Raw genomic sequence first — 144,179 nt, forward strand, 5'->3', positions numbered from 1 at the left:
CTGAGTGATGAAACAGCTTTCAGCAGAGAGGGGATGCGTGGATGGTCCCCCCTATTCAAAGGCAGGAAAGTCTCCAATATGGCTGAGTCCAGGGCTTTTTATGGGCTCAAAACAGGGAGTGTATGCTGATTGGTTTGTGAGTAAGTGAAAAAGGTTAAAGTGAAGACACCACTCAAAGGTGGACATGACCATGTAGAAAACCAATTAGGAAAGAGTAGGGACATGTAAAGTAGGTAAAGAATAGGAATCAATCAGAGGAAAGTGTGCCAAACGGGAAAGCAGGTTCTCAATCCTGTCGGAGGATTTACCTGGGACTGTCTCCGGCTCAAAGGTGAGTTTCACTGGGGACCCATCCCATCTGCCTAGGCATTTGGCTGCCTCCTGTCACTATGAGATGCACCAGGCTACACATTCTCAACGGCCTAATATTTAGACTCTTTAAGGTTAAGGTAAATTATCAGTGTAATAACAAAGGTGTGTGGCACAATTGGAAGTAGAGTCACTCATCATGTCACTTTACACTAAGTCACATGATTGGGTTATTCTTCCTCTGGCACACAATTGCATTATTTTGCTGTGGCTGCCATAAAATAAGTACCACAGTCCATGTGGCTTAAACAACAGGGATTTATCATCTCACAGTCTGGAGGCCAGAAGTCCGAGATCAAGGTGTCGGCAGGCTGGCTCCTCTGAGGCTGCCAGGGAGTTTCTGCTCCAGGGTCCTCTCCTTGGCTTGCACATGGCCATCTTCTTCCTGTGTCTCTTCATATCACACTCCCTCTGTGCCACTGTCTCCAAATTTTCACTTTTTATAAGAACACCAGTTATATTAGATTAGGACTTGCCCTAATGAGCTTACTTTAACTTGGTTATCTTTATAAAAACCTTTTTAGCAAATAAGGTCACATTCCGAGGTGCTGGGGGTGAGGACCCTGATACATCTTCTTCTGGTGGCAGGGGGTGGAGTGGGGCATAAAATTCACTCTGTGACAATAATGAACTCTGATTCTAAAATTCTTTAATGGTAGTGTGACAAACATTCTGTGATTAGACTAAGGGATTAACTTATTAAATACAAACAATGAAAATTTTCACAGTTTGGTACCCCTGTTTGAGCCTCCACAATGTTAGCGTGCCCACAGGCACTAGGCTATTTCTTCATGGTTCAGAACATTGAGAGGTGGTCAGCTTCACAGCATTCAAGAGGCCCTTTGTTTTCATGGGGAGTAAGGACACATGAGCTGCATCCCTGGGCATGTGACTGGTGGACATGAATGAAAGCCGGCTTGATTCAGAATGTGGCTGCCTGGCTGGTCCTGGGAAAGGCCTTCATAGTTCTGTTTCTGACTTAAGAGAACCTTCTAGAAAAGCCACATGACACAGAGGAAGGGGTGGGGTCCAAACCCAGGCTGGCGTTCTAGCTTAGGCAAGTCATAGCACAGACTGACTTTGGATATATGACTTACCCTTTATGGGATGCAGCTTTCTCATCTGTAAAATGAGGTTGCCATGATAATTATGAAAACTAACTTGTAAAATGCCGAGTAGAGAGCACAAATTTAACAAGAACTAATTCCCAGCCCCATGGCTCAGTAAGTGGAATAATAACAGCCACCTTTCATTGTGTCTGCAGTTGCCAGGTGCTTTATATGCATTACTCTACATAATCTTCGCAATCACCCAGCAAGATATGTGTTATTACATTATTATATATGAGGAAATTCAGTCTCAAATAGATAATGCATAATAGCTTTTTATTACCAATGGAGCTGGAATTTAAGCCCTGGGTTACAAGGTCTATAGCCTTTCAAATGAGACTACCCAACTCAGATCTAGTTTTTTGGTTTGCAAAATTCTCTTTGTTTTTCCTCACATCATGGCTTTCTAGCAATCAAGTCTTTAGAAGATACAAATTTAAGGGACTGTTTTCTACTAAAGAACATTATGCAGGTAAATTACACTACTAGGCATCATAGGATAAATACTCTCTAAATGTAAAGCATACACACACAAGCAGTTAGACCAGCTCACAGTACAGAGAGTTGATTTCTGGATGCTAATATCTGGACGGCTGGATAATGGGAAAACATTTGAGCAGGTTCTGGATAATACGCATATTGTAAGAACGAAGGATTAGGCAGTGGTTATAGGAATTGATATTAAACAGGAGGAACAATGCAAAGGTACATTACTATTAGGAATCTAGTGCATGGTGTGTAGATATAAAGTAGATTTGAGTAAAATGGTGAGACCTTTGATCACTGGAAACGATAGCACAATTTCTAGGAATGGTGAGACAACAGGAGGTCCTATAACTGCTGTCTAACGTCTCTCACCAGTTTGTTCTTCCTTTAACTCCCCATTGACCTGCCATACCTACCCACTTTGCATCACCATCATAGCTCTTAGTATGATGGGGTATTTCACAGGTGAATGGATACAAATGCCCCTGCATTTGAAACATTCACACAGTCTACAGAACAACTATTTTTATTCAACTCTGTAAACAAGGAAGTGAGGAAGCCCTTTTGTTACAATTTTATAACTAAAATGCTGGAAGGGTGCTCACCTTTCCAATTAGTTTGTCTTATTTTTATCTCCCCAACAACTTGGGGAAGTGCATTTTATTGCTGTTTTATATTAGATGTAAAATATGCTTGGGGATATTATTTAATGGTATAAAAGCTTGAGACAAGTCACACACAAAATGTGAACTTTCTTCAAGGCAGGCATAGGTTGGAAGCTTAACAATAAGCATGCCAACCATTCTTATGCTACTAGATAGAAAATGATGAGGCATTTACCTCTGATTAAAGTGTTATAGAAGAATGTAGAAAGGGGATGCATCTTGTTATTTTTGAAATATACCAAAACTCACTGCCCAGAGATCCTCCAAAATGCATATATATACTTTGTGGCTATATGTTTGAAAGTGAATTTTGAGCAGCCTTCCTGCTTTTTGAGAAGCTAATGATAAGGATAGAAAGCAGTGTTGTTTCCTAGTTTTGACTGGTCCTGTGAATACAATGTAAGTGTTGTGGGACAGATGGAAAATGAGGCCATTACGAAGCCTCCTCATTAATCCTTGTCAGTGTTGTGTTCCATTAGGAAAATTAATATATTGACTGTTTCTCCTGAGATGAATCTGAAGAAAATGATCCATGCAGAGGGAGGAATCAGAATGTCTAATATTTATGATTATCCAGTGGCAGTTTTGGGATACTCTGTGTCCAAAAATCCTGGCATCTCAGTAACCTTGACAACCCCAGGTAATCCACAAGTGCAGCCCTGATGTGCTTGTGCTGAAGCCAGCGCCTCTCACCAGAATGCTCTCTAACAAGCAGGGGACTGGAGTTTGTCCACGAGAGAGCACTTCAGAGTTGCTTAACTGCCACCAAAACCTCATTCATCATTTTAATAAACTTTCACAGGGAGAGGAAGGATTTCCCTAGGTCCTCTTTATCTTTGGCATGAAAGTATAATAGGTGATCAAGTGTGGATCAGTGTTAGGCCCATGTTAATTCCTCTTAATCCCCATGTGAATATTTTATTTTTATTAATAATCACACTAAAACCACCGAACATTTCTTTTTCCTTAATGATGTGTTCGTTTGGAGGAGGAAAGATGGGCCAAAAAAAATAAAAAAAGTTTAAACTAAAAGTTCAGGCCAAAGAATCAAAACAGAGCATGAATAAAACAAAATTACCAGCACGCAAACATTCTGAAGAGCACGGTTTTACAAGAATGTGAAAGATGAAGAAGGGACTGAGTATTTACTGAGCAACTGAGCTGGGTTGGATGACATATCTGTACGGCTTTATTTTATACCATAGAATTCTGGCGTTCATACCAGTACTCTAACTTTAAGGTAAAGAGGGTCAGGCTCGGGTAGCGATGGCATCAATTTGTCAGATTTGAACACAGGTCTAATTCTTCAATCTGTGATCTTTCCAACGTGTCCTAGAGTAAATAATGCAAAGTATGGTTCCTGAAAACTAAGAGCTAATCCTACAAAGTAGCCAGGGAGAAAGTCTCTGGCATCCAAAATGAATTTTTTGGAAAATGTAAGGGGTTGGATATTCTGGAAAATTAACAGCCAGCAGCCTCAGTCCCTCCTGGGGGCCAATGAATTGGTTGTGCCACCTTCCATTCTGCTTTCTATTGGTTGGGACTGCTCATCAGGGAACTCCTGGAGAGGATATTCTCCAAGTTTACATCAAACAAGAAAGTAATAGCCAAATTCAGGAAGCCAAGAGTCAGTGGTCAGGAGCCAAAAAAAAACATTCCAGGCTTAGGAGAAATGAAGAGATGGGAAAAGAGAAGTAGTGGAGGGGCAGTGAGGGGAGGGGGCATGGGTGAAACAGGTAGTTGGCATGAATAGGAGAGAACTAGCCCACTGCAAATGTTGGCTGCAGTATTCTAAAAAGCCAGCACAGGGAGCAGTTCATAGGAGGCCTGCGGTAAGGAGCAGCTGGTTAGGAGTTACACAGAAAGTGGACAGTGAGGCAGGCACAGGAAGGGTGACGCTACAGAGAGCACAAGGGTGGACCAGGGAAGCAGTTTCGATGGGCAGGGTCTCTGGAAATGCTGTCACATGGCCTTAGCAAAAATTGTGAAAGCAATACCTCACGGGCTGATAACCAGAGATGAACACAAAAACTTCTAAAACAGCGTCTGCCAAGCATTGACTCTCCTTTCCCTGAAGAGGCTTTGTCCTGGCTGTAAAGCACTCTCTAAACCTCGGGTGTTGGCTAGGTCTGCATTTTCCTTGTAAATAAAATTCTCACACTGTTTCAATAATATCTCCCTGCACCTTAACATCCAACTAATGGGGCATGATCTACTCGATTACTATGAAACCTTATATGCTGTGGTCTTCCATTTCCCAGCCCCCAGGAAGCAGAGGATGGTTCTTTGCTGGTGAACTACTCTAAGCAGATGGCCCCGCAATGAAAGCCATCTCCCGTCATCACGGAGGCAGGGCCCCAGCCCTCGGGTGGCCTCTGGGTCTCCATGGAGCTCTGTGTGCTTGTCCTTGGCATTGAAGGTCCTCCTTTCATATACGATAAGTCAGACTATGTCGCTGGCCCCTACCATTGAGAGCTACATTTCATAGGGCTAGAAAAATAAATTGACAAAAGGAAGAGTCAAATATTTCCTTGCTAACAGTGAATCTTACAAAAACCAAGAGAAGAAAAAATGAACCTATTGTCCTGCCAACCAAGAAAACACAGCCAGTTTCTAAGCAACATTTGTTATCATTTAATTAATAAACATTTCCCATTGAATTTACAATCCCTTCCTAGTATTCTTTATAACAACACTCTGATGGAAGTCATCATTACCATTTGCACTCTACAAGTGAGGAAGTTAATTTCTTCCCTGCCTGTTCCTAACAAAAGGGGACAAAGGGGCTTCCTCTCAGGCTTGCCGTTCTCTTCCCTGCTGCTGCCTAGACCTCATCTCTGCAATTGGGAATGAAGTCTTAGCTGAATGACAAGGACCCAAAGACAAAAGGCAGCCAAGGTCAGCTTGACAATGTGCCTGTCACCGCTTTCTGAGGAAGCCCAGTGGATACACACAAGGGAAAGAATTTGACCTAGACTTCATCCAGAAAGGCTTTCTGAAACTAAGCTTCTTCACGGGAGCTATTGTTACTTGTACGCCTTGAAATGTGTCCCCCATTTTCAGCACCTGTAAATCAATAGGACAAAGAGAAAGACACATTCATCTGACAGGAGAAGATCCTGCAAGCATTAATATTTTCCTGGTGTGTTTCTTACTTACTGCCAGAAGAGAACACCAGTTCAAAAAAAACCTAGCTAATTCTGAAATTTGGGGCTTTTCTAGTAGTTAGCCTTTTGTTGTCGCTATTTTAATGACGCTTTGAATGCACATCACAATGTAACACATTGGGGTGTTTAAGTATGCGTTAGCACATTTTAAATATACACATATGCCCATCATAAAAAGCTGTGAGAAAGTCATGTAACAAAAAATGGAAGTAAGATAAACAGAGAAAAAGAGTCTGTATGGGAGATGTACAAAAGGGCCTTTTCTGTGTAGGCTTGCTAGGCAGTTAAGAGTGATTTGCTTTTGATAAGGCTGCACCTACCCCATTCTTGTTTATTTTGGGGTCTAAATTGAAGATATGCTTCCCAAGATAATTCTTCTCTTAAATCATTTCTAAGATTTCTAAGCCAACACTGGAAAGGCTGACACATGGCCTTAGCAAAAATTGTAAAACCGATACCTCACGGGCCAATAACCAGAGATGAACACAAAATAGAAACAGCCGCAGAGGTGAAATACAAGAAGGTGTTTTAAGACATTTAAAGAAGGGTTCTTTCTCTTTTTCATCTATTTTCATGGTTTGTTTTTGTGATTTATGGATTTTCTCTCCAGCCAGGAGGATTTAGTTTTTATAGAGGGAGACCAATTTAATGTTTATAAAAAGCTTTGAATACATTAGACAGGCAAGGAGGTTCTCTACCACAGTAGGCAAGAGTACATAGCATTACAAAGGTGATACTAATTTGTTTCCCTGATTATTGCAATGGCTTGAACTAGCTCTGAAGGGCCTTCATCTTCCGTGAGTATTTCACTTCTCATTCCAGAGAGGTGTGACATGCTTTCTATATTCTTCAGTCATTGCCAGCTCTGCAGATAGTGGAGATGGGAAGTCAAATTCAGACACCTTCTGATCTCAAATCACTGCCACCTTTTAGAGGTAGAACTGAGCTTGATATTTAGCTATTAGATTGAGTCTACAGTACTCAACTTTATTATTAATTTTTCCATTGATGTATTTAAAACAATTCATCAGTATTCTTTATTTTAATAATTCTGTAATAAATAGTAGTACAAAGAGTGGTACAATATTGGTGCTCAATGAATGTTTCATGGATGACTAAACAAATGAATTATAACATGTTCTTATTATGGAAGCATTTATTTAGCACCCATCTGTAAAAAATATTAGGTAGATATTGAGGCAATGCTGAGATGAATAATTTATAATTTCTGAGCTTGAATTGCTTATAGTTTAATCTGGAAATCCAACACAGATAAAAATGAATTATTTGAATTAATATAAGTTCAAGAAAAATCTTGTGTAACTAATAAGAAACACATAATTAATTGCAACTGAGAAGACTGGAAAGAAGAATAAGTTGGAATTTAATCACAAAATGACATAAAGAACTGGTTCCCATTACATAAGATAAACCTTGAATGAGCAAAGGATTGATTAAATGACAGCAACAGATTTCATTGATAATCATCGATCACTTACAGAACATCAGGCATTAAACAACAAACTTTACATGTATGGTCTCGTTTACAGAAATAAAAACAAAAAAGTACTATTTTAAGTTTTTTATTATCTCTGCTTTACAGATGAGGAAATTTGCCTAGGAGCAAATCTAAATCTTCCTGAAAACTGGCAAAACCCCAGAGGGGAGTAAGAAACTCTCCTGTAGATTGGTACATTAAAAAGAAGGAAAAAAAGTATGTTCTTGTGCTGAGGAAGCTTCTAGTTCAACTGAAGGATGTACACATGATGAAAAACTAATGATGAGGAGGAAGAATGGTACGCATCAAATAAATTTTAAGTCCACATTATGCTACACTAGTGCTCAGACAACAGAGGACAAGAACGCACAGGTGGAGTCTGATGAGTGGAAGACCCTAGAAGACAGTTCTACTCTTTGTTAGCTGTGGGATCTTGAGCAAGTCACCTCACTCTTGGTTTTGTTTTTGTATTTTTCTACTCTAAAATGAAGACACCTGGTTTCTGAGTGCCCTTCTAATTCTAAATTCTGACCCTATAAAATTTTTCCATGGGTTGAAAGGAAAAAAAAAAGGTTACAAGAAGGAAAAGTAGGCATAAGATGATATTTCAGGATAAATAGGAGGACAAAGGGAGTTATATAATATACCAAGAGCCTAGAACATGTGCTGAATCTCACACTCTCTTCCTTCTCCCTTCAAAGCAAGCTTTATTGGATTCCTCATTATAATTTATAGAATCATTTGGTCATCAGTCTTCCCTACTAGGCTGAAGTCTATATGAGCAAGGAACTTGTCTATCTTGCTCAATTTTGTATTTTCAGTGCCTAAAACTCTACCACAAATGTATCAAGTATGTAACAAATTGTCATTTCAACACTAACAATAATTAAATAAATTAAATATTAAATTATTATATTAAATTAATTAAATATTTAACTAAATATAAATATACAGAAGATTAGCCATGTGACTTTTTAACATACAGGAAAGTCATTGGACAAAACATATACTACATCCAATGAGAAGAATTCAGGAAGAAAAGACATTGCAATGTTGGCAGAGTGGTTGCTAACTGAGATCAGAAAAGTGGAAAAATAATGAATCAGTTTACAGGGCAGTCAAGTGATTAATTGAGAAAAGTTGTTTGCAACTTGTTTTGGGGTAGTAGAATTCCGTTTATCCAAACAGAACTAGTTAAAGTCTAAAAAAAAGTTTTGAATAAATTAATGAGGTTGCAATTTCAAATCCAAGAAAGAGAGGAAAAAAAGAAAGACAGAAAGATGGGAAGAAAGAATGAAAGAACAAAGAAAGGAAATAAATAAATAAATAAATAAAATGAAATTAAGAAAGGAGGGAAGAAAAGAAGGAAGGAAAATTAAGGTAAGTCTTGGTCCAGAGCAGTGGCTCATGCCTGTAATACCAGCAGTTTGGGAGGCCATGAAAGAAGGATTGCTTGAGGCCAGGAGTTTGAGACCAGCCTGGAATCCCTGAAACTCTCTCTCTACAAAAAGTACAAAAAGTAGCCAGTGGGTGGAGCATGTCTGCTGTCCCAGCTACTCAAGTGACTAAGGCAGGAGGATCTTGAGCCTAGGAGTTCAAGGCTGCAATGAGCTACGATTGCTCCACTGTACTCCAACCTGGGTGACAGGGTGAGACCTTGTCTGAAGGAAAGGAAGGAAAGGGAAGGGAAGGGGAAGGGGAAGGGGAAGGGGAAGGGGAAGGGAAGGGAAGAAGGGGAAGGGAAAGGGAAGGGGAAGGGAAGGGGAAGGGGAAGGGAAGGGAAGGGGAAGGGAAGGGGAAGGGGAAGGGAAGGGGAAGGGAAGGGGAAGGGGAAGGGAAGGGGAGGGGAAGGGGAAGGGGAAGGGAAGGGGAAGGGGAAGGGGAAGGGAAGGGAAAGGAAAGGAAGGGAAAGGAAAGGGAGAGAGAGAAGAAGGAAGGAAGGGAGGAAGGGAGGGAGGGAGGGGGGAAGGAAGGGAAGGGATTTCTCCTGTCAGTGGCAAAAAGGTAGGCAATGAACTTCCCAATATAACACAGTGAGATACGATACCAGAATTTAAGGTCTCTCAGTCTACCTTCTGTTCTTGTTACTAAACTCTTGATGTCAGCCGGGCGCAGTGCTCATGCCTGTAATCCCAGCACTTTGGTAGGCCGAGGCGGGTGGATCACTTGAGGTGAGGAGTTCGAGACTAGCCTGGCAAACATAGTGAAATCCCATCTCTACTAAAAAAATACAAAAATTACCCAGGTATGGTGGTGTGTGCCTGTAGTCCCAGATACTTGGAGGCTCAGGCAGGAGAATTGCTTGAACCCAGGAGGCAGAGGTTGCAGTGAGCCTAGATAGCGCCACTGCACGCCAGTCTGAGTGACAGAGTGAGACTCTGTCTAAAATAAATAAACTCACTCACTCTTGTTGTCTGAGACTCCTCTACAAGTATATACCAGGTAAAAGCCTCCTTTGCCTTCTTTCTGTTGCCTGTTGCTGTTACTGTTGTTTCTCCAAGGTGAATTTCAGAGAATGAAGTATTAGCAGTCTATGCTGATAATCATTATCAGAAACCAAAACGCTATAGCCACTTTAATATATGCTTAAATGCATAATTGTCTCATGCTATTTACAAGAGGGTTAAAAAAAAACCTTTTACAAATTGTAGATGAGAAAAAAAGTAAGTAAATTATAGAAGAGAAAATTACATTCTTATAATATTAGAAAGCCCTTCAAATTTTCTGTAAAGCTACATCACAAAATTAAAGATTTTGGTTTAAAAATATTTTATTGAGAGAGTGATATTTATGGAACTGTAGAATAATGACTATCAAAAATCCATTTCTCCAGAAAAGCAACAATAAAAATAGGGAAAATTAGTAATGTCAACTCTTTCATAACTCTGACAATAACCAAACACTGGCAACAATCCAAGAAGAGTTTAAGAAAAATGCTGAATCTCAGTAACAGCAGTGAACTTTGTAGCGTTTTAACTGTCTTTCTTCTCTTTATACTTTCCATGTCTATAGTAGCCCTAAAAACCAGCAACTTTGCAACCACAGTAACTATGAATGCCAGCAACCTAGCAGTCAAGAGAGAAAACATACTAGGTTTGGGACACTTCAAAATAACTCATCCAAAAAGTATTTTCATTATGTGACTTCTCTGGCACCTCCCTGGAAAACCCCATTATCAGTTCTTACTGTTATTTAACCTGACTTGGGGTTTTCTCAGTAAGAAAAGTCCTATCACCAATGCATTTTTTAAAACAATCAGCAGTGATTGTTGAACATAGCAGCTGCTTTAGCTGTGGTATTAGTTGGAGCAAGTAAGACTCTGGCCAGAAATCTTAAGATGAATACTTAGGAAAAGGCATGTCCATAGGGAGCTTTAAAAAGCTCCAGCATATCCCTGGGGATCTAGAAGATTATGCACATGTTCTGGGTTGTGCACATGCCCAGAAAAAGACCTGAAGAGACCATGTCTTATCTCTGGATGCCATTGAGGTTTTGCAGAAGCAGGATATGAAGATTAAGCAGGGCTATAAACTGCCACAGTGTTGAAGGTGTGCCCCATCATACACAAAAGCCTTTTGGCAATGACTGGAAGATTTCAAAATCCAAAACTTTTAAGAAAATCTCTGTCGAATAATCATGTGTCCACTAAGATAACCAAAAATCGACTTCAGTGGCCACTTATGAAAAGGAATACAGACTTTATAAAGTTAGTCTAGGAAAATCACTAAACAAACAAAAAGTAGCAACAACAATGAAAACAAGATTTTAGAAAAAGGGAGAGAATCTTATTTCCAGAGTTGTCACACAGTATCATTTAAAATGTCCAGGTTTTATCACAAAAATATAACACATGCAAAGAAATAAGAAAATATGACCCCTCACACACACAAAATAAAGAAAATAAAAAGAAAGAACAAGCCAGGCTCAGTGGCTCATGCCTGTAATCCCAGCATTTTGGGAGGCTGAGGCAGGTGGATCACCTGGGATCATGAATTTGAGACCAGCCTGGCCAACATGGTGAAACCCCACCTCTACTAAAAATACAAAAATTAGCCAGACGTGGTGGCCCATGCCTGTAGTCCCAGGTACTCAGGAGGCTAAGGTGGGAGAATCACTTGAACCCAAGAGGCAGAGGTTGCAGTGAGCCGAGATTGTGCCACTGCACTCCAGTCTGGGCAACAGAGTGAGACTGTGTCTCAAATAAATAAATAAATAAATTTCAAAAGAGCAGTCAATAGAAACTGTTTCTGAAGCATTGCAGATGTTGGATTTACTAGACAAAGACTTTAAATCAGATATTCTAAATATGTTCAAATAACTAGCAGAAACCATGTCTAAAGAATTAAATAATACATTGAGAATTATGTCTCATCAAAGCAATTACCAATAGAATGATTTTTTTAAAAAAACAGTAATTCTGTAATTAAAAGTATAACTACTAAAATAAAAAAATTCACTACAGTAGATTAATAGCATATTTGAGTTAATAGAAGAAAGAATCAATGAACTTCAAGATAAGTTAATTGAAATTATTTGGTTTGAGGAACAGAAAAAAAATAATGAAGGAAAATGAACACCTATAGAAATCTGGGACACCATCAATCATCAATATAAGCCTACTGGTAGTTCCAGAAGAAGAGAGAAAGAAAAGAGCAGAAAAACTTTTCCAAGAAATAATAGCCAAGAACTTCCAAAATCTGATGAAAACCACTACTCTACACATCTAACAAGCTCAACAAATTCCAAGTGGGATAAACTTAGAGATACACACTTAGACACAGCAAAATCAAACCGTCAAAAGCCAATGGCAAAGAAGAATCTTGAAAACATCAAAAGAAAAGCAACCCATCACATACCAGGAATATTGCTACAGGATATACTACTGACATAATAGATGGAATAGATGTACTTTATCCTGTTCCCACTGTGAAGAACAACTAAAGCCCTGAATATCATATACATTATTTAAGCAGAAGAAGAAAAAGAAGACTCCGAAAGGTATAGAGGAGAAGGCATACCAGCTAGTGATCCTGAGACTCAAAGAACAATATGGTGGTAAGATCCCTGGCCTTCAATTTTGCGAAAGATAACCCCGGTTTTGTGCTCAAAAGAAACAACCTAGTAAGACAGAAAACTTTCTGAAAATAACCACTCTTCTCCAGCTGAACACCACAGTGTTCAGAAAATTGCAGTCCCATGGCCACTCAATCCAGCAAAGTCTACATGGAAAACCGATACTTCCATTCTTTCCAGGCTCCATCAAAGTGCCTGAACCCCCACACCAGGAGAGTGACAGGGGATAACAAAGAAGACCCCAAAAGAGCTGGGACTTTTAACTCTACCGGGCAATTACAAGGCCCCAAGCCCCTTCTCACCCAACCATCACCAAGGTGTCTGTAGAGACCAGGTAAGGAGCATGGACTCCCTTTCCTGCTCACTCTGCAGTAATGAGGCATTCCTTCCTCTCCTCCCTGGGTAGTGTCATCAGAAGCCAAGTGCAAAGCCTGGACGTTCAGCACTGCCCATGGGTGATGAGGCCTTCCCTCTTGTGAAGAAAGTCTAGGCCATGTGGGGAGCAGTAATAAGGTGCTTCTTCCCTTCCAAGACAGGGAGGTACCAGTGGAAATCTAGAGGAAAGCCGGCATTCCCACCACCCCCCAGCAGAAACAAGGAGTACTCTCCCTTCCCTGTGTCAACAGAGGCAAGAGAAGAATCTGGGTCTCCATCCTATCTGGCAGCACTGAGGTGCCACAGACCTTTCTCCTGCGGTGGTTTCAGGGGAAGTCAGCTAAACAGAAGGACTAAATAAGAGCCAGCCTCTCACAACATAACACCTAGCAGGTCAAGGTTTCAGTTGAAAAATCACAGGTCCTACCAAGTACTTGGAAGTTCTCAGACACAATGAGAAAAAAAAATCATAGATTAAAAAAGAACAACAACGACAACAACAAAAAACACCAACGTGGCAACGTGGCAATAATTTTAAAATTATCTGACAAAGCTTTTTATGCAGCCATCATGAAAATAGTGAACTATTTACAAACATGCTTGAAATAAATGAAAAAATAATTTAGTCTCAGTAAGAAAAAGTCTCGGCAAAGAAATTGAAGACATAAAGAAGAACCAAATGAAAATTTTAAAAGTTTTTACTTTTCAATTTTCAACACAATAACTGAGATTAAAAAGAACCAGTCAATTGTCTCAACAGTGGAATGAAGGAGACAGAAAAAATAAGCAGTGGACTGGAAGACAGAACAATAAAAATAACCCAACCAACCTGAAAAGCAGAGAAAAAGTAGACAGAGTAAAGAAACAGAGCTTCAGTGTATTAGTCCATCCTCATACTGCCTAAAAAACCCGAGACTAGGTAATTTATAAAGAAAAGAGGTTTAACAGGCTCACAGTTCTGCAGGCTGCACAGTTAGTATGACAGCTTCTGGGGAGGCCTTAGGAAACTTTCAATCATGGCAGAAGGTGAAAGTGAAGTAGGCATATCTTACACGACTGTAACAAGAACAAGGCGGGCAGGTAGGTGCTGCACACTTTTCAATAACCAAGAACAGCACCAAAGGGGATGGTGTGAAACCACTCATGTGAAATTTCCCCTGTCATCTGATCATCTCCCACCAGGCGCCACCTCCAACTTTGGGGATTACCATTCGACATGAGATTTGGGTGGGAACACGATCCAAACCACCTCAGTCAGATTATGGAACAAAAGATCTAATACTAGTGTCCAAAAAGAGAAGAGAAAGAGGGAAGAGCCAGAGAGCAAGAGACATAAACCTACAGATTTAAGAAGTTTAGCAAACCACAACTTAATGGTGATTTAAAAAATCTTCAAAAAGGAGATGTGGAGCCACCATCAATCAATGCAACCTTTCCAGGATAGGGTGGCTGTGTGTTAGCCCCAAACCAGGGGCCCTGCCTGGTGAGATACAGTGGGGCAGGTGGGTCACGGGGAAGACAGACCGGCCTCTTCTCTTCAGGGAAACTACAGCTTGCTGGAGGTGTGGTTAATGCTCTCAGGGTCTTTGCTCCTTCCCCAGCCTTGAGGCCAGCAAGGGCAACACTGCTGCAGTGTCAGTGGCAGAGGGCCTTTCAGTGGCCTCTGGGAGGCCACCTCAGAGAAACGCAGAGCCTCTGCTACCGGGAATGTTCGGCCAGGGGCTGGGAACACTGTCTGCTGGCCTTAGCTGGGGGCTCTTCCTGGTGAAGAGCAGGGGTGGAGGGCTCACGGGGAGGAGAGACTGGGCTCTCCCTGTGGTGACTGTGGCGTGCCAGAGCAGAACCCTAGGGCCCTTTGTTTCTGCCCCAGACCAAGAGTAGCAGCAGCAGGACCTCTACTGTGGCTGTGGCAGAAGAACCATCGGTTGCCTCTGGGAGCCCCTCTCCAGTGAAACTCAGAGCTCCAGTGAAACTCCAGTGGGTGTGCTCAGCTGGGAGGCGGGCGGCTCATCTGCGGTCCTGAGGTGGGGGGCCCGCCTGCTGAAGAATGGCGGGGTGTGGGGCCTCACAGGGAAGAGAACTTGGGCTCATCTCTGTATTGGGTTGGAGTGTGCTGGAGGTGCCAGCCCAGCGACCAGGCTCTTTGTCCTTCCCCAGCCTGAGGGTGGTTGGGGCGGCACCACTGCTGCTGCAATGACGGAGGGGATGTGGGCTGCTTCTGGGATTTCCTCCGTAGAGAAATACAGAGCCACCTCCACCTGAGGTCTTCAGGCAGAGGCACGAGTCGCTGGTCGGGAGGCCCCGCCCAGTGAGGGACACTGGGAACTGGGATCCACTTGGAGAACAGTCTGGCAGGTTTTCCGTGGGGCAGGTGTGCTGGGGTCCATGCCAGTCGCTAGTCACCGTGCATCCTCCACAGCCTGAGGGCAAGAGTGGCGAGGGCTGGAGGACAGCCAAAATAGGGGCCTGCCTCTCCCTCGGCGAGCTCCGTCCCAGGGAGGTACAGAGGTGCTGCTAGCCCGAGAGCCCCGGTGGGGAGTGGCTGGAGTTCCAGGCCATTGGGCCTTACCCTGTGAGGTACAGTGGAGGCAAGGCTGGCAGTCAGTCGTTGCTCAGCCTCCTGGATTCGGCCCCTTTCCTGGGGGTGTGCAAGGGAGGCTAACCTTCCCTGCTGCAGCCACTAATGCCGGGATGCCCAGGGACTCAAGGCTCTCAGGACGGCACATGTGCCTGAGTGGCAGCTCTGCCCATACTCCACGGAGCTCTGCACCCTGAAGGTCCTGGTGGGATGGGCTCACAGGGGGATCTCCTGAGCCTAGGGTTGCAAGGGTCCATGGCACGCACGTGGGTCCCCGAGGACTCTTTCAACTCTCATTCACCAGGGGTGGGGGAGCCTCCCCTGGCTGCGGGCCACTCCTGGGCAGTCATCCTGTCTTGCTCCTCTCCGTTCTCTGTGGGTTCCGTTCTCTCCTTGATGAATCCCAGAGTGTCCGCCTGGATCTTCCAGCTGAAGGTCTAGTATGTACTCGCCATGTTTTCTTCTCTCAGTGAGAATGGCACACACTAGGGGCCTCTAATCAGCCATCTTGGCAACTCCCTTCAACCCATTCTTTTTTTTTTTTTTACCCCGAGTATTTTCTATATACAATTGGTTAAATTCATGTATGTAAAACCCACAGATATGAAAGGATGACTGTATATATATAACGTCCCGAGTTTTTATTTGTTCTTAGTGGGAGGAATAGGCATTTGCCTACTCCATTTACTCCATTCATAAATTTGGGAATGCTTTCTATAGCAAGTAAGAGATTTTTTAAGCCAAATATGCTCCAAATATTTAGAAAACTCTAAACGAGATCATAAGCAAATAAATTTAGATCCTGATTTACAAAATAATATGGTACCCAAGAACATAAAGATGCAACTAAGTCTGTCTTTGTTAATTGCTTCCTTCTTAAGACCTAAGGTTTGAATTACTTAAAATGTGCATTGAAATTTTTATAACACTCCTCATTGTAGATTCTAGCGATTCAATCCAAGACATCATTCAATTGCTAGTCTCCTTCATAAGCAAATTGCATTTTGAAGAAATATCAAGCCAGTTACAGAAGGAATGAGATAACCTACAGTCTACAATAGTCCCTGGATTAGTGTTTATTTTCCTGCTTTTTTGAAAGAAAGTTCACAGATTTAGAGAGATTATCCATGATATTGTGGCTATGTACATAATTGTATGTATGTGTTCATGCTGTCTTGCAAATATTATAGAACCATTTAGCAAACATTTCATGTCAGTCTGTTACTTTTATTGTCTGGTGATGGGTTTATTTATAGTTACTTGTGTTTTATATCATATTCAATCTATTAATATTACAAAATTGAAAACTTTTTTCAAGCTCGTAAGTTTGGCACAAATCGATCATAATTCTATTTGTAGAATTAGTAATTTTATTTAAAATTAGTAAATTTCCTTTTCCTTGTTTTGGACCAATGTTTTGTTAACAGAAGCTGCACAGATTGCATTCCTTTTAACAATCAGTTCCTTTAATAAATTCATCTAAACCCATCATCAATCTAAAATCAGCACTCATAAACGTAGCATATATAGCTTTTCCTCTTAGCACTTAAAGTGCCTGGTAGAGTAGATGTAAAACCCCAAAGTCTTCCAGGCATTTTCAACAACTCCTATAAATCAAATTTTAAAAGCAAACAAACAAAACACATAATATTAAAAAAGAGAATCTATAAAATATTGTAAGTATATTTTTCTTGTAAATCTTGAAATCATGACATCCCATTAAACATAAGTACTTACACACAAAAATTAATTATATTCACTGTGCATTTGATTTACTTCATTATCTTTGTTTTAACCTGTCTTCCTGAGTTGAAAGTCATTTATTCATTAAAGGGATTGAACAATGATAGTTGCTACTTGATTGAGGTCTTATGCCAGGATGTGATTTGATGGTACCTTACTTACTTCCATGATGATTTTCTCAAGATAAATGAACATAATGGGCCCTTTGTATATTTCTGTTGACAAATGACTCTTAAATCCACACTCCACAATAGAGTAATGATTTCAAAGTGTTGAGACCATCAAACTTCCATATAATTCTTTTAAGATTAACAACACAAAGACACATTTTGACAACACTTTTGAAGAAGTATCCCAATAAGAATACAAATAAATCTAGGAGGATGAAGCCAGATGTTTAAAAAAAGTGTGCTCAAATAACTTAGTAAAGATTACAGTTGTGTATAAAAGAAAGAAACAAATTTTAAAAGCCTATAACTTTCTAAAACAAAAATTTTAGACCATATTAATATTAGAAGGTAAGACAGTGCTTAGGGCATGTTGTGAGCAGGATGACATATACAAAATTGTGTACACAAGGGATATTGTGTCTTAGGATATTAGGAACATCAGTGAAAGTAAACTGAATATATAACATTTAAACTAGAACCATAAGATTTTATGATTCAAAAGAAAGTAAGGAAAGAAAAAGAATTTAAAAGTGCAAAAAATTAGTAAATTAAGTGTCAGTAATAAGTAGTAGTATAACTAATTACAATATAGTAGCCTGAATCTGTCAACTAAAAGCTGATTTATTTTTAGATTTTATAACAATTAAAGGATCCAGTGATATATTTTATTTAAAAAAAAACCCGCTTAAAATGATTTAGAAAGTTTGGCAAAATGCATATTAAATGAGGTACAGAAAAAGATTAATCAAAGCTAAGCAGAAATAGCAAAATCAAAGTTTACGAAATACAGTTCAAGGCAGAAAATGTATCAGTGACAACTAGGGGCATTATATATTGGCTAAAAAAAAAGAAGTTATAGCTGAAAAATGTTCTTGCTTCTAACAATGCTGACTTAAATGTTATAGAGCGACAACTAACAGAAATTCATTGAGAAATAAATACATCTAAAGTTTTATTTAAAATTTAATATATGCTCTTCACAAATGGATCCGGGAGACAAATAATGAGAGATAAACATATCTAAATAATCGGGTTTAAAATTTAAAACAATTAGATGCTTTATAAATTTAAAAAGTCAATAACAGAGACAGTGCACTATGGCTATGGAGATGAATGTTCAAGCAGACATAAGGAGAAAGAGAAAAGAATGTAGAGATGGCAGCAATCTCATTTCTTTGCACGCTCATGCCCATCGCTCACTCCATCTTTAGATGAAATGGGGCTAGCAAGCACAGACACACAGACAGCAGCCAAGACAAGGGGTCCAGAATTAGCTGAAGACCTGAAGGCCAACTAACTCTCTTTGCAGTTTGCTCTGACTGACTTTTTGGAATAAAATAAACTTTCTAGACTTTTGCCCCCACCATCCTTCTGTCCACATTTAGAGTAACAGGATTACCTTCTCTAGACCTAATCTCCCCACACCCTACAAGGTTCTGCCCATCTGCCCTCTACAGGGTATAGAAACTCCAGCTCAGAACTCTGAGTATCAAGACCTAACAGCTGCTGATCAGACTTGAACATAGAAAATCAACTTCAGTAACTAGAGTGTGTTGCTGAAACCAATCCCAGGTTCACATGTGGATTTCCAGATGTCTCTTATTCGGCTGCTGCTCTAGACCCAGGTTTGGGCGACGATGATCCTCATCATGGGCACTTTTGATTTGTGTCTAGGACTCTGACACTACATGCAACCATGAGCTATGGAATCAAACACATAGGAACTGATATTTTGCTTTATAAACTAACAGTTTTGTGATTCTAAGTTACTTTACCATAAGGGGCTTGGAATCAAAACATCTACGTGAAAGTGTTTCTAAAGCTGTTGGCATATCATAGCTGCTCAATAAAGCTAAATAAACACCTGTCCCACCTGTGCATGGCCCTTCATGTCTTGTTGCAATGCTAACACCACCTGCTGGAAAGTCCATGCCTGCTTTTGACAATCTGATGTGAAACTTGGCCTGTCCTGTCTTCTCTGCCTCCACTGCCGAATTCCCTAGCTTCCTTCTGTCACTGAAGGTGAGCTTTCCTCTGCAGCTGCTCTCTCTGACCTATGCCCCCTCTGCTCTCCTTTGTCTACCAGTCTGTGTCCCAAAGTAAATATAAGATCTTTCCTTGGATCAGTCCCAAGTATCGTAAGGCTATTGGTTTTTACTTTGTTTTTGTTTTCCTTTTCTCCAAAACTCTTGCAGCTGTTTCAGAGTATTCCATCTTGTCTGTATTGGCACACTCACCAACTTCTCTGTCAATTTGGAATTGAATTGTACTGTGGTTTTCCAAAGTATTGGGACATATTTCCCGCAGTTGAAAGTGTTTATTAGTAGTGGTCTTTTGGGATAATCATGTACAATTTGGCATATACACATATTCTAGATTCTATTACTGGCACTAGTTTCTCACACCTTCCTGTATCTATGTCATTTGATGTGAATGTTGCTTTCCTCCCATGAGAGTGGAAAATGTTCCCCCACCTTTTGATTTGGGCTTTGTCTGATGACTTGCTTTGATCAGCAGAATGAGAAGAAAATGATAAGGAGTCATTTCCAAGCTGAGACTTTGAGAAGGCTTATGTGTTTCCACTTGACCTCTCATACTTCTGTCATTACTATGAGATGAACACACGGTCTGGTCTGCTCATCCCAGGAGGATGATTAAAATTCCCTGGAAGAGCACTACCTTGGCAGAGGTGCCCAGTCACATTTGTCCCAAATCAGCCATCTTCCAGCCAATGCAACAAACCACAAGCAATATTATTACATGAGGCGATCTTCTGCCACTTGGTTTTAGGATGGCTAAACTTTTGCTATAGAACAGCAAAAGTTAACCAAGAAAGAGAGAAGATTATAGATCAAGTGTCAACTACACAGGAATTTTTTACGTTTTGCATTTATTATTGTTGACACTTATTTTGAAGATATTATACATTTTGCAAATAAGATTGGGTTTGGTAGGTCAATAGAAAACCATTAGATTCTGATGGTCCTTTATAACTAAAAGGATTTTCCTAAATAGCCAAGTCTTTCTGTGATTCTCACCCTTCTTTTCTATCCTCTTTTCTTTCCACTTGTATCTTTAATCAATTTTGTTTCATAAACACATCGAGTGAATATCAGCTGGGGATGTGTCTTCAGAACAGAATGAGTTATCGAAGGGCCCTCCTAGAAAACTGATGTTTTCCAAAATGCCTACCTGATTGAAGAGCTGAAAGGAGATGGGTGAGTCTGACATTCACTGCCTATCTCTGCAGAATGTGCCTGTGATTGTGGAACAATAAGAAAAATTGCTAAATCACAACTTTATTCAGTGTGCAGTTTTTTTCCCTAAGGTTACAGTGACATCCAGGTTTCTGTATTTTATGAGAATACATAGGACACATTCAAAGTGAATTCTAAATGACCAAAAGCTACTTGCAGAAGAATTCAATTTATTACAAGATTCGCCACTTCAAAGTCAGTTCTATCCCTTTTATTAGACAGAGGCTGCAGAAGGAATCATTTTCTGTGGATTGCAGTAAGTTCATATACTGCATACTCACAGAGTTGCAATTACTAAGATGCAGAGTCTGAAATAATCACCACTAGAACCACAGTTTGCTTTCCTCTAGGTATCTGACATGATCTCAAAATTGGGGTTTTCTTTCATTTTAAGTTTACAAACCCAAATTTGTAGCTAGTCCCCTCATTCATCAAAACTAAACTCTAATATACACTTTCTTGTATCTGTATACTATATTACTTTCTACTTTTATGTACCCTACTTATTTTGTAGCCAGTTTCTATAACAATTCTGACCTGCAGCACTATAACAAACTTGCCCTTGTTATTTAAACCGTGGCATCCGTGTTGTATGGTTTAGCAGAACCTAGCTGGAAGTCCTTGATGATCAAACCACTTCCCTACAAGGTCCCTGCCACATCCTGAACACAGGCTTTACTGCAAACCAGAGGGCATAAAAGAAAGATAGAAAATCCAGAATTGAACAGGAAAACTCTGAATTGATTAAAATTACCTGGAGATGCTTGTTAAATTCTAGGCATCTGAGTAAAATGTCTATTGTGATGTACATTCAATTTAGTTATAGCTAATCTTTTTGCAAATTGGCCTTGGTACTTGAGAACTCTATAACCACTAAACTCATAATTCCAATGACAGTATCCTGGAATCGATGCTATTAAATAGGAATGCACTTGTTGTTAAAGCAGCATACAAGGGAGGAGAAGGCAACAACATCAGGGAAGATTTCTTTAGCTTTGTCTTAAAAAAATGAGAGGAATTATTCAAGCGGAGATGCAAGCAGAGAAGAGTCCAAGCAGGGCACACAGCATGAAGATACGTAAAGAAGAATGAAAGTCACATATTCTGGTGGTAAGTAGTAACTTTGATAGATCTGAACAGCAAATTTTCCCTTTCAATTTCCTCCTATTTCATCCCTTTATCCTTACTATGGGAGGAGCTGGAACAAGAACATCTCTGACAATGTATTGATAATGCATCTTTAAAGACAATGAAAGTAATATCATCCCGGGAAATCTAAGCCTTATGTTTTCAGAGCAGTATCTAACATGCCTGTAAACACAAAACGAGTTTCACTGTATTCTCCCTTTTTATAATGATGGAAAAACAAAGGACAAATAAATATCATAGAATGATTCTCAAGTTTATTTTGTATCAGGAGCACTTTGTAGTCTAAAAATGTTATTGGGGACCCCCAAGGAGATTTTGCTTATGTGGGTAATGTCTGTCAATATTTATCAAATTACAAATTAAACATATTACAAAACTTTTAAAAATGTTTATTAACTTAAAAATCAATAATATACCTATTATTGATAAATATAAATAATATATTTAATTAAAAATAAATGTCTTTCAAATATTAAAATATGGTGAAAAGATTGGCATTTTTATCATTTTACAGGTATCTGTAATGTCTAGCTTTATAAAATAGTATTGGATTCTCATACATGCATTTATTTTCTTGTCATGGGATATTTTGGTTCAAGTATAAAGGAAATCCAGACTCACACATTTACAAAGGAAGAAGCATTTTAATAGTATTTTCAGATGTAGATAGATATTCTTCTTTAAAACCACACCCATATTTTATACACCTATATTTTACAAAGAATAGTTTCTTAATGGTTATTTGCAATGTAGAATCTGAAACCATATTAATAAACTTTTCATACTTTGTTACATTAAGATTTGCTTATTTTGAAGTTTGAATAGATCTTTGCCCATGTTTGATTTTGTAATCATCTTTGCCCATATTTGATTTTGTGGTCTCATGTACTAGGTATTTGGAAAATACTGGTTTGTACAGATCTTCCAAGTGTTAGCTTAGGTTATTATGCAATGTCGAGGAGCACATGCATTAATGGCACCATCAATTTCATCAGAAGTCTTTAAATATCGGGAAGCTGTCAAGCTCGTGGTGGCAGATTCAAGCTGTAATGCAGAATCCTAATTTCTACTTCGGAGCTCAAATTCTATTATCTTTGACAAATATTGCAATTTGTTGTCCTTAAAATGACAGTTTCACTCAATTTATTTTTGGGAAAATTTCTCCCAAATGCTTCTGGTTTATTATTATTACTTCAAACTGTTTTGGGGGAACAGGGATACTGCTTCTGTTTTAATTTCTGTTTTAATAATCCATACTTTTCTATTGTCAGTTGCTTTCTAAAGTAAAAATTGTGTTCCATATAAAATATAGATAGTTTAGCTTGTAACTCAAATCATTGCCTAAATATTTTTCCTTGAGACAGCTATCATGTTTTAGTATGCAGCAGAAGTGCTTTATATAAACTTTCCATTCCATTACACAGAATGTTAAAAATATATGGTCATAGGGTCAACACTTATTAAGATGAATAATTATAGCTTTTCATCAAAGACATTCTTGATAAAACTGGTTCTTTTTTTTCTGTGAATGTGTAGTAGTATAGAATTCAATAACATTAGTATAGTTTGTTCTTACTGTGCAAAGGCACCAGCAATTTGCCCACTACTGTTTTTGTACAACCAGTGCAAATATCAGCATAGAGAAAAAGAAAAGTAATTACTTCGTGGTATTTTGAAATTAATTTTGATCTGATGAATCTCCTGCAGGTGTCTTTGGTTTCCCTAGTGGTCTGTGGACAACATTTTGAGAACTTTTTGTGTAAGGAACATCAGTAACAAAGATTCTGGAGTCAGTTGATGTACTGATAGGTGAAAAATGCATCTCACCAGGTATGAGTTTATTTAATCATGGCTTTCTAGAGGTTAAGACTCACCATTTTTGCCTTATCCAGTGGATCCCAACCTGAGCTATGTATCTGCATCTCTTCAGAAACCTTTAGGGTAAGAAAGAGGATATAGAGAGTCGGGACTCTCCTGCTGATTCAAATTTAAAAACTGCTGTGTAGTATTAAAATGCACATTTTTGTCATGCCACTAGTGATGCTGTTCAGCCTGATCATGAGATATATTTGGAAACCCCTGGATCAATGTGGCCATGAGAAACTCAATGATATGTTATTCCGGGGGTATTCATGGGTTTGACTAATATATCCAAGAAGCAAGGTTGGCTCCTTCCTTGTTTCTAGTGGCCTTTAAAACTACAGTTACCAGAGAATCATGACAGATAATTAATTTTAGACTTAATCTGTAGTTATCAGAATTTTCAAGTGGAAAGATTAAGGAGAAGCGGATTTTTTTTTTTTTTTCTGGCTAGCATGGTTCAAATTTCCAGTTAGATTCTAACACACTTTTAAGGCTTTTGAACCATATGGTTTTGAATATTTTTATGTTTTTATATGCTTTGCAAGGCACTTCTAAATATTAATAGGGGTACAAATATTTGAATATAATAAGAGGAATAGCCATGTCACATACTGGAAAATGAGTGACAGATCATAATAACATTAATTAAGATAATTAAGGAAAGAGTGAAGTCCAAAGGAAAAAGATGAGTTCCTCTGAGCAAAAGCCTATTTTTAAAACTATAAAACCAGGAAATGTAAGAGCTAAAAAACAAAGTTATCATGGCTGCTTATCTACACACTCAAGTTTCCAAGGGATACCATGGTAATGACATGGGACACCAAGTGTGTGCTGGGAGGAGTCTGGCCTTCAGATAGCAGTGGGGCATTCATGCTTCTTTTTCCTCACATGTCCAGGGAGGATAAGAGAAGTCAGAATAGCTGGAAACGTTAAAGAAAACCATGGATATACAGCAATGAGCCTCACCTGCAGTGAACCTTGGATATGTTTCAGCTGCTATTAAAGTAGCATGATTGTGACCACTATTAGTCTGTCTCCCCCACATAATTGTGAGCTTTCTATGTTGAGGTACTTATCTAATTTGTCTTTTCATCTTAGTGGCTGGCAAGCAAAAGGTTCCCAATAAAGATTTATTCCATTGATTGAATAAATTAAAGTTTTACAAACTTGAAAAAAATTTTGAGTAATTTCTTTGAAAGGACAGAGGCCAAGAAAGGCCCCAGTGTAGAGAGCGTCCCTTATGTAAATGATAAAAACCTAAGCCATATCTAAGAGGGAAGAAAAAAACAACACAGCATTCTCTAAAGTGACCCACTTTCTACTTTTGTGATTTATGTGATTTATGTTCTCTTTTTTCTTAATTAAAAAAAAATTCTGAACATCTTTAACCTGACTAGCCCTGAGAACCAGGATAGAGAATTCATGAATACCCCTCTCCAGAATCTGGGGACTTTTTGAATGTTTGGTGGAATTCACAAGTGAAGTCATCCTTGGGTTTTCCTTTGTGAGGAATTCTTATTTACTAACTCAGCCTCTTTACTTGACATAGTTCTATTTAGATTTTCTATTTCTTGAGTCAGTTTTGGAAGTTTGTGTCTCTCTAGGAATTTGTATATTTTATCTAAGATACATAATTTGTTGGCATACAGTTATTCACAGAATTTTTTTTTTCTGGAGGGTTGACTTTACTAATTTAAATCTCTTTTTTCTTAGTCAATCTAGCTGAAACTTTGCCAATTTTTCTGATGTTTTCAAAAAACCAATGTTTGGTTTTGTTCATTTTTTAATTGTTTATTCTTAATATCATTAAGATCTTCCCTAATCTCTATTGTTTCCTTCTTTCTGCTTGTCTTAGGTTTAATTTGCTCTTCTTTTTCCAGTGTCTTAGGGTGGAATGTTAAATTATTGATTTGTGATCTTTCTCCTTTTTTGTAATAAGTAGTTACATCTTATCTTAGTCCATTTGTGTTGTTGTAAAGATATCCCTGAGGCTGGGTAATTTATATATAAAAAAAGAGGTTTATTTTGGCTCACAGTTCTGCAGGCTATACAGCAAGCATGGTGTTGGCATCTGCTTTTGGTGAAAGACTCAAGGAACTTACAATTATGGCAGAAGATGAAGGGGGAGCAGCTGCACCAGGCTAAAGAGGGAGCAAGAGAGAAATTAAGAGGTGCAGATTCTTTTAAACTACCAGATCCTGGGTGAGCTCATTACCACAGGGAGGGCACCAAGCCATTCATCAGGAATCAGCCCTTATGACCCAAAGACCTCCCACCAGGACCCACCTCCAACTATGGGGATCACATTTCAACATGGATTTGGAGGGAACAAACATCTGAACTATATCACAGCTAAACATTTTTCTCTTAAGTGATGTTTTAGCTGTACCCAGTGAGTTTTGGCACATTATGTTTTCATTGTCTTTTGTTCCAAAATATTTTCTAATTTTTCTCGTTTTCTGACACATTTTTTAGAAGAGTCTAATTTCCATATATTTGAAACTTTTTTCAAAATTTCCTCTACTAATTTCTAAATTTATTTCATTAAAATTGGAGAGCATATCTCTTATTATTTTAATGTTTTTAAATATATTGAGGCTTTTTTGTGAGCTAGTATATAGTGTAGCCTCAATAACTTTCCACGTGCTCCTGGAAAGAATGTATATTCTGTTTTTTTAGGGTGAAGTGTTCTAAAGACGTCTATTAGATATGCTTAGTTTTAGTTTGTTTAAGTCTTTGATGTCCTTGTTAATCTTATGTCTAGTTTTTACCTTCCTTTTCTGAAAGTGGTCTATTGAAGTCTCCAACTATAATTGCTGAATTGTCTACCTCTCTCTTTAATTCTGCTTCTCTCTGAGTGGCATTCCTGCTTTACAAGAGCAGGATGCTGGATGCAGGCTGCTGCCTCTGGTCCTCTCTGCTTGCCTTTCTTAGCTGCTATCCCAGTAATCCTAGCCACCCAAGCCAGGGTAGGGCATGTGCTCTTTGAGTAGGGGCTGGGCAGAAGAGACCCCTGACCTCTCAGCAGCACAGGCCAGGAATTTAGCCTCCACAACACGGAACTAGACTGGGACTAGGAATACAAGCTGCCTGGCCTTTTTGGCCTGAGAGGGGAAAGGAGGGAGTCTGATCTTTGTGTTCTCACTCACCTCAAGTAGCACTTCTGTCACACTGAGCTGGCAGTGCAGGGAGGGAGCAGGATGTGGGACATGGTTCAAATGCCAGAGACTTTCACAGATCTTACTGAGATTTAGTAGATTTTACTGAAAAAAAAAAAAAAAACAGAAACAAAAACATTTCTTCCTTTGCTACATGCCCTTAGGACAATTTTCTAAGATATTAAAGTGCTTTCTTAAAAAAATAAGTTTTGTAAGTTATGTGTATTCCATTGGATTTGGGTCCACAGAGGGAGTTTCTCCTGCTGCCATGCAATGAATTGTCCTTCTGACATGTGTCTTTCATGATTTAATATGTTAAAACAAATAAGCAGGAAGTATCGTTCCTGTTTCTTTTTCCTCTTCCTTTTCACTAGGAGTAAATGAAAAAGAGAGAAAGAATAATTACTAATATTACTAGTCATAGTGATGAGTAGCATATTGATATTGTGGACAGGAATTGTGCAAATGACTCTATGTTAATCTCATGATTTCTAATTCCTGTGCATGGAGGCATGTTGTCTCATGCCTTCGGGTGTTTATTGGGATACCAGTCTCTCCAGTATTATTTTGAAGATCTTCACCATTCTTATTTTATAGCCATTTCCAGATTGCTTTCTTATTTCTATTTTCAGAGAGTAAATTCTCCCCTTTGGCAGTATTTTTTCCTCTTGTCAGCTTTCTGTGTGCACTTTTTGTTTAAAAGAATATGTTGACTAGTCCTTTCTCTTTCTCATTCCCATCTCAACTTTCCCCATGAAGTCTCAAGGCTTGTGGTTGTTTTCCAGTTTAGATTTACATTAATGTGCAGTTCGGGGCAGCCATCTGCAAACAGTATTTCAGTTCAGGCACCTGAGTGAGGGTGTGGCTTAGCCTGGTTGCAGTGAATGTGGCTCTTCCCGCCAAGCCCAGAGCTCAGTAACAGCCACACTGGTGGTAACAACTATTTCCAGCCTTGGTTTAGAAATGAGAAAACTCATACACCACTCATTAGACCAGTGAGCTGAATATAGGCGCAATTCATCTGAAAGACCCGTAGATCCACTTTAGTTGAATTCCTGGCCACCATTGACTGGTTCTTGTTTCTACATTCAGGGCCACATAACTGCAGCACTTCAGAGCTAGCTTATCAGGGGTGCCCATTCTTTTCCAAGTTAGGAAGATGTGTATTACTTTATTGTTGTTTTTGTATACGTATGAGTGCATATCCATATATAATAACATATTTTGTTAATAATTGCTTTATGTTTTAGGTAGGATAGGGCAAACTTGCATAGGAATTTATATGTCATCTTGAATGTAATTTTTCTAATCACTTTATTATTTTCTCTAACGTTTATTAAAATCATTTTGAAATAGGTACTAATCTTCCCCTTTTGTAATCAGGTAAAATGAGTCTAGAATAGATTATGTAACTTTTGTGGAGTTTTAATGCTATTTTTGCTAAAACCACTTTTTGGCTCAGTAGGTTTTAAACAAATACACAGGTGTTTTCCATTTCACAATACTAGGGAGAAATCTAAAAATAATCCTTCAAATTATTATATATTTTATCTGGAAAATATTTTTTTAAACCTTTTTCTTTAAACTATACATATAGTAAATATTTTCAGGCCAATATTACAGAATTTGATTTTTCCTATTTAGGTAGAAAGTATGCTACTTCAATCTCATTTTTTATAAGTTGCTTTATTCATAATTTATTTACTTTTATCAGATAATAGGTATAGCCATCTGGCTATAGTTGTCTTCTTAACACCTTATAAAGTAGACTAATACAATTAAGTAATTGTCTATAGCTCAGGGAAGGTTAGTTGTAACTACCGCAGAAAAGTAGAATACTACAAAAAAAGGCACCAGTATTTATAATTGTCAAAGCTGCAGAAGCAGTAATTTAAACAGCATGAGCTGTATCTCACTTGCACAATTTGTGCACCACTGCGTCCCTGCAATTCTGTGATCCACATGGTTTCAGCATTAAGCCCAAATAGAGATGGTAAAGCACTTTAAAGCAGAATCAAACTTATTCTCCTGGAGAATCACCTCAAACTATGTTCTCTTGTTTAATCAAGATATTAAAATCAGGGAGGCACTATGAGCCTATACCTTATGAATTAAAAAATTCTGTGAAGTGGCCGGCTTTGGGATTGCTGACAGGCAGCTGTGATTCGGATGCACAGGAAAGCACCATTTGGCACGATGCTAGAGGAGGCGGCTCACACCAACCGCTAGCTTTGTGGCCGGGAAACCATGGTCTTAAATCCAGACTCTGCCAGTTGTTGATGGCGGACCTAAGATAAGTTAGTGAAGCTTGCTGAGCGTCAGTTTTCTTACCTAAGGAACAGGACAACAGCATCTCCTGTGGTTACCGAGAGGATTAGGATTCATTCCACGTGTAACGTGGCTGGCACTTGTTGGTACTCAATAAATGGTAGCTAGAACACGATGACTACTCTCACCTGGAAGGAGAAGATTTAACCTTCTCTAACCTTGTCCCCAGATATTTTGTGGAAAGATGCAAGGTCTATCTGTCAAATAATTTCAGAGATGTGCAGCTTGTCATTTTCATGACTCCTCTACCACATGAATGGAAGTAAAAAAATGCATCTCATTGCTGTGATTAAAATTCTATTTCAGGGAGCAGGGAAAAATACAAAACTAACCTGAACACCCACACACAAACGGATAAACACATGTTTAACAGCTTATTTACAAGGGACATCCCAGTTGACAATTTTGTGGGTACTCAAGAGTCATTTCCACATTTCTGTAAAAATGACATTTTTTTTTGGTTACTTTAAATGAACCTTTGCATTTCTTGCTTCTGAGGGGATGGCATGTTGTTAGTTATATAGACATCAGCGGAGTGAATGACAATTGCTTTCAGGTAAGTCAAGAAAACAGCCAAGGGAGCTGTCAAAAGATAGCAAGTAGTGCCTTCAATTCCTAAACCCCCGCAGTTGTCCAAGGGAAGCCTGCCTGCAGAAGGACCTGAGCCACCGGCCAGCTCACTGATTCCTGTTCAGCCAGGAATGCCAAATGCACAGTCAGACCAGGCTCCTGTTCTCCAAGAAAGCCCTCCAGGAAACAAAACATTTTGCTAGAATCTTCCAACAGAAAAAAAAAAAAATATATATATATATATATATATGTGTATATATATATATATATATATATATATATATATGTGTGTATATATATATATATATATATATATATATATATATATTCTGCTGAAATTGTTGCCACTTGCCTATTTCCATCCAGGAATTCCTCTGGAAGGGTTTCAAGCTACTAAGAATCACGAAAGACAATGAGAAAATCTGAGTACACTATAGGTTTTCCCTTGCGTCCTGAGACAAGCCATCACGTGCATTGCAGTGTCTTAGCATCAAAACCAAAGAAATATGCTAGTTAGGGAAAAAAAGATAACCATATTATTTTCTTTCCCAGATGTACAAAATCTGGCACTGTGGGGTTTTTTTTTTTTTTTGCCAAAAAATGAAAATTAATTTGGAGATCAAGAGAAAAAAAAATCATCAACACAAGCCCACAAGCCACTTAGAAAGGAAGAATTTGGCCAGGATACAGGTTGTTTCTCCTTTTCCACCGGCTGCTTTCTCAGTTTTTAGAGTGCAATGAGCAAAAAGGATTTTAAATATCATCTAAATAACAACATACCACATGGAACCCCCCATCCTCAACAGATATCACTTTTTGCACAAGCCCTTATTGTCAATCAAATGCTACCATGAAATTCGTCTGAGGAGCAGCAGTTTTACATGCCACATTTTCACACATCGTACCATTTTATGATTACATATCAAAGACATTCACAATGCCAACCAATCTGTCAGCATTTAAATGAGGCATTTGAAAAAAAGAAAAAAAGTCAGACAGCATAAATGTGATGAATGCTGCAGCACTCTGAGCCATGCTCTGAAAGGAATGTGATGTACCTGTGTTCCTTCCTACTGGTCTCCTGCTGTTTCTTTTGGTGAAGCAAGATTAATCCTAAGCATTACTTGTGTGGGGAAGATTACATTTCCTTTGAAGAATATAAACTAGAAATATCTCCCAAATTTAGCCCACACCTCTCCTTTGTTTAATATCTATATCCAAGTCTTGCTCAGGCAAAACTGCAAAGGCAACACATTTCACTTCTAGTGCTGTGTTTCAAAGCAAGTGGCATAGTGTTTAGAGATAATTTTAGAGCCAGACTGACCTGGGTTTCAATATTAGCTGTATATATACTAAATATATGACAAGGCAATTCAGTGGAGCTCTAAGAGCCTCAATTTCCTCTTCTGTCAAATAAAAATCATTATGCCAATCCACAGTATAGACATGTCTAAATTCTCTTACCCTACTGATCTTGGAAAAAAAGTCTTAAACATAAAATCGTGGCATACAGAAGTCTCTTTTTTGGTGCCAACCTACTTCATTTAGATTCATCTTTTCTACTTTTGTCATCATTTTCCACATTTTCAATGTCTTTATTTTACCCTGTTACTGAATTTTATTGTAGCTTCATCAAATCTTTGCAGAAAAGGAAGAATGAGTAATTACAAGAACATGAAATGCCCACAGGTTCTTTATTCTCACAAGGGTATAAAGTACTGATAATGACTCAGTGTGCACTTCCACTGATCATTCAGCCTAAGGACTAAAGCTTTTATGGTGAAACTTCAGGCAAAATTAGAAAATACAAAATCATAATGGACATGTGGGTAGGGGGTGAAGCCAGGAAAGGCATTTGGTTGTTTCCAGTGTCTCTGAAATCCTACCATACGGGGACGTTTGCTCCATCCTACAGTCAGGTCAGCCCTGCCAATATGGGATATTGAAACTACTGAGATTTCATCTGCCCAGTTGAATCAGAACTGAAAGGATCAGTTCAAACCAGATGGACTGGAAAGCTGCAGCAATATCCTCTGAGAGTCTCTGTTTGAATTTAAAGAGCCCTGCACCACCAGGGCGTGGGAGTCCTAGGAGTTCTTAAGAGAGCCTCCAGCTCACCTGCCACCACCAAAAATCTGAGCTGCACTTTGCAAGGGCCTGACAGCACCCCATTAGCTGGCTGGGTCTGGTTGCACAGCCTCTGTGGCTGGACTTACAGCTAGTTTCAGGGCGAGAGTAGGACCTGGGAGATGCAGACAGGATGATGAAAACCCTGGTGACAGCTATGTGAAGTACTTTCCAGGAAACATGAGGCTCAGATATTGAAGAGATTAAGTACAAATATTAAGTTTACTGATCAAAGACAGGCTAAGGGTCATTGAATTTGGACTCTGATGAGGAATCAGACTGTCTGCATACCAGGCACTCGAGGTACATTGGATGGCATGGCTGTCTTAGCCACCATGAGTGACATAATTCTTTGAGTACTGGGGCCAAATGCGTCTGCCCATGATGAGCTGATGTACTGAGTCTAATCAAAGGCAGGCTTCACTGCCTAGTCTCTCTTCCTGGATGCAGGTAGGATGAGGGTGTGGCCCATGAATAGGGTCCTGAAATCTAGAAGTCAGGACAAGCAGAACTAACTTACAACTTTAAGCAACAAGGGGAGAATGCTTTGAAATTCCAGGGACAGGATTAAAGCCCTATGTGTAAGTGCCAGAAGCCAGCATGGGATCACAGGACAGGATTCAGCAAGAAAGGCTTTTCTAGACAAGGCTGGTGATTGCGAGGTGTGGGACTGACAGGCTCAAGGGAGACTACCCCCTGTGCCCTGCAGGCAGAAGAATGGCCTGCAGGAACAGAGAAGAGCCAAAGAAGCCAGGCGCCCACTGCACAGCATCAGAAAGGGGCTCTGTCAGTCCCACCCAGAGGAGGAATTTGTTGGACAAGAATGAGAAAACGCCCAATTCAAAGAGGTTTAGGTAGGCTGGATTGAAGATTCCAGACAGAGAACCCTGCGAGACCAGGCAACGAGAATGGCTCCACCTGAGGAGGAGACTGAGAGAAACTGAGCCACACACGACAGTGCCAAGGATAGAGTGAGAGGAGAAGCGGGGCACATGATGTGAAAGAAGATGGGACAATCTCCCTCTCCCCAGGGGAACCAGGTGGGCCTGGGAGATGCCAAGCCCAGTGGCCCTGGAGAAAGACAGGCAGGGACGAGGAACAGTTGGCACAGTACCTGAGTAATGATGGAGCCAGGGGAGGCATCTGGGGAGTCAGGGGACCTGGAGCAGGTTTCAGGTGCAACAGGAAACAAGAAGAAAGGGGGCACTGGGAGCTAAGTAGAGGAGATTTTGGAGAGAGAATCTTCTACCTGGTATGCAGTGTCAGGCATCCACTCTGAAATGTTTTGGGATCTCCACGGATGGTTTCAGGAAATGAAATGTCCTAATTATGATCAAACAGAGCGCCACTCACCAAAAATACAGATATGTCATTAATTTCTTCTTTTTCACATGGGAGGCCCCCACCACATTGCAAGCCCATGATCACGATCCCATTGTAAATACAAGAAAATATAAGAAGAGAAAGCATGAGAGGCTAGGGCTTTTGCTTAAATAAACACAGCTAGAGAGGAACTGGCCTGGTGCAATGACTGGCACTAATAAGTCCTTAATAAGCATGATGAATTTGACTTCTTTTAGGCTAGATGAAAATTTACCATTAAAGTTTTATATTTTCAGAAAATATGGAACTAATATCCTAAGTTCTGTATTTATGGAAGCATCAAAATAGAGATATTATTTCAAAATGTAATCAATTTTGTGAAAAGAATAGCCAATAAATATATTTGTGGTCCATAAATAAATTTTTTCTAAGTTATCCAAATGCATTCAGTTTTTGTTGCAGATCTTGTTTTCATATATGTCATTATTATAATAAATTTCTAAATCTCCCATTTATTTTAAGAAATATCTTTATATCAGTCTTACTAATGTAAGGATTTGGTGAATTATTTAATTCTAAACTTTTAGGTAATTTGGCAATATAGCCTGTTAATAGTGTATGAATTTAGTAGATTTTTTAGTGTAATGAAATGTAGAAATTAGGAAGACCCTGAGTGACAAATCCAAATCAAGTATCTGGTTTTATACATTACACCATACATCATAATTATAAATTTAAGAGTAATAAATTTTATTACCTGGTTTTAGAGATATCAGCTAAAACTTAGCACTGTTCATTTGGCTGATTTTCCTGTCTTAAATTATTCTCCTAATATTTACCATCTAGAGTATGTACCATTTCAAAGTAGTATTGTATTATTCTGGTTAGTGTTAAAAACTCATTTTCTAATAGCTTTACCGAGTCAAATAAGCTAGATGACACCAATGTCCAAAATCCATATCGTATTATTTCATTCTCATCTCATGTCTGAAAAAAATGATATTGTGGTGCATGTAAGACTCTCACAGCTTTGGGATGCGCATCTCTGACCTTTAAGTCCTGTTTGGGCCAATGTACCAATATCACTGACTCTACACATGCATCCTCAGGACCTTTCAGCCCCTGCACCCATTCAGTGGAGTGCTTATTAACCAATTATTTATTTCTAAAGTAAAGACATAGGTCTCATTTACAAGACCAGGTGAAACTGGTAGGATATTTATCAAGAACAGCTAAACACTGGATAATCAAAACAGTAAGCACAAACCATTACAGAAGTAGGAAGTCCAAATGATGGTACATTTTGCTGAGCCAAAGTTGTGATATGTGGCCAAAACTGAGAAAGGGACTTCAATGTTTGGTGCATTTGGAGCTGTTGTAGCTCAGGGAGTTAAGGGGAATGGATTGAAGCCAATTGTACAAACTGAGCTTGAAACCACCAACACCAGGAGAGCACCTGAGCCTGCAGACATACAGTAGAAATGACAAATGTCTGAACTTTCCTGGGACCAGCCTAGCTTGTAGTAACTTTCTTTCTTTTTTTTTTTTTTTTTGAGATGGATTTTCGCTCTTGTGGCCCAGGCTGCAGTGCAATGGTGCAATCTTGGCTCACTGTAACCTCCACCTCCCAGGTTCAAGTGAGATTCTCCTACCTCAGCCTCCCAGTAGCTGGAATTATAGGTGCCCACCACCACACCCAGCTAATTTTTGTAGTTTTAGTAGTGACGGGGTTTCACCATGCTGGCCAGGCTGGTCTCGAACTCCTGACCTCAAGTGATCCACCCGCCTTGGCCTCCTGAAGTGCTGGGTTTACAGGCATGAGCCACCACATCCGGCCACTTGCAGTAACTTTCTTGATTCCACCTCGTTAGTACGCACTAAGTTGTCAGTCCATGTTTTCCTATTTCTTGCTTGAAAAAATTAACCACTAATTAGGCCGTTTCTGCTGCTTTTGACACCCCCACATGATTTCATTCAATGACAGAGTCCTGTTCATGGAGGAGAAAGACCTTTAACAGAAGTAACCTGCTGGTTTTCCTTCTTCATCATTGACCCAACCAGGTCCCATGGGCACCCCTCACTGCAGAGTGGCCAGGAAAGGAAGACTTCTTTCCCAGAGTCTGTTCACCTCTGTCCCAGGAAAGAGTTTCTATCAGTGGAAAAGAAAGCAAGGGGGAGGGCTATTGGTCAGGGATCTCAAAATGTCTTCTCTGCTCCAGAGAATGGCGTTGGTGTGGGATAGAAATGAATGGAATTTCCTTGGTAGGGAGAGCAACAAGTAGAGAGCAGCCAATTACAAAAAGCAAAATTGTAGCTCAGAGAAAGAGAGAGGCAGAGCTATGGAAGCCAGAGGGGTATATTTTCCTTGGAATGAAACAGTTTTTTATTCCTCTTCCTTTGTACCCTACCTGCATATGCACCAGTAGAGAAATATCACAAACTTACTCTCAACAACCTCATTGTGTCAAAAAACACAATTGTTTTGTTTCTCTATAATTCAGTTGATCTTCCTTGCAAGCTCTCACCATGATGAGTAGCATGAGGAAATTATACGTTAGGCCAATTCTGATTTAAATCTTTGTGTGCTTTGTTTATGTCATTTGATCCTACATCCTTCAATTCAGGCAACCGTGCCTCCTGTTAAGAGCAAGCCCTTCTTCCCAGGCTCCTCTCCTAGAAGGCATCAGGCGCCCACCCCATGCTTCCCTGTGCCCCTGTCCCTGATCCCCTAACAGTCGCCTTCTGATCAAGACTTCTTCCTGCTGTTCTCAACTGTCACCCCATCTTGACTTGGTTTCAGGGGATCGAAAAACTCTTTCTTGTTTCATCTTACACTTATTCATGACCTTGCCTCTTATTTCCTCATAGGAGAGAGCAAAGCTTAATTTTCAATGAAGTTTTATTAAGATCTATGTATAATAAAGTCAGGAGTAAAAAAATAATAATTTGCATTAATTTAATAGATCCAAAATCTTCTCTGAGTTTCTTACTGGATTCTGTTGGGTCTCACAGCATGCCTCACCGATGTTGCAAAGTAGCTCTTAACACGTCACCCCAAAGCCCCAGTCAGTCATGCCTCAAAGTTCAGATAGAACCAATTCCTTATCCCCAGAAATTAAAGGGAGGAAGTTTTCCTCTCAGTCTTCTGCCCACCCCACACACCTTGGAGGTAACCTGACTTCTCAAGCTCTATTTCTGGCCCTAGGTTGAATTTTTTCATGGTAATTGACACAGGAACATCTAGAAGAAAATTATTCTTGTACATAAAGTATAGCTTGGCCTTGCGGGCCCAGTAGGACAACAGTGCCAGTATGAGTCCTCCAAAACGCACTAAGAAAGGCAGAATTACACAGGCATGAGATGCATCAAGAGAAACGCTTGTGAAGGGGCAGGGGAAAGGGGCAGGCTAGGACAGCTTCAGACCTGGACGTGGGTCTGGGATCCAGGAGGGGACAGAGAGAAGGAAGGATTTTGTAGGAAGAGCCTCCAAGCACAGTGGATTACTTAGAAAATCTCAACCAAGCCAGTGTAGGGGTCCCAAACAATTTGCCTGTTAGAGAGATCCTGCCTCTGCCATGCTTGCTCAGTGGCCAGGAGCAGTCTACACAAAGCATGGGGTCGGCTTTCCGGGGGCAGTGACGGAGATCCTCAGTCTGCTCTGCTCACTGCAGTAGGGGAGATGTGAGACCCTGACGGAGATTTGCATGGCCCACCTGCATGGTTACCCTCAGTCCCAATTACTGCAAAATTTCCCTAAGTCTGGATTATTTGGTCTTCAATAGCATCACACATGGGCTGTCAATAGCCTGGTCTAGGTTGACTGTGTCAAATGCAGTTCATTTATTTTTCAGTCTCTCTTCCTTGAAAGTATGTGTTAGTTTCTGTGCAATAATAGAGAAGCTCAATGATCTCAGGTGGCTTCCCAAAATTAATTTTATTTCTGGCTTTAAAAAGCTGACTTTTGTCCAGGTAACTCCTAGATCAGCTGTCTTCCCGGTGGGGGATCAGCGGTCCAGCCGGCTTGCTTGCATCACCTCATTCTCAAGCCATGGTCCGGTTCCTGTGCTGGGGAACAGTGCACAGGAAGGTCCTCAACTCGGAAGGTGTGCACAGCACTTGCACGTAAATTCCCTTCACCAGAACAAGCCAGGTGTCTGGTATGGACATATTAAGATACCATCCACATCTGCTCTCTGAAGGAGATGAGAACTGGTTACAGCTGAGCCTACCCTGTCTCTGGAGTCAAAAACCTGTAAGACCCAGTTTATACCCAGGCTACATTAGTAGGCCTTAGATAGGAATCTTCAGGAAATCAGGCCATACTATGGTTCCAGCTTTTCTAGAAAACATCTAGAAAAGGCCTGTCATGCTGATGCTAGAGGGTTAGTTACCTGGAGGCTCCTCAGAAAACACAACATGCACTTATAATAATCCATGACAAGTACTGCAAAGAAATGTTATTGGAGAGCTAAGAGGAACAAAGATTCCATTCTATATGCATACTATATAAAAATATTTTCATAAATGGGCCCTGCCTTTCATTTTTAAAAAACTAATTGGTAATTATAGAGTCAAAATATTTCTCAGAAGAGTCCTACTAATCATGGTGACGTAAAGTGGAGAAAAGTGTTCGATGTTAGGAAAACCAACCATGTGTCTCCTATTTATAACAAATTTAAAAGCCCCTGAATATATCGCTTTTCATTCCCTGATGTCCCCAAAGAAAGGAGGTGAGAAAACTTACAGCATGCCTTGCGGGTCACTCATTGGCTGTCTGACATCCATGTCCATGGGAAGCTCCTGCCCTGTCCTCAGTGCTTTCCTTGCTGGACAGGCACAGGCCCTGGGGAGCTGGCGTGCAGCCTCCCTCCCACTGCCCACGGCTCCCCTCCCACTGCCCACGGCTCCCCTCCCACTGCCCACAGCTCCTCCACATCAGTGCCTGGTTCCCTGCACCTCCAAGTCATCGTCAGCACCCACAGCACCAATTTCCCCCCTGCTTTACAAGCTGCTATCAGGAATTTAGTACCTTCAGGCTGACTTCAACACCTCTCTCATGTTTGACGTTTTTTGTTTTTTTTTTTTTTCCAGTTTTATAGTCATGACACAGCTGCAGAAACTGGCCGGGAGGGGGAAACTGCCCTGCCTATCTGTGCTGCTCTCTCAAAAATAGTTAAATGTTTATTAAAGCAATAAGTAACATGCTTGCCTGCAGGAGGATGCATAGTCTCTTTTCTCTGCCGACTGCTTATCACAAACAAAACCAATGACTCTTCCCTCGTGGATCGGAGGGGAAGCTGCACTGCAACCCTCTCAGGTGTGACTTGCTTCAGGTGTGACACTCAGTGGCCAGCCAGGTCCAACAGGGTCTCAGCCACAGGCAAAGTTCCTGGCTCAGGGGACCAACCTCCTTCTCCCTGGATGGCCGGTTCCCTCACCAGTCAGCAAGAGCAGCTTTTCCACATTCCTGCCTGAATAGTGATACCAACCTTATCCTTTGGAAATTTAAATTTCCCCATCTCAGTATCCTGACTGCAGTGTCCAAAACTTCTTTTTTGAACTAAGTGAAAGTTAGGCAAGGTCAAGCTTGCCAGGGCCCTGGGGAGGCTGGCCCTATAAGGCTTATTCGCTGGAGGATTTAAGAGCTCCTAGGGAGAAATCCTGAAGGGAGAAGGAGCCAGACATAAACTATTCTGAAGCAGAGGGCAATTCTGAGTTCAGCTTGGTGTCTCCCACTTGAATTTATAACTGCCAGAGCCCTGCCTGGTGTTGCAGGTTGCAGAAAACATGCTGAGTTGCTTTAATAAAAGTTCACCACATTGTGCTGCATGTCAAGCAGAGGAAAGAGGGGATACAGCAGCACTGCAGGTCCCTCCATGCAAGGGCATTGCAGAGTGCAGAGGCATTTTCCCCACATGCCTTGCAGAAGAGCAGTACCCCAATGAGTCCTCTGTGTCTAGCTAAACAGCACCAATGCCATAGGAACAAGTGTGCACCTACTCAGGGGACACCCATTGGTGACTGCAGGAAATACTGGGGAGGGGGATCACGGGACGCTGGACATGCTGCAGGTGCACACAGGGTAGATTCATTGAGATTCATGTATTCATTTGGTTACTTTCATTTATTCATTTGCCAAATATGCACTGATTGTTATATGTGTAAGTCCATTCTCACACCGCTATAAAGAACTACCTGAGACTGGGTAATTTATAAAGAAAGGAGGTTAAATTGACCCACAGTTCCACAGGCTGTACAGGAGACATGGCTGGTGAGGCCTCAGGAAACTTACAATCATGGCAGAAGGTGAAAGAGAAGCAAGCATATCTTCACATGGTGGGTAGGAAAGAGAGAGAGCAAAGAGGGAAGTGCTACACACTTTCAAACAACCAGATCTTGTGAGAACTCACTCACTATCATGAGAATAGCAAGGGAGAAATCCGCCCCCATGAGCCAATCACCTCCCACCAGGTCCCTCTCCCAACACTGGGGAATACAATTCAACATGAGATTTGGGTAGGGACACAGAGCCAGATCATATCACTATACATGCACTGGTTACAGAGCAGTGAACCAAACAGACAAGGTGTTGATGTAGTCTGTTACCAAGATAGAGATACATGTGAAACAAAGATGTAAAAGTACAGCCACAGTTGCAAATCACTTAAGCCCTCTAGGACAGAAAAGAACAGGATGTAAGGCAAGGAAATATGTGTGGCAGGGTTCAGGGGCTGGGAGACCCTAACTAACATTGGAGAATCAGAAAAGGCTTCCGAAGACGTGACATTTATGTCAAGACCCACTGGATGAGTAGATGTTTGCAGGGTGAAAATTTAAGAGAAGAGCTTCTCAGGTAGAAGAGGTAAAGCCTGTAAAGTCCCAGGGTTAGGAAAGGCCTTCTGGGCTTTCAGGTCAAAGGTTTTCTCCCCTTCCTCCCCTCCTCCCCTTCCTTCCCTCTATTTCCTCCTCCTCCTCCTCCTCCTATCCCCCAGTTGGAAATAAGAGCTCGGAGTTGAAAACGAGCACTAAAAGGATTTTCCAGTAAGGCAAATTTACTTCTCCAGAAGAGTGCTGCTGGCTCTTCTGGTCACTGCCAGAGCACACTAATCCAAGGGGGGAAAGGGTTTTTATCCCTAACACAGCCAGTCCCAGCTACTGTGTCTGGTCCTCATTGGCTGGAGTCGGACTGCATGATCTAAGCTGATCCCGATTGGCTACTTCAAATGGAGCAGAGGTGGGGGCTACAGCGGCAGGAAGAGCAGTTTCAGAACTAAGGGCACCAAATAAAGAACAGATGTAGGATGTTACAGATTGGGAATGGGTGTGGATTACAGATTGAGAATGGATGTGAGTTACTGATTGGGAATGGCTGGAAGGCTGTTTACTGTAACTAGGGGCAAGGAGGCAAGGAAGTTAGGCTTTGAAAATAGAGGACAAAGAACAAGGGATTTGAACAAGTGGAACCTTTGAAGAGGAACTCACTGTATCCAACATCCCTACCCCCAGTAGGAATCCACTGAAAAGTTTCAAATGAGAGGGAGACGGGATTAAAATGACTGTTGCTGATCTTTTCCCACCTGGATATTCATGCCGTGAAGCTCCGGGAAACTCAGGATATAGATGTGCATTCGTTTCCTGTCGGTGCCCAAATTTTTAGGGGCATAAAACAATGCAAATGCACTTTTAAAATTTTGGAAATCAGAAGCCTAAAGGTGTCATGAAGGATTGTGTTCCTCTGGAATCTTTAAAAAATCTTAAGATATTTTGAAAAAACACATATCAGGCAAAGTATATAGATAATGCATTTAATGTTTACATAATAATGAGAGAATCAATACCACCAACTACCTCAAGAAATAGAAAATTGCTAGTAAATTTGCAACTTTCTGTCTGTGCTTCGATTTTCTGTCCCCTTTCAAAACTCAAAATCTGAAATAACTACCATGCTTTATATTGTATTAATAATTCCCTTATTTTTCCTAAAACATTATTGCACACATATACATCATAAGAAAATACATTATTAATTTTCAAAGATGCTATATTTTATATAAATGGAATTATACCACATGTATTATTATTTTCTTGGTTGTTTTACTAAAATTCTCAAGTTATCTATGTTGATAAATACAGGAGCTGATTGTCACACTGTATTATATTCCATAGTGCAAACGTCCATGATTTGCTTAGCTATTCCAATTTGTTAGATTTTATGTGTTTTTTAATTGTTTTGCTATTAAACTTATATATTTTTGTCTTAAATATTCTTTTAATATTTTTTATTCTCATGAGGTAAAGTTACTCGAGTGTGTACAAGTAGGAGTGAAATGTCTGCATATTAGATATGCAGACTGTCAGCTTTGCTATGTAACTGGTCAGTGAACTACCAATTTATACATCAGTGAAAAGAGATGAGAGGTTCTGTTCCTCCATATATCACCAACACTTAATATTGTCAACCCATCCCTTTTCTCCATGCTTTTGGATATTAAATAGTAACACATTTTTAATTTTAATTTGTATATGCATGGTAACTAATGACATTGTGTACTTTTTGTACCACTTTTCAGTGTTTGTGTCTATTTTTTCATGAAACAACTGGATCTTTTGACAGCTTTTCTGAAGAGTTTTGCTTTACTAATCAATTTGTAAAAAATTTAAATACACATTCTTATAATACATTATTTTGGTTATGCAGGTCATGATCATTTTCTCCAAAGTTATAGCTCTTCTTTTTACTCTCTTTACTATATGTTTTGATTAACCAAAGTCCTTAATTTTAATATAGTAAAATATAATTTTTATTTCTTTTAGTGGTTAATATGAAGATACTCCAAAATTTTCAACATTTTTGTCTTTCACATTGAAGGATTTCATCCATCTGGAATTGATTTGAATGTGTGGTATGAAGTAGGAAAACATTTTATTATTTTGCATATAAATAATCAATTATCCCAGCAGTACCTGTTGAACACCTTATACTTCCTTCACTCTCCTTCAATGCCAGCTCTGTAAAACATCACTCTTTGTATGAAAGGGTCTTGTGATAGGTACCTTTATTTTGTTTTATTTATCTATGTATCAGTATACTAATTAATAATGCTTTATAGTAAGTCTTAATATGCAGAGATAAAAGCAAAGCATCTCTCTTTTTTTTTTTTTTTTGGGAGATGGAGTTTCGCTCTTGTTGCCCAGGCTAGAGTGCAATGGCATGATCTTGGCTCACTGCAACCTCCGCCTCCCAGGTTCAAGCAATTCTCCTACCTCAGCCTTCCACATAGCTGGGATTACAGGCTTGTGCCACCACGCCCAGCTAATTTTTGTATTTTTAGTAGAGACAGGGTTTCACCATGTTGGCCAGGCTGGTCTCAAACTCCTGACCTCACGTGATCCACCCGCTCTGGCCCCCCAAAGTGCTGGGATTACATGTGTGAGACCCCACACCCGGCCAAAGCATCTCTTTTCTTAGAGTTCTTTTTAGGACTCAAAATAATAAACTGTATCATAAAGAATACTTTTCATGTCAGGTTATAGTAGAAAGATATGTGGAGTCAGAAAGACACAAATTGGGGTATTCTAGTTTTTCCACTTACTATGTGAGTCATGTTGGGAAGTTGAATTAATCCTTGGACTTGATTGTTCCCTCCATTATAGAAATGAAGAAATTAGGCTCACCTATCCCGGATTAAAAACACAGACCTTCTAGAGCAGTGTCTGTCATATAAGAGGAGTTCATGAGATGACAGTTTCCTTTTGTTTTCTGTATCAGATGTAGTATTCTGCCCATAAAGACACATATTACCATAATGTCACTATGCCCCCGAAATAATAAATAATTAAATAAGAGTTTTATTGAGCCATTTCCACGGAATATAAGTCTGACACTTGTTGGAATTACTCCTAAGTAATTGCTTTCTGTTCTTTTCTGTGGCTTCTGCCTGCATAGCTATGTTAATGCTATTACTTAAATATTTTTGAAATGAACAGGGAGTTGACTTAATAGCAAGTATTTAGTTAATAAAGTGCATATTAATACTTTAATTTTCAGCAAAATGAGTCCTCTTGTAATAACACTATGAATTTTTCAGAAATGAAAATTTATTGTGGGTCAAAATATGATAAAAAATGAAGATATATTCTTGTTATGAATGTTTCAATTACAAAGCACTACTGGGAAATATATAACACAAGCATATTCCAGAATGGAGATAATATTTACTACCAAGTTCTTGTTTATAAAAATAGAGGCAGTTGTTGTTATTCCTATTATCCTCACAGATGGTGAGTAGGCTGTTGCAAACCCATGAAGGGAACCTCGTCCCACTCATGGGAATATAGTTGTTCTCTACACGGCCTCTCCACTCCCACCGTCTGCAGACTGCAAAGAGAGAGCTAACATTCATTGCACTGGATTCTATGTGTTAAGAATAGTGTGAGATGCTTTACCTATGTTATTTCACTTAATCACATAGCTGTCATGGATCTTCATTCCCGTTTCATGGATGATCTAAAGTTGGTTTCGGGAAGCTAACTTGTCAAAGTCTCATAGTTAACCTATAAGCGTCCTAGGACTGCCATAGCAACTTAACACAAACTTAATGAAATAAAGCAATGGAAATTCTTTCTTTCATAGTCCCGGAGTCCAAAAGTACCACATGAGGGTGTCAGCAGGGCCATGCTCTCTCTGGAACATGTAGAGAAGGACGCTTCCTTGCCTGCTCCTAGCTTCTGGTGCTACTGACAATCTTTGATGTTCCTTGAATTGAAGACACATAACCCCAATCTCTCCTTCTGTCGGCACATGGCATTCACCAAGGTGTCCCCATTTCTCTAGTCTGTCTTTTGACACCAGTCATTGGATTAGTGCCCAGCCTAATCAAGTATGACCTTATCTTAACTTTATTAACTTGATTACATTTCCAAAGGCCCTATTACCAAATAGGTCACATTCACGGGTACCAAGGTTAGGATACCAAGGTTAGGATTTGAAAATATCTTTTAGGGGAACACAAAGCCATATCAGTTAGTAAGTCTGTGTGTGTACGTGTGTGTGTGTGTGTGTGTGTGTGTGTGTATCCAGTTAAGTCCAGAGATATTTTCATGTTTTTTACAGTGAACTGTAAGATACCATGCATTTGATTTCCCATTTCTTTGAGAAGCAGGAGAGACTAAACCTTTTCAAATAGCTAACTATTCTGGATATGACTGATGTGAGACATATCTAATGATAATTTGCAGAGGTCCAAAAATCTAATATGATACTAGTATAGTAGAGAAAATTTTGTGTACTAGTAACTTTTGATGAACAGACTTATGGATTTTATTCAACAGTAAAATTAGTAGAGATAAACAGTGTGATGTAACTTTCTCCACAAAGGGAATGTGATATTAACATTAATAGAATAGCACAATAACATTCTAGAACTAAACGAAAATTGTCCTATTCTGCCGTACACTGAGGGCATACCATATCAGAAGTAGTATGTTCACTTGAGCATGTATTATGTGAGAAACAGGCTAAGCTGCTGTAACAAGTAGATGCAAATGTATGTTATCTCAAACACAATCAAAATTTATTCTCTATCATATAACACACCAGAACGTTATGAACAGAAAGTTTGTGCTCCCTCGAAATTCCTATGTTGAAGCTCTAACCCTTCAGGGATGATATTTGGAAGTGGGGCTTTTGGGAGGTGATTAGGTTTAGATGAAGTCATAGGGTGAACCCCCTTTGAGGGGATTAGTGTCCTTATGAAAAAGGGAAGAGACTGGAACTCTCTTTCTACCACGTGAGGACACAGTGGGAAGGTAGCCGTCTGCAAGGCCATAAAGAGAGACCTCACTGAGAACTGAGCACTGCCAGACCTTGATCTTGGGCTTTCCAGCATCCAAAACTCTGAGAAAATTAATTTCAGATGTTTCAACCCCCAGTAAATTGTATTTTGTTATGGAAGCTGCAATAAACGAAGACACAGAGGTAAGAAGATGTTGCAGAACCAACAGGCAGCACTGCTACACATGGATGTGCATGGACCCGGGGTCTTTTTCTCACATTACTCCATTATTTTCCAGAATGTTCATATAGTCTTCATGTCCACAGCAGGGATTTTAATTATTCTCCAGAATCTATTCTTCCCTTTTTCCTTTAAGTAGTATAACTCTACACATTTCAGCAGAACAATAATCATCCAGTTACACACTCAATTTCCAAGCTCTTGGGCCAAATGATTAAAGTCATACCCATGGAACGCAAGCAGCAGTGATGTGGGCAACATCTGCTTCTCTCTCTAAAAAGAAGTTTCTTTCATTTTCTACGCTGGAGCATGGATCTGGTGTTGGTGATTCAGGTTAGACCATGCAAAGCACAACACTTAAACAATACATTGAGGTCACTTAAGTGTGGTTAGGACAGCATGGTGTTATGTCAAAATGAAGTGCAACAGAAAATTGACCACCACTGAACACACTCAGAAATAAATGTTTATTTCTAAGACAATCACAAGCTGGTTTCCCATTAGACTGACCACCTCTGTTATGTTAGAATTCTGCAATGTTCCCTGGGTAGTCTTTTCTCTTCTACTGAGAACTCTGCAAAATCATAAGCCAGTTGATGGCTGAATAATTGGGTTTTATGATTTCTTCTATTCTCCTTCTACAAAGTCATCTTAAAAATGAACATTTAACTCACCGTCCAGATAAACCAATTTCATTTTATTAAAAAAGAAAGAAACAAACAAAATGTCTGTCCTTCCTAAATTTTTCTGAAAATAATTTATTTGTATGAGAAAAAAATGGAAAAGACACAAAAGGAGAGAACCAAACCTTAGTAAAATAGAAACACTGCATGGGAGCAGTCAAAAAGACAGGAGAGAATATTTGACTTATTAATTCCTTATATATTCCTTCCCAGAATGAGGAACTAGGAAGTCCTCCCTCCCATTTTTCTCTCCTGGAAAGATTAGTCCTTATACTAGTGTGTTCGCCATTGTTCTTTATACTCACAAAACAGCACAGTGTTCAGCATGAGGGTATAAGAAATTCCTTCTTGCCCCAGGAATTGCCCATGTCCTGATCTAAGATGTTTCCCTGCAAGAGCTAGCTCAGAGCTGCTCAGAGCTTGCTATGACACTGCTCCAGGACTCAGCGATGAGACTTGCCTTGGTTATCCTGGATCCAGAAGCAAGAACGCTGGCACTGAATGTGTCGGTGGGGACCCTGCCAGAAACATACTTCCTGCCCATCACCCCAATTCTTCATGGCCAGAGAAAATAAAGTAGCAGACTCATTGTCCCATTTTTTTTTTTTTTTTTTTTGAGACGGAGTCTCGCTCTGTCACCCAGGCTGGAGTGCAGTGGTGCAATCTCGGCTCACTGCAAGCTCCCCCTCCCAGGTTCACGCCATTCTCCTGCCTCAGCCTCCTGAGTAGCTGGGACTACAGCCGCCTGCCACTATGTCCAGCTAATTTTTTGTATTTTTAGAAAGACAGGGTTTCACCACGTTAGCCAGGATGGTCTCAATCTCCTGACCTGGTGATCCGCCCGCCTCGGCCTCCCAAAGTGCTGGGATTACAGGCATGAGCCACCGCGCCTGGCCCATTGTCCCATTTAATGAGAAATATCTGTTGTTCTTTTATTCAAGGAGGCTTTCTGCTCCCTAGATATATGGACAAGAATTTCAGGACATTAGCTTTTTGTAGAAAACTAGCAGAAATGCTAGGAGAAGTGGCATCTAAATGTGACAACCAATGAAATTATACATTGCCACTTTCCATTATAATTGTTCTTTACATGTTTATGTTCACATTCACAAAGATGTGAACCAACACTGTTTTAAACTTGGATCTACTGTTAAACCTAAAAAACTGTGGTCACCGTTTGAGTTGCTATTACCTCCTAACAGATCTCCAAACATTAGCACTTATGATAAACATTTTATTGTACTCGCAGTTTTAGCAAGGACTTGGCTGGGCTGTTCTTATATGCAATCTTTCATGTAGTGTCAATCAGATTCAAGGGGCTGGAAATATCAACCCATCCTTCAACGGGAGGAAGGTCAAAGGATCTGCATATATCTTTAAAAACCAATAGTCACTTTTCCTGAAGACCTTTCAAGAAATAGACCTTCCATCTTTGACTACGCTTGACTATATTTTTCTTAAGTCATTCACTCTAAGCCCAAGAAATAAACAGTGTTACCTAACTTGTCAGAAACATATATGCCACGCAAAAATTTCACTCCCTTCTTCCTGGATATATTTTTTATAACAATCATTTCATATGTTTGAAAATAGGAAAATTTCAAAACAGACAATAAGCAAATTTAAGTAAAAGTTTACAAATCCTCTTTTTTTCCCCCCAAGATGTCAGGTAGGAGGCAGGGCTAGCATGCCTCTCTCACTTGAAAGGACAGAATGGTATGTGGAGAGTCACACTGTGAACTTTTGTTCCAAGAACCACCACAGGAACATACCAGGAAAACTGAAAGCATTCACAGATCCTTTGAAAGAAGCAGAATGCCACAACACTTAAAAATACATTGAGATCATTAAGTGTGGTCAGGACAGCATGGTATCCTGGAACATACACCCATTGGCCTGAGAACCACTCTCCCTCCCCGACAGTGGCCACGGCAAGCCCCACGCAAGGAGAGTTTTTGTTCACCTCTTTGTGAACATAGACGTAAACATCTAAAGAACAATGATAACAGAAAGTGAGAATGTGTGATTTCATTGGTTGTCACATTTGGATGCTGTGAGACAGGTGAAAAACTGTGAGTTCCCAGAGTAGGAGAGGGGGTAAACCTGCCTCCAATCACATGTCCCCACTGGGAAATCTGAAAAACCAGATCACAGGAGAAGGTTTTAACCTCACCTAGAGCTGGAACAAACATAGGGAGCCGAGCAAAATATAAAGTAGAAGCAGCAGCAAATAAAACCTTGTAGACATTCCCAGTCTCCAACTCAAGCTCAGGGAAGCCATTCCTGATGATATCTCATCGGGGCCCTCAGGGATGGCAGCCAGTGGAATTAAGGAGCGGTAACAGGGTGAAAGAAGCTCCCAACTGAATTTTGTGATAATTTCAAATGGGCACGATCCCCCTTGAACAGAATTGGGGGTGAATAAGAACTGTAGCAGATATGAGTGCAGGCATGGGGCACCCACCATTGCAGCCAGATGGTGAGAGGCATGGCCTAAAAGCGGTGCTCTCTCAGTAAGGAAGCTTATGGCCTGGGGCAGGTCTGAGTTCTGCATGCAGGCTGCCTGGATCTAAACCAGGTACTGTTAGTGGGGCACTGCAGGAGTGAGACCAGGCTCAACAACTGCATGAGAGCTGGGTGAGGCCTTTTGCTACCAGCTATCCCCCACTCCCCTGGTGAACTCTCCCGCACAACAGAAGCAGCCATACTCCCCTCTGGAACATAAAAGCATTGGCCTGAGAACCACCCTCCCTCCCCCACAGTGACTGCAGCAAGCCCCACCCGAGGAGGTTGTGAGTTCAGACCCACCTAAACTTGCCCCCACCTGATGGTATTTCTCTATCTGCCCTGGTAGCTGAACACAATAGACATAAACTGTTGGGAGATTCGTGGCCATACTCATTGCCTGAGAAACCAGAATATTTCCCTTGGCCAACTTACAGCAAGCTCAAAACCAAATACTACTACCACAGCTGGTGCTTTCTTTCAAATGCCACCTCCTGGCTGGAGGCCAATCAACTCAGGCCATAACAGCAACTCTCAGCAGACTAACACTGCTTCCATGAAGGAAAAAAAAACAGCTAATACCACCACCTGCAATATCCTGGCTAACCAGAGGTCCTGAGTCTGTCCACATGACAACTTCACTGCTCACATAACCAGCATTCAAGAAAGCCAGCACACTAAGCCTATCTACAACCAAGGAATCTCAGAGCCTACATCACTCCCCAATCACCTCATCAGAGCAGGTGCTGGTATCCACGGCTGGGAGACCTGAAGACTGGCCACATCACTGGACTCTTTGTAGACATTCCTCAGCACCAGCCTGGAGCTTGGTGGTCTTACTGGGTGGCTAGACCCAGAAGAGCATTAACGATCACTGCAGTCTCACTCTCAGGAAGCCCCATACCTAGAGGAAGTGGTAGAGCATCACATCACGGGATCACCCTGTGGGACAAAAGAATCTGAACAGCAGACCTTGAGTTCCAGATCTTTCCACTGGTAGGAAGTTTCTCACAGCAGAGTTACAATTGCAGTACTTCGTGCTGTAGGAAAAGTCTGCACCTGTACCCCAAAAAGAAGGTAGTATCTGTGATCGTGAAGGACCTTGGAAAAGGAATCCTTGTTTCCCTCTGGCACTCCACTGCAGACACAGCTGGAGTTTCTCCCACAGGAATGCGGCATACAGGGACCTATAGACAGCCTTCCTGGAACAAGCCAGGGTGAGCACAGCCCTACAGGAGGAGTACCACCAAGATTCAAGCCTCCACAAGAGACAGAGTCACCATTCCTCTCTACTTGGAATATCAAAATTCACATAGATGAAAAGATGTTCCTGTCTCACCTGAATAGCTTAAACTCTGCGTCAGCAATGAGGCTGTGAGGTGAGTAGCTTTCCTAATGGCCTGGTAGGGGAGCTGAAGTAGCTCCCACTCTGCATCCTGATGAACCTCAGCACATCTAATTGAGAGCTCCCCCAGCCACCCTCAACAAGGCTAGGACCTCAGCCCGCCATTGGGTATAACTTCTACCCACCTGCTTTAGCTACAACTGGTACTTACCCAGGGATACCTTCCCAATTGGCCAGAAGCCTGAATCATCCATTTGGTAAATAAAGAACTGGGGAAAAATTAAAATAAGAAAGTGTAAACATGAGAGAACAAGATAAGCTACAAGAGATCTGATATAGTTTGGCTCTGTGTCCCCACCTAAATCTTTTTTCTTCTTCTTCTTGTTTTCATCTGCCTTTACTTCTCATTTCAAGGTTTCACAAAGTGCTGGGCTCTACCCACATCAGTGATACTGAACTCACCTTCCTCAGACAGAAACATGAAATGATTTTTAAAAAATAGAAAATATTCTTCTCTCCAGGCACACAAGACTCTACACTACCAGAAATGCTGCGGCTTGCAAAGTGCGCTCCCATGCCCGCGCACACAGGTGCACTTAAATAAATAACACATATGCGCGCGCACGGCTTTTCCATTTCAAAACACGCAGGGGGTCTGGTGAGTTTCAGCACTTGCTAGGAACAGGCATGTGGCGAGGGAGGTGCCCCGTGGGTGGCACTGACTGCTGATGGACCCCTGGTGAATCAGAACAGAGCTGGCACCTGAGCTGCTGAGCAGGCGGCTACTTTTGGCTCAGTGGAGTTTTGGAAGACCTTTGAGAGACCTACAGCATCACCGGGCAGGTCCTGAGTCCACGGCTGATACATTAGGATCACCTGTGGGCTGCTAAAAGCCCGCAGTCCTAGACACATCTGCAGAGTTGGCTTCTGAAGGCTGGGAGAGGCCCTGGAACCTGCATTTCTAAAGCTGCTCAAATCCAGGCCTTTGGAGGCTTAAGGCTAAGCCTGCCCCATTTCAAACTAAATACAGTCAAGAGAGAAAGATCCCAGCACGCCCCCTCGTTCTCACACTTCTGCTACCTGAGCACTCTCACAGCAGGTTCCCAAAGGTGATGGTTCTGGAAGAGATCTGGCCTCACCCTTTTGTTAAAACCTGCTTTCAGAGGCGGCTCACAGATAACGGCAGAGTGAGCCAGGAACGGTGGGTCACGCCTGAAATCCCAGCACTTTGGGAGACTGAGGTGGGTGGATCACCTGAGGTCAGGAGTTCGAGACCAGCCTGGCCAACATGGTAAAACCCCGTCTCTACTAAAAATACAATAATTAGCTGGGCGTGGTGGTGCACTCCTGTAATCCCAGCTACCCAGGAGGCTGAGGCAGGAAACTCACTTGAACCCGGGGGGTGGAGGTTGCAGGGAGCCAAGATCACGCCACTGCACTCCAGCCTGGGCAACAGAGTGAGGCTTTGTCTCAAAAAAAAAAAAAAAAAAAATTGAGATAATGGCAGTGTTCGCCTCTGACCAGCTTCATGCATGACCAGGGTGAGCTCCATGAGGCCCAGGTCTCTTTAACATGCCCTGAGGACCAGCACATATACTGCTTTATGGGGCTGGGCCCGATCTCTCCAGCCGTAGAGGTTTGGTGAGTCGTCTATTATTTTCTTACCTGCAAACAAAATCACTTTACAATAGACAGAGGCGAGGGAATTCTTGTACCCAAGACCCACTTGAAAAGTGGAGAGCAAGCATCCCTGAATCTAGAGGGTACCCTGGCCCCCTCGGGGAGCTGCCAGAACTCAGTCTAGAGAGGATGCACAAGGTGGGTCGCTCGAGCCGATGAGGATCGGGGCGTCCTGTCGGACAGTAGGCACCAGGTGACCGCCAAGTGCTTGGACCCAGGCAGTCTGGCCTGGGAAGAAGGTCCCCGGGGAGCAGAACAGTCTTTGCTGGGCCCAGATCCACCGGCTGGAAGACTTGGGGTGACCCTCCTCAGCCAAGAGCAAGGTGCAGCCTCGAGCAGCCCAGCACCGCCGCTGCGCGAAGGAGGCATTTCCGTTTATGGCTGTTTAGCTCCTTAAACATTTCAAGTCATACAGAAATAACTAGTGTAAAAAAAAAAAAAGGTGGCTGTGTAGGTTCTTTCCCGTGAGGTGCAGGTCAGGCTCTTCAGCCCCTTTAGGACCACCAACGTGCCTGGTCCCCACGACTCGCGGCTGCCTCCTCTCGGGCCGGGGCAGGGAGGAGCCGCTACTGCCGGTTATCTTCGGACACGTTGTGGGCCAGCCAGTTCACTCGGTTTCCAGCTCTCGCGGAGGGCTTCGTTAAACTTCACTCGGAAGTGCTTCGTTAAACTTCACTCGGAAGTGCTTCGTTAAACTTCACTCGGAAGTGCTTCAGCGCCTCCTCTGTTTTCCCCGGTGCCAGGGAGTCCTTGAGATACCGGATGTCTTTGGAGCAGCTGAGCTCAGGCAGGCCTGCTGCCTGCATCAGGGCAAAGAGGTGGAGGAAGAGAAGCCCGTGGCGCCGCAGGATGGTGTTAGGCCCTTTCACAGTAGCCCCGGAACCTTTCAAATTTCTCATATTATTAGTCTTCCCCTGCTCAATCACATGGACAAAGTCATAGGTGAGGATGAATGGGACACGCTGACGGTTGATTCCAAACGTGGTCTTGAAATTCCCCCAGAAAGTGGCAAAAATCAATGTGGAACAGCTGCCCACTCGCTCGGATCATGATGTTGTCGCTGTGCCGATCACCGATGCCCAGCACGTACGTGGCCACACAGTAGCCAGCACAGGAGAGGGTGAACTCTTCGTTGCCTCCATCCATGTTGCGGTTGTTGAGTTGGATGTTGGCGATGGTGTCTGGGTGGAGTAGCACCTCAACGACGCCTGTGTGGTCCCCAGTGGGGAGGCAGCCTTAGGGGGTCATCCTCAGGTCCAGCCCCTGCTGCTTCCACAGGACGTCCATGAGCCGGATCGTCTGCATGGTCAGCATGTCCTGCCAGAGGTCATCATCCCTCTTAAGGCTGACGCTCACCCTGCCACCACTGCCTGCCTCCTCATTGCTGTACATGATCCACAGGGGCTTCATCTTGGAGTCCATGAGGGTGCACTGCTCCACGCAGACTTCAGCCAGCAGGGTGCTGGGGTTGAGTGGGGACTGCAGGTGTAAGTGGCTCTGGGTGAGTGAGTGAGGGTATTACTTAAAATACTCTTTCTATGTTTAGAAAGAGTCAAAAAAAATTTTAAGTTAATCAAGTAAAAATCTTACAGTAAGCTAAGGTTAATTTATAATTGACAAAAGAAAAAAATTCATAAATTTAATGTAGCTCTAATGTCGAGTGTTTATAAAGTCTGCAGGAGTGTACACTAATGTCCTCGGCCTTCACATTCACTCGTCACTCACTCACTCACCCAGAGCAACTTCCAGTCCTGCAAGCTCCATTCATGGTTAAGTGCTCTATACAGGTACACCCTTTCAAAAATATTTTATACTATATTTTATTGTACCTTTTCTATGATTAGATATACAAATATTTACCATTGTGTTTCAATTGCCTAAACTACCCATTACAGCAACGCATGCTACAGGTTTATAGCTTAGAGCAATAGGCCATACCATATATCCAGCTGTGTAGTCAGCTGTACTGTCCAGGTCTATGCCAGGACACTCTGTGATGTTTGTACAAGGACAAAAGTGCCTAAGACCTCATGTCTCAGAACATATTCCCATCACTAAGTGATGAATGACTATGATTAAAATCATTAATGGTATACAAGTAATCAGTAAGGCATAATAAGTGTATTACATTTTTATAAGTAATTATTAAACATAAATAATTAACTTTCATTGCAAAGTTATCTCTTATTGAGATAATATTGGGTTGGGGAACAATTACGGTGCTTTGATTAAAGGAACTAATAAATCATATTTTGTTAGGTTCTTCTCGGGGTTTACCTCCTCGGGGATCAGATTTGCTATGCATGAGACTCATGCTCTTCTCAAATGTGAAGAGTTGATTATGAAAAGGGAAGTTCAAAGGTAGTCTCCCTCTCAGGTCCCTTTTTGGGCCCATCAACGTTAGGAAATAGTAATATGGAAGTCGAAGTTTTAGAAATTAATTCCCTTACGCCATCATGCATATCCCCTGCAAAGTCCTCCACACATACACCCCGGAATGCAGAAATCTGCAAGGGAGAGACTATCTGAGGGAAGGTTTGTCCTAATTTCTCTGGGAGAAGAGGCCAAGGGGCAATTCTGAAATCTGAGCTGGGAAAGGCTTTAGAGTCCCAGAAGGTCAACCAAAAAATCTCTCATGTAAGCACTCCAGGGGCAAGGGTGAGGTCGGAAAAGCCAGCATAAAGATGGTTTACCAAAAGATGGTAGAACAAGAGGCAAAAACAGGGACCAAAAACACAAGATGTAACTGGGAAAGTAGTTAGATGGAACGAGTTCATGAGGAACAGCAGGGTGGGGAGGCAGGTGAACAGGTGTTTCCCAGGGAGTCAGCCCTTCACACAGACAGAGACATGAGCCAGCCACCATCTGCGCCAGAGTCTGAAATCGTACTTCCAGTTCAGCCTTAGTCTGGGCAATGCCAAACCGGAGTTTAGAAGGTACAACCCAATAATTTAAGGGAAGATGTCATGATGGCTAATTTCCACGTCAGCTTGGCCAGGCGATGGTGTCTCCTTGTTTGGCCAAACACTGATCCAGTTATTGCTGTGATGGTATTTCTTAGATGCAATTAACACTGAAATCAGTAGATGTTGAGTAAAGTGGATCACCCTCCGTAATGCAAATGGGCCTCATTCGATCAGTTGAGGACCTTAAGAGCAAAGGATGAGGTTTCTCATAGAAGAAAAAATTCATCTTAAGGCTATAAAGTAAAACCTGTACCACAGTTTCAAGCCTTCAGACTTGAGCTGCAACATCAACCCTTGCCTAAATCCCCAGCCTGCCAGCCTGCCCTATACATTTCAGGCTTGTCACTCCCACAATTGGGTGAGCCAATTCCTGAAATCTCTTTCTCTCTGATTCTCTGTCTCTCTCCATAAATACATATATATATATATATATATACACACACACACACATACATATATATACACATATATATATACATACATATATATACACATATATATATACACACACATATATATATATACACACACACACACATCTATATCTATACAAATACATACATACACTATTTTCTGGTGACCACTGAGTAACGCAGACATCTTGAATTGGGATGCCTGATTCTAAACCATTTGCCATATGCGAATGCTATGACTGGGCAAGTCAATGGATTTCTCTAAGCCTCACTTTCTCACCTCAAAATAGGAATACTGCTGACACCCATCGCACTGTATCGTTGTAAAGGATCAGTGAGATCATACACATACAAGTCTTGGCACATAGGAAGTAGTTGGCGTATGGAAGAATTTCATATCCTCTTTCCTCCCTGTACACAAAATTAGCACAGCCTCCTGCTGCCCCACGGCATTCCTTGGATTGGCTCTTGGTGCATTTTGTGGAACATCATGACACTTGCATGTTTAATTCCATCATCTCAACTAGGGATAATGTTAGTATGTTTCCATGAAAAAACTACATGGCTTCACAAAACAAAATAGTAATGATAACAAAAAAACTGTTAAAATAAATATGATGCATTATTTCCAGCTTTTCATTAGTATTCATTTGCAACTTGTTCATTCATTTGTCACGTGCTAGCACAGAGAAGTAGTAGCAGGTGCCATGATTAAAAATATACGATGAGAGGAAAACTAGAAGTGAGACATTTTCTCCATTCATTAAATTTATTTCTGCCAGTGGGAAGAAGAAATCACAGCTACTTAATGTAAGCTGTAGACACCCCTGTTTAGCTCATGCTGGGAAGAAGGCTAAGAACCATTGTCCTGCCCCATAAAACACCACTTCATCCAAGAAGGCTTTCCTAATAGACGAGGCTGCTCTTCCTGATACACACAGCTTTCTCTTCATAGTGCTTATCGCACCTGCAGTAACATAATTCTGTGCATAATTATTTCTTTGATGTTTATCTTCCCCACTAGAATATGAGCTCCACATCCTTTCCCATCCTTTCACTGAAGGAGTTTCATGATGTGGCTGAGTGCTCAATATATACTTTACAATGAAATAAATCACATGTCGATTGTTTAACTTGACTTCCAAATCACTGCCAATTTCATCTAATCACACATGATTCCCTACACACGGCACCCTTGCTCCATCTCCATGAATTCCATCAGAAACTCTGTCTGCACTCCAATTTTCCTATGACACCTCCCATCTTGCCCCTACACCTCACTGAACTGTCAGTGTGAATGCCACAGCCCTTTATTGCTCTTAGTGAGTAGACATTCCCCTCAGATCCAGTTATCTTACCTGATCCTTGCTTCCTGTAGACAAAATTCCCTGACTCCAACAGCTGCCCAGCTTGGACCTCTTCCCATAAATTATAGCCAGACGCCTCTGATATCCAGCCTCCAGTGGAAAGAGAACTGGGCTTGGAGTTCTCATTTGAATATCTATTCCACTTTTTTGATCTTGGAAGAGTCTCTTAATCTCTCTGAGCCTCAGTTTCCTCAACTGGACATCAGAGATAATAACAGATAACTCTTATTAGCCGTTGTTCTGCAGAGAAACAGAACCAATGGGCTGTGTATGTGTGTATACATATAGACATTTACATATACATATGCATGCACATACACATATACATACACATGCACATACACACACACATACATACACATGCAGACATACATATATACGTGCACATACACAGATACACATGCACATATGCATACACGTACACAAATACATACATATACACATGCACATATACATATACATATACTTATATATATACATATGCACATAGACATACATATATGCATGCACTTGCACATATATATGCACATACACAAGCACATACACATCCATACACACATGTACATCCACATCCACATGTATATACTACACATGCACATATACCTCCACATACACATATACATACACATGTGGATACACATACACATATGTACACATACACAAATATGTGCAAATATACATAAAATGCACATATACATACACATGCACATGTAATGTATGCACGCACATACACATATACATACACACATATAAATATGCATGTATGCATACATACATATACACATATACATATAGATACACATATACATATATACACATATACACACACTTATACATACACATATACATATACGCACACATAAATATATAGATACATATAAATACACTTGTATAGTCACATACACATGCACATATACATACACATAGACATACACATACACATAAATTTATCTTAAAGAACTGGCTTACGTGGTTTTGGGGGCTGCAAGTTTGAAATCTGCAGAGCAGGCCGGCAGGCTGGAGATTCTGGGAGGAGGCGTTGTTACAGCTCAAATCAAAAGAGAGTCTAGAGGCAGAATTCCCTCTTCCTCGGAAGACCTTCATCTTTTTCTCTAAGGTCAGGTGATTCAAAGAGGCCCACTCAAGTTACAGACAATAATCTGCTTTATTCAAGGTCTACTGATTTAAGTATTAATTTCATTTGAAAAAATACCTTCACAGAAATATCTACACTGCTGTTTAACCAAATATCTGGGCACCACAGCCTAGCCAAATTGACACATGAAACTAACAAACACAAGAACTCATCACATGATTGTGAAAACAAAACTATATGGTCTAAGAAAAAGTGCACATGGTATGCTCTCAATTCCTGACATACCTTCACTTCTTTCTCCATATTCACTAGGTCCCTGGGTTTGTCACTATTAGTCACTCCTGGATGGAACATGGGGAGAAAAATTTTAGTGGAGTTTGAACAAAACTGAAAAAGTTTTGCTTGATCTATTATAATCATATAAACACAAACTTTCACATACTCTGGTCAAGACCTATTTTCTACAAGAAGTGCTCTTATGAAATATTCAATTGACACATACATAACTTTAGTTTGTCCAGTGTTTTTCTATATTTATACCATATATACTGCAGATATGAGAGGCACTTAACCACATAATATTCTAAAGCTAGGATACAACACAATCCATTTCTTCCATATCGGATGGCTAAAGTCAACATGTCCAGAATCTACCCATAGTTTCACTAAAATTGCTATAAGCACATATGTACCTTGAGTCAGAATTAGGAATGCAAATGGTGGTCTTTTTTTTTTTTTTTTTTTTACACATGACTGTTGCTAACTTCAATTAAGTAAAATAGACTTGGTGTAATTTTCCCAGACCTGCAAATTAAAGCCTGCTGAAACCTAGCAACAATGTATGAAAAGGGACTTTTATTTTGTCAAATGTCACTTGGCTGTCATTAGACATGCTTATACTCCCCTGTGTGTAAATCCATGTCATGAGGTAGATTTTTTTGAAATAGCAAAAATATGAGTAGTATGAGCTCTTAGTGGTCTATGTGCTTGGTTATTCATCCTTTTCTGGGGCTTGGCTATTTGGGTCTTGGAAGATTTTCTGGGTTTTTATGTCAGAAAAGAAAATTTTTCAAGCTTCCACTGTAAAATGTGGTAGAATTATATATGTTGGCGTCTATTCATGTGCTTTGCAGCACTGTCAACCATTACAAATTCACCGGTGTTTAACTCCCTGTAGGTGTCCTTAAAGTACAGGATTGAATTATGATAGAAATGGATGGTCATTGAAATATGGAATAATCAAATAAGAGAATAGCAAAGTAATCCCTCAAAAGGAGTAGGGTGAAATGAGAAGGAAGGACTAAAGTTTGCTGTTGACATTTTTTTCACTATGGTTTATCATATTAATCCCTTGGCAATGAGACTCCTGAAGGTCTTACTTAAATTTTGCTATATTTAAATAGTGCCTTCTGCCCCTGACCTAGTCTCAAGTTGTTTCAACCAGAAACAAAAACCTGTTTCAAGGAAAAATTTTATATCTGATTACCTGAACTTAAAGGCAGATACTATTTGTTGATTCAGAAAGTGGTGTTAAAATCATCGGTGTTTATGCTCTTTAATTCTTTTTTTACAGTGTGAAACTACAACTGTGTTTATAAGGAGGATGCCACTGGAAATGAATTCTGCTCAAAGAATGAACTCTCTACACACATCATCTTTCTCTCACAGACATCATACCACCTCAAGCACTGCAGCCTCAAAAGGTTAGGCTGATACCTGATGAGAAGCGGAATTATGCAACTTCAGCAATGATCATTGCCAAGTACATTATGTGTATGGGTTAAAAATATATGCCATGGTACAGAAAAAAATATATATTGCATGATCTCACTTATATGTGGAATCAAAAAAACCAAATGTATAGAGATAGAGAACAAAGCAGTGGTTACCAGAGGTGATGATGTTTGGGAGTGGGAGAAGGAAACTGGCGGGGTAGGTCAGGGGATAGAAAGTAGCAAATATGAAGGATGAACAAGGCTGGAGACCTACAGCCCAACATACCACTACAAGTAATAAACTCGAGCTGTATTTGGGATTCATGCTGAATGGCTAGATTTTAGCTGCTCTTGCCACACAAAGAAAAAAATGAATAACTAGGAGAGATGACAGATATGTTAATCTGTTTCACTGTAGTATACTTTTTTTACTATTTATACATATTCCATAGCATTATGTTGCATACCTTAAGTATATATAATAAAGTTTATTTTCTTAAAAAGCATATGTCATAAACTTTGATCATCTAGGGAGTTTTGAGGCCTTCCTATTTCATATTAGGAAACACACACACACACACACACACACACACACAACATACAAATCAGCATATTATTTCTAGCATTAATTGCCTAAGGTTTAAGGTGTTGAGGACAAATGACTTCTTAAAAACAAGCCCTCACCCCACATGCTGAGATTATTACCTACGTCTCCTATATTTATCAACTGCAAAAGAGAAAAGTGGCCAATGAATGCTGAAAGTAAAGGCTTTGTTTTCTTATCTATGCAGGGGAAATTCCTGAGTGATTCTTCTTGAAGCTTAAATTCTGTGGGATTTTTATGGTGGAAAACTTAGGAGAGGAACCAGACAGCCCATCTAGGAGCTGATACTCTTCTAGTGAAGACCACCCTTGCAGGAAAGCATCTGTCCTCCCAGAATCCGGATGTTAGGTTTGAGAATTTACTAATGTGTGACTTCTCTGAAACAATTTATTTAGGAAAAAAGGTTGAATAAATATATACTCAATAAAAGTATTGCAAAAATTAAATAAATCACATAGGTAAAGGTTGTCTAAATGGGAAATTCCTTCAGACAAACAGGGATTTTTAATTGTGACCACCATTGTGTTTGTTATCCATTGCCACAGTCATCTGGGACAGAATGCAATCACAAACTCCTTACTGACTTAAGAAAACAAGCATTTACTTAATCCAAACATAGGTCTGAGGGAGGCCGAGCCATTTTTCTGCTCTCAGCTGGGCTCACTCATGAATCTGCAGCTACCAATGTGATCCAGGCAGCTCAACACATGGAAGGTGGGCTTGCTGGGCAGTGCCCCCTGGTCTCAGCTGGAGGAACCAGTCTCCCCCATGGTGTGTGTCATCCACCAACAGGATGTCCCAGGCTTGGTTTCATGCTGACGGTGATTTATCAACACTGTAAGCAGAACCGTGAAAGGTGTCTTGAGGCCAGGTGCAGGAGCAACACAGTGTCCCCTCAGCTGCATTGTCTTGGTCAAAACTAGCCACGAGGCCAGCCCAGATTGGAAATATGAGAAGGAGAAGCAACTTCTTGATGGCAAGACCTGCAAAGTCACATTGCAGCGGGCATGGATACCCTCAGAGGATTCAAAAATTGTGGCTGCTTTTGAAATCAATCCACTACATTCATTAAATATAATATGTATATCAAAGGATCACAGAATAAAATAAATTTAAATTGGATGAATACTGTCGCTGGAAAGAAGATAATATTTTGGAGAAGACAGACAGTCTTGAATCTGCCATGGCTCATAACAGAACCTGGGAAAATTTAAGGAATGAAAACAAAGGTGATTAGTGAAGGGTCAACACACTCATGGATTTATTACATCATCTGGCACTAGGAAGTCCTTCAGTTTCCACACTGAGCACGTGGATGGGCAATGAGTATTTAATAGTCTATATTTCTAGGTGGAACAGTCTTAAACCTTTATTAAACTTTAGTATTTTTATTTGATACCTCCCATCTCCATAGGTGGCTGCAACTCTATTTCATAGAACATAAACAAATTCCTTCTTACAGTGCTGTATTAGTCAGGATCATTTAGTGCTTCTTACTTCTTACAGTGCTGTATTAGTCAGGATTATTTAGTCTATGCTGTGGTAACAAATAACCCCACAGGTCTTAATGTGGGAATATAATAGAAGATTTTGTTTCTCATGCTAAGTCCAAAGCAGGCCAGATGGCCCTCCTCTGTCTTGTAGCCATGCCTCCTGGCCTCCACAGTGCCAAAACAGTGAAAGAGCAAAGTAGAAGAAACTACAAGATGAAGGGGAACAAAAACAAAAGGTGTGTATAGCCAGGTGCAGTGGCAGGGAACTATAGCCCCGGCTGCTTGGGAAGCTGAGGTAGGAGGACTTCTTGAACCCAAGTCCAGCCTGGGCGACATAGCCAGGCCCCATCTCTAAAAATAATAAAATTAAAATAAATATTATGACAGACCAGGTCCTCTAGTACTTATTGTAATTTTTTTTCTTATTTCCTGTGTCTGTGTCCTTGAAAGACATGGAATGTCAGGGTAACCCATTTCTCTTACCTCTGCCATATTTGAAGCAGGTATTGAAGAGAAGAAAGAGGAGAACTTGTCCATAGCCCTCCTGTCTGTGGCAATGCTCCTACCCAGGAGCTGGAGCATGGAGGGCACTGGGCACAGGAGAGACAAGCCAGGTGAGTTGCCTACTTAGGAAACAAGTTCCATTTCCAATGCCCTCTTCCCTCCTCTACCCCACCCCACTCTTAATCCCAGGTCTCATGCCAGCTACCTGGGGCATAAGGACAGAACCACTATCAATCATGACATTTTTGCATGCAAAAAAATATTGTTTTCAGTGTCACCCCATTAGTTCAAGTTCAGCTGCTTCTAACCTCTACCATCAGCTACTGCCCAATCTTTGGTAAGGGTGAACAAGGGAAGGACTGAGCAATATGGCAAATGTAGCATAAAACTGTCCAATCCCCTGTGTCTGCTCTTCCACCTGCTGTGATCCTAGCAAACACCGCATGGGGGTACAGCAGGTCTTTTATTCATCCACTAAAGGTGCTACCTTATTTCTGAACTTAAAACCATAAAACAAACATGTGCTAACATGTGTTAGCATATTTGGTCCTTGGGGTAACACTACAAAGCACGTTCCTAATCCCCACTGCACAGATGCAATAGCTGGGCCTCTGGGATGTGCCAGCACTGGGATTCTGAGCATACCCTCCTGATAGTGTCCTTTCTGTCAGGACATTTACATGATGGGAGCTAATAGTGAAGTTCTAAATGCTACGAAACAATGAAGGTGGCTTCTGGAATCCTTTCTTTCCTCCAGACTTCACATGTCTTTGCACACATTGCATGACATAACCCTTGGGTGATGAGAAGGCTCTGCTGAGTTCATTGCCATTTGCCTGAATTGGGCCTAATTCTCCATTCAGTCCAGAAGACACCGATTTGCAGGAACACAATCTCCTCCAGGACATCCTCCCCACTTGATTACCTCCGGGCAGTGACTAGGTCCAAAATTAGTGTGCAGGCCAAGTGACTCATGCCTGCGGTATTCATGACAGTGAGAATTGATGTGTGCAAGGCAAGAACAAGATTTATGGATCTCCTTACTCCTATGATTTACTGAAAGCTGGCTTTTATTACCTAAAAGCCAGCCACAGACATGTGCTGGGTGCGCTGGGATATATGCCTGGGGTGCAGCTCTGTGGGCGGCTGCCAGGAACAAGAAGGAGGAAAGGGGAAAAAAATAGAGAAATAATTTTACAGATGAGACACTTGTCGAAAATGCAGAGCCTACAGTGCTCCAGGAACAGCTGGCGATGATGAGCTAAGAAGAAAAGGCACCATTTGCAGGCAGTGGACAGCTGCAGGCCCTGCCACACCAGCTACTGAGTGGGCAAGACTGATTTATGGAAGGGCCGATAATGGCAAAGAAATAAAGATTGATTTGCTCTAGAGGATGTTTCGAGAGTTGTGGGGCAATGGAGAGAAAGCGGAGAGGGAGACTGTGGATCCTGACAAAAGCTTCATCTGAAAATGCACACAGGACTGAAGCGAAGAGAAGGAAATGAAAAGCAATCTGTTATTATGCAAATAGTCATCATATCTCATGGGTGTGGATATACTACCAGGAACTGGGATGCTGACACGCCCAACAAGCACAGGTACAGCTGTGCTAACCCTGGCTTCTGGCCCTGGTCTCCTCACCAGTTCTTGTTTGCTGAGTTCCTTCTCTGTGCCCAGCCCTGTAACTTCTGGGAGATAGGAAAGATGTAAGATGTGTCCAGAGAAATAACTTATGCAACACTAACAAGCAGTAAAATAAGCCTAAGGTACAAGGCGTCCCACCCGCCTGCCTGCCTGCCCTCGGTGTTTAATACCTACTCATCTTTGTGGTTCTAGCTCAATGAACATCTCCTTGGGGAAACATCAAAAGACCGTGGCAAGGTCTCATCCCACCTAATACACTTTCATAACAACGTGTATTGTTCCTTAAACAAATAACGGGATTGTTAATTCACATGGATTGCTCTGTTGTTTGTTCCTTTACTGTCTGCCCCACCACCAACACACACTTACCCTAAGCTTATTTAGAGCAAAGCCATCAAATCCACAGTGGCTTGTACGTGGTAGATGCTTAATAAATATCTGTTGAATGGTCTGCTCTATTCAGTCATTCATTCAGTGAAATATATTTACTAAATGGCTGCCACGTGCTGGATGCTGACATAAAAATACACTTGAGGGGTGATGTGCACTGCAGAGAAATAGCACAATGGGAGGTAAAGGGAGACGCGAATGGCTATTTTAATTCGAGGATCCAGGGAATGCCTGTGACGTTTTAGCTGAGATTGTATAAGAAGAGCCAGATGCTGAAATATCGGAAGGAATACTCCTGGCAGTGAGAAGGGGAAGCAAAACACCCTACGTAGGAGCAATCTGTATGTGTTTGAGAGATGGAAGAAAATACAGTACAGCCAGAACCACGTTTGTCCACTCGTTCATTTGTTTGTTCATTCATCTCTTCATTCACTCACTGGCCCATTCACTCTTTCATTTGACAACATTAGGCCCTATACTCTGTGCTCAGAAGAAACACACCCAGAATGTAGCCTGCTGTTGAGATGCTGGCAGCTTCATGCAGTAGCTCAGGGAGGTCTGGGAGAGCAGAGATACTAGGAAGATTAACATGGTGCAAGTGAGCTTGACTGGGAAGAAAAAGACGAAACCAGGCTGGCCAAAGGACACTTCTGTAGGGCAGGGGTTCTCAAGGTGATGTTTGCAGAATCTTTGGCAACCATGAGACATGTTAAAATTATTTTCATAATATCTTCATATGTTATGTCTTTTTCACACTATTGAGGTTTGCACCGGTGGTTTCAAAGCAATGGTGACCAAAACTGTTGGCACGTTAGGACCAATCAAGGCATTTGAAACAAACTGTCGACTGAAAAATAGTAGCAGGAAAAAACACATCAATTTCATTTAAGAATGTACTTTACTCGGTAAAATTATTAATCGTATTCAATTAAATCATCGATTTCACATCTTCTAAATATTCTGTATGATGAAATAAGGAGGACTTGTAAAGCACTTCTGCTATGGATTGAGATACAATGGTTCCTCAAGGAAATCATTTATGTGATTGAGTTGCAAGCTGAACTAGCTAATTCTTTCACGGAACACCACATTTAGTTGAAAGATCCTTGGACAGCAATCTTTGATCACTCAGACTTGTATGGCAGACATATTTCTAAAAATGAACAGCATGCACCTGTCACTTCAAGAAAACTGATTGGAAATTTTTCTTGCCAATTACAAAATTAAAGCTTGCAAGAAAAAATTAGAATTTTGAAAAATCCAAATCTGCCACTGTGATCCAGACAGCTTCCCAATAAATTAACACTTTGCTGATGAAATTGATACTGATATTAGTAAATGCAATTTTTTTCATATAATAAAATGTGTTAACATTTACAAGAGCTGGGTAACGCAAATGAGCCAAGAGTTTTTCAAATGACCAGTGCATAATGTTACAAGACATTGCATAGGTAAAATACACATTCAAACTGTAAGATAGACCAATGGATTTTAACGTGCAATAGTATGAACATTTGTGTAAAGTTAAAATTTCCACAACAGGCTGCAAAGACTATTAAATTATTTTCATTTTCTCCAGCTACCTATCTGCATTAGGGCAAATTTTCTTAGTATACCTTAATCGAAGCAACATATTGGAACAGATTGAATGCAAAAGCAAGTGTGAGAACCTTGCTGTCTTCTATGAAGTAAGACATTTGCAGTAAATAAAACAATGACATTCTCCTTGCTAATTTTGTCTTGAGAAACTTTTTTTTTAAATGTCACATAGTAACAGGTAATGGATTTAGGGTTGTTATTTTTAAATAAAATTAATACATTTTTAAACAAAAACATCTCCATTTTAATTTCTTGAATTGTAAATTTTGATTGATGTAATCCACACAAGCTAAATGCAAGTGATTCCTGAGATCAGAATGCTTGAGAACGACTGCTATAGGTTAGAGTGAGAGAAAAAATTGGAGCTGGATGAGGCTAAAAGTATATGAAATTTCTAATTGGCTATGTAGGTGAATCTGATGATGAATGTCACTCCCAGTGTTATCAATATAGGTTTAAAAATAATGTCTATTCTAAAGATAACCAATTATCATCAGATATATCTAATATGAAAAATGTTCTACCAACATATATAACATTTATTATTTTACTAAAAATATATCTATATGCCAGGCCCTGCCCTAAGCGACATATATGTAGAAATGTGCTTAATTCTGAAATCGGTCCTTTGAGATATTGATATGGTTTGGCTGTGTCTCCACACAAATCTCATAGTGAATTGTAGCTCCTATAATCCCCACATGTCATGGGAGGAACCCAGTGGGAAGTAATTGAATCATGGGGGCAGGTTTTTCCCATGCTGTTCTCATGATTGTGAATAAATCTCATGAGATCTGATGGTTTCGTAAATGAGAGTTCCCCTGTAAATGTTCTCTTGCCTGCCACCATGTAAGAGGTGCCTTTGCTACTCCTTCACCTTCCACCATGATTGAAGGCCTCCCCAGCCATGTGGAACTGTGAGTGCATTAAACCTCTCTTTCTTTATAAATTACCCAGTCTCAGGTATTTCTTCATAGCAGTGTGAAAACAGACTAATACAGGTACATCTTGTTATCCTCATTTTTCAGATGAGGAATTTAAAGTAAAAAGAGCCAAGTAATGTTCCCAAGGAAAATGCATGTTATTAGTAAAAGGCAACTGAGGCAGTGGACTCCAGAATTTGTATCAATATGGCATATTTTTGACTTATTTTCTTTTTTACAAAGTGCAATTTTGGTGAACAGGTTGAAATTCGGGGTTACAGGCTATGCAGCCAGACTGCTGATGCTGAAAGGCTGATTTGCTCTGATCCCTGAGACTCCCACGTGCTCTTAGTTCACTGTTCATTGTATGCACTCCATTGCTCACACACACATGCTGGAAAGGAGAGGAATTTTCCTCTTTTTTGTTAAAACATTAAATGCATATATTTGTTGCTTGTGACCTATTAGATATTTTACTCTAAGTGAACATAATTTTCTTCTCTAGGACACATCAGAATTTTCCTTTCAATCTCATTATGCTTTAGTCTCTTGACTGATGAGCAGCTAACATATTTAACAGTAATAGAGTCATGGCATCTGCAGAAGGGAATAGAGAGGAGGTAGCCAGTCCTCAGATCTGGCTGTCTACTGCCTAGAATCACTCAGTGTTTGAACCGCTGGCCAATTACCCCTGCTCCTCCTGCCCTCTCAGCCCCAGTACCTCCCATATGGCTTTGATTTAGAGGCACTCAATTTATCAAAACAGTTTGTTATGTTAAAAAACTATTTGATGTCAAAGAAGCCATATGACCCTTTTTATGTGTACTTTTCCTGGAATAAGAAATCAATTTGCTCATTTTAAACAAAGTTGGGCCCTAAAGACACTTGAGTCAGTGCTACATTCATAAGGCAACAAGAAAAGATGTATCGGCAAAACATATTCCCCCTTTCACAGCCTCGCGGGGTGTAAGGAATGGAGGGACCCTCTTGAAAGAGCTCTTCTCCACAGGGGGCATTATCACTCCTCAGTCCACCTCAGGATCCGCTGGGCTTGACTCAGCAGAGTGCTGATGTCACACCCAGGAATATGAGTTCTTACAGGTACACCTGGTGATTCTGGTGCAAGTCTTTACATCATGATTTCAGAAGATTTTTCCCCTTTGGCATTCTCTCTGCTAAGAATAATGTTCACTTAATGATCTGACTATCCATCTCTTCCCACCCCACCCCTTAAATGTGAATTTTGTGCAGGATTCTTTGCTCTGCAGATCCACCTTCTTACTGTTTGTCAAATGCACACTTATGCTTTCCCACTGCAGAGCTCCAACTGGGGTTCCTTCTAAAAATCCGACTTGGTTACTGACGTGCTTATTTCCCCCAGGAGCCCTTTGTAGCGAATTGTGTGGGTTTCTCCTCACCTGACATGTTGCAGCCATGTATTGTGAAGAATGAGTCCAGCTCCGGCGTAGAGCCATATTTGGTGAGAGATGACCCTGGTAATTTTCATCCCCCTTTTTCAGACAGGGTCTCAGGAACCAGGACTAAACCCATGCATGGACAGCATTCTTCAGGCCATCTGGATAATGTGCACATAATGGATCATGGAAAATCCACAAGAGAGTCGCAGAGAAATACAACTGGGGCCCCTGAGTTGAGCCAACTGCTGTAGTTATCTTACCCCTCCACTTCCGATTATTTGGGACAATCAGTTGCTTATGTTTAAGCTGTTAAACTGAATTCCCTGTTCGGATTAAATTTTCTGTTAGTTTTGGAAGCATCAGAAAGAAACAGACAACAATAAATATTCAAACAAAAGCTTCCGTTGTTGCTCTTTATGTGGACTCCTCCTAGAAAGAGCCTAGGAAACACAAGCACCTGCCATGGGCTGGGCTCTATGATGAGTACAATCTCCATGAAACAGAGTAATCCTTCTGAAGTTTGTGTTTCATTCTTCTTTTTAAAACCTCCATACCTGCTGTGAACTAAACATCTGTGTCGTCTCAAAATTCATATGCTGAAAACTCTAAGCCCTAATAAGATGGCTTTAGAAGGTGTGGCCTTTGGGAGGTGATTAGGTCATGAGGGTAGAGCCCCCATAATGGAATAAGTACCCTTTAAGAAGAGACAGGAGAGACCTCACTATCTTTCTTTCCATTTTTTGTCATAGGAGAATACAGCAAGAAGGCCACCATGTGCAAACCAGGAAGAAAGCCTTCTCTAACAGCCTGGCCACTCAGCACCCTGATCTTGAACTTCCAGCCTCCCAAACCGTAAGAAATCAATGCTCCTTGTTTAAAGCACCCAGTGTGTGGTAGTCTGTTACAGCAGCCTGAGTATGCTGGGATAACAGCCTTAACACTTCAAGTAGACACCTCAATTATTCATAAACCTTGGCTCATAGGACAATATCACCTCCCAGCAATAATCTGCTTTCTTTTTCCTCTCATCTGTTATTACTATTTAGTTTTACCCTCATCATCATTCCCTCTTTCACCCTGCCGTCTCCATGAAAAACTCTCAGTCCTGAGTTTCTTATGTCTTCCAGCTTGCAGGCTACTATATTCTGAGGAATTCCATTTTCCCATATACACCTGCAGAGATCCAGTTGGCTAAATTTTGCCAACCTTTGAGGGGTAAAAAATGTTGTTTCAATTTGCATTTCCATGATTGCAAGTGACCTTATGCAGATCTCCGCACACTGCGGGCTGTTTGTTTTCCTCCTCTGTGCATCCTCATTCATACACTTTGTTCAGTTTCCATGGGGTTTTCAGAACTTGGCTTGGTGCTTTGAAAAAGTCTCTTTGATACTTGAGATAGAGCTCCCTGTTTGTTTAGGCAATATAAATATACTCATTCCCTGTTCACTTTATCTTTATTAAACAAAAGTTATTTTTTAATGTGGTCATAGCCATAGAGTCCCTGTAAAGTTTAATATATTTCAAGTCAAGTTTAAGAAATCCTTCTTTACCTTGTGATCATAGAAATTGTCTAGTCATTTTTTTTATTTTGTTTTCCAGTTGTATCTTTCAATTCAAGCATTTAATCTATTTGGAGTTTATGTTAACAAAGGACATGAAGAAGGAAGCCAGCTTTACTTTTCTTCATGTGGCTAACCAATGTTTTTAACAGCAGTTTACTGAATAATTGATTGCTTTGCCAGCTAATTGTGGTGCTACATATAGAATATTTCAGTGTTTGCTATATTGTAATCTATTGTTCTCTTCTTGTGCAAAATCACGCTGCTGTTTATTTGTCACTTTATTTGTACTAAACTAAAGTTCTGTAGATTCCTTAGTAATTAGCAAGCTGGTTCCCCTACCTTTCTTTTCTTTTTCAATCTACTTGTTCTTTTATTTACATTTTAGAATTCACTCATCAAATTTCTTAATATCTTGATGGGATCTTGAAGAAAATTATATTGAATTTAGATATTAATTTCGGAATAATTTACATTCTTAAAATAGCATATAATCGTACACTTGAAAATAGTATTTCTATACTCCTTTTTTATCCTTTAATATATTTTCAAAATTTTTCTACTAAGATCTTGTTTATTATTTGTTAATATTCATTTATTTATTATTTTTTACTTTTTTGAGAGGAGTCTCGCTCTGTCTCCCAGGCTGGAGTGCATTGGCACGATCTCAGCTCACTGCAACCTCTGCCTCCCAGGTTCCAGCGATTCTCCTACCTCAGCCCCCGAAGCCGCTAGGATTACACGCATGTGCCACCATGCCAGCTTTAGATGTTTTATACATTTTGCTGCTATTACACATGGGCTGATGTTTCATGTTATATTTTCTGGTCAATTATTACCAGTAAAGAGACATGCTTTTGCATTTTGTATACTGACCTTATGTAAGTCAAAACTGCTAAACACACTTATACTTTCTAAACATATTTGTATTTATTGGATCAGGTTTCCTATACAAATAATTGTATCATCTGTAAATAATAATTTGTTTTTCTCTTCCTGTTCAATTACTTTTATTCTCATTAATTTTTCTTGTCTTGTTATTTGGCTTAAACATCCGATATAGTAATTTCCCCTTATCTCTGGTCTCACTTTCGATAGTATCTTTTACCCGTGGTACAATACAACAAAATATTTGAGGGACAAAGGGATAGATAGACACCTCATTCATATAACTTTTAGAACAGTATATTGTTATAATTGTTCTATTATTAGTTTTAGTTAATCTCTTACTGTGCCCAATATACAAATTAGATTTATCATAGGTATGTATGCATATTAGTCTGTTCTTACATTGCTATAAAGAAATACTTAAGTCTGAGTAATTTATAAAGAGACTTAATTGGCTTATAGTTCAACAGGCTGTACAGGAACCATGATGCTGGCGTCTGCTTGGCTTCTGGGAAGGCCCAGGAAGCTTACAATCATGGAAGAAGGCAAAGGGTGCACAAGTGCATCACATGGCAAAAGCAGAAGCAAGAGAGAGTGGGGGAATGTGCCATATGCTTTTAAACAATCAGATCGCATGAGAAATCCTTCGCTGTCACAAGGACAGTACTGAAAGGGTAGTGTTAACCCATTCATGAGAAATCATCCTGAGATCCAATCACCTCCCACCAGGCCCCACCAACACTGGGGATTATAATTCAACAACATGAGATTTGGGTGGGAACACAGATCCAAACCTTATCAGTGTGTGGCACATGCCTGCAGTCCCAGCTACTGGGGAGGCTGAGACACGAGAATGGCTTGAACCCTGAGGCAGAGGTTGCAGTGAGCCAAGACTGCGCCATTGCATTCTAGCCGAGGCAACAGAGTGAGACTCTGTCTCAAAAAATAAAAAAATAAAAAATCAGATAGGGTACCTGCTCCTCAGGATTTCAGAGAAATCATTAGGACTTGGAATGGTATATGCTAATAAAATAAAGCATTATTCACTACTGTTCTCTATATTAGTAATAATCTCTTCTGTTTGAAAAAATGTCAGGAATAATCTTAAAATCATCAGTTAGAGGAGTAGACTATTGCCCACGGACTGCTATTCTCTAAAGAAATCTCAGCCAGGCTCAGCGCCTCACCCCTGTAATCTCAGCACTTTCGGAGGCCAAGGCGGGTGGACCACCTGACCCCAGGAGCTCGAGACCAGCCTGGGCAACATGGTGAAATCCCGTCAGGTGGTGGCGGGCACCTGTAGTCCCAACTACTGAGAAGGCTGAGCCACAAGAATCGCTTGAACCTGGGAGGCAGAGGTTGCAGTGAGCTGAGATCGCGCCACTGCACTCCTGCCTGGGCGACAGAGTGAGACCCTGTCTCAAAAAAAAAAAAAGGAAAAAAAAGAAAAGAAATCCCAGTGAATGTTTGGATATTTTGTAATCAGTTTTTTTTTCTCTATAAGACAAAGAGAATTCCATATCCAAACAACCAATAAGAAGTTTCTATTTTAAATACATATTTTAACTGTGAAAGTTTTGACCAGGTATGTATTTTGGAATTAAAAAAAAATACATAGTTTGCAGATCAAACGAAGAAAAGAATCCTTTCAAAACAATACATTAAGAGCTGTGAAACCAGTGGAGGACAGAAATAAATATTCAGCTGATGTTATTGGTCTCAACGATCCCCACGATTTCTTTTCTTCAATAGTCACTTATGTAAAATGTGCACATTTATGATTTGATAACTAATGAAAGCATGCCAAACCGCACAGATCTCCAGTGATTACCAGCTAGAAGTGTTGGTAATCTACAATCCAGCTTCATTTAAAAAATGGCTTCCTAAAAATTCAAATACAAATCCTAATTGTATGATGCACTTAAAACACTCCTTTTTCTCAGTAAGGGGCAAGAATGAGAAGAAACCCCTAGGGTGACATTGGAAATGATGCTGATATGAGTTTTATATTTTGAAAACATAAAGGAACAGCAATTTGTTGAGGTTTCCTAGAGAAGTTATTTTATACACATACACACATGCAGATATATGTATATGTATGTATATGTATAGTATATAGGTAGTGCATGCATGTATATATACATATTGTATTATGTATATGTGTATGTGTGTGTGTGCATGTCCATGTATCTGTGTTTGTTCTTGAACTGTAAATTGAACTCAGAAAATTGATCCACAGAGTGCCAGGTAGAATTTAAATTCTTCTTTGCTTGTATTTTTTTAATTGCTAAGTAATATGGCTCAATTTTAAGACAGCTTTAAGAATTGATCAAGGGCATGGCATGAAAATTAAAAGAGTTTACACCTGAAATTCGTATATTCCCTCAGGGAGTTAGAAAACATGTATTAAAGAACCTTCTGGTGCACATATTCCAGGACTGCCCTAATGAGCAGGTGAGGAGAGTTAACTCATTGGAAATATTGGTAAGATGCTATTTCTCCATCTTGGCTTTATTCAAAGGAGAATAAACACCCCTCTGGGCTCAGATAAAATAGACAAGAGCTTTATAAAATCACATACCCGGTCCTAGGAAATCCTAATATAACCACACTTTCCTGGAGAAATATAGCTTACAATGAAGAATGTTGCTGATATTACATGTATGAATGGTGAATAAATGGAAAAGACAAACACACAGAGAAACTGTCATTTTCAATACTGCTTCCTGAAAATTCAACTTTTCTCATTTTTCATTTGCACTAACCCTTTCTTTTCTTCCTATCCTCTTTTATTAACTAGCACAGTGCCCCTTAACCTTAGCTGCATAATAAAATCGTCTAAGGAGTTTTTAAAAACACCAACGCAGGACCCCGCTGCAGGTCAAATGCATTGTCATCTCTGGTGTGGCTGCGGAGCAGTGTTTAAAGGCTCCTGGCCATCCCAACAGTGGGGAACCCTAGAGACAGCTCGACCTTGAAGTTTTGCCAGCACCTTTGCAAGGGCAAGCTGAGTGAAACCAGGAGACAGGCCCTCCATAAGGAAAGCATGCCGGCCAGGAAAGCTGAAGGGTTGGGAAGAAAATCTCCACCTGACATACCCTTTTTTTTTTTTTTTTTTTTTGCTGACTCCTCATCCTGTTCAGTAAAGTGAGAATAACCAAGTCTTTAGAGTCCCATCCATAGACAGACACTGGACTAAGTAGAATTCTGTTATTTTCTTGTTGTCTTTTACCTGCTTAAGATCATTTTATCTTATAAAAATTAGAGATACTTTAAAGAATTTATGACTTTTAGAATAATTTATTGGTAATATTAAAAAATTACACCTTTTCAATTATGAATTTTTAGATTACAAAGAAGGTAGACTTCAGTACAAACAAGAGGAGTTCTAAACATTTTTAGTAAAAAATATATTATCTACCAATAGTTTTTACTAATTGAACTTACTGACAGGTTAAAAAAAAGGTACCTTTTTGTTTGTTTTAGTGATTTTGTAATTTTATATTAATTCATCCTGTCACCAAGCACATATCTTGGGTAGAAATGTGTCCAGATAGGAAAAAGGTAAACACTGAAAGATTGCTATTCATTGCATTCAATTCTAATATGAATGTATTGATTTTCATTTACATATGTAAATGTACATATGTAAATATATATAAAATATTATATATTTTATGTGAGTTATTGATACATTACATCATGTTTCAACCCATTTTCCTGAATTTATTCATAGGCCTATCATTTTGTAAAGGCCTTCCTATGGATCTGGAATAGACCTGCTGTATCTCCCTTCGGAAGGAACATCATGAAATGACATAAATCAAATGCCTAATATGAGCTTGAAATTTTTTATAAAAGATCTAATTTGCTATTTGCTATAGCCCTATAAGGTATTATTATTCCCATTTATAGATGATGACAGTGAATCTCGGAATAGATAGGTGACCTCCTAAGCCACATGTCTAGTAAATGCTTAAGAGAACCAGAAACAAACTGGGGGGTGTTTCAGGGGGCTAGATTCTCATAATCGGAGCATCTGTCACTGGAGTGACAGCAGATAGTGAGGTCTTATCACATGGGAGATATTTCAGCTGAGTTTTAACATGTGTGTTTATTCTTGGGAAACAGTTTCTTTCTTTTCCTGCCTGATAAACCTCCTCTCAGTCTTCAAAACCCAGCTCAAAGTCACCTCCTCTGAGAAAGCATTCTTTCTGGACCCCTTCATCTTGCATTAGACAGTATTTTGTCCTCACCTTCTTTGCCCTTTTTATCACATTTCATTGCAGGTGTTGATACTTTCAATTCTCCTACTTGACTGTGCACCTTGTTCTATTCCTAATAGTGTTCAGCATATGGTAAGGTCCTGTATTAGTCAGTGTTTTCCAGAGAACCAACCGTGTGTGTGTGTGTGTGTGTGTGTGTGTGTGTGTGTACATATATAATACATATACAAACACACATGCACGCTCAGAGAAAGAGAGAATAGCTCCTGTGATTATGAAGGGTAGTAAGCTCCAAGTCTGTAAGGTAAGTCAGCAAGTGGGAGACCCAGGAAAGAGGATGGTGTAGGTCCAGTCTGAAGATGCAGGAAGGGCCAATATTTCAGTTTGAGTCTTAGGGCATGAAAAAGCTGATGTACCAGTTTTAAGGCAATCAGGCAGGATGAACTGAGGCAAGGTCAGCATTTTTGTTCTTTTCCAGCCTTCAGCTGATAGGATGAGGCCTGCCCACATTAGGGAGGGCCATCTGATTTACTCAGTCTACTGATTTAAGTCCAGTTTCATCCAAAAACACCCTCAAAGGAATACCCAGAATAACGTTTGACCAAATATCTGGGCACCCTGTGGTCTAGTCAAGTTGATATACAAAATTAACTATCACAGGACCTAAATAACAGTAGTTAATAGAATGAATATTAAGGAATCAGTGTCTTATTAGCAGTTTTTCAGAGACACAGACCAATACAATGTGTATAGACAGAGACAGACAGATTTAATTTAAGGAATTGGCTCATGCAAGGGTAGGGCTAGAAACTCTGACACTTGTAGAACAGGCCCAGAGGTTAGGAATCTGTCAGGATTTGATGTTTCAGTCCTGAATACAAAGGCTTTCTAGAGGCAGAATTTCCTCTTCTTGGGAGACTTCAGTCTTTTCTATTAAGCCTTCAATTGACTGAGTAAGGCCCACCCACATTATGGAGTGGGCCTCATTCAATCAGTTCATACAATTTATACATTATGGAGTGTAATCAGTGGACTTTGGGTGAGCAGATTACCCTTCAATTTATACATTATGGAGGATAACCTGCTTTACTTAAAGTCTACTGGTTTAAGTGATAATAATATCTAAAAAATATCCAAAACAATATCTAGACTGGTGTTTGAGCAGACAACTGGGACCATAGCTCAGCCAACTTGACACATAAAATTAACCGTCATAATCAGTAAAAGATATTGACCTAATTTGGTAATATGCAGATTCTGGAGTTTCACAAACCAGCAAAACTTTAAATAATGTAAACTGCAGAGCTATCTAATGTAGCTTGATACATATAAGCATAAAACCACTTATAGGATTCAATTAAAAATGCAGTTTTAATGCCAAAAAAGTGAAAAGACTTAATATCAGAATAAAAGATATTTGAAATTTATGAATTTCAGAAACATACAACAGTGCTTATTTTAAACCAGTGCCAGTTTGTGAACTGCATGTCAGTACATTTCTGTCCCAGATTCTGTGATTCTCTGAACAAGGACTAATTCTAAGTAGGCAAAAAATATATTTCCCCTATTATCCTTTTCTCTGTTCTTGTTATACTCTTTCCTCCCCGGTAATGCTTTTTTTTTTTTTTCTCTTCTCCCCACTCTTTCTACCATGGCTTGTGGCTTCTACAATTTTTTCACTGAAGCCATACCCCTTGCAAGGCTTTTGTTGGCAAATAACAATAAAACCAACTCAAGTGGGCTTGTCCTATAATAAACGGCATGCCATGAAATCTAGAAGGAAGGTGAATTTCAAGATTAACTTGATCAAGTAACTGGCTTAAGATTTTCTTTGAGGGTCCCTCGGAGCATGTTAGCTTCCTCTTTAGGCTGCTAACAGGAGAGCTGAAGTCATCCTTAGCCTTGCATTCACATAGGACAACACCAGGAGGAATTAAGAAGGCGTTACTCCCGGGAGTTCTTAACAATATAAAGAAAACCTCTCCGGAAGCAGCCAGAAAAATCTCTAACTCATGTCATGGGCCTGAATTGGGTCTCATGCTTGTTCCTGTCACTAATTAGAGAAGCGGAATTCCTCTTAAATCAATCATGCTGACTTTTGGAACTGAGGGAGTATTTTCAACTTTACTTGGGACATATGGGATCTTCCAAAAATGAAGGGATGCTAAAAGCAAATCAAGACTTTGTTTGGAAAAAAAGGAGGAGGAGGTAGTTCCTGCATCAGTAGCCAGTAGTGTCTATGAGGGTCTAGTAATTATCCAGCATTCACAAATGCACCACTCTCCATGCCCTCTCATTCAAACACGCTCACACTTATTTAAGCATTCACAAATGCACCACTCTCCATGCCCTCTCATTCAAACACGCTCACACTTATAAAAAAATGCACTAAACTCTTTCCAAGAAGATGACATAGTCATATCTAGCTATCACACCTAGTTCCAAGTCTAGGACGTTTCCATGATATGCCTTCTTCTTCATCACGTCCAAACGCCTGGAGACCCCTGATTAACAATAAATTATGTATCTCTGAAACATTCCAAATGAATTGTGAGGGAAGAAAAGAATAGCTGTAAAAACAAACCCGAACTTTCTATTTGGAAAATAGAAGCATGAGAAGTAGCCCACTGAGGCCACGGATCCATTTGTCATTTACAACTGGCTGATTCTGGCAAGAACTTCCTGCCATGTCAGCGGTCTGTGCTGTTGATTTAACCTGGTTAGAGAGCTCTCGGTGAGCTTCCAGGTATAATTTCCCCTTCCCATGGCTTCTTTGGCCTCTCCTTGATGGCAATGAAAGGTATCCCTTTGGGAAACTTTCCCCGCTGACATGGTTCTGTAAGCCTAACAGTTGTCTTGGAGTGGCACCATTGCTTCCTCTTCATAACCGCTTCTGGTTTCCATGGCAGTGATCTCCCTTAAACACCTGGGAGCCTTCCATTTACAAGGCTTTCAGTCAATTCCATGGCTTAGTACAAGAACCAAAGACAACATCTCATCCAGTTTTCGAAGGTGAAGATTTCTGTCTATTAGCAACAGTTCTGTGCACTGCCCATTGCTTGAGCTCTCAATGTGATATTTGCTAATTTCACCCGGGCCTCTGTCTGTAGCCATTTGAACACTCTAGCTTCAAGGGGAAAAGTATGTTCTTTGCACCGAGACTGTATCTCAGGTGCACCATCACAATGAGCATGAGCTTCAGCTTTTTTTAATTATTTTTTTTATTTTAATGGAGAACACAGTTCTTTAAACTGGCAGAGAATAGGAGCAGGAACTGGGGTGAGAAGGAAAGGTGACAGAAGCATCTCTGTTTATATTTTCACCTTGTGATGGTTATTATTTTTTAAATGTTTTCATACTTCTAAAAGCCAGATTTAAAATTCTGAATTGTCATCCACAGCCAAAGATGGAAAATCAAGAGTTATTTTCCCCCTAAGTTTACCTCTTTACACAGGTTCTTATTGGTGATTGCAAGAAGTAGTCAACATACTTTAAAATTCAGATTTTTTTTTCCACCCAAGTCCCTTAATACTAAAGCTTCCATTACCATTACAGACTATAGTTTGGCCAACTGTATTGTGTTGGCATAAGAAAGATTTCCAAAGTCCGTTTCCGAGAAAGAGATTCCTTACTTCCCCTACTTCTTTCACTTAGAATCCACCCCATGTTAGATTCCGTTACCTGCAGCTACTCATTTCCAGGTATCAAACTGTGTAAGTAGCAAGCAGCGGAAAAAGAATATGGATACTTGTTTTGCCAAATACCTAGTGAGAGCAGTGCTCTAGAAAATACATTTTGGGGCCGAGCATGGTGGCTCAGGCCTGTAATCCCAGCATCTCGGAAGGCCAAGGAAGGCTGATCACCTGAGGTTGGCAGTTTGAGACCAGTCTGGCCAAAACGGTGAAACCTCATCTCTACTAAAAATACAAAAATTAGCCAGGCATGGTGGCGTGCACCTGTAATCCCAGCTACTCAGGAGGCTGAGACAGGAGAATTGCTTAAACCTGGGAGGCGGAGGTTGCTGTGAGCTGAGATCACGCCACTGCACTCAAGCCCGGGAGACAGAGTGAGACTCCATCTCAAAATAAAATAAAATAAAATACATTTTAGGAACACCACTTATGCAAAAAGAAGCAAATCACATAGGGATTTCCTTAGAAGTGATATGAGGTGATAGCCCAGAACACCACATATTTTTAATGAAAGCATCTATGCATCCATATAATTAACACCAAGATTTCCTTTTAAAATGACTGAAGTAGGTTGGGTATTAAAATAAGGAAAATAATATAAGGAATATAATAATAAGGAAATAAATTTTCTGTCACAAATATCTATAGCTCATCGGTACAGAGATTAAAAATTTGGACAGGATAAACACTAGATGTTTGGGCCAGGCACGGTGGCTCAAGCTGGTAATCCCAGTGCTTTGGGAGGCAGAGGTGGGCAGTTCACAAGGTCAGGAGTTCAAGACCAGCCTGGCCAACATGGTGAAACCGCGTCTCTACTAAATATACAACAAAATTAGCCAGGCGTGGTGGCAGGCGCCTGTAATCCCAGCTACTCGGGAGGCTGAGGCAGGTGAATCGCTTGAACCCGGGAGGCTCTCAGCAGTGAGCTGAGATCACGTCACCGTACTCCAGAACGGACAACAGAGCGAGACTCTGTCTCAAAACAACAACAACAACAACAAACACTAGATGTTCGAAGCATTGTTAAAATGTTTATCGTAAAGGGCTGCCTTCCATTTGTCAACATAAATATCTCCTTTGTTAAGATTTGTTTTCAAATGTCAGAACCTAAATTTACCCAGTTATTCTAAAACCAATCTTTTGACATATTTTCTCTTTTGATTGTTTTAAAGATATTATAATAGCCAATTTATAGATTTAACTTTAAAAATCCTGTATGTATATTAGCACCTTTCTGCAATGATTTAATGGCTACTTGGACACTTTAACTTTCATTAATAAAATTAGGTGTGTTTTATTTAAAATATGCCATGAATAACTTTTTCTTGTGTTTATTTCCTCAATTCTTGTAGGTCTTCCAGTGTGGCATGGCTATGACGCTTGTAGCTTACTCAATGTCCCTAAATATCCCCCAAAATATGGGAACCTGAGAGTGTTCTTCGTAGAATTCATGAATCTCCCCTGGAATTTTATTCCACAGATTCAGTTTTGAGACTTTTTATCCTTTTGATTTGATTGCTCCTGGAGCCCTACCCTGAGCTCTGAGTGAATGTATTTATCTTAGTTTGTCTAGAAAGGCACTCTGGAATCTGCAGTGGGAACTTGATGATAGATGGATCATTGAAACTGGCTTTTAAAAGTGACATTTTGGTTAAAAGTCATCTCAAAAAAGAAAAACAGCTTTTAGAAAGTGTATATTCAATAAAATTCCAGAAGCCGGCCCTGGTGGGCTGTCCCTGAATCTGGCTCTGGCAGTGGGTTTGAAATTCTCCAGCCTAGTTGAGAGCACAGTGTCTTCCCAGAGCACAGAGGCCAGGCTCTGCTCAGGAATCCCACCCCCAAGACAGAGGAAAGCACTCCCAAGGCCACGCGCAAGGTTTGCATCTGAATTATAGACCGTTCTTGTGAAGACTCTCTCTGCCGACCCATAATCTTTCCTCCTGAGATGCGAAAAAAGGCTCCACACGGCATCACAAGGATAAACGCACCACAGATACATCAGTTGATTAATTTCAATAAACTTAAGCCTGAAAAGAAGTAGTCGTACTACAGAAGAGAGCTGTTTTTCAGAGTAAAGGCCCTTAAGAACGTGGTGTTACCCTGGTAGCACAGATCTGGATAGGTGAAACATTCGCAAAACTTCCTTTGAAAATATACATATTTAGTTTCAATAATGCATATTAAAACATTATTATATTAAACATTGTGGAATTACCTCAAATGTAATTAATAGACGTTTACGGATTTGGAATGAGCAAGTCATCTGGTAAAATATCTCCTTGATATAGACTCCTGGAGAGACCTAGATGCGTGAGAAGCTATGCCCAGATGTCTGTAAATCAGAATATATGTATAATCCATTAAGCAGATGGGGGAGGGAGATCACAACTTACAGACAGGAACCAAAAAAATGATAGAATAGAATTGATGAAAGGAGAGAATTTAAAGAGATGACAAAGAAGGTGAAATGCAGACAGAAAGGAGAGGAATAAAAATAAAGAGAATAAAAATCAAAGGATAAAGTAAGTTTTCATTAGACTGTGCGCGTCTGAATAGCATCCACTTGTTCCTACTGCTTTGAGAAGTTAATTATCTGACTAAACACTGCTCGCAGATCCTGAAAGGCTCTCTATTCCTCTAACCTTTAAAGACTTTTATGACTAGAATAACCAGAGCAGCTCATAGAAAGAAAATTGTTTTCTGTGCTGTAACATCAATGGCCAGAAATGTGTACACCTGGGGACCAGGTTGGAGGCTGGACCTGGCTTGCAGGTCAGAAGTTCAACACCTCTATCCTCACTCTGCCTTACGAAGGGCTCCTCACGGTAGGTGTGAAGGCAACAATTAGGAACGCACAACCTCAAGGACCACATGTATTGAAAAGAGCCCAAAAGCTGACTCCCTATCTCAAAAAGAGGTATGGCTTTTCTCCAGTGCGTGCATTTGTTTTTAATGTTTAACAAGCTGACAGGAGCGATTAGTCAAAGACTAACGGCCGACTTACTGGTTACTCCAACACAAACAAATCGTCACCAGACTGTCAGGGCCTCGACAGTGTCCATTCTTCTAAAAACGCTTAATGCATTTCTCGCATCTGCAATGACACATGTAAAGCGGGTGACCCTTTCAGATCCCCCACACCCCTCACTCCGAAGGAAAAAAACCACAATTATTTGCTGTGTTTTATGAAAAGGTGGAAGGGAAGATTTTCCTCAAAGGTGGGATGTGGGAAACAAATGAACAAACAAACTCAGGGTGAGTTGAGAATGCCTCATAACCAGGTCACCATCTGCTTTTGTTCCTTAATCAGATAATTGATCTCCCCTGAACCATTTATGCTCCCAGCTAAATTGTCTACAGAGATGCCCATGCCGTCAAGCACGAGGCACTTAGGAGAAGTAAATCTGATTGCAGTCCAAGTTAGGAAACATTCTGGAACACATCACTGGATCAAACTGCAGTCCCTCCTGGGAGGAACACACTTTTCAGAGTGTTGAGTGAAATATAAGGGGAGTTCAAGTCTTCAGTTATTCACCGCAGACCTTCCTTTCAAATCTGGGTGGGTCTTCTTGCAGGATTTGATGCTGAGACAAAAGGGAAAATCAGGCCATTGTGGTTTTTCTATTCATGAGAGTCTAAAGGGACATGTGTACCTTGTCATTTCTGACCAGAATGTGAGAGCTGGCCTGGTTCTGTTCTCACAGGCTCCTGCCTTCCTGTGTCCTAGGCACCCCCACCCCCGGACTCCAACCAGAGTCACCAAGCCCCTCTGCGTGGGATACAGCGTTCTGCCTCTGCAGCTGTCACTGTATGCTCAGATTGTCACACAGTTCAGGACAGATTAAAGGGAGTCACTTTTGACTGGCATATTAGGAGAGGCAGTCGTCATTAGCATACTAAACTAGGTAGCCCTAAACCTGCTGGGTCCCCAGTGAGCCTCCAACACTAGTTCTCCCTCTTCTAATTAATGAATGGTATTAGCAATTAAGAGAGCCTCACATGACAGAACCGCTGTACCCTTCCAAGGCAATTTTGTCTTTGCTCAACAGTAACACAGAATAAACATGAAGTTGAAATAAAGTCAGCCACACAAGAATCTAATGCCCTCCAAATCACCACAATTTTTCATTTCTGCGATCCTGAGAATTCAGCCCACCAAAGGGGCCAAAGAGCCTATTGTTTTCAAGGATTGATTAATAATTCTGCACTTTTGACTCAGCTGAATGCTTTCTTTGCATTTGTCCAGGTATCTGGAGAAGATAAGAATTAGACGACAGCTTAAAAGGTATTAAATAAACATATACACAAATATATCCCGCCATATCTACCTTCCGTGTCCTTCAGATTGGCAGATGTCATGCTGATCTAGGCCACAGATGACGTGGTTTACATTTTAAAACATGTCCTGCAGTCATTTTGTTCTGTTAAATTATTTCATTAAATTAGGGCCTGTGACTCCAATGAAGGAGAGAAAAAATGTAAAATGTTAACCAGGCTAGCAGCCAGGTGGGCGTGCTTTGTCTTCAATTTGTCATTCAATTAGGGGTCAGGAGATAAAATTTCCTCTCTCACAGTTAAGGTCAAACACCTCCCCCTTGTGGTCCCATGTAACTGGTTCAATTCTGTTACAACCTGTATTCAGGTGTCCACCTGGTTTTACAGGTAGATCACTTGACAGAGAGTTTAATAACATCTATGTCATTATCACCAATCACCTCATCTTCAAGTCAAAACAAACCACAGCAAACACAGGAGTTTGATACCAGTGAAAATTAATTAAGAATGGAAAGAAAATCAGAACTTTAGGTATATACAAACGATCCCAATTCATGATGGTTTGATTTACAATTTTTCAACTTTATGCTGTGTGACAGTGATATGCATTCAGTAGAAACCACAGTTTGAATTTTGAATGTTGGTCTGCTTTCTGGGATAGGAGACTTCATGGACATACTGGGCAGTGGCAGGGAGCCATAGCTCCCCATCTGCCTGCCAGCAAGAGGCTATACCGCCAATACTCTACAGTGGGCTCTGTTGCCAGCATCTTCTGGATATTGTGTTTTGTGATTTTGCACCCCATAATGTCTACACAATGCCCATCTTTGTACAGTATTCAGCCCTTTGTTATAAGATAAGCTTTGTGTCAAATGATTTTGCCCAACTATAGGCTATGTGAGTGTTCTGAACATGATTGAGGTGGCTGAGGCTAAGCTGTGATGTTTGACTCACTATATTCTCAATTTATGATGGGGTTATCTGGATGTAAGTCTATTGTAAGTCAAAGAGCAACTGTAGTTAACATCTCCTGCAAAGGTAAGTGTTCTCATATGAAATACATTAATATAACGCACCATTGGAATGATGAAAAATACATAAAGAGTGCCTACAAATCAATAATAAAAATATTCACAAACTAATAGAAAAGGGAGCAAAACAAATGAACATGCAATAAATGAAGAAGAAATATTATGGCCAATTCACACATTAAAAAGCTTAACATCATTGGTAATCAAATAAAAACAAATTAAATCAATTGATTTTTTTTCATCTAACCGATGAAAAAAGTTTATAAAGCACTACAATAATATGAAAAACAAGCATTCTCATATAATTTTGATAAAAGCATAAGCTGGAAAAATATTTATTGACTGCTGTCATTATCCATCAAATATTTAAATTCCATTTTATCTAATAATTAGACATCGAGAAAGTTGTCTTTAAGGACATTGTTAAAAATGTGAAGTTTTAAGCATAAAGATATCTATTGCAACATTTGGTATCATAGTAAAGCGCAATTATAAATGTCCATTAATGCAAAAATGGCAAAATAAATTATGGTAATACTCTACCTTGGACAAATGCAGTCATGCAGCCACTAAAAATGAGGTATTCGTATTGTATGTGCTGATCAAAAAATGCATATTCATGTTATTAGGTGAAAAAGCACATTTTAGGGAAAAAATTGTGTTTTATATGCATGTTCCTATTAATGCTATGAAATGTTTGCACATATGTTTATACATATGTGTATGTAAATGTATAAAATAGGATAAAAACCTGCATGAAATGGGAGGGTCAAGGAAGGTCAGGGGGACTTTTAAGCTTTACCCAACATACGTGTGCACTGATGCAACTATGGTAGAATGCTTTAAATATTACTTGTGTAATAAAAACAAAAAGGGAAAAAAAGGGAAACAAAATCAGCTTTGTTAATGAGATGTGTAGACATGTACTCTGCTCTATAAGGCCTTATCACCTGGAAGTCACGGTAAGAATTTTAATCGGAAGAAAAGAATGCATCGAAGAGCAGACTTACTTAATGTTTTCTTTCCTTCTTCTCCGTTTTCATCTTTGTCTTCTGTCTTTTATTATCCTCTCTTTCCACAATATGTAAGTGATCACAATGTGTCCAAGAGTAGACGTGCATTAAAGACTAATTAAGCAAGCTGCTTGCCTCTATGGTGCTTACTGGCAATTTTGAAAAAAAAATTAATTACAATTAGAAAAATATCAAATATTCTATTTAAAAAAACAAACATGGAGTCTGCCTAAATGCCCATCAATGATGCACTGGATAAAGAAAATGTGGTACATATACACCACGGAATACTATGCAGCCATTAAAAAAAATGAGATCATGTCCTTGCAGGGACATGGATAGAGCTAGAGGCCATCATTCTCAGCAAATTAACGTAAAGCAGAAACAGAACATCAAATGCCGCACGTTCTCACTTTATAAGTGAGAGCTAAATGATGAGAACACATGGACTCATAGAAGGGAACAACACACACTGGGGCCTGGCTTGAAGGGTGGAGGGTGGGAGGAGGGAGAGGATCAGGAAAAATAACTAAAGGGTACTAGGCTTGACACCTGGTTGATGAAGTAATCTGTACAACAAACCCCCATGACACAAGTTTACCTATGTAGCAAACTTGCACTTGTAACCCTGAACTTAAAGCAAAAGTTAAAAAAAGAGAAACCAATGATGTTTCGGTAATGGAAACTGCCTTGGAGAACACGATGGAGGTCACAGCTCTTAGGACATGATGACCAGTAAATGCATTCCTGAGAAGATAGTGTATCCGTTTTGAGGCTGTTACAACAAATTACCTCAACCTTGATGGCTTAAACAGAAAAAAATTTATTCTTTCACAGTTCTGAAGGCAGAAGTCCAAAATCAAGGCGTCAGCAGATCTCTCTGGAGACGCTAGAGGACCATCCAGCCATGGCCTCTCTCGGCTCCGCAGGCTGCCAGCATTCCTTCTAGATGCCCCCTCTGCACCTCTACCGCCATCTTTATGTGACCTCCTCCAGTGCGTCTTCTCTCTCTTATAAAGAGACTTCCCTTGGTTTTAGAGCCCAACTGGATCATGGAACATGATCTCATCTTGAGATCCTTAACTCGTTTATATCTGCAAAAACACTTTTTTTCAAGTAAGGTCCCATACACATGTTCTCAGGTCTAGGACATAGACATATCTTTCAGGGGGCATAGTCTAACCCACTGCAGAGGGCATTTAAATTAAGAACTAAACAGAATGTAGAAGACATCTGTTGTGAAGGGCATGTGTGTGCACATGCGCATGTGCTGGGGTGGCATTCAGGCAGATGGAGATGCTTCCGTACACTTCTCTGTTGAGCAGAGAAGGGACGAGGTGACAGACCAGGAAGGAGGCTGTTGCTCCCCCCAGATAAAAGATGGTGATCATGAACTGGGGATGGAGTCAAGAGAATCATGAGCAGAGGCATTTGAGACATAGTTCTGGCAGCCCACCTTTCTAATGCTTAAAGATGGAAAGGAAGAAAGAGGATAAAACCAAAACTGATACCCAAGTTCCTCACTTGAGCTGTGACCTGCAGAATACAGGCAAACACAGCACTGGTGGGAAGTACAGTGAGGGGAATCAAAGCTCACTTTGGCTACAAAAATATAGGCTAGGCTTAGCAACCCAGCAAATTAGGGAAGCAGTGTAATTGCAACCAACACGAAAGATGAATACAGTCTAATTACTTAAAGACAAATTTAAAATAAAAATCTCAAGCAATTAGTGAATGAAAGACCTTAACAGACAATTCACAAAAGCAAAAATACAATTGGCAGATTGTATGTGCAAACACATTCAATGTCATTCCTAATAAAAGAATGATACGCAAAAAATATTTAATAGTCTCTTTCTACATTAGAAAGCATTTTTATAATAACACACACACAATGATGATTGGGATGGGATAGAAAAAAAGTGAACACCTTGTTCTACATTAACTCTGGCATTTGGCACAAACTTTCTGAAGGCATTTGACCCAATGATTCTGCATTTCCAAATCTACTTTCGGTCAAATACTCAGAAAAGTAATCAAGAATTTCTGAACAAAGATATTCTCCTCAACATCATGAAGACTCAGAAAGACCTTCATAGCAATATCAGAGACAGTTAAATAAATTATGAAGTGCTGTACAATGGAATATTATGCAGCATTAAAATACACTATAAAAGGAATTTTAGATGACATGGGAACATTTCATAAGTTTTAGCAAAACAAAGTATAATGTAAAATTTTAGGTATAAACCATGCCCAGTATTTAAGAAGTACATTTGCAAAATACAGGCAAAAAGCATGCCAATATGGTAACAATGGTGACTTCATTGTATTTGTTTTTCTGTAATTTATTAATTTTCTTCAATGAAAAATTACAGCAAAAAGTGGGAGGAATGGTCTCTCCCTCCTTTAACGATTTGTTGTGGGTATTTTTTTACAACAACTAAAAATGATATAAAGGTGAACCCCCCACCAGAGTTAGTCTTCTGTTTTTTTTTTTTGTTTTTTCCCCTCTCAGGTTTCTTTGTATTAAATACAATTAATAGGGCCAGGCCTCCAACCCTTCATAAGGCCTGGAACTTCAGTCTTCCTTCACCACCCCTTCTTCCTTCTGCCTTCCCTGCAAACAACTCATCCACTTCAAGCTCTAAAGAGGAAAATAAACTTAATTGATAAAACAACAAACCCTGAAAATCAAAAACTATTGCCAGTGATCCTGTCTTCACAATGTTTTATTCACAACTATTTAACTGGATTTTAAGACTGTACTCAATCATAGAAAACCTTTAATTTACTTTGCCTATAGACAAAATTGAAGAATGGGTATGCCAACTCCATTGTTGGGAAGGAATTATCAAGGAAAATGAAATATGTGCACTGTCCCAGTGTTGTCTCTTCCTGAATTTGGATAGACCAAGATTCTGAGCAAGATTATTCTCTAATGAATGCTTCCTGAGTGGTGTAGGTAGAATTACAGTTCCTTCCTTGTAAACTTTTGTTTGCCATGGAACTTAACTCTCATCTTTCAACTGGCTTGCTTTCTATCTCTCACTAACTCTTTTCCAAATCCCTCTATGAAATATAAAACATTTCTCGATGCACTCAAATGATTTTGATGCTCCCTTTTATTCCTCCTACTCTCATCTGAACTTGGCTCCTACTCAGATCCTCTTACAGGAGTGGTCTGGGATTTCCCTTCACCATTATCCCAGATCTCATCTTCACCTTGACATCACATGGATCACCAAAGTCTTTGGAACTCATGTTATCCTTTCTCAGTATACTTGCTTAGCTTATGTGGTAGTAGTAATTGTTCATACCTTGAATGACTAAAATGTCTTTATTCTGTCCTCATATTTGATTGATTATTTCTCTGAGTGTCAAATATAAATGGAAATACATTTTTCTGGGAATTGTCAAGGCATGATTCCTTTCTTTTCTAGCTGCTAGTGTTGCTGTTGGAAAGTCTAGCGACATTCTTTATCCAAAGGCTCTTTAAGTTACATCTTGTTTTTCTCTCAGGTAGCCTTTAGAATCACAGACACCGTCTCTAGTGTCTGGTATGTCATGATATTATAACTCTGTACAACCTTTTTCCTTTCATTGTGCTAGACATTGGGTGAGACCTTTCAATTTCAAAACTTACACCCTTGTTTCTGAGAGATGGTCTTAAAGTATTGCGCTGAAGATCTTCTCTTCTTTTTCTTTGATTTGTCTGTGAACCCTAGTATTTGGATGGTACATCTTATAGGCTGAGGCTTTAATTTTATTAACTTTTATATTCTCTAACTCTTGGTCTTTTGTTCAATTTTCTGGGAAATTTCCTAAAATTTGTCTTCCATTTCTCCTACTGAATTACTACATTTTTATTTCAAAGAGTTGTTCTTGATTCCTCTCTTAATGTCTCTGGTTTATGGAAATGAAGAGAAGCAGTCAGCTTGGGAGTGTTAACACCACTTCTCTCTTACTCAGAAGTTCTTTTACTGTTGATCTAGGAGTACCTCAGACCTGACTAATCTTCAAGGACTTATCTCCCACCATTTCTTGCATGAAACAAGGCAGAGTTTGAGGACTGGCAGATTACACAAATCCCCTTTCTAAAGTGTCTGCCTGCGGATTTACACATTCTGCTAAATCCTGCCCCAAAAGTCAGAATGAGTGGCAGACAGAACGGAGCTCACCTTGTGTTGTTGGACCTCAAGTTTGGACTGGAAGAGACACTTATCACAGATTGATCTAATTTCTTTAATGAGAGTCATGCCAAATATGTTAGCTAAATATATCTTATTTAAACTCCTTTGGCAAAGGGGACTAGATCAAGTGTGGGTTGTGGAATAAGGAATTAGATGCAAGGAATTAGTTCTAGATTGTATTAGCAAAGATTGGGATAAAAGGACATTTAATAGTAGAAAAAAAATCCTCCCCCCAAAAATGCTGTCCCTTAGCATCAGAGAGCAGCCAGTAGATTGATGGTTAGCCCAGGAAAAGAATGTTCAAATGTGCCCTCTCTTCCCTGAATTCCAAATCAATGCTCCTCAGACACTGTAGTTCTAGGCAGATAAGCAGACCTGGGTGGCCACAGAAAATAAATGAAACTTGACTCCTCAAGCCACTTAGCTTTACTCTTCAGATTGTTTGGCCTTTCCTTTTCTATCTTCTTCTTGATTTGGATCATTGTCAGGATCATTGTCATTCTGTATACTGTAGATGATGATGATGATAATTTGAGCACATACAATATACCAAGCACTCTGAGGTAAAGTATTTATAAAATTTCAGTTAATTCAGAAAATAACCTATTTGCAGTAGATAATATTACATCTGTTTTATAAGCTATAACCTGAAGTTCTAAGAGCTTAAATGATTTATTCATAGTCACTCATTACCTTATTTATTTTTATACTCTAAATTCTCTTTGTTTCCACTTCCAAATCCTCAGCTCTGTCTATAATTGAAAGATAACAAAACAGAAGATAAATGGGAAACAATGCATCCAGAATAGCTAAGAAATTAAAAAATAGATTTTTAAAAAATTACAATTTTCTATTTCTACACTTCAGAATCCATTTCACTGAGTCTGAACCTCATTTCATGTGCCTCTTGCTGGAGTAAAAAGCAGAGAATTGGCATTGTAGATTAGTCAAGATGATAGCTCCCTATAGACATGAAAGCCTCCTTTATTGGGAGAAATAAAAGGAAAACGACCCAAAATCACAACCCTAGAATTATAACCTTATTCAAAAGCTATAAAGCACTACCAGCTATCTGTTAAATTCATGCATACTTAAAAATTCAATAATGACCGTGTAGGGAATACTAACTTCAAAAAATCATCAGACTTGTGTATAATGAATAATTTTTCCTTTGAAAGGGAAAACTACATGGCACATTTTGCAGTAGATTAGAGATGTGTTTCTACCAAGATTTTCCAGAATATTCCTGATTTACAACAGCTTATTCTATTGCCAGAGCATAACACAAATTTTAGATAAAATATATACATATATGGTTACTATTAACTTTAAAAATTGAAGATCTTTTTATCTTAGAACACAAAACATCCCAATCAAGAGAAAGGGGTACATTATTACCTTCATTTTGGTGTAAAAGAGACAGGCAGAAGGAAGTTAAATTGCTCATTTAGGACGTTTGCAGGAGCAATAGAAAGTAGAAAGCCTTTCTACTGGCCTCTCAGTGTTTTATCCACCAGAGTACACCCTGCACACAAATAGAACATTGCTATAATGAAGTGAGATACTGATTTGGGGATGTGGAATTTAAAATATTGCCTTATCCTCACATTGAGCATAGAAATGATCAAAACCATACTTGTGAAAGCATCTTTGCCTCTGTTCTTCCATTTACTTCTTAGCCTCCAGGGTAACATAATCAGACACCAGAGTTAAAAGAATGAAGAAGACGTGGATAGAGGTCATCACTGAGCAAGTTTATAAAGCCCCTAAAACATGAGGCTACTTAAAGTCTGTTATTTTCATGTAACAAAATAATTTGATTGTAAAAGTGTAAATCATAGGATTGAAATTTGATATAAAATCAGATTGTTTTTATTCCTGTGTTAAAATATTAATAAGAGAGAAATTAATCCACATAAACCTAGAGCAGAAAAAGGTCAGAACACTCCTGGCTTTAACGGGGAAGAAACAGAGACCTGAAAACGTGCTCCTTAAGGTCACGGTACCACCCATTAGAGGAGAAGGGGAACTCATAAACAAAGGAAGGGCAGTGTGTTTTCTTTTTATTCTGGTTACCCTAGCCAACCCAAACCAGAATGAGGAGTGGATATATTCAGTACTCAAATGCAAACAAGAATCTACAAGTTAAAAATGCCTGAACTTATTATTTGAAAATGTTAATAGCTGATAAATGATGTCGTTATCTTTCATGTTGCATTTTGGAAAAATGAGCATTAGAGGGCAGGTAGTTAATCCTGCCTGTTTAAATATCTTGAACATATCTTTCTCTTTCTTATCATATAATTATTTGTTTTAAAGACTTATTTTTTTTTAAATTTCAAAGCCGCACACCTGCAAAATCTATGCTTAGAAACTTACCTTCAACAAGGGCCTGAAAAGGCTGTTGTGTTGGGGATGCACAAAACTAAAATTATTATACATTGTAGACAGGCATAAGAATATGAACGGCGCTCCATGGCACAGCATACGGTACTTCAAATCAGGACTGCATGAGGAAAATCCAGACCTACCATGGACAACATAAATTCCAAGTCTCTTCAATCTTTGTATTCCTTACCTGTACTGAAATTCAAAACAGAGGCTGTTCCTATGCCTCTGTCTCAGAGCTAAGTATGCCATGTCAGAATTACTGGTAATTGGAACCACAGGCTTTCTGAGCACAAGACAGAAGGATATAGAAACATGCAAATCGCCTCTGTAATTCTTCAGCTCCAATTTCATCCCTGCCAGAGAAAATGTATGGTTGCACCAGCACTGTTTTTCCTAGAGGTTGTGTGATTAAATATTCAATGGTATTTGCCCAAGCCTGCTGCCATTTTCCTCCATAACAAAAACGTATAGGCTGTCTTCTTTACTTTCCTCCCTTCCTTTCTTATTTTTCTCCCTTTCTTTCTTTCTTTCTTTTTCTTTCTTTCTTTTCTTTCTTCTTTCTCTCTTTCTTTTTCTTCTCTCTCTCCTTTTTTTCTCTCTCTCTTTCTTTCTTTTCCCTCCCTTCCTTCCTTCTTTCCTTTCTTCTTCCTTTCCTTTCCTTTTTTTTTCCTTTCTTCCCTTTTTCTTTTTAAGCAGATGATGCTTTATATTCAAGCAAGGGTCTGAAACTCTAGGATTCCATACCAGGGAGCACAGGACCCACACGGCTCCGGCACAAAATCATAAACAGTATTCTATCTGAGAGACAGACAGAAAGAGTAGCCAATGAAGACTTTGGGGGTCACAGAAACACACCATCTAACGAGGCTGTCTCTAAAGCACAGCACACTAAGCCAACTCAGACTGCTTCAGGCCGATTTCGGGTAAAGGTCCAAGTTCTTCCCTCCCACTGCCCCACAGGCAGCTGCTGAAACAAACAGTCCTACATCTCTGGGCTCCTTGAATGAGGCGATTGTATTTCAGCCCATTGTTTTGTGTGGACACTTATTAACCCGGCTGAATTTACAGCAGGGGATTGCACTCAATATCTATTGATTAGCAGTCAGTAGTGCAGTAATCCTCCTGCTCTGATCAATGCAGGCAGCAGAGCAGGCCTCCCAACCCGCCAGTGCCCTTTTCCCGGCCATTGATATGCGTGTCGGGATGTGAGAGACGCTGCAGGGAAGGTGAGCTGCCCTGTTAAGTGTTCCCAGTTATTGGAAATTCCTGGTAAGGGGTCGCTGCTTTCTTGATAACCCTCTGCCGATTCTGAGCAAGGTTCAGCAACTTTTAACAAATAACAGCATTGTAGGAGACAAAAGTGAAATACTCTGGCCGTCGTTCCTGAATTACAAATCATAATAACCCTCTGGCCAGGTAGAAATTGACACAGCCCACTTCTCAGTTGTTAAATCTTTCCAGTATCTGTGACAAAATGAAACATTCCACAAATGTGGTTTCATTGCTGAACTAGATTCCATACATTGCTATTTTTATTATTAAAGGGGTTGCCTTTGGTTTGTGTTGTGCAAGCATTTTTCATTAATAAAACATAAGTGATATGTAATGATTTCCTGTACTTTTTTTATATTGATCTATTTTTTCTTTTACTAGTCCCTAAAACAATTAAGTTTATTGATATATTTAAGAAACCAATCTGGGAACTCTTGATATTTTAAAAAATATATTAAACAAAAGTCTTCCAAATAAAGTCAGTCTTTGTAAAATTGTGGAGCTAAAATATATTAAAATAAAACAAAATATAGCAGTGGAATATCTCTGTGTAACTGTTGAAGATCCATTATTGATGCAGTCTGGTTTCTTGGAGGTAAGATTAGCATTTCCACACATTTACAAAGTCCACCAATCACTTTCCTATATAAAAGGGTCCATCTCCTCTCCATACATAGGTGCACTTAGACTGGAAGATTTAGAAGGAGAAAATGCGTGATCTTGACTCTTGTAATTGGGATCCTACGGCGCTCTCTTCAGAGGGTCCGCAGCTGCACCTGCCGCAGAGGAGAATGGTCTGAGTCATTGCCTCCCCCACTGCACTCGGAAGCTTCTCCCTCCCTCACCCCACCATGGTGCACACACTCCCTTTTATGATGGGTGAGCTTCTGAAATCACACGTTCCATACATTTCTTTCAAAATCTTGGCTACATAAAATGCATTTAACTGAGTACCGATATACACCCTAACCCCACACACATACACACAAACTATACACACATCTACCACACTTACGGGCACATACACACACCACATACACACACATACAGAATTCCTTGCCAGAGAAAGAATGTCATTAAAACATTTTTAACACATAAAGGGAAATTATTAAAACACATTAAAATAATATAAGCTTTGTTTCCATATATTTGGCACATAGATGTAAAATTTTAGTGTGTGTGTACATATTCTTTTAATGGTATAATCAGATATAGTTATAATTAAAATGGAAGCTCAGCTCACAGAGGCACTGTGTGTACTTTCTACAAGGGTGTAGGAGTCTTGGGTCTTTTCAGTAAATTAGGAGAGTATATGCACTCCAAAATTAAAATGGAACTCAAAAAGGCGGATTTGTTTATTTCTATTTAAAAGTACACGTTCTGTGGCTGGCAAGATGGCTGAATAGGAACAGCTCCAGTCTGCAGCTCCCAGCGAGATCAACACAGAAAACTGGTGACTTCTGCGTTTCCAGTCGAGGTAACTGGCTCATCTCATTGGGACTGGTTAGACAGTGGGTGCAGCCCACAGAGGGCAAGCCAAAACAGGGTGGGGTGTCACCTCACCCCAGAAGCACAAGGGGTCGGGGAACTCTCTCCCCTAGCCAAGGGAAGTCCTGAGGGACTGTGCCATAAGGAATAGTGCATTCTGGCCCAGATACTACACTTTTCCCGTGGTCTTCACAACCCACAGATCAGACCAGGAGGTTCCCTCGGGTGCCTACGCCACCAGGGCCCTGGGTTTCAAGCACAAAACTGGGCAGCTGTTTGGGCAGACACCAAGCTAGCTGCAGAAGTTTTTTTTCATACCCCAGTGGTGCCTGGAACGCTGGTGAGACAGAACCGTTCACTCCCCTGGAAAGGGGGCTGAAGCCAGGGAGCCAAGTGGTCTAGCTCAGCAGATCCCACCCCCACGGAGCCCAGCAAGCTAAGATCCACTGGCTTGAAATTCTTGCTGCCAGCACAGCAGTCTGAAGACAACTTGGGATGCTCGAGCTTGGTTGGGGGAGAAGTGTCCACCATTACCCATTACCAAGGCTTGAGTATGCGGTTTTCCCCTCACAGTGTAAACAAAGCCACTGGGAAGTTCAAACTGGGCGTACCCCACCACAGCTTGGCAAAGCTGCTGTAGCCAGTCTTCGTCTTTAGATTCCTCCTCTCTGGGCAGGACGGACATCTCTGAAAGAAAGCCAGCAGCCCCAGTCAGGGGCTTACAGATAAAACGCCCATCTCCCTGGGACAGAACACCTTGGGGAAGGGGCGGCTGTGGGTGCAGCTTCAGCAGACTTAAACATTCCTTCCTGCCAGCTCTGAAGAGAGCAGTGGATCTCCCAGCACAGCAGTCAAGCTCTGCTAAGGGCAGACTGCCTCCTTAAGTGGGTCCCTGACCCCCGTGCCTCCTGACTGGGAGACACCTTCCAGCAGGGGTCAACAGACACCTCATACAGGAGAGCTCTGGCTGGCATCTGGCGGGTGCCCCTGAGACGAAGCTTCCAGAGGAAGGAACAGGCAGCAATATTTGCTGTTCTGCAGCCTCTGCTGGTGATACCCAGGCAAACAGAGTCTGGAGTGGACTTCCACCAAACTCCAGCAGACCTGCAGCAGAGGGGCTTGACTATTCGAAGGAAAACTAACAAACAGAAAGGAATAGCATCAACATCAACAAAATAAATCAACAAGGAAAAGACAAATAACATTATTAAAAAATGGGCAAATGGCATGAACAGCAACTTCTCAAAAGATGACATTTAAGTGGCCAGTAAACATATAAAAAATATTCATCATCATGAATCATCAGAGCAAAGCAAATCAAAACCACAATGAGACAGCATCTTACATCGGTCAGATGGCTATTCTTAAAAAGTCAAAAAACAACAGGTGCTGGCAAAGCTGTGGAGAAAAGAGAATGCTTATACACTGTTGGTGGGAATGTAAATTAGTTCAGCCACTGTGAAAAGCAGTTTGGAGATTTCCCAAATAACTTAAAACAGAGCTACCATCCGACCCAGCAATACCACTACTGGGTATTATACCCAAAGGAAAATAGATCATTATATCAAAAAGACAAATGCATTCATATTCAGCACCTCATTATTCACAATAGCAAAGACCTGGACTTAACTTAGGTGCACATTAATGGTGGATTAGGTAAAGAAAATATAGTACATATATACTACGAAATACTAAACAGCCATACATAAGAATGAAATCTTATCCTTTGCAGCAACATGGAGCTGGAGGCCAACCCTAAGTGAATTAATGCAGGAATAGAAAACCAAATACCACTCTGTTCTCACTTATAAGTGGTAGCTAAACATTGAGCACACATGGATGTAAACATGGGAACAACAGACACTGCAGACTATTAGAGGGTGGAGCAAGGGAGCAGGGCATGCATGGAAAGTAACAATCCACACATGTTCCCATTGTATCTAAAATAAAATATGAATTAAAAAAACAAGTTACAAAATGTGCTAATTTAAATTTTACATGTGTTATAAAACTCAACAATAAGCAGAGCAATTATTTAGAACTTAGACCAATCAAATAGTATTTTTCAGAAAGGTGTATGTTATCCCTGATGTTGTTTAGAATTGCCAGCATATGTTGATAGTGAAAAGAAGACTGACGTTTTATTCCTGATTTAAGTATTCTGTAAACAAGGCTGGTATTGCCCTAATGCCTGCTGTCACTGCCCAGAGTTGGCATGCTACTCCAACCAAGAGAGGATGAATCACAAAATAGTATTATTGAATGCTGAGCAGACTTGCTGTCCCCTTAAAGTGACTGCCATCATTTCATGTGGGGCCTGGGAGTCAGGAGAAAAGAGCAGCTTTCATGGATATGTCCCTAAGGGCCACTAGAGCCTGTGATACCATCTCCTTCCCAACATGCCTTCCTATCCTGTTTGGCTGGTCTGTCTGGGATGCACTCATCCAAGGAGACACAAACAGTTATCCATGCATATAGGGACCCTGTAGATGGAGTCCAAGGTGTCACAAAGAACTGCCACCATTCAATTCTGTGGGACCTCCTAAAGTCCTGGAATGGCCCACATTAATCTCATTGTTAGGAGCTTTAAGAAAACTCTTCAAAGGACTTGATATGGTTTGGCTGTGTCCCCACCCAAATCTCATCTTGAGTTGTAGTTCCCAAAATCCCCATGTGTCGTAGGAGGGACCAGGTAGAGATACTTGAATCATGGGGGCAGTTTTCCCCATCCTGTTCTCACGATAGTGAGTAAGTTCGCACAAGATCTGATGGTTTCATAAAGGGCTTCCCCCTTCGTTCTGCTATCATACTTCTCCTTCCTGCCACCATATGAAGAAGGATGTGTTTCCGTCCCCTTCTGCCATGATTGTAAGTTTCCTGACACCTTTCCAGTCCTGCGGAACTGTGAGTCAATTAAACCTCTTTCCTTTATAAATTACCCAGTCTCAGGCACTTCTTTGTAGTAACGTGACAATGGACTAATACAGGGCTTCATTTTGTGCCATATACCTAGGGATGCTCCAGAAATGTGCAGTGATGATGATGATGATATTATGCCATTGCTGGCAAACATCACAATTTGAACTCATTTGAACACTGCATGGAGGAGCAATTACATACTGATTGCAATGTTGCTAGGCACTGTTCTAAGTGTTTTATCTATTTTAACATTTTATATTTCCAATAACCCTATGAAATAAACATTATTTATATCCCCATTTTCAGATGAGAAAACTGAACTCCTTATTTTTGCACAAATAACTTGTGCAAAATCATGCAGCAAATAAATAACAGAGCCAGAACTCAAACCAAGGAGGTAGCCTCCAAAGTCCAAACTCTTAGCCAGCCTGTTCTGCCATCCCCCTAAAGTACTCTGTGGTTATGGTCAGATATTGCCTTCATGTATCACATGGAGAAAGCCATGATGTACCTCATCTTCATGAAACAGAAATTGTGTTTTCTGTTAAATGACTTAAGTTTGTTGGTTTGCTTATTTATTATTTATTTATTTTTAGTGCCTGGTATAAAAGCCTCTTTAGCTAAGTAAAGTGTCTTCCTCCAATGAGATTTTCATCTATAGGAAGGAAATGACACCTACTATGTGAACCTACTATGTGTCAGATTCTGAGTCAGGAGATTTGCCTATGTCATTGTATTTAATTATCACAGTTCTGTAAGACAGATATTTTGAATGCCTCCCTGTTTTTTTCATTAGGAAAACCAAAATGCAAAAAAGTAAGTCATTTGTACAAGGTTTCTGTAGCAGGTAAAAAATAGAAATGAAAATTATATTCAAGTTTTTCTGGGCAAAAAGTTTAGATTGCTGTTACACCAACTCACAGCTCTGAGTGTGACGGTACAGACTGTAACCGACACTGCTCATGTGCATCCATTATCTCCAAAACCTGGACACTGAAGCACAGCCTCCTTGACAAAGAAGCAGCATCAGACTATTCTTTCAAAGACTTCACTACGGATTAGACCACGCTGGAAGGGCCCATCCCACGGGCAGCCTAGCTGCAGGCCAGCAGGGGACCCATGCAGTGTCCAACATGAAGGCCACTGCCCGCTAGGTCTTACAATAATTAGTAAAGGCAAATACATAAAAACTTCCTGCAATATTGCTACCAGTGGCAAAGATCTGAATTAGCTGTAGTTACAGGCAGCAAATCCATATGAGCCTGCAGCAACTTCCATTCTTGCCTCCTAAGAAGAAATAATTTGAGGGGCATAAAGCAGAAAAAGAAACCTAGGCAAGTTTCAGAGCAGGAGTGGAAGTTTATTTAAGAGGCTTTAGAATAGGAAGGAAAAGGAAGTTCACTTGGAAGAGACCCAACTAGGCACCGAGGTCCAAAAGAAAAAAAAAAGAAGAACCTTTAACCTTGATCCTGGGACTTTATAGGCTCGCCTATTTCCCATGATTCCTCCCTTAGGGTGGTCTTTCCACATGCGCCGTGCTCTCCTTACCCTTGAGAAATGAGCATGCGCAGCGTGTTTAGGGAGTTGTATGCATGCCTATCTGAGGCTTTCTTCTTGTTTTCCCGTGGAGTATATCCACAAGATCATACTTCGCCATTTTTGTCTCTTAATGTGCATGGCCAGGGAGTGGCTTCTCCCTGGGCCTGCCTTTAATTAACACGTAATGTTAACAGGTGTGGACCATCAGAAAATGGCCTCTCCCCGGCTCTGGCTGCCAATTTATCACATTTAGAGAGTCAGTGCATTAATTGCCGAACCATCACCTGACATATCTAATGGGAAAAGGGAGAGTCATCTCCTGCCCCTCTCATGCCCATCTACCTGTAACAATATCTACTGGAGAACAGAGAAGGAATTCGCCGACTCACGGCAAAATGCCAAGGATGCACCCAAGTTGTTCAGAAAAGATGACATGAGAAGGTAAAATCCAGAGACAGCAGGAAAGCCCTAAGCGGACTAAAATCTGGAAGGTTTCCCAGCCCCTAATCCCACACACAGGTAATTCCCTCTCTTGTTTTATATACTTACCGTGATTTCTTTTATTAAGAAAATAGAAGTTTACGGCAAATTGCCATTTTTGTGTATTTTTCACAAATTGTTGACTTAATAATAGTTGTTAGTTTTTAAATCATAATACATGTTTCAAAACAATGTTTTTTCTTAGTCATAGAATGAGCTCTCAAAGGTACCATAGTCTTAAGTCTATGTGTTAAAGTTAAAATTAAATAGCACTGTGTTTGAAACCTGAAAACTCTCAATTCAGGTAGCATCTTTCTCATTCCCATCTGTGCAGAGAACTTCAATAAAATTAATATATTTTCAGAACTTCAGTTTCTCATCTAAAGAGATATTATATATATACATATACATATATGTAGTCTATCTAACACATAGAACTGAAAAATGTGAAAATACATGTGAAAGTTCTTTATAAATGCTAAAGTGTATCAAATCAAAATTTGTTTAATCATCTGTAAAAACCCAGTTATAGTCATACAGAAAAAGATTGGCCAAATGATACAGCCCAAGGAATAAGGGAAGGTTTCCCTGATGAAGTGGACTTTGAAGTAAAATATGAAGGATAAGTCTCAGAGCAAAAAAGGTGAGAAAAAAATTCTAGGCACATGGGAAAGTCCTGGGTAGGAGATGTGTTATGCTGATGTCAACTGCAACTGGCTTACGAGAGCCTATAGTTAAATTTTAAGGAATTTTGCATGCCCTGTTGTTAAACGCAGCCTTTTTTTTTTTTTTTTTAAGACAGTGTCTCACTCTGTCACCCAGGCTGGAGTGCAATGGCATGACCTTGGCTCACTGCAACCTCTACTTCCCGGGTTTAAGCAATTCTTGTGCCTCAGCCTCCCAAGTAGCTGGGATTAAAGGCCCACACCACCACGCCCAGCTATTTTTTTGTGTTTTTTTTTTTTTTAATGGAGATGGGGTTTCGCCATGTTGCCCAAGCTGGTCTCGAATTCCTGGGCTCAGGCAATCCTCCTGCCTCGGCCTTGCAAAGTGCTGAGATTACAGGCATGAACCACCATGCTCGGCCTGAAACACAGCCATTGTTAAAACTAATTAAACACATTTGTAATGCATTTATTATAATAACACCTTTCATTACAGTTAAATTAATTATGTTAAAATAAAGGCAATAAATAATCAAGACTCACTTCCCACTTCTTTTACCATTATCTATGCTTTTAGATTAGGTATGCCTATTGTATTTGTATGGTGGAAATACTATACAATGTGCTTCTTACTATGTTTCTCTTCTTAATTCAGCATTCAGTGGTGTCACATTGGCAGTCTGAAATAAGTCATGGTGGGAATATTCGCATCATGAAAATAGGCAAATATTACAAAGCAGGGCTTGATTTATAGTTCTGTTGATTGTCTAAATTAAAGCAAATGATTAAAAAATCTTAATAATGCTGACCATACTTAAAAGTGTGTATGTCTATAGCTGTTACATTGTGAGTAATACAAAAAAATGGAGCAAGTAGTCTTCAGTAATTGAGAACTCTTATCTGGTTCAGCAAGTAGGTCACTGATATCCTTGACAGATTAGTGAAGTTCCAGTACACATCTTTGTTATTTTACTTTTGTCTTATTTGTTTGCTAAATAAAAATACCATCAACATTACATTGGAACTTTATTTATTTGTCAATGCTGTGAGAAACTCCTTTGCAGAATCAGATAGTAATCAGATGTTTATTTATTCATGGTCTAATTTTGTCAAATCTCACTTTCATTACAACAGTAAGCTGGTGATAAGACTGGTTATGAATACATATGTTTGGCAAAAATCAATGAAATCATCCTGGGAGAATTAATTGGCAAAATGGGATTTACAAAAAGGTATTACATAGTTTATTATTTGAAAATTATAAATTTTAAAACAAATTTATACACACATATGTATAATATACTTTTTGTTCCTAGAGACTTAATCATTAAACACTTGCCAGAGGCTGGGTGCGGTGGCTCACTCCTGTAATCCCAGCACTTTGGGAGGCTGAGGCGGGCGGATCACGAGGTCAGGAGATCGAGACCATCCTGGCTAACACGGTGAAACCCCGTCTCTACTAAAAATACAAAAATTAGCTGGGCGTGGTGGCGGGTGCCTGTAGTCCCAGCTACTCAGGAGGCTGAGGCAGGAGAATGGCATGAACCCAGGAGGCAGAGCTTGCAGTGAGTCAAGTTCTCACCACTGCACTCCAGTCTGGGCGAAGGCAAGACTCCGTCTAAAAAAAAACCACACACACACACAAAAAAACACTTACCAGAGTACCACTGGGTGGGAGAAGTCACAGTGTGATAGAACAAAAAATAGATTAAAATTGTGAAATAAATAGAGAGAGAGAAAGGCAAAGAATAAGGAGCATGAAAATGGTGGGAACCAGATCCTACATAGAAGGTTTACCCTGAGAACTTTGGAAAGGCAGTTAAAAGTTTTTAAGCAATAATATCAAATGATCTAACTTTTGTCTTAAAAATATGTCTGGAAAAATTAAAGAAAGATTGGAAGAGATCAAGAGAGTATAAATTAAAAGATCAGTCTTGGGGTATTTCAGTATTTCAAATGATAGATTATGATAGCAAGAACTAGAATGTGGCTGAAAGATATAATCTGTATAGCCAGGGTATGTAATGCTCAGATGCTGTAACAAATAATTCCAAAATATTTATTGGACTATTAAAATAAGGACTTACTGCTCACTCACATCAGTGCAATTAAAGGTTAGTCGGGCAGTTTCCATATGATGATTCAAGGATGAAATGCCTTTCATTTATGGCTCCACTGACCCATAATCTGAACTGAAAAACAGGGTGAAGAGAGAATAGAGGATAAAACAATGTGGCTGGAAGTGGCTAACATTCCATTGCCCCAAATTAATCATATAGTTATACAGGGACTTTTAATGCATCTTTCCTTTATGTTCAGAAGGAAATGTTAAATGGTTTCTTTGTTCAATTTCACTTTGGAAAATTCTTATTTTCTGACTTTCCAGAAACAACCGAACACTTGTTGATTGAATGCATAGACATTCCTCATTAATCATTTAACTTCCTCATTTTAGCAAACTCTAGAGAACTGGAAAAACTGGTCCTGGGAAAAGTTTATAGTAAGTAGAAAAAAGCTTAGGTTTCAGTTTAATTTGATTTGGGGTCTGCTGTTCTATCTCTCTGTGACCTGGAACAAATCTTTTTGTTTGTTTCTGGGCCTCAGTTTTGAAACTTTATCAAAAGGGGGAAATAATAACTTTTCAACTTTGGGAAGAGCTAATGAAACCAAAGAAATACAGGTAGGGTACATCTTGTAAGGTGTTAGCATTCATATGGGAACCTAAAATTTCAAGAGAGCCTCTTAATTGGAATCCTAAATATACTGATGGGAAGATTGCATGCATTTCTAATAATATAAAGATACCATGATTTTTTTTTAAATTGGGAAGTCTGCTTCCTGCTCTGCTGAAGCAGCAAGAAAAGAATCCGTTGCTTAGCTTGCCTGGTGGAAAACGCAGCAAGACTGGGCCTGCTTAGCAGTGTGCATGTTCCACCAGCTGTGCGGTTTTGGGGTGCAGTAGTTAGTTGCATGATGCGTATTACTAAGAGGATTTTTGCAATTTTACTGAAATCAGAATATACATTAATACATGTTTCCTAGAAAGTGCTTGTACATTCTTGAGTGATGGATAGACTAAGACTCAATTTAAGTAAACAGACAAAAAAATGAGGGCTTTATTTTTAAATTTCTCCTAAGCCACATAAAATTTAGTTGGCAACTGGTCTTTATCCATTGAAAAAAAACAACAGCAGAAAATGAGCATTGGTTTAAAATAATCAGCAATAAATATATCAATAGAGATATACTATTGTGTGCTTATTATACATGTTTTATAAAATGAATAGCAACCTTTTGAATTTTCATGATTTCTCCCTACAAAAAGCAATAGATGCTCTTCCTTTTCTCCCCCATATGTCTTCTGTGAATCCACCTTTCCAATCTACCTACACTGTTTCCATTACTTCTCTATGGCCATGTCTCTGGCCTTGCCCAGTTCTCAACTGTTCTATACAAAGGTGTTTCTAATATTACCACTCCCTTTTTCCATAGCCTTCACTTGTACTCAGTCTCCTACAGGATACTAAGTGGTATCTGCTGTGGTTTGAACGTTTGTGGTCCGCCAAAATTCACATATTTAAATCCTACCCCTAAAGTGATGGTTTTAAGAGGTGGGAGCTTTGAGAGGTGAGGAGGTCATGAGGATGGAGCCTTCATGTATGGGATTAATGCCCTTATAAAAGCTCAAGGGAGCTGCCTTGCCCCTTTCACCTTGTAAGGACACAGGGAGAAGCACCATCTATAAACCAGAAAGCAGGCCTTCGAGAGACACTGAATCTGCCTTGAACTTCACAGCCTCCAGAAATGTGAAGAATAAATTTCTGTTGCTTTCAAGCCTCTCAGTCTGTGGTGTTTTGTTATAGCAGCCCAATGGACTGAGACAGCATAAGAGGTTCCTCTTCTCAGTTGCAGACCCTTCTGGCTGTGTCCTCATTTAGTAGAAGAAGGACAAAAAACCTCTCTGGAGTCTGTCTCATAAGGGGCACTAATTCCATTCATGAGGGTTGCAGCCCTCATGACCTCATAATCTCCCAGAAGTCTCACCTCCAAATACTGTCACATTGGGAGTTGGGAGTTCAACATATGAATTTTCGAGGAACACAAACATTCTGACCACAGCAGCATCCAAAGTCTTTAAAGAATAGATCTCACAGATCTCTCTAGCCTGACTTCCTATCCTTTCCCTTTCATTCTTTATGGATCAAATATATGTAGCAATTAGTGGTTTATTTAATAAGCCAGACATGATCATGATTTTGGGCCACTATATATATCTTTCTGCCACCTGGAAATGTTTATTTATCTACTTGATTAGTAACAAACTTCTATTCTCCTTTCAAGCCTCAGCTCAAGTTTCTTAAGACCTCATGAATTTTTCCGGGCTGAAAGATAATACTAACACTACTAATAATAACAATAATAATAATATTCTAAAAGTCCCTTTTTAACTACAGTGCTCATATAAACCTTCATTAGAACAACCACAGTATTGTATCTGATGCTATTGAACTGCTAAGCACCTAAAGAGCCAGGACCTTGTCTTTTTATCCCACAGCTCCATGCTTGGCACACAGAAGGTACTTCATGAATGTTCATAGCAGGAAGAAAGATCCCAAAGACTGAAGGATTCATCTTTGGTATATGGGCCACCCACCTGATAAGCACCTCTGGGTGGCTCCCTAGATCTGAAATTCACCTGTAACCCAGGTGTCTCTTGTCCTGCCATCTTCAGTTGCATACATTAGAGACATCAGTTTGTTTTCATGCTGTACCAACCTAAGTATAGAACTTAGCTTCTTCAATTTTTCTTAAAAAAAAATCAACATATTAAATTTAACCAGCAATGTGGACTTTTTAGAAGATACTATAGGGGTGATAGCAGGAGAGTTATAGATTGAAAAATCTTTCCCCCCCAAAAAAAAAGCCTAAAATTTCCCTTTTCTATTTCTCTAAGCCTCTTCTACTTCTGCAGCAGAGTTATGGAGTGTCTTGCTTCTCCCAGTTGCACATGCTCCAAGGAATCCTACAGTGTCCTCTCCCCTCGATGAGACATGATCTGAAGGTAGTCAGTTGTCCTGATTTGCATGAGACTTAGATTTTCCAAGATGTGGAAATTTTGGTGCTAAAACCAGGAAAGTCCAAGGCAAACTGCAGTAGCTAGTCACCCAAAACAGTTCTCTGAGAGGCAGATGTTAAAACAGAAATAGGTAAGTGAGAATTTTATTAGGCGAAACACCTGTGCAAAAAATAAATAAAATAAAATAAATTGGAGGGGGACCTGGAAGAAGCTGGGAGAGTCACAGACCGTGATGCAACTCTGACCTGGAGAGAAAGAAAGAAAAAGGGGGGGTTGGATGGGAGCAGCCTGGTCTACTGAGGATTTTAGGAAAATTCTGCAAGGCTGTGGGAGGCCTCTTGCCAATGTCAGCCAAAGCAGGGCTTGTGTCTCTCATGATTCTCCAAGTCTAGAGCCCTGCCTTGGAGCATTTTTCCTGAGCTCAGTCATTGCCTGAGAGTAGTCATGGCAAGTGTGGCCTCCACATAAATGCAGGGATAGATTTACAGTTGGACCCTTGATCCATGAAGCTCCCTAGGATTGGAGAATCCCTGGAATTCTCACTACTGCCACACTCTTCCACATGCAAAGCATTTGAATTTGTCCCAAATCTCATCCAGCACAAAGCTCCACTACTCTCCTGCCCTGCCTCTAGTTGAAAGAATCTATCATTCACAGAATTGGGTTGAGAAACACATTTTGAAATATGGACATGCTCCTTGGGGTCCAATCACCCAAGAATATTAGTGGATGAATATTTACTCTTTTGATTACATCATTAGTAGGCATTAATTTGAGATCTCACCCAATTTCTCAATTTCTTTCTCTTTTTTTTTTTTTTTTTTTTTTTGAGACTGAATCTCACTCTGTTGTCCAGGCTGGCGTACAGTGGCATCATCTTGGCTCACTGCAACCTCTACCTCCCGGGTTCAAACTATTCTCCTGCCTTAGCCTCCCAAGTAGCTGGGATTACAGGGACCCACCACCATGCCTGGCTAATTTCTGTATTTTTACTTGAGTCAAGGTTTCACCATGTTGGCCAGGCTGGTCTTGAACTCCTGACCTCAGGTGATCTGCCCTCCTCGGCCTCCCAAAGTGCTGGGGTTACAGGTGTAAGACACTGCACCCCACCCCAGTTTCTGAAAATAAAGTCCTTAGAAATGCATAACACTAAACAGTACTGAAGGTCACTGAAGGTCTAGTGACTTGAAATTATTTATTTGTTTTGACTAGGAGATCTACACTCCTGAGAGTCTCAACTTTCTGAAGAAAGGGTTGTCTTGAAGTCAAAGTCTTGCCATTTGCAGAGGGCCCATACTCCTTATCCAGACATGATGCAGGGAGGCACCAAAGAACTTGAGCTAACCTTCAGATGGTCTCTGCAAGGTTTTCTTTATCTTCCTTTTTTCTTCCTTTACTTCTCCTTTTTATTCTCCTTCTCTTTCCCTTCCTTCCTCCCTCTCTTCCTCCTGCTTCTTCCTTCCATTATTCCTTCTTCCCTCTCTCCCTCATTCTTTCCTTTCTTCCTTCCTTTTTCCTTTCCTTTCAAAACATTTATTTCATACTATAGACATCGACCTTCTTATCCTTATAACAACTAGCAACGCTACCAGGTGGTAATTGTTATTCCCATTTCTAGGGAGAAAAACCAATTCTCAAAAAGGGAAATGTAGATAATAGTAATCCAAAATGTGTTCCCTGAGGGAAGAAAGTCTCTCCTTCACAGCTGCAAATTTAACACTGAATAGAATGGGAAATTCTGAGTTCAGAATTGCCTATAAAAAGATTTTGTAAAGAAGAAAGAAAGGAAAAAAAGGAAAGAGGCATTGCAGGTTTTATACCACAAATTATTGCTGTTTCAACTACAATCTGCCTCCTAGTTTCTGACTTACCATTAAATGAAGCAAGACAATAATTGGAAAACTCATGCAAAATCTTGCCTAGAGCTGTCTTAGGCCCATCCTCTGAGCTCTCTGTGTTCTAAGAGTTAAGCTCAAGGATAAGAGATAACCTCTAGGCATTATAATAACTAGATTTTAACCCTAAACCTAAGTTCAAGAGCACACTGTCCACTGTGAATGGAAAAAACAAAGTTGGAGGGAGAGGCTCTTTTACAATAAACTCCTCAGCAGAGATTGCCTCAGAGTTTTTCCCAGATTTCAAAATAGCCACATTAGTGATTTTACAAAAGCATATCACATGTGATCAAAGATTTAAAACTGCTTTTTCTCACTAGCACAAAGACAAGAGACCATAACTGGACAATATAAATTAGTGAAGTATATGAAAATCTGTTACCACCATGGTAAGGATTTACTTATTTTAAAAGTGAATTAATTTCCAAGTTTTTTTGTTCGTTTGTTTTCACCCTACAATGGTTACTTTTATGTATCAACTTGGCTGGGTTATTGTGCCCAGTTGTTTGGCCAAACACTAGTCCTGATGTTGCTGGGAAAGTATTTTTGAGATGTGGTGAACAATTAAATCAGTAGAAACTAAGTAAAGCAGATTACCGTCTGCTATGGTCTGAACATGTTCTCCAAAATGCATGTGTTGTCAGCTTAATCTTTAATGCAATGGTGCTGAGACATAAGGACTAATGGAAAGTGCTTAGGTCATGAAGACTGCCCTCAGGAACAAATTAATAATGCTACAAAAAGTGCTGGTGGGAGTGGGTTCAATCTCTTTTGCTTTTCTGCCATGTGAGAACAGAATCTGTCCCTTTCTTGCCTTTCGACCTTCTGCCTTGTGAGGATGCAACAAGAAAGTCATCATCAGATGTTGGTGACTTGATCTTGGACTTTACAACTTTCAGGACTGTAAGAAATAAATTCATGTTCTTTATAAATTACCAAGTCTGTGGTATTTTATTAAAGCAGCATAAAACAGACCAGGACAGAAATTGGTACCATGAGTGGGATGTTACTATAACAAATACCTAAAAATGTGAAAGCAGCTTTGAAACTAGGCAATGAGTAAAGACTGAAGCAGTTTGGTAGTGAAGACTGGAAAAAAGCCTCAATTTCTGTGAACAAAGTGTTTGTAGAAATATGGACAGTGAAGGCCATTCTGATGAGGTCTTAGACAGAGATGAGTAGTGAGGCGTTGGAAAATAGAGGTAATGTCATCCTTGTTACAAAGTAGCAAAGAACTTTGATGAATTGTGGTCATATCCTAGGACTCTACCGAAGCCAGAACTTAAGAGTGATGAACTGGGATATTTTGCAGAAGAAATCTCTAAACAGCAAAGCATTCAGTGTGCTGCTGTGGGGCCTCTCTTAACTATTTACAGTAAAATGTGAAAAGACAGAAACAATTTAAAAGCATATTTTTTATTGAAAATGGAAGCAGAATGTTAAGATTTGGAAAATTCTCAGCTTGACTATTGAAAGAAATTTTAAAAAGCTTATTTAGGAGAGCAAACCAAAGATGTTGTCAAGAGACCATTTGATGAGGATATGAGTATCAACAGAAGAAAGCCAGAGTCTATTCATCAAGGCAATGGAAGAATGACTCTGAAGGCATTTCAGAGATTTTGAAGGCTGCCCCTATAATCACAGGCCCAGAGCGCTAAGGTTTTGAAGGCAGAGCAATTTAAAAGAAGGAGCCCAGGATGCCTGTGGTCACCTTGGGTCTTTACTCCCTGCATTCTGGTACAGCACTCCTCTACCCCAGCTCTGGCTCAAGCAGGCCAAATTTTGGCTCAGGCCACCACTTCAAAAGGCACTAGCAGTGAGCATTGATAGCATCCATGTGGTGCTAATTCTGCAAAGTGCAAGAGCTGTAGAGGCATGCCTGCTTTCACACAGAATTTAAATAAGGCGCAGAGAGCCCTTCTAGGACAATGTAAGGTAGAACTGTGGGGTCAGGGCTGCTATAGAGCATTCCCACTAAGACAATGCATAGTGGAACCCTGGGAGAGGTGGTGCCCCGAAGATTCCAGAATTATAGAGACACCAGCATTCAGGACGAGCCTAGGAAAGCCACAGGAGTATGATTTCAGTGAGTGAGAGCTGAAGTGTGTGCTTTCCCCAGCAAAGCTGTGGCGGAGTGACTACCCAAGGCTTTGGAGGCCCAATCCACACCCCATTTGTCTGGAAAGCAAGACATGGAGTTCAAAGAAAATTATTCTTCAGTCTTGAGATTCAATGTTGTCTGTCCTGCTAGGTTTGAGACTTGCTTAGGACCTTGTATTAGTTCATTTTTACACTGCTATAAAGAACTATCTGAGACTGGGTAATTCATAAAGAAAACAGGTTTAATTGGCTCCCAGTTCTGCATGGCTGGGAGGCCTCAGGAAACTTACAATCATGGCAGAAGGTGAAGGGGAGGCAGGCACCTTTTTCACAAGACAGAAGAGAGACAGAGCAAATAGGAAGTCCCACACTTTTAAATCATCAGATCTCATGAGAACTCACTCACTATCATAAGAACGAGGTGTGGAAAACCACCCCCATAATTCAGTCACCTCCCACCAGGTACCTCCCTTAACACATGGAGATTACAATTCGAGATTAGATTTGGGTGGGGACACTGAGCCAGATTATATCAGACCTGTTACTCCTTCCTTTTTTCTTATTGTTCCCTTTCCAACCAGAAATGTTTATCCTGGGCCTGTCCCACTAAGGTAATTTGAAAATGCGTAAGTTGTTTGATTTCATAGGCTCATAGCTAAAGAGCGGTTTGCCTCTGGATGAATCACAACTTCAGTCTTGCCCATACTATGTTTAGATGATACTTTGGATTTAGAATTTAAAGTTGATCCTGGAACAAATTAAGACTTTTGAGTCCATTAGGATGAAAGAAATGTATTTTGCATGTGAGAAGGACATGAATGTTTGGGGCCAGGAGCAAAATGCTATGGTCTGAATGTGTCCCCCAAATTCACGTGTTTGAAGCTTACTCCCTAATGCAATAGTGTTGGGAGGTGAGGCATAATGGGAAGTGTTTAGCTGATGAATGGAGTAGTGTCACTGTTGAAAGGGCTTGTAGGAGTGAGGTTGCTCTCTTCTAGTCTTCTTCCACATGAGGACACAGAGTTCCATCCTCTTTCACCCTTTTATATGTGGACACAATAAGATGGCCCACATCAGATGCTGATTCCTTGATCTTGGACTTCAGAGTCTCTAGAACTGTGAAAAATACATTTCTTTTCTTTATAAATTACCCAGTCTGTGATATTATTTACAGTAGTACAAAATGAAGTAAGACATCATCTATGCTGTAGGTGTCCTTCATCCAACCAGTTGAAAGGACTTAAGAGTAAAAATGGATTTCCTAGAGAAGAAGAAATTCTGCATCAAGCCTACATCATTAACTTCTGCCTGACTTTGTAGCCTTCTGGCCTGCCATACACAATTTGGACGTGCCAGCCCCCAAAATCATGCAAACTAATTCCTTCAAATAAATCTGTGGCGTGTGTTGTGGGGGTGGGAGAATACTATAATAGTGATAGCTTACATATATTATTACAAAATGACATTTTTAAACCAAAGATGAATTTAAGTTCTGCCCCAAATTTACTAAAATCAACGTTCAGAGAAATTTAGATCTTAAAGCTGGAAAAACCCTGAGAAGTCACTGGATCCAGCCTCCTCACTCTAACCAAGTTAAATTTATAATCATTTTTTCACCTCTGAGCCCACACCTTTCCAAGTCCTGCAGATCCACAGCTAGTAATGTGGTGCTGAGAGACAAAAGTCTAGAATGGAGCACTGTTGTACTATTGGAAGAGTACAGAATGACACCACCTCTCTGTAAATCACAGGGTTCACTGGTCTCAGTCAGAAAGACTGCTTCCCAGCAATACCTCTGATCAGCAGTACAGGGTTCAGTCCAACCTTCTGAGTCCTATGCACAAAACCCAGTGCTACTGATTATCAACAATAATCAACCTTTTATTTCAGATTCTAGTTATCATAGCATTTGCCATGAAGCCAAACTAAAACATTTCCTTTTTTCTAACGTATTTTAATAGCAGCAAAGGAGATTCATGGGGCAAATTGTCCTGTCCACACAATAGTAATTTTCCATTTCTTTAGCTTTTTTCTTCTTACTTGACAAAACCCTTAGAGACTATCAAACTGTCAAACCTCCGAATGCACAATTACAGCAGTAAATTGCAGTGTAAATTGATTTATTCCTAGGTAGATAGCCACCTTAAAAGATTCTACCTTGTTGCTTTCAAAGTGACCCTCCGATGGAGCCATTGGCTGGGGAAGTTGAGAAAGGAGCCCCAGGAACTGACCTCTAATTTTCCTAATATTGCTCAATGTGTAAAACACCTATGATTTGTTGAGGTTGTTCAGCGTGAGTTATATGCAAATCCTCCATGGCAACTGAGTCCTTAGAACAATCAGGAGTACAACAGAGTTGCTTCAAGAATGACAAAAGTGATTTTCCCCGAAAAAATTCTTGCTTCATGTGGGTGGTATCATTTTTAGCTTTCCATAGAGAACATCGAGAAATCTTGGTAGCCGACTGTCTGAGAGCACGCTGCATCGTCTCCTGACTCCTGTAATTATATTACGAAGTTTCAACATCCCTTGCCATTAAAGAAACATCACACCCTCTCACTGTATCTGCTGGCTTCTTTCCATCAAACATATTACCATCCATGTGTGACAGCCATGCAGTTGATGCTATGGGCGACTGTTGGCAAAATATTTCTAGAGAGCTGTAGTAGAGTGCTTTTGATGACATTCTAACAGGCAGATGTTTTGGTTCACTGTCTTTGGTTTGTCTCACCTCTAAGTCAATTTGTCAATAATTGGCATTTTAAATTCAGATCATTCCTTTCTTCTATTAGCAACTGTAAGTTCTTTAAAGTTTCTTAAACAGTTTTCTGGATATTATTTATATCTTCTTTTCTGAAAATCATTAAATCCAGTGGTTAGTGACGCAAAAAAAGTATGCTGAGAAGACAAAAAGCAAATTGATAGTAAATGAGGCAGCGGTCCAGGCTGAATGAATACCACACCATCCACAACAAAATCCAATGAAGGAGAAGCAGCGACGCCAACCAGCTGTATCTGTCTTATCTTCTGTACAGCCCTGACATACTGAAAAGCAGGTCGGACATAGTGGAAACACCACTAGACTTACAGTCATGAAGTCTGGCTCAGGGTCTTCTGAAATACACAAAGTTAATCTTAATTTTCTCATGTACAAAAAGGAAATAATACCATCTTTACACAGTTGCCACTGAGGACCAGATAAAACTTGTAAAATGTCAAAGCACACTTGAAGCAACCTCCAACATCTGTCATCTGATGTTTCTTTGCTACTTCAGACATTCTTTTTCTGCCTATTCTTTATTCCCAGAACACTACAGGCACACACTTTGTGTGTGTGTGTGCGTGTGTGTGTGTGTGTGTGTGTGTGTACATTTAAGGGATACAAGTGCATACTAAAAGCTCAGACTTCACCACTTCACAATATATCTATGTAGCAAAATATGTATCAAAATAGATATATTGTGAAGTGGTGAAGTCTGAGCTTTTAGTGTATCCATCCCCTGAATAATGTACATTGTACCCATTAAATAATTTCTCGTCAACCACCCCCTCTAGCCTTCCCACCCGTCCGAGTTTGCAATGCCTATGATTACACACTATGTCCATGCATATACCTTGTTTAGCTCCCACTTATAAGTGAGAACATGCAGTATTTGACTTTCTGTTTCTGAGTTGTTTCACTTAAGATAATGGCCTTCAGTTTCATTATAAAAAGAAAAAAAACATGATTTCATCCTTTTTATGGTTGAGGAGTATTCCATTATGTATTTATACCAAATTTTCTTTGTTCAGTCATACCTCGGTGGACACATAGGGTTGATTCCACATCTTTCATATCATGAATAGTGCTGTGATAAACATACTAGTGCAAGTGTCTTTTTGATATAATAATTTATTTTCATTTGGGTAGACAGTAGTGAGATTACAGGATTGAGTGATAGTTCTATTTTCAGTTATTTGAGAAATGTCTGTACTGTTTTCCGTGGAGGTTGTACTAATCTACATTCCCTTGAACAACATATAAACATTCCCTTTTCTTCACATCCTCACCAAAATCTGTTAATTTCTGACTTTTTAATAACAGTTATTCTGATTGGTATAAGATAGTATCTTGTTGTGGTTTTAATTTTCATTTCTCTTATGTTTAGTGATGTTGAGTCACAGAATTTGTGCCACTAACCTTGGCTGAAATGCCTTTTCCCTGATCTGAAGAAACTAAAAGGACATAAGCTCACCTTTCCCCTTTGTATGGATGTCTTTCTGAAGGTTCTGAATTTTTAAGGCAGTTTCTCTAAGAAAAACCTGGAAGTGTGAGAACACCTGAGTGTCCAAGGTTTCCAGTTTATGATGAATATGCTTGGAGAACATTTGAATAGAAAAAAACAAATCCGACAAAATATTGTCATCTATTAAAAAAAAAACTACAAGAATAAACAAAATGGAGAAGCCTAACTCCTTGAGGTTTTATTTATTTATTTATTTATTTATTTATTTATTTATTCATTTTTGAGACTGGGTCTTACTCTTTCTCCCAGGTTGGAGTACAGTAGTGCAATCATAAAGTTTACTGCAACCTTGATCTCCTGGCCTCAAGCGATCCTTCTGCCTCAGCTTTCAAAATAGCTGGAACTACAGGCTTAGCTATTTATTTTTATTTATTGTATTTTTTTAGTAGATATGAGGTCTTGCTATGTTGCTCAGGCTGGTCTTGTACTCTTGAGCTCAAGTGATCCTCCCACATTGGCCTCCCAAAGTGCTCGGATTACTAGCGTGAGTCACCATGCCCAGTTCCTTGAAGTTTTTAATACACCATGGCCTCATTAGATGGAACAGAAGATCTCAATGCTATGAGTCATGATCCTATTATTTCCTGTTTCCTGTTTTCCCTCCCTCCCCTATTTGTTTATTTATTTATTTCCTTCCTTCCTGTCTTCTAATCTACAACTAGTCAATATTAGTTTTCAGACTGTTAAGGCTGCCAGGCAGGTTAAAATTTAATACACGTGTAATTAGTGGTAAAGTAGAAGAGAATCTTCAAGTAAATAGCTCAGCAGCTGAGTTGGCCTATTGTGTTGCAAAATGAGCTGTGAACTTAATGTAAGAAGATCTGACGCTCTACTGAGGACGGCTGATGTTGCACTGAAGAGAATTTCACTCAAAATAGCTTGGGGAAAACAAGTGTCATGGTAAAGATGCTGGGATCACACAAGAACTGAACAAGACCTGCAACACAGCTGGACTGGATGGAAAATGAAGCCAGAGATTTGCTCTGGAATGAAAGCCGAACTTGAGCATAAATTGGAATCCCTCAAGAGTCAGGTAGGTAATGCAATTGTTTGAAGTGTCAAGGTGTCAGATAATAGAAGAGCACGAGGCTGTGATGCACTGGCAAATGCCAGACTTACCCAAAAGCATGAAAATTAAATGCTTCAGACAAACAGAGAGCCGGCCCAACAGTATGAACTCACCTGTTTGAGACTTTTGCTAAAGGAATTACTACCCGGTTTTCTCTACCAGGGCCATCACGATGTCTTCTTTTCTTTGTGATCTTTTCCAGTCTTCTCTATTGAACAATCTGCCTCCGCTGTTGACTCACTGTTTCTGACTCTTCATAACCTTCACTTGCATAGGTTCATATGAGATTCCCTCTGTCTTCTATATGATGACATTTCTCAGCATATTTTTCTTTCCTTTTTCTACTACCAATAATAACTGCATTCTTCTCTCAGTTTCCAAGAGAACATTCTGATTACTCTAGTTAATCAGTAGCCCTAGGGTAGGGTGCTCACCTGTTGGCCTTTTTAACTGTAGTTGAGAAACTCAAGTGAGAATACTTGAGTTTTGTGAAATAGAGCATGTTAACCCAAGAGGCAAACATGGATCAGATTTAGGACCTCTTTGTGTGATGTACAGTTGTATTCTACATACAGTGGGGGGAGGAGGGTGCCACTAAAAATATTACAGTATAAATGGCCTCCCCTGCAGTGTACAGTGCATGGCCTATGCAAGAGCGTGCAGTGAGCCTGGCTACAGTCCCTTCTAAAACTGCAGAAACAAAAATTCACCAGGTTTGGTGGCTTGTGTCTGTAGTTCCAGTTACTGAGGAGGCTGAGGTGGGAGGGTCACTTGAGGCCAGGAAGTTGAGGCTGCAGTTGGCCATGATCATGCCACTCCACTCCAGCCTGGTCAACAGAGAAAGACCCTGCCTTTACCTAACAATAAAAAATAAAATCAACAATAAAATTGTGAGCATAGTGAATATAATGCTCATGTCTAGTGACTATTAGCTAACTCAATTAGAATTTGATTCTAAACCTGTTTGGGAAAAATGTTCACAGTTCTGAATCTTGCTTTCTTCTGCATGAAACTACTTCAAGGGGTGTGTGTTGGGGAGTAGATGTTTGACAATAGCATTCCCAATGTAACTATTCTAATGACACTGTGAAAGGACTGAGTCTCTTTAAACATGGAAATTCCAGAGAAATATTATACAGCTACGCGGACTATACAAAAGGACTCAATGAACAGAAAAGTAGAAGTGCTACAATATTAGTAACTGTAATCGTTAAAATAGGCATTATCATGTAATGCTAATGAATTGTCAACAATGATAAAAACTATATAGGATTTGCCAAAAATTGTGCAAAGTACTTGATTCTTCCACAAAGTACAGGTTACTCTCACAGACAATAATGTAAATAAATGATATTATTAACCCAGAAATGAGGATTCAAATGTAATGTGACTTTGCTGCAATGAGATTTTATTGTAATAGCAAAATTTTTACAGTGAAAGCAAAAGTTTTTATTGTAATAATTATGTGAATATCAATACTTGTTCAGTAAGGATTATTTTATTTTGTGGTACTCAGAGAATAAATAATCTATACTAGTTCCACGGTGCAGATGAACACACATTATTGAATGCCTGCTATGTGCCAAGAATTTTTCTAAGTACTGGGTTCAATATAAGTAGACACAGTCCTTGGACTCTTGAGCCTAAAGTGGATTTTAGTCTATTTGCAAATAAATTTCTCTTTCTTTTGTAGGGCCAATTAATGGACCACCAAATAATTTTGTGGTTGTAAAATACTGTGTAAAATACCATGTGTAAAATACTGTGTTGAACGATCTAGAAATACATAAAGGAGGTATGATATGGTTCCAATGATCAAGAAATTTATATTCAAATTAACAAAATGAAACAAGTACATGAAAAATTAAGAAACAACAGGAGTATTATTTCACAAAATTATAATGTGGCAATAGCTTAATCAAGGTTAATTAATTGCTAGTAAAAGTTTTAGACCACTGGTTTAGAACATGTCATTCCCAGATGAATTGATTTACGTGGCTCTCTCCTGCAACATTTCTACCTGCAAGATAGCTGCAAGATACAATTTTTCAAGTTTCCTTATTACTCCTGTTATTCATTAGATACGTTATTTATACAGGAAATACAACTATGTGACCACTCATTTGTCACATGGGACAAATATATATTTAAAATTCTAATACTGTAGATGGCATTTCACAAATTATTTCAAAAAGTCTGGAATTGTTTTCAATCAAGAGAAAACACACTTCTACATTGATAAAGCCTTTCTAAATTACCAAACAGAAAATAGATCCATGCTAATTTAACATTAGTATTCAAATGAAAGATATAATCAGCACAAGGTTAAATTCTATGTCAATTTATATTCATCATCTTTTAAACCACGTTTTAAAAAGTAAGTTTATTTGATATATATATAGAGAAATTATATACTGTATCATGTCCATGATGACTAAATTTATTGAATTTGGCAGATATAATCAGCAAATTTTATTTGAAATTTTTAACAAAAAATCTAATGTAAAGGATCTGTAGTCCAAACATGATTAATCCTTAAGCTTAATGATAAATTCATGAAATTGTGGATATAATATATCTTAAAATTATGTCAACTGGATTTCAGGTTTTTAAATATGGAATGTGGCATTTCGGATACCTGCAAATCACTAGATCTTACTATCGGACAAACAATACTGAAATGAAGAAAAAGAGAATTATTGTTTATAGCTAGTATTTTTTTAGTACTACTATATGCTAAGCATTATTCCAGGTATTAGGAACATAATAGGAAAAAATATATCCTTTTCTTGGGGAGCATGGATTTGCATAAGGAGAGATAGTTAAATAAATAGATAAATAAATAGAATGTCGGGTTTGCTAAGGGTTATAAACAAAGCAGGAAAAGGGGAATGCAGAGTGAGGTGGTGCAGTTGCTATTTTTTTAGGGTGCTTCTTATCGGCAGTTTTGATGAAACAAAATTTCAGTGGAGACAGAAAGAAATGGATGGAACAAGCCATTGAGGTATCAGGGGGAGCATTTATTGTGCAGTCACAAGGGAGGCAGCATAGTGGGATCCCAGCATAGTGGGATATTTGCAAGCAGAGCTGGAGACTTGGATTAAAGGAATGGGGATGGGGTAGTAAAGGGAGAGGGACAATGGCCTTCAGGGCTTGGAGGCATTTGCTCCAAGTGAGAAGGGGAGTAATGGGTGTGTTTTTGAATATAAAGTGGCCAAAATGTGAGTATTTTCTCTGTGGGACCACATTGTACACGAAGGGAAGAGAGAAAGCTGGGGTTTATTGAGAGGTTATCACAATAGTAAAGCCAGAAAATGATGGCTGAAGGTTTAGTAATAAAGGGAGTGGGAAGGTCTCATAACCCTAATATATTTTGAAAACATGTATATTAACAGGCTTTGCTGGTGATTTGCTCACAGGATACAACAGAGGATTAGGAAAAGTGTAGCCTCAAGTTTTAGGTCCTGAGTATCTGGAAGAGTGGAGTTGCCATTTGCTCGGATGAGGAAGACTCAGGGATGTGAGGCTGGGGGTGGGAGTGGAGAATTCAACCTTTGAACATGTTAACTCTCAGAAATCTGAGAAAAAGCCCAGGACAGGGCTCAAGTAGGCATAATCTGCAATATAAAGGGTGAAATTAAACAGGAGATGGAAATGGGTGCATTTTCAGCAGAATTGATAATATTTAAACTCATGAGACTAGAACTTTAAACGCTATAGGATTTATTTAAATTTTGAATGTACAATACCATATTGTTGTGGTTACTGGAGCCCTAAGTACTAGGCTTAATACCTGGGTGATGAAATAGTCTGTACAACAAATTCCCATGACACAAGTTTACCTACGTAACAAACCTGCACCTGTACCCCTGAACTTAAAATAAAAGTTAAAAACATTTTTGAATTTTTAAAAATAATTCTATATGATAATGCACATTTCTTTATGAGTGGTATTGAGTATGTCAGCTGTAAAGCAGGTATCTGTATATCTGTAACTTGTGAAACCATATTTTATTTCCAATATTTTGTTGTACAAATAACATTGTAATAACCTTAAAAGAAATCAATTTAAAAAGTTCAACACTAAAAAAAATGAAAACAAAAAAGAGTTGCTGTTTATCTGTTTTCTTCTAGTTATCCTTTTACAGATTTTTTCAGAGTTGTAATCATTCTTTTGACAAAATTACTTTTTTTTATTATTACCGTTCACATTTATATCCTAAGAATCTCATTTTGACTTCATGAATCACAAAGGGACATATCACAATGTGATTAATTTTACTTATATACCACATTTTGTATTGCTAAAAAAAAAAAGAGTGCCTTTGATTCATTTTGGGGCCATTCCAGAGGGCAGCATGCAGATATCAGCAGTCTGGCTTTGTGATGGATAATTTTATGTGTCAACTTGACTGGATTATGGGGTGCCTAGATATTTGGCTAAACATTATTTCTGGGTATGTCTGTATGGTATGTTTCCAAATGAGATTAGCATTTGAAGTAGTAGACTCAGTAATATTGATTGCCCTCTGCAATATAGCTGAGCCTCATCCAACCCATGGAGGGCCTAAGTACAGCAAACAGCAAGTGAAGGGAAAATTTGCCTCCTCTTCTGCCTGACTGCTTAAGTGCGGCATCAGTCTTCTGGGCTCTGACTAGGATTTACATTAACAGTGCTGCAAGCTCTCAGGCCTTCAGACTCAGACCAAGACTCCAACTCAGATTCTAGGATTTACACTATCTTTCCTTGGTCTCCAGTTTGAAGACAGCAAATTGTGGGGTTTCCCAAGCTCCATAACTGCATGAACCAATTCCTTGTACTAAATCTCTGGTTTTTTTTTTTCTGGAAAACTCTGACTAATAAAGTTTTGTACTGAGTAGAGACCCAGACATAAAACAAATGTTTACGTATGTAGTATGAGCTTCTTCACCAACAGAAAAACGCTGGGCCAGAGGATGTGACAGTAATCGTCAGCCTTAATTGAGCTGCCAGCTAGCTTGGGGACCAGCAGCTAATCACTGGACCTTCTCATTTTATTTAAGAAAGGAAGGACAGAACTAAATCAATCATTTTAATACTCCTCCAAAAAATATACATGGGGCCATCAGAGTGTAAAAAATGCAAAGAAAAGAAAACAGCTTCTGGGGCAATTTAGCTCCTCCTTCTTGGTGGAATTTAGTTGTAAAATTCTGCATTATTTGAGGAACCAGTGAGGAAACCACCTGCAGAAAGAACAATTTGAAAACCATTAAAGTCTACAATCTCTAGGATTCTGTTTCCTTCTACAATAGTGGATTATGACTTTAGGATTCTGACTACTAAGCACAGTGATTAAAAACATAGATATTTAAACTAAAAAGATCTACATTCAGATCCTTTCTTCAAAAGCCGGCATTGTGCCCCATTACCTCCACACAGAGCCCACGGAAGAGTGAGCACACAGTTGACTGATAACGTAGGCAAGAAGACGTGATAGGGCAAAGCCAGGTCTGTTTCTCTGTGTAAACACCCTCCTTTTCACCCCAAATAGGCAAACATCTCTGAAGTCACAATGGCTCAGCCGACACCAACAGGCTTGGAAGAATTCAATGTTTGTAAACCAGAACCTTCTCACGGATATGTTTCCTCGTTAATCTAACAGTCCTCAAATCTTTCCAACTGCAGGGATGTTTTCTTCAAAAGCAGAGATTTATCAAATCTCTTTAGTACTGAGAACGAAGTAAGGAGAGACTGGAGGATGGGAAAGGAGTCCTTTCCCTCTCTGCTTTTCCCAGGAAACCGTTCCACTGACAGTGAGGCCAACGTTCACTTTCCGTCACCACTCAACTTTGACCAAACTGTCCCACCAATGGTAAGGACTCTGAGGAAAGCTCAATTCTCTCTGATGGGAGCTACAGTGGAGTAGAAATGGCCCATCCCCAGCACTGCTGCTGATACTGATAGAGGAAATTATGCTCAGCACTGTTCTATATCAAAATTCTGACCTCCCATCAGATTATATATCTTAGTTCAAACTTAACAACACATCAGTATTCTTTCTCTTCAAAAATATCTTCATTAGCACTTTTTCTTAAAAAAAGGGACATAATTTCTGGGTTTCTTTTTATGAATTGATTAAAACTCATTCATATTCATGGGGACATAGAAAGACTAACTTCATGTACCTTAAAATAGAGTTAAAGAAGTAATAACCCTTAATTTATTTCCCAATAAATTCCAAACAGAGCAGTTACTTTTTATTAAAATAGTCTATATGACACCAAGTCTAACAAATTTCTGAAAAGTAACATGGAAAATTACAGGAAAGGGTAACTTATCTAATTGTTCACTAAATTGAAGTTCATTTTCTTACAGTCTCCCTATTGTAATTATTTTTCATCCTTTTGATTTTAAAGTATTGTGGGTTTTAAATATTTTTTAAATTGATAAGCTGAACTGAGTCTATAAGTAGATAGATTTTAAATCTTAAATAAATTCAAAATCAGTCCTCCTTTTGATTTTAAAGTCTTGTGTTTTTTAAATTGATAAGCTGAACTGAGTCTATCTGTAAGTAGGTAGAGTGGAAATCTTAAATAAATTTAAAATCAATCCAAAACCTTTTTCACCTTCTGCTTTCAGCAATTAATTCTTATGTTATCTATAGCTCTCCTTTACCCAGATTCTTGTATCAGAAAATGTGTCTATAGCATTTAAGGAGGATTCAATTTTAAGGAAATGTTTTAGAGAAAGAAGGTGAAAGAGGAAGAATACAAAATAAATGTACAATGAATAATAATTACAGTGTGTTTGTGTGTGTGTATATATATATATTTCATATGTGTTTCAAAACCTACACTTGCAAAGTTTCATTTCAGAAAGAAAAACCTATCAAAGCATATCATTTTAATTATACTTCTATTACCAGGGGACTCTGAAAGTGTATATTAAATTAATGAAATGGATTTCCTTGGTTCCACAGTGGTTATTAGCAGGAAGAGCTCCCAGTTTTCATATTATGTACATCACTAACTTTAATTGCATTAGGCTGAGCTGGGAGAACTATTTTTAGGAAATATTTCATCCTCAATACAATTTCTGTTGGCTGTCTGCCTACTACTGCTCCAGGACTGAGAATTCTCTCATAAATGTTAACTTATTACTTCTGTCAGTCATGCTTTCACACATACCACCTCATGAAAACTACCCAAATGACTTGGCTTAGGCTCCTAGGAGGACACCGATGGAGCAAGACAGGTGGGCTTCCTTGTTGGCACTCAGGGACAAGTGCATGATCATGCAACATCTGGATGTGCACACACGTGTGACCCTACACAAGCACACGGAGGGACAGTGACAAACCTGGGATTCCTGCAGCTCGGGGAAGCTACTGCCCATGCAATCCGGAATATGAAGATGTTGTAAAATAAAAAACTGAAGCACAGAGGAAATGAGCTCTTTGCTATTTGTGCCTAGCAACTCACTGAGGTTTCTGAGTCTGACCTCAAATTACTGGTGGACTCTATGATGGTAAATACAGGGTGTTTAATGTCATAGTATTTCTGGTGCCAAGGTCTCTACTAGAATGTAGGAGTTACAAACCTGATAAATAATTTAGAAATTATGTACTCCAAAGCTTCCACTTGATAGATAAGTCCACTATGAACAGTTGATGTAGCTTTGGAGAAGGAAAATTTGGCAGGGTCTCTTGAAATTTAAGACACGCATAACTTCAACCTGGCAAGTTGTCTACTTAGAAATATATCTATCTACATCCTCATAATGTGGGCAAAGATATGTGGAGTCCTGTTTATAATTAAGAAAAAAATAGAAATAACCTGAATACTTAGGAATAGGGAATATTTGAATAAAGTAAGGTGTATTCATACTACAAAACAGCATAGTTTTTTTAATATGTCTCAGATTATATATTATAAGGCCTGCAATATATATTAATTGAGAAAAACAATTCACTGTATACTAGATGGACTATGACTTTATTTAGGTAAAATGAGCTATGTAATGCAATTTATAAATTACGTAACCCAAAAATTTCAAGTATGTGAAATTTACATCATGCATATTTTACATACATATGAAATAGATTTGTATATATATTATATATGTGGGTAAATATGCATACACATACGTAACTTTAAGGAAGGTTAAATGATAAACTTAATAGAGCTGGGGAATGAAGAAAGAGCAGGTGATGGGTATGGGTGTCATACTTTTTTATTCTATATTCCTTTATATTTTTCATTTTGCCATAATACCCATGTATTCATATATTACTGCATAACTAAAAAAATGTATACAGATTTTTTTAAAGAAGCTATAACCAATAGAAGAAGTTACTTGCATGCTCAAAATCATTCCACTAATTTATGGTAGAACTGAAATAAAACAGAGAGGATGGGCACTCTGGGATAAAGTCATGACTATCACATATCTTAGAACTGAGAGAGACCTCAGGACTTGAAAACAATGGCAAACCCTTGTCTATGACTAAGTACTCAAGATACTGCTTTAAGTGCTTTACTCATATTAATTTATTTAATCCTCAAAACAATCCCATTGGGTGCCCATTAATATCTCATTGGTAATACGTTTGCGACGTGGGCATTGTAATCCCCTCCATGGTATGCACACCCTACATTTCCTTCCTCAGATGGCCTCTGAGGTTGCCTTTGGTCAGTGAGACAATAGGAAAAGTGATATAAGCAGAAGCCTGAAAAGTCCTTGGAGGTCAGGGCCTGTCTGTTCTTACCACTGGGACCCCTCCAACATCATGTGAAACAGCCTAGACTTGCCTCCAGAGCAAAGAAAGAACACCTGGAGAGAGCTTGCGACATCCTTGCCACAGCACAGCCTCAGACACAGCAAAAGAGGCCTCCCCAGACCATCAGGAATGCTGAGGGGCCTACCTGCTCACAGACACAACCCCTATTTCTCAGATAAGGCAACTGAGACCAGATAATTTCTAAGTGGCAGAGCCAGGAAACAAATCCAAGCAGTTAGCTCTAGAATCTAGCTTCTTAATCACCAAGCTATGTATCTGATTGGCACTCATGATAAGGAAAGACACACTCCTGCATCATGAAGCGAATTTGACCCAAAGAAGGGGCAGCGGCAGCATAGGATGGGAGAGGCCATTTCAAAGGGTCAGAGGTGGAAGCATTTATGTCCTCAGGTGTCTGTCTTTGTGCACGTGAAGTAAGAAAGCAAGAACCAACTACCCTAGAGGGTTTAACAAGAACAAGGATTGGCGAACACAGGCTGACGATCAAATCCAGTCCACCACCTGTTTATATAAAGTCTTATTGGAGCATAGGGGGCCCATCAGTTTCTACATTGTCTGTGGCTGACTTCACATTACAATGACAGAGTTGAACAGTCCCAACATATGGCTTCTAGAGCTAGAAATATTACCAAGACCTCTTTAGAAAAAGTTTGCCAACTCATGAGGTAGAAGGGGAGACAATTAGTGGGGTCTAGAGATAAAGCTGGAGACCCAGACATTATAGTTATCAAGGGACTTTACTGGAGGCTGAGGAATTTAGATGTCACATGACATGTCATTAGAGAACTCCTCCAGGACCCACATGGGGGAGGGAAAAGGAGTCCTGAGAAAATGACATCTGGAAAATAAGACTAGAGTGAAGATAAGCCAGTCTGGAGACCAGCAAGAGGTGTATCAAAAATGATGTCATGAGATGAGGAAGCCAGGTCTAGGCTAGGAGTGGTAGAAATACCCAGGAGAGGAGGATGTGGATGCAGCTTTGGAGTGAGGCAAAAATTGCCTAGATGCAAATGATTCATGGTCCTGTAAATGGCTAATATGTCAGCCTATTACAATGGGTGAGAGGTAATTTTGCAGTCACCTCTGCAGTCACCATAATTACTTTTACGCCAACCTAATACTTTGTTATTAGGTTGGTGCAAAATATTATTCTAATGTTTTAATTCTAAAACATTAGGATACTAATGTTTGCCATTACCTTTAATAGCAAAAATCACAATTACTTTTGCAGCACCCTAATACTAGGATGCAGCAGTAAATTCTCCACCTCCCCTCCTCCCTAGAGGAGACTGTTATTTTCTCAAGAACTTACTCTCACCACCACTCCCATCTTGTTCTCTCTCCCAGGTTGTTGAACAACTTCCACCCACCACTGTCTGAGAGCAGGGAAGCTAGGCTGAGGGTCCAAGCCAACCTCCAATTCCATTATATATGAACTTGTATCTTGATAAGTTTACTTTATTTCCTCATATTGAGATTCCTTCTTTCAAATTAGGAAATTTAGTCTCAGAAAATATGTCCTGTGGAATATTGCACAAATTTTAAAAAGGGTAGAAGAGAAGAAAATTAAGTCCTGGTGAATCTATTTCCAAAGTCTATATTTTTTCAGCTAAAGTGTGAACAATGGGCAATCTTATTTATTTTTCTCAGAATTCACTTTCTGATTTAACTTTATGTCTAATTTGCAGTACAAAATCTATATTTACTATGACAATTTACCTTTTCTTCAATTATGTGGCACTAGAACAGGGTAAGTTTTGACCAAAGACAGCCTCCTCTGAGCCCTCTTCTCAACCAGCCTCAAACTTAGCCTATAAGAACTACAGACTGTCAATACAAATGTTTTTGTCCACTCCTCTCACCTACCAACACATTAAGAGACTTGAAAACACTAGCATAATGTCTAATAGCTCAAGGCCATGTCTCTAGGACAACAGCTTCAGTTCCCTCTTAAATTCCTGCCTGGGAAACCCCAAGGCCGCCCAAAAAACTTGCTGTTCATTCCAGCCAATACCGGAAGACAGGGCCGCGTCTCCCAGTCTCTGTGGGAGGACAGGGACCTAACTTCCCTAAGAAACGACTAATCACATTGACCAACCACCATCTCCACTTTCCTGCTTTATGTAAATTTCTACCTCCCTGCCTCTGCTGCTGTCCTGGCTAGTTCCATTCCTACTCCCTAGTTCTCCCTTTAAAATGTTCAGTCACTCCTGCAAAAACCTAGGAAGAGCTTGGTTTCCAGGACTCTCTCCCCTATTGCAATAGGCTGAATAAAATCTGCTTTCATCACCTTCCACTCTTGTCCTTGCCTATTTACCTGACAGTTTCCCTCTGTCCCATCCTCCATTGGACCCACTCCTGCCCCATAGCTGAGCTTTAAATGGAAGGCGATTCTTTCAGAAATATAATCTCCATTACACATGCCTTAGCTCAATTTTTTCTTACCAAAACCTTGCCATGTGAGAAATATTCTCCTTATTTTTCCAGACGAGGAGGCTGAGGTTCAGAGAAAAAGTATAGAGTAACAAAACAATCAAGTTGTAAGACATAAATAGAGTGTAAACCCACATCTCTTAAACACTGGGTTTGAGTGCTGTTTTCTGGAAACCAGGTAGTTGACAAAGTCTTAATGGAAGTTAACGTTTGAACGTTGCTCTGAGCTGTTGGCTCTCATCATCAACTGAAAAGAAAGATGAGAAGTTTGTAATTTATCCTTTTTATCTCATCCCACTCAGTTGATCCTAGAAAGTCAGTGCCTCCTCCAAGACATCTACTGCTTTAGCTTTTGTTCACTCAGCTCCAAGATAGAGAAGACACTTCTGCACCCATTTCTTTCATGAAATGATTTTAATTCCTCCATGGTGCTGAGCATTCTTCTGTGAATGTCACTGAGAGACACAGGTCACATTTTCTCTGGGAAACTGCAGACCCAGCAGCTCATCCTTGCCCTCCTTCTACACATGAGGCTCAGAGTAATTCAGCTTCAGTTCACATTGTTTTTTTTAGAATCTATTGTTTAAACATAGTTATTTTTACATGATCATCTAAAACTTCTAAAATCTGTTTGCATGATCTAATGCTAAGACAACTATTCTTTGTTCTCTATTTCTGTAATTGGTTTTCTTGGTTTAACATGCAGGTCCTAATATCTAGTCCAGTTTAATTATGACTTATTTGGCTTATATTGTTTTGGCCAACAAATAGCTTTCTTGATCCTGGCTCTTTTATATTCTCTTTGATCACAACTCAGAAGTGGCTGATTAAAAAAACCATATGTATTTTTGTTCAGTTTAAGACTCCAAGTGAATATATCCCCAAACTCTTTAAATGCCTTACAAGAGAATTGCCAGTGGGTGCACAGCTCCTACGTGACTAACTCCCATTTTTGCATTCAGGAGCATGACAGCAATACCACTTTCCACTCTTTGGGAAAGAGTGCTTTGTTTTCATAGTGTGTACATTTTGCACTGACTTTTTTTCCCCAGAGATAGCGAGATCAACTGTGTTTTGTAATTTTAAAAATCTGTTAATGCCATGAATCAATGATATGTCATGTGAAGAAAATGTAATTAGGTAAATCTAATAGAAGTCATGATAAAAGCACTCCAAATATTTTTACTCCAAATTAGCATATAATAACTAATATTTGCCACATGCTTTACACTAAATTAATTCCCTAATTTGATAAATATGGCAATATTTAATAATTTGTGTACAGGTGGTATTACCTACCTTACTGTGCAGATGAGGAAACTAAAAACGATATATGCTTGCGATATGTTTTATGTCACATAGGCTAGTTAATATTTATACAAAAATTCCAATGGAGGAATGTCTGGTTCATGATAGTGAACTAAATGCTCTTTTAACTCACAACCCCAAATGAGACAAGTAGATAGAGGTTTAACTCTCTCAAAATAGTAATTAAATTTAATGAAAACACAATGAATAATCCAATTAAAAATAGAATATTAGAAAATAGATGCTGCTTAAAAGAAGAACATTTAAATATAAGCAGCAATAATGTAAAAACTGAAGAAAGGAAAAAGATAAGCAAAAGAAAGCTAGTATATCTACCATAATTTAAGACAAAATAGACTTTATAGCAAAAAAAAAAACCGCTAGAAAATATGAAAGGCATTTCAAAATAATAATAGAAATCAGTAGAAAGATACAATGGTTCCAAATGTGTATGCACTTACTAACCCAGTTTCAAAATACATAAAGCAATGGTTGATAATATTAAAAGGACATAATAGGAAATCCACACTCAACACTGGAAATTTTACCACACATCTCTAGACATTATATTTCAACAGAAATATAATATTGAATAAATGTAGTCAGACACAAATATGTGCATATTAATGATTGCTTTTACAAAAAGTTCAAAATTAGGCAAAACTAATTTATGTCGACAGAATTCATGGTTGTGCTTATCTTTGTGAAGATGGTGAGTACTGACTTGGAGGAAGCACAAGAGGGAATTCATGTTTCTATTAATTTCAGATTTCTCAATCTGGCTATTATTCACTTCATGCAAATCCATAGAGCTACAGTCTTATGACATATACTCAGTTTTGTGCACTTGTTTTAGTTTTGTAAATAAGGCAGATTATCTCTCTCTTCTGCTCTCAACCCCCTGATATTTGTCCTCAAACTGAATAGCTGAACAGGTGGCCATTGAGTGTGTTGCCTCCCCTGGTAGGTCTCAGTTCATACAACCTAGAGCCATATCACTGACACACCAGGCAGTGACCAAACTGCCTGCCTCCCTACTCCAGCCCCAAAACCCTTGCTTCTCCTTGACATCCAAAGCAATTCCCTCCTTAGAATTCTCTTTCAAGGAGGCGCTTCTCCCAAATACTTTGCTTCCTCATTCAGGTTGCTAATGTTACCTTATCAGAAAGGTTTTGCCTGACCATCGTATCTAAAGTAGAAACCTCCTTCAATTTTTTGTTTCTTTGCCCTTCTTTAATGTTCTTCACAGAGCTAATCACTATGTAAAATTATATTGTATGTCTATTTGTGTATTTCTTGTCTACTCCCACAGGAGCAGAGTCATAATATTTATTTTTCACTTTTATATTCTCAGAACTTTGAATAATATATGAGGTAATTAGTGTTGAAGAATTGAATGTATAAGTGAAATGAGCTAAAGTTCCATCTTTCATGGCTGGAATTTAATAGTCATCATCTAAAACAATATTAAAAGCACGTTATTTAACTCTGTAAAGATAACCAGAACTAAAATAAAATATGAACAGTGGGAGATTTGGAAGTGACAGATTTGTCACTTATTAGAGAATTGTCACAATTAGAGAATTGTCGCTTATCATTACAAGAACTTATGTATTATTTAGTATTGAATTTAATTTTTTTTATGTTTTTAGCTTTAAAACGTGAAAAAATAGAGGAAATAAAAAATTTAGGAAATTGGCTCTAAGTTCCATTCTTTTGCTCTAGACTCTACCCTGTCTTTACGTATCTGTCATCCTTAGCTTAATAACTGTTTCTACTAGATGCTGCTGATGCTGATGTATTTACAATATTGAGCCACTTTTCAGGCCACAGTAGCCCGTCATAACTAAATGGGATTGTTCTAAATTCAAGGGAAAAACTCTGCATTAACTATGGTGGAATAAATGGTGGGGGTCCGCCCGAGAACAGCCTTGGGTGACTGGCTGGGATGTAATGAATAGCCCATACTGAGCAGGTTGGAAGAAATGCAAAGTGTGCTGAGGCTCCCCTATTCCTGAGGTCTGCACCCTGTTGTCTATGCAGAGCTCACACATCTGGGCAAGTATGCAACATCTCCATCAACACACAGGAAAGCAGTAAACAATTATCCAACTAATGTCATGCAAAGAGGGTACTGGAGTGTAGGGAAATAAGACATTTTGTTTGATATCTTATTAAAGGTGTTATGTATATGGATTTAAAGAATGCACCCTAATTTTCTTTACTTGCCATGTGTCTTTGATGGGTTGTCCTATAATGTGTGACAAGTCTTTAGCATTCATTAAGTCAAAGTTCAACAGGGGAGAAAACTAAAAATATTGCAGACTTGCATTTCCTTAAAGGCACATGTGCTGAGATTTTTTTTCTTCCTTTACTTTTCTGTACAACCCCAATTTTCTTCAAGCAAAAGCAATGTAATTGTTCTGTCAAGAAAATCAAACTGATTACAGCCACATGGTGTGTCTTCTGTGAATGAAAATCAGAGAGTTGCTGTGTGCTGGGTTCGGTTTGGTGATCTTGCAAGGGGAGGGAGCTGAACTTCATCTCTCTTCCTGTCTCCTCATGAACCAGTGATGTCCCCTCAGCCCTTCCATACGCAGAGCGTGTACCCGTTTGAGGATATTTCTCCTAGATTTTACCACGTCTGGGTTTATCTTTTCATTTGGCTATCTGCGCAAGAATTAAGTGTGTTTCCCCAAAGAGACTTTTCCCAATCGCCCCTCTAAAATTACACATTCATTCCTTCACTTCACCATCTCAATTTGTTTGCTCCTTAGCAGCATTTGTAATTATTTTATTGACATACTTTTATGTGTTTATTCTCGCTGGGCTGTGAGCTCCAGGATGGTAGGGACTATTTCTGTTGTTTCATTCCCAGCAATTCCCCACGCCTAAATCAGTGTCTGGTGCGATAATGGGAAACAATAGAAGCTTGCTGGGTGAATAAATAAAGAGGTAGTTTGAAAAGGAAGAATTGTAACAGTAGACATTTCAATAGAAGCACTAAGTACTCAACAATGAGTTGCTGAATGTGGAATGATATTTTATAATTTTAAATAATATTACAGTTTGTAAAGTGTTTTCATATCAATTATTATCATTTGATTCTGTCAGCAACCCTGGGTAAGTGCAGAAGAAAGGCTCAGAAACATTATGTGACTTGTCCTAGGTCAACCAGCTAACAGATGACAGAGCCTGGAACCCTGGGCCTACGTCCTCACAAACCACACTCTTTCCACTGCGCTGCAGCTGCCTCCTTAAAAGGATATTTTGTTCCTTGTCTCTACCAAAATTATTTATAATCTCTAGCACTTTGCTTCATTGCAGTAATATCAATATTTGCACAAAACAAAACCATCTGATAAATCTTCTAACGCCTTGGTTTGAGAGGCAGCTTTTTTCCCCTTTTCCTATCACTGCTGCTACCTGCAATGCTGTGTTGCCAAAAAGTGTCACATGGAACTAGCACCTATCCTACATCAATTAAACTTCTAGGTGTATTTAAACATTAAAAAAAGTCATTTGCACTTGGATTAATTAATGTAGAGATTAACTTTTTTAACGGACTAGTATCACTTCTCAGCAGTCTAGACATTCACATATTCATGAGTGACCAGATCAGTGATACTCATATAAATCTGCAAGTGAAGAAAATGAGCTGGGGCTATCAGTGTCTTTTTTGAAGCAAGCAAACAAAAAGCTCACCTACCTCAGTGTGATCTACATGTCCAATTCCATGGGATAATTTGAACTGTTGAGACTTATGAATATGATGAAAAAAGAAGAGATTTAGGAGTTCAACTGTAACGGTTCTCTAATAATGTGGTACGTCGATTCCTAGAAAACTACTTAATAACTAGAAAAGAGAGTTGCTTTCAGGGCCAACTTAAGTAAATTGGAAGCTATTTCTTCATTTAAAACACACACACACACACACACACACACAGACACACACACAGACACACACACACACCATGCTCAGGTATAACGGCCTTTTATTCAACGAAAGAAGGATCCTGACAAGAAAATCCTCATACTATATTCTCTGTTACAGCGCATGTTTTACTAAATCCTCCTTTCCTTCCAGAACTGTGAGACTTTGACAGCAAGTCACTTAACTCTGTCCAGCAGCAGCTGTGTGGGTTTTGCATAATTAATTATTTATACCAAGGCAGACACAGTAATTAACATCCAGATGAATATAATATTCTGATCAGAAATACTTTGCATTTCAGCCATCCCTCAAGCAAGTAGCTGTCAAAACCGGACTGTTTGACAGAGTGGGGCCTGCCAAAAACCTCCCAGACATCTGTTCTGTAACAAAAAGAACAGATTCTCAAAGCAGTGTGTACATATATTCACTGGTTTCAGTAGGCAAGGAATAGTTGATTACCTTTTCACAAATTCCGGTCAATTTTGTCTGGTTCCAAGAACATCACTCAGCATCTCACAGAAGGGCTGAATTTTAAATGAAAAGTCTATGTCTCTGTGGGTGCCAGCCTTGCAAATGCAGTCAAATAAAAAATCCTGTTCAGATACTCCTCAGATCTGTGAATGGAAGTGTCATAACATTACTTTCATCCTTCCATGGCTAAAAAACCAATAGTCTATGAATTATTCTTAACAACCATGTAGTTCCTTGACACCAAATTATATTGCCACTTGTATAGAAAAATGGAAATACATGAACTGTATTAAAAGTTGTAGATTTTTTAAGAAATAGTGAGACAACATCACCAACCAGCAGCTAGATTGTGTTTATGCAGATGAATGCAGGGCTTCCAATACGGTTCACATTGCTTCCTGGACGTAGTTGGATTGGGGTGCTCCCCTGGTCATTTTTTCAACTCAAAACAGGGTAGCCATTGCCAAGACATATAATTACTGCCCAGGGCTGGCGATTGTGACTAATATAGATAGATGGATTGGATTATTTATAACCCAATTAATTATTTTTATGTCAACCCGGAAATATGGATTGGGAATCAGAAGACCCGGATACTAGTTTCAGTTTCATCTTTTAGGATCATTTTTACGTTGTGCCAATCTCTGGACCACTGTAAGCATCAGCCTCCTTATCTGCAAAATGGGGATAGTTAATTTATCTTGTTTGTAGATAATGTTTATAAAAGCTTTTTGAGAATTTTCAAGATCTAGGTTATAATATCAAATTCTGATGATAATACCAGATGTACATAAGGACATGTTTTGTCTCCACTGACACTTTTTTCTTAACTTTCTAGTATCAGCTGGCTCATTTTTAAGATTGTTAGATGATTTAGCAAATAAAAATACAGGAGACCGGGTGTGGTGGCTCATGCCTATAATCCCAGCTGTCAGGGAGGCAGAGGCAGGAGGATAGCTTGAGCTCAGGAGTTCGAGACTTGCCTGGGAAATATAGTGAAACTTTGTTCTCACAAAAAAAGAAAAAAAAAGAAAAAAATACAGGATGCTCAGGTAAATTTGAATTTCAGGTACAATAATTGAGTAACTTTTTAATATAAGTATGTCCCATGTCATATTCAGAAATAATTGTATACAATTAATTTATTGCTTATCTGTATTTAACCTGCATTTGTCCAGTATTCACACTGTTCTTTTGCTTGAATAAAATGTCACCTGACAATGCATGGGAGACCCATGTGACTCCTCTCCCTAGACAAAATGTAAAAGATATCATGTCTTTGTACAACCACGTATTTAGAAATACTAAGCTTTTCTTTTTCTTTTGCTTGTTTGTCACTACACACCTCCCTCAACTAATGAGTGTGTACTGGAGATGATGATATTAGAATGAAAAAGGGGTAAGATGGGACAGGGAAGGAGTGGGAAAGATGTTTCATAATTTATAAAAAAAAGATGTACCTTTTTCCTTTAATTGTGCTGATAATTAAGTAGTAATATTTAGTAGTAATGCTTAATAGCAAAATTTCTATGGGTTACATTATATGTGATCCTCCAGATTGCTCATACTCTAGCAAGTGGTAAAGTCTATCCCTACTGACCTCTCCTGTTATCCAACAATCAATTAAGGACATAAAGCTTAAATAAGAATGCAAAAAAAGCCAAGAATTCCAATTTTTCCAAGGCTCTATTACCAGCTAAAATATATTATAATCCCTACAGAGATACATCTTTCTTAAAAAAATAAAAAAGGGTGGATGAAAGAGAAACAAAACACTATTTAAAAGAATAGACATGAGAATATTTATAAACTTGTATCTAGACAGTAAGACCAACTAAAGAGTCATTCAACTTATGGAAAGATAGACATACTTTACAAGTCTATTGAGTGTTATTACCAGACTGAAAAGAAAAAGAGAGAGCGATAAAATGAACTTTGTAGGGATATGAGAGTGTCCCAGATAGGTTTGCCAAGCAAGATTTTTGAGGGAGCATCATTTCATTTAAAGAGAAAATGACTCAGTTAACTTATATCTAACGTCTGATGCCCTCATCTGCAGAATGGTCATGAATCATATTCCAGAGAATGAACAGTGTAAACTATAGCATGAGGAATAAGCAAAATATCTCTGGCAACTGTTTATCATACTTGGGATGGGTGATTGGAACTGGCTGATAGAATGTCTTCTTAGGAAGGCTTTACCTAGGATTTACTATCTAGGGTATATTTTCATCAGTCTGGAATGATATAAGAGCAAGTTTTTATGGTTCCTGAGACTCAACTCCCACCTGTGATGATCCTGGGGGTGAGTGAAGATAGAAAAAAATCAGGAAGCTAGAAAATCTTAATTTTAATCCTAGCTCATACTCTATAAACTCACACATATTCTTTTATCCTTTTGGATCTGCATTTCCTTCTTCTGTAAAAATGAGACCATTTACAAAAGTTTTCCTGGTTCATTGCCACTTGGTAGCTCCAAACTTCTCCTTCAGGCTGTGTAATTCATATTCGTAATTATTATCCTATTCCAGAGCCTAAATTCAACTGTGGACATCAGGGAAGGGAGCAAGGATGCCTGCTGGAGAACATTCCTTACTGCCCGGTGTGAGGAAGGCAATTTCTAACCGCAAAGGAGCCAAAGGAGAGTGGGCTCCCTGGTGAAATGTTTGCCCGGGTCCTCATGCAGGTTTTAGCTGACCACTTGCCAGGGATGCTATGGAGAAGGTTTACGCATTTGGTAGGAGCAGTTGGCCTAGAAAAACCTTATATTCTTTTCCAAATCTTACTGAGGTGCTATCAAATCTCTTTGGTTGGTGGCTGCTTCTACTCTTGGAAGCAAGTTTTTTGTTTGTTTTTGTTTTTGTTCCTGTTTGTGTCCATGGGTTCCTTGACCAAGCCCTTCCCCAACCTGCATTTAGCAATAATTGTTCTATAATTCCAGACTCCTTGTTACTCAATTTCCTGTTGCTGAAATACCTGATAGTGAGAACTGGCCTCTCTTAGAAAGGCTCTACGGCCATCCAGCAATCGCCTAGCCCACCCCTGCTGAATGGAAGACACATTACATTAAATCTAGCACTTGTTGTAGACAGAGGGCTCATGCCCTATGCTCAGAGTGGAGAAGCAGGGGCACAGTGGAAGACTTGGGGTGAGTGACACCTGGCTTTTTGCCCTGCTCCTTCACTTACCAGCTATGTGATCCAAAGATCACATCTTTTCTCTGACTTGACTCAGTTCCCACAATATGAAAATGTGTAATCACACTTTACTCCCAGGGTCAATGTGAGGATTAACTAAGCCAAGCCCGGGATTAACATTACTTTTCATCACTTTTCTTGTGTCCGTCCTTATTTTCTAATCCATCATATAAGACCTAGACATATCCCTATGGTTCATCATCTGCCCTTGGTCCAAACAAAAAACCCAGATGAATCCTCTGTCCATCTTTCCACATTTGGTCTGTGTCAAGGTCACTAAAACCCAGGCAAACAAAACCAAAGAATAAATTGTTCGAACATATAAACTTAACTCCCATGACCTCTTCATACCTCTGATCCTGTCTACTTTATTCTCATGTGAATACAGCTCTCTTAGTCTTAAGCTCCCAGGGCTTTGGCCCCAGCACACATACCTCCTGAAACCCTTCAATGCAGCTGCCTCTTTCTTCTAAACTGATCCTTGCCATACCAGGTGAATTTGTGAGCAAACGCACTCTGTTCTGCTGCTGAGCTAGCAATTTTTGCTACTGCTAAGTGCTCATCTTTATGACTTTATCCTTTTGCCTTCGTAAATTCACTTTATCGTTGAAATTATATACTCCATACCTTTTTTTTAAGTAAATTTATTTTTCTACTCTGGAGAAATTCTTTTTAGCTATTTGCAGTCAATCAAGTGTAAAACAATGGATTTCAACCACTAAAAATAACATTCAAGTGTTTTCCTTCATTGGCGTGACATTCTTATAAATTATTTTAAGAATCCCTGACAAGGTGAACAGCCATCCATGAGGCATGCACGGTGTATAGAAACCACAGAGATAATTGAGTGGGAATGAAAGAGTTATGAATTTCTGAATCTCTCATCTGGTGTGTTCACAGAGCATTGCTTTCCATACTAATTTAGGGATATAATCTACTACGCGCACTTCAGAAACTAAAACCTGTGATTTGGGAAACATGTGACTAATCTTCTCACATGCAAATAAACACATGTGCAGCACTGGGTACTGTGTCTGGCAGCACTGGGAGCCTGTCTGTGGAGTGCCTGGAAGCATTATGCATTGTTATGCTGTTTCTGCAGGAAAACGTCTCTGTTTGCTGAGTCTCAGGTCTGTTTGGTGTGGAAATGTAGGTCAAATATTCATCTCTGACCTTTACTAATGGGACTCTTTTGGGCTTCTTGGTGAATTGATTGCACAGTTTTGTCATTCCCACCTCACCTACCTGACAAAAGAGCTGCTGATTCCTAGGAATCATAATTTGTTAGTTGTTTTGAACAATTATTCAACTCAACACAAATTTAGGAGCTTGCAAAATTTTCACTGATATTTCACCTGAGTATACTCAGTAAAGTACTCACAAGTTGGTTCATATCTGTGTACTTTGTCCTCCTCACAAATTTAGGATTTTGAAGGCCAACTTTCTTTCTTCCTAGTTCTGCATACCCATGGTGCACTGAACGATGCTTGGCAAACAGTAATTCTCTAGAAAATGCTAAATCAGAGAAGATAAAATGTCTTGTTTGTATAATGCTGTGCAGTCTGGGCTAGTCAATATGTTTTCTTTGCACTCATCATGACATATTTCAAATGCATTAGTATATTAATCTATTTGGAAGATATTAAATAATTTGGAATACACAATCTGAGCCTGAATATTTAAAGAGATTAGAGCATGAGATCTGTTAACATGCTAGAAGACAAAAACTTTGTTTCAGTAGAGAGAAAGAAAGAGAGAGAGAGATTGTTTAATTCTTGATACTCAAAAAAGAGAATAGGACAAAAATTTATAAATATACATACACACACACATATAGAGAGAGGGATGACATCATTCAGTAGGCAAATAAAGTAATACAATGCAGATAAAGTAATACAATGCTAATGACTTTTCATGTGTTACCTCATTTAATTTTCTCTAACTAGTTTGAAGGAGAAACTGAGGCTCAGATAAGTTGTGTAGCATGTCCAAGTTTGAACAGTGGATGAATAGATCCTCACTATCATAGTAGCATAGGGGAAATCTACCCCCATGATTCAATCACCTTCCACTACGTCCCTCCCCTGATATGTGGGGATTACATTTTGACATGAGGTTTGGGTAGGGACACAGAGCCAAACCATATAAGGTAATAAAAGTGGCTTGTCATTCAAGCATCCATGAAAATAATTCATATGATATGATTAAAATAAATAAATTTGATTATTTCAATAGTTGCAGAACAAAAACTTGGTAAATTTAAACACCCATTTAAGTTCACTTTAATTATTTGCAAATCAAGAATAAAGACAATATCATTAACCTGGCAAAATGTAGACACCAAAAATCTATAATAGACATTGTTATTCATCCTGAAATATTAGAATAATTAACCTCAAAAGCAGGAACAAAGCAAGTGTGTGTATTACCATGCATCCATTCAACACTGCACTGGCGGTTCTCACCAATGCAGTCAGTCGAGAAAATAGTAAGTCAAAATATAAGAAAGATAATATTATTCTGAAAGAGAAAACCAAAAAGATACCACAGACAAATTATTAAATTTAATAAAATGATTTAGTACGTTGGAAGTCACAAATGCAATATATGTTAGACAGGACTCAATCAGGGAAAGAGCATCTGCTCTGGTATTTAAAACAGAAAATGGTTTAATTCAGGAAATAGGAGGCTGTGTTAGTGTCCAGCTGCTGCTATAAAAAATAGTGACAAACTAGGTGGCTTAATACGGTTAATATTTATTTTATTGCAGTTTTGGAGGCTATATGTCCACAATCAAGGTGTCAGCAAGGCCACATTCTCTCTTAAGTCCTATGAGAGAATCCCATCATGCCTACTCCAGTGTCCAGTGATTACCAGCCAGCCTTGGAATTCAAAGGCTTCTGGCTGCATCACTCCACCCTCCACCTCTGTCTTCACAAGAACTTCTTTCCTGTGTATCTCTGTCCTGTACTATATTTCTTCTCTTCTCAGAAGATAGCTGCATCCCTCTGCCCTTCAGCTCTGTCTTCACAAGGTCTTGTTTACTGTGTGTCTCTGTCCATCACTATATTTCTTCTCTTCTTCTCAGAAGGTAGCTGCATCACTCCACCCTCCACCTCTGTCTTCACAAGGCCTTCTTTCCTGTGTCTCTGTCACTGTACTTCTTCTCTTCTTCTCAGAAGGACAGCAGTCATAGTGGATCTGTGCACTCCCATGCTTCAACATGACCTATTCATAACTAAGTACATCAGAAAAGACCCTATCTCCAAAGAAGGGTTCATTCACAGGTATCAGGGATTAGGACTTCAATATATCTTTTTTGGATACACAGTGTAGCCAACAACAGAGGCTTCTCAAGGCTTTGAAGGGCCAGGGAAGACAGAACAGAGAATTCACTGTAATTTATGGAACCCGGAAAATGATGCTGATAATCTTGGCCACATGAAGCACCAAAGCCAGTGAATTTCTGGTAGATACCCAGATGCTCACATCTGCTGACAGAAGAAGACTGCACTGCCTGTGGCTTCCGTGGAAGCAAGTGATGCGTTGCTTCCCTTAGACTCAGATGACTCACTCAGGCACACAGTCTAAGCCAGTGAGCTGGCAAGGCACCCTAGGAGGCAGGGCATCTAGCTTTCCAGTCCCTGCAATAACCTAGAATGTTTGGGATGAAGATGAGCATCAGTGGACAATATTAAACACAATTTACACAATCGATTGAATTTCTACTTATAACAAACAAACAGAAAAATAAATTTAAAAATTAAAAATGGCATTTGTAATAGCAATATACATGAAACCTTTGTAATTCTAACAAAATCCACATAGTACACTTGAGGAGAAAATGTAAGAATGTACTAAAATTCAAAGATTTATTGAATTGAAAGATATTACAGTTCTTAAAAGATGTGTTGATTCTTATGTTCATAGAAGCAATGCTTCTAATTAAAAAACGAACATCAACTACATATCTAATAAAAAGAGAAGTAATAAATAAATTATAATATATTCACAAAATTTATTATACGAAGGTGAAAATAATGAATTATAGCCATATGTAACAAAAATATTGAATCTTAGAATCCTCATATTGGGTGGAAAAAAACAAATAATTGAATAGTCCATATAGCATTATAACATTATTTAATGTTCAAAAACAAGTAAAAAGGAGCAAGATATTGTTTAATAAAATATAAATGAATATGAATATGTGGCACAACTATTTTTATAAGACAAAGGAATAATTAACACAAAATTGAGGCTAGTCAAGTTTTGCAGGAGAAAGCGGGGGAGGAGATAGATGTAAAGGCTCACTTGGTGCTACTGGCTGTCTTCTAGGTCTTAGCTGGGTTGGTAAGGTCAGGAGTATTTATCTTAATAATGTGCTGTATAAATTATAGATATATGCTACACATATTTCTTTGAAGCCTTCAACTATTCAATAGTATATATTTTTATGAAATGAAAAAATTAATAAGTGAATGCATAAAAATGAAAGTTTTAGTATTTTCCTCCACATGACGATGGGTCAAAGTGCCCCACTTAAGAGAACATTTCTCTAGGAATTTTGATTTCAGTCATGGAAATAAGAGATAATATGAAAATGACTAGATTCAGTCTAGCTGAAGAGGTACATGAGCAGGACAAACACCAAAGGTTTATCCTAGAATAAGAGAAAAAGAAAATAAGAGAAAAGAGGGAGTAGATAGACGATGCAGTTTAACTGCTCGTATTCATCCAGCATGATAATAATTAAACACATGCCTGTTCTTAGAAGCAGGGCCTTTCCTCACTTTCATATTCAGTTATATTAATCGGAGCCTGAAATCTCTAAAAGTTTTTTTTATTAAATGTGTAAATAATTATAAAAGCTGTATCTTAATTACTATTTTATTAAATGCTTTATAAATGTATTCAAGTTAACAACAAATGAACTTAGTATCACAACACTGATTCACTTATTTCTTTATCATTTCAACATTCATTGGTCACCAAATCTGTACCAAGCATCTTGTTAGTGAGGGGCTTATTTAAAGAAAAAATAGTGTCAGCCATTGCAAATATCTTAGTCAAGGAGAGAAGCCAGATAAATAAAACTAACTAGCAATTCAGACTGGCATATAAGACTGATGTGTACCTAGAAAATCCCTCTGAGAGCGGTATGTACCTAGAAAAGGCCACAGATACACCAAGGATGGGACCACTCACTGGATCAAAGGAAGGGAGGGAACACTCCAGGGTAAAGATCGTGTTGAAGCAGAATGTTGAAGGAAGAGCATGAATTTTTCCAGTAGAGAGAAGGGGAAAGAGAATGGCATCTGAGTGAAGCCAAATAACTGAAAGTGGCAATGATAGATTTACAATATTTTAAGAAATATTAAATATGTAGAAAATGTAAAACAGATGAGGATATGTCCCCAGATGACATTGGAAAGGCAAAAGGGCATAAACTAGATTGTGATGGTTCTTGATATTATTTAAATTGCTGAGATTATATCAAAGTAGTGCAAAGCCCCAGGGCACCTGAGCAGATAAATCGCAGCATCATACCTGTTTACCTAATGGCATCATACATGTTTACCTAACGCCAAAGTGACTACCCATAGAAGGGAGATAAATCATAGAAGGAAGAAACTAAGGCAGGGAAGCAATGTATTGCAACAATCCATGGAGATGAAGATTTGGCTATGAGAAATGAGCAGCAGGAAGTCATCTGACAGAAGGAAGGGGGTCATTTGACATTAGAATGTGTGAGCCAGCTGTGGTGAGAAAATGGGAAACATCACACCTGGTCTCAGAGTTTGCAGCTGCAGGGAGTTGCTGCTCTTCAGTGCGCAGGTCCCTTCCCAGGGAAGCCAACTCTGAGACAGATTGTGCGTGCAAGAAGCTTACCGTGGGTGCACTTGGGATCCACGCCAGCAGAGGAGGGAGTGAAGAAAGTAGGAGTGGCTCTAGGGAGATGGTGTCCTTCCAAAAATGTCCTACAGGGAGTACTGGAGTTAAGATGGTCCTGCAGAATTTGTCCTATGATAAGACAAGGGCTCCAGACCTTATGGTCCTGTCTCAGCCATCCACTGATGGCAGCTGCTCTGAGTGCGGGTGTGTATGTGTACGTTATGTGTGTACACACACTTAGAAATATAAAAGTAGTTACTGCATCTATGTAAAAAGAGCTGAGAACTTTTTCCCCTATAGATAATAGAAAATACCTCTCAGACATTAAAAATTAAATGGTGAAATAAAAAAATAAATAGAAAGAATGGATGACAAAATTGATAACATCTCCTAGAAAGCATATCATATAAGCAATAGAAAAAAATAATATAATAAAACTAAAACATTAGTTCAGGGTATTCAAAGAATGAGTTCGAGAAGAAGATTATAGAAATATGAAAGGGAATAAATAAAAGAAAAATGAAAATAAAATTTTACAAAAATGAAGAGCAAAAATTTTCAGATTGACAGCTCCCCCTTATTTTTCAGCACAGCTGAAAGAAAGGATCACACAGCCAAGGAAGGGACATCACCATGAAATTTCAGAACCCCAAGGGAAAATGGAACAGACCTTAAATTCTCCCTGATAGTAAAGGAAAACAGAAGACAGAGGATTTTGGATGAGAATAGCTTCAGGTTTCCACAACACCACCACTAAAAGTTAGGTATTGCTTTCAAAAAGCATGAGAAATAATGATTTTCAATCTACATTTTTATCCCATTCAAAATATTAATGAAACAAGAAAATTGAGAGGTTTTTCAGATTCATAGCCTTTCAAGAATTGTATGTTTCATGCTGAAAGAAGATATACTCCACCAAAATGAGAAAATAAACCCAAGAGACACATGAGATAAATTACATAATATAACACAACATATAGATATAGCCTAGAAGAGAAGATAGAACCCTAAGATGCTAGTGCTCTATTCCATTTAATGTTGCCATAAAGGAATAACAGACTGGGTAATTTATCAAGAAAGGAGATTTATTTGACTTGGGGTTCTGCAGGCTAGAAGACTGGATATCTGCATCTGATGAGGTCTGGCCTCAGGCTGCTTCCACTCATGGCAGAAAGTGAAGGGGAGCTGGCATATCCAGACACTACTTGGCTAAAGAGGAGCAAGAGAGCAGAGGGGAGGAGCAAGAGAGCAGAGGGGAGGAGCAGGCTCTTTTGAACAATCAGCTTTATGGGAAGCAACACAGTGAGAACCCACTCACTATAGCGAAGACAGCACTGTAAGGAATCTGCCCCATGACCCAAACACCTCCCATTAAACTCTACCCCAAACATTGGGAATCAAATTTCAACATGAGTTTTAGGGGAACAAAGATGCAAACTGTAGTCAACAGTGGAGAGAAATCCATAGACCGCAGCAGTTCAGCAGACCTATGGGAAGTTGTCTTAAGGCTAACACAAGGTCAATGGCACATTTGATGCATTTGAGTATAGTAAGAGAAGATTTATAGTTCTGGCACTGAATTTGTGGTTAAATTAAATAATAGCTGACAACAACAACAGTAAAAACACCTAGACAAAATCTAACTAAATAAACAAGATGATTACTGGCTTCCAGTAACAAAAAATACATTATACAAGAAAGAAAATAATATTTTAATACACTTAATATCCAACCTGTGAATAATATTTAAATAGTAAAGTAGCACAAACATTATTGATTTTTTTAAAATGTGGCATATTAGACTAAGGAAAGGGGAAATGGGGGTGAGGATACGAAACTCCTAAGTTCTATAATAGGAAGTTGGAAAATAAGAGTAGAACTATGATTCTGCTGAGAAAAAAGATCAGAGACTTCTTTTCATTGTAAACCTATAATTAACTATGTGTGTATATGCAAAAGAATTGTTGTAAGCTCAGAAGAGTTCTGCTAAAGTATAAATTTAAGAATGTTCAAGACGTAGGGAATAGTTGAGGCTTTGGATATGGGTGGAATAACTAGAATAATTACAAAGAGTAGGGAGATAGGAGGATATGACTAAGGACAGAAACCGGGTGTAAGGGGCCTCATGGAACAACACCCATCCACCCCCAATTGCATTCATGTCCTAGTCCCCAGAACCTGTGAACGTTACCTTGTAGGCAAATGATATGATTTGATTTCGGATCTTGAAAGGAGGACTTCATTCATCCTGGATTATCAAGGTGGGCCCTAAGTGTCATTTCACCTGTCCTATAAGAGACGGGCAGAGGAAGTGTTGAGACAGATGCACAGAGACAGCCAAGCGAGATGCCACCACGAGCCGAGGAATGCCGACCCCTGCAGAAGTTTGAAGAGGCAGGAAACAGATTCTTCCACAGAACCGCCAGAGGGAACGCAGCCCCACTAGCACCTTGAGTTTGGACTTCTCATCTCCAGAACCCTGAGATATAAATTTATCTTGTTTTTAGCCACAAAGTTTGAGGAAATATGTTATAGCGGCCACAGGAAACTTCATAATACACCAACGAGCCCTTGAAGACCTTCATTTTTTTAAAAGGTCAGGCCAAGAGATGGAAAACGAGGCCCAGGAAAAGAGCTTGAATTGAGACCTTTGGGGAGTTGTTGATGACCTCAATTGACACAGATGCTTTAGACTGACAGATGAAAGTGAGTTGAGCTTGGATGTGAGGTGAAAACAGGAGACAGTGATCCCAAATTACTGCTAATTTTTAAATCAGATATAAAGAGAATAGAAGTAGGATAAAAAATGGAGGAGGGGGGCAGATTTTCCACCCTATATGCTGAAGTCAGAATGAAAAAATTGAAAAGCTGTTCAATAACCCCACAACTGGAGAAATGCAGAGTAGGATGTGAGAGTATGGGTGTGAGAAACACTTAGATTTGAACCCTGGCTCTTCCACCTGCCTGCATAAGGACTGTTTTTGCCACTTGACTCTAGCTCTGGAATCCTCTGTGCCCTCATCTGTGTATTGAGGATAATAACAGCTACTCACAGGGTTACTAAATTTTCTAAATCAAATGATGGATCCAATGTGCTTGGCATGTTTCCCACTACTTGGTGAGTCCTTGTCATTGTAAGACTTATTTTTCTTGCATTGTTGTGATCATTTTCCTTGTTAGTAGTTTTATGTCTGAATAAGAAGGCAGAGGTACTCTATAAAAATACACGTTAACTGCAAAAGACTCTGACCAAGGCACTGTACATCATAAATGACATATTTCCCCAAGTTGGTAAAGCCATCTGATAACCCAATGCAGGTAACTGACAGATTTAAATGGAGAATTTCATTATTATGTAGCCCTAGCAGTCCACTAACCATCTTCAGTAGAAATCTCGAAATCAAATGGAACATGTGTGTTCTCCTTGAGGAAACAAAGAATAAAATGCATTTTTATTTTGATGGAACTGGAAACCTCTGTTTCTTAATGAGCATACGTGCCAAAAAGGACCAATGACTTTTTGTAGAGCCAAAACTTTGCCACTCTCCAGATTTCTGTGACGGATATATGATTTCTCACTATGTAACTTTCCTAAGTTATATACATTTTTTTTAGGCAAGGTCTCACTCTGCCACCCATGCTGGAGTGCAGTGGTGCAATCACGGCTCACTGCAGCTTCCATCTCCCAGGCTCAAGCTATTCTCCCACCTCAGCCTCCTGAGTATCTGGGACTACAGGCATGCACCAACACACCAGACTAATTTTTGTATTTTTTATAGAGACGGAGTCTCCCTGTGTTTCCCAGGCTAGTCTAGAGCCCTGGGCTCAAGCGATCTGCCTGCCTTGGCCTCTCAAAGTGCTAGGATTACAGGTGTGAGCCACTATGCCAAGCATAAGTTATATATATTTTTGTCTCAGGCAGGAGAAGCCAAAAAGGAGGACTGAAATATCTAAGTAACCTGAAAGAGATTAATAAGAATAAATCAGTTTCTCTTATTGGTAATTCAACATGTAGGATACATTCAGAGGTAGATTTCAACATTAAACACATAAACACATATTAATATTTTTTTCTGAACTCCTTTGAATTTTTAGCCTGGAAAAAAGAAAACTTAGAGAAGGCATGACAAGGTGTTCAGATACCTAATGGGCTGTCACATAGGAGATGGATTGCACTTGTATGTGTAGGTCAAGGCAGCAGAACCATGAAGAATAGGAGAAAAGTTCTGTAAATGAGGACAGAAATAACTTTTTATGTTTTATGGATTTGTGGGTAGACATAGGACAGGACAGACCTCCCAATACTGGAGCACATTTTGTCTTGTAATAGCCAGATTCTTTAAGCTGCCTTAGACACCTAACTCAATTAAGCAAAAATGTTAATTTGATAATTCATAGAATTATAGGGTAATCTGTATACTTATAGAAAATCTAAGGATACATAGATTTCAATTATAGCTGGATCCAGGGGTTCAAATATGCCCAGTCTGGAGAAGAGTGACACATTTCTAGACCACACAGACAGACAAAGAAAGCTGTGGCTACCTAAGGGCTGCTGTGAAAACCATGAAGATATCCCCTAAACTACTCAGGAGAAGCTGTGTCCGACCTACAACTTAACTGAGCAAGTCATCATCTGGGATGACTGTGACAGACACAAATATCTGAGTTCTACCCTCAGGCGTTCAAATTCAGTGGCCTTGGAATCCCACCAGAGAAGCTGCACTTTTACCAAC

The 144,179-nt window shown here is 39.5% G+C and overlaps 2 long non-coding RNA genes and 1 pseudogene across 4 annotated transcripts, besides 5 other annotated features; 2 read left to right on the forward strand and 1 right to left on the reverse strand.

Moving 5' to 3' along the window:
- Positions 14,558-15,058: an enhancer, noted in NCBI's record as "H3K4me1 hESC enhancer chr2:6598765-6599265 (GRCh37/hg19 assembly coordinates)". NCBI's record gives its function as "activates a minimal SCP1, AML or CMV promoter by ChIP-STARR-seq in primed H9 embryonic stem cells {active_cell/tissue: H9 hESC(primed)}" and the evidence as "EXISTENCE:reporter gene assay evidence [ECO:0000049][PMID:30033119]".
- Positions 31,329-31,418: an enhancer, noted in NCBI's record as "active region_15244". NCBI's record gives its function as "activates an Ori minimal core promoter by ATAC-STARR-seq in GM12878 lymphoblastoid cells {active_cell/tissue: GM12878}" and the evidence as "EXISTENCE:reporter gene assay evidence [ECO:0000049][PMID:35858748]".
- Positions 33,028-33,197: an enhancer, noted in NCBI's record as "experimental_58754 CRE fragment used in MPRA reporter constructs". NCBI's record gives its function as "activates a minimal promoter by MPRAs in K562 erythroleukemia cells, with activity observed for both the introgressed and non-introgressed 2:6617320 variant alleles {active_cell/tissue: K562}" and the evidence as "EXISTENCE:reporter gene assay evidence [ECO:0000049][PMID:34662402]".
- On the reverse strand, positions 51,605-52,738 carry PIK3CDP1 (phosphatidylinositol-4,5-bisphosphate 3-kinase catalytic subunit delta pseudogene 1; annotated as a pseudogene).
- On the forward strand, positions 51,723-59,837 carry LINC01824 (long intergenic non-protein coding RNA 1824). Of its 3 annotated transcripts, none has more exons than XR_001739265.2 (3): positions 51,723-52,177; positions 58,651-58,780; positions 59,584-59,837. It is a non-coding gene; the product is annotated as a long intergenic non-protein coding RNA 1824 (long non-coding RNA). The 3 variants fall into 3 exon arrangements; XR_001739266.3 differs by having other exon boundaries at positions 51,814-52,321; XR_001739264.3 differs by lacking the exon at positions 51,723-52,177 and adding an exon at positions 52,667-52,736.
- Positions 59,838-61,340: 1,503 nt separating this feature from the next.
- On the forward strand, positions 61,341-79,509 carry LOC107985845 (uncharacterized). Its single transcript, XR_001739267.2, has 3 exons — positions 61,341-61,503; positions 68,117-68,219; positions 79,085-79,509. It is a non-coding gene; the product is annotated as an uncharacterized LOC107985845 (long non-coding RNA).
- Positions 93,755-94,954: an enhancer, noted in NCBI's record as "MED14-independent group 3 enhancer chr2:6677962-6679161 (GRCh37/hg19 assembly coordinates)". NCBI's record gives its function as "activates an origin of replication core promoter dependent on BRD2, BRD4, P300/CBP and CDK7 cofactors, and independent of MED14, by STARR-seq in HCT116 cells {active_cell/tissue: HCT116}" and the evidence as "EXISTENCE:reporter gene assay evidence [ECO:0000049][PMID:35650434]".
- Positions 112,246-113,445: an enhancer, noted in NCBI's record as "BRD4-independent group 4 enhancer chr2:6696453-6697652 (GRCh37/hg19 assembly coordinates)". NCBI's record gives its function as "activates an origin of replication core promoter dependent on BRD2, P300/CBP, MED14 and CDK7 cofactors, and independent of BRD4, by STARR-seq in HCT116 cells {active_cell/tissue: HCT116}" and the evidence as "EXISTENCE:reporter gene assay evidence [ECO:0000049][PMID:35650434]".

The sequence above is a fragment of the Homo sapiens genome, chromosome 2 (assembly GCF_000001405.40).
Source record: "Homo sapiens chromosome 2, GRCh38.p14 Primary Assembly".
NCBI classification, from domain to species: domain Eukaryota; kingdom Metazoa; phylum Chordata; class Mammalia; order Primates; family Hominidae; genus Homo; species Homo sapiens.